Below are 105,550 nucleotides of genomic sequence, written 5' to 3' on the forward strand. Positions count from 1 at the left end.
CTCGTCGGGAGACACCATGTGTTCATTCAGGCAAAACATTTGATCTCTTCAAGTTTTAGTTGAAGTTTTTTGCAAAGTGCAGTTTTGGCCCTGAGTTTTGGTCTGGCGGGATAAATGGGTTCTGAGGGCACGTGCTTTTTTCAGGTGTCGTTTGGAGTCTGTGATCCCTTTTGGCTAGCATTGCAGAGAATATCCCAAAACGGCCATCTGACGAGGGGAAGCGATGCCGAGCTTCGGCACTGAAGGTCATCAGAAGACTCCCAAAGAGCATCTGGTTCCTGGCACGCCCAGTCAGCCGATCTACGTGCGAGAAGTTCATCTTCCGGGCGCAATATCTGGCGGCGGGGGTGCTGTTGTGCTCGCGCTTCCTTCCTTCTGTGGAATTCGGCGAAGTGGGGCATGGGGAGGATCCCCTGAAGACCACCGCGAGGGTGGGTGAGCCCTCTGGGGGAGACGTGACTGCAGGACTGCCGGAGGCAGCGACGACAATAGCGTCCCCACGTGTTCAACAGGAATGCCAGCGACGGCCATAAGCGTATTCGTTTCGGTCCTCGCCACGACGAAGTGCGGTATCAGTGTGGTCCCCTTCAGTCACGCTGGATTTGAACAATTGCCCGAGTGCCGGACCTGCGACAGAGCCTCCGCGTTCCGGTCACCAGTCAAGCTCTTTCGACACCTGCGGGGAGACAGCCTGCATTCCTGTGTCATGCAGATGCCCTCCGGACGCACGTGCGCGGCCACCTGGAAGCCGCAGGGACGACAACGTGACCGGGTCTTGTTCCCTTTCCCTCGACCGAGCTGCGAAGAAACACCAGGACCGCCCTGCCGTGGGTGGTACCATCAGTGCCATCGTGTGATTGGACATCATCCTTCGAACTGTATTCCCCAGCTAGGGATCGTATTCCCCAGCTAGGGATCGGGGGAATACGAAGAGTATTTAAGGAGCTGCTGGTTTGATGACAGAGAGCCCCCCCTTCTTGAGAGGTATCAGAGACTCCCGACTCCTAAGAAGCTCTCTTTACTGAGAAGCACTCTCAGTTGCCCGTACTTGTACATAATGTAAATATTCCTTGTATAAAATTTTCCAAGTTTTCTTCCTCCGATCGTCCTAGTCTCTTCTCCGGCCCAGTCACGCTACCTGAATCCCAACAACTGGTAGCAGCGGTGGGATGCTACTACCTGAGACCCAACATGGGTAACGTACTTACGTTAACATTTTTCGGTAACGTGAGGTGTCACGTTACTACTTACTTTTTGTTCCTGTTGTCCCTCCGCTCCCCTTTTTTAGAAAAAACGCAGAGAACCTAAATTGATGCTGCAAATAAACAAACAGGTGCCCTCGACGACCTCTGTTGCTGCTCGCATGCATGCCAGAAAACACCTGCTCTTGACGACGCACCCAACTAAAAAAAGACAGAATACCTATAAAGCGCGTAACACGTGCACGAACACGCATTCACACACTTGCCTTTACCTACCTCCCCTTCCCGAGCCACTCACACACAGAACTCTCTACAGAATGGAAGCATGCGAGCATTTTTGAACATGACATTTTTCAGAATTACTGCAAATTCGTTGAGAGGTCAGCAATGTTTTCTTTGTGAAGTTAGAATCGATGGTGAAGTGTCATTTTGTGTTTAATGTCACATTCAGAAAGCGGCTTCACCATGTACCACAAATTTAGAATCCATCACATATAACTCTACAGGCAACTTTAGGCCACTACAACACTGCTGAGCTCCTGCACACTTGTGCAAAGTATTCTCGCTAAATCAGGATTTCGCGTAAAATTGTTGTTTCGGTTCGAAGTTTTATGTAAAATATGAGCTTTATGAAATTGTTATCGTGAGTTCATAAGGCGTGGACGCACTAACTAAAATTTATGGCCATGGAGTAACGGCAAAGTAACGTGCGGTACTTTTTTTCGGTAACGGTAACGCGTTACTTTTTTGTAGGTAACGTAAGGGCGTAACGCGTTCTTTTTGTCTTAGCGTAACGAGTAACGTATTTAGTTACTTTTTTTTCGGTAACGCCTACAACACTGCTTCATCCTCTATCCACCATATTGGACCGTGACGTCATCATTCGCATGCGGCAGGTGGTTGTTTCTACAATGCTATTGTAGATGGCGCTGCAAGTCTCAATGCGAGATGCGCTGTTTTCTAGTTGCAGCCACAAATGGCGCTTTGATCTCAGAGTCGTAGGAGACCCCACGAAATCTCGAAACTTGATGAGTAAGAGCTAAAGGTCTTAAAAAGTAAATTCAGTGGAAAGAGAACTACACAGCTGCTTGATAAGGCAAGGGAAATAATTCGTGCCTTGCCAGGAAGGAGTAATTTATTCTCTGCCTCTGTCATGCGGCAAGTGTTAACGAAACATTAAAGGAGCACGAATATAATGTCTCTCGTATCGCCATCACAGGCCACGGAAGCAAAACACTGCAGACACTGGAAAGATGACGAAGACGACGACGAAACTAGTCTGTGTTCCACTCTGCAAGGAATGCTCTGTGATAGCAAAGAATTGCAACTCGCTAGCAAGGGAAGTAATAGAAGCCCACCTGATAGCTACGACCTCAGAACAAGGTATCAGTACTCCTTCTGTAGCGCCGTCAGATAAGGAAAATGGTTACCTTGATTGTCCATGATAAATTGCGCCTGCTGTAGCGGTGACATTTCCCACGTTTGACACTTGCCTGCTGACACGTGCCTAATGTACTGGCGATTTTGAATGTCACGCAAATCAAGCGTGCTTGTATTCTTTCAGGCCACCAGGGCAGTATTCATACTGGCTGGCGGCCAATAAACGTTTTAGTTACGAGTCAGCGCTCTGTGTTGTGTCCCTTCTCTGTCCCGTTTGTCGCGCTGTTATGGATCAACGTTTTAGCTGCATTCTGGTGCACTACACCAGTGAAAATCCGGTGTCTGAAAAAGAGCTCTTCTAACTCAAAAAGCCTATTTTTAAAATTGCTGACAGTGTTAGGAGGAGCGCACTGTACAGCGGTCTTGCTCAACTGCCCGTCAGCCACTTCGAAAGCAATCCGGCCGCACCAGCCGCCTATAAGTTGCTCGGCGCTGGCGTTGTTGGCTCTGAACACTGCGCTCTAGTAGTGTTCCTACTGCGGGAGCATATACAGGAACACTACGCTCTTGTGATGCTAACGGGGCATAGAAAGTTGCCTATGCGTCGCTCCGCCGTTCCCGGGCACCGCACGTCTGTGATTAGCCGTGGAGCCCTTTGTAGCTGCGAGTCTATCAACAGACGGGAACTAAGTAAATTCATGCAATGTGAACGTGCGCCAGTTTTGCATTCGGCATTTCTTTTATTGCACACGCAGGTCTGTGGGCGAAAACAAAAAGTAAGCCAGCCGCCCGGTGCACTCTCGACGCATCGGGACAGCATCACGGCACTCCGAAACGCTTCGCTATGCATTGGTATACGATGATGACAGCTCTTTTATTCGTCGTAAATGATGTCGCCCGGCATGTGCGGTTGACACAGAAGGCCGATATCCGCCCGCCTGTTCCGCATGCCGCAAGTTCTTCCAGACAGCAGCAAGGAATTTGTGGGTAGTCACTAGGTGGTGGCTGGATGATGAGTGCATCGCCAAGGAAACACGAAGCGCGGACGACAGCAGATGAGCGCCGGGACTAGAATCCAGCAGGAAACTGTTTTCCACAGCTTGCCTTTTTTTTTTTTGCCCCCGAGTTCTAAGACGCGGCCAGGATTACGATAATGCGCTTTATTGCAGCCCCGCTTTTGGTGCCCAGAGAAATGATGCAGCGCGCACGTGCTCGGCCAGAAAACGCTCAAGGCCTGACGCGAAGGAAGGGAGCTCCCCTCGCTGCCGCAACGCTGCAGCCGCCTTTTCGAGAGCATCCCATGGTGCCGTCGTATAAACGGTCGTTAGCAAGTGCGGGCGCCCCGTCAGATCGCTGAAGACGTAAAAAATGTGCGCCAAACGGGCTCACTGGACTCGACCGCTGGAGCTACGGGAGAAGGCATCACGCCACAAGGCCGGCCGCGATGCCGCGCCCACCGCGGCTAGCCATCTCGAAGCGCGGCGAGCAGCGCACGGAGCCGTGCGTGGAATCCGCCCTCAGTTGCGGCGTCGGCTCGGGCTGAGGCTTCGCGCGGCCAGCGGCGGGGACTTGACGTAGCAGACGCAGCACGAAGGGAAGGGAAAGTTCTCGGCGTAGGCCTTCTTCTCGGTCGGATGCATGGTGAGCAGCTTACGGTAGGCGAACTTCTGGCGGCACGCCGACGTGTAGCCCGGCGGAAGGCCGCTGGACACGAACTCGCACGGCGCCCCCTCGTCCCTGCGAACGGAATACAGCACATAGACGCAGTGAGCGAGCACTCCGAGATGATAAACCAGCGATAAGGGCTATTTCTCTCCACACAAGACCACGTTTGCAGGGGGAATGACAACAGCGTCCACATGGGGCAGAGCAGCCAAGCGCTACCGGGGAAAGCTGTCACATGCTAGTCGTTGGTCAAATGTTTTAGGGGAATCCCCCAAGGTGGAGTAGATTTGTAATAAGGGAGTAACTACTCATTGGCATCCACCCAAACGGAGCCGTACGACTACAAAGAAAAGTTCAACAGCTTTCTCAGAAACTTCGCAGTGAAAGAAAAATTCGTCCCGGTCCGGGGTTCGAACCCGGGACCACCGCTTCACCGGAGCAGTCGCTCTAACAACTCAGCTAACCGGGACGGCAAGCTTACGGTAGGGCGAGAGCGAATTGATCCATAACTCGAAGTGCGAACAATGTTGGTGGAAGTGAGAACAGTGTTGGACCAACACTGCCAATGCCAATGAGTAACTACTCATTGGCATTGGCACATATACTCCCTTGTTACGCTCGTCGTTCTGGCTTAGCGGTTGTTCCGGCGTGGCGGTGGTGGGTTGGAGTCCCGGACCAGGATGCAATTTTTCAACTAACAACGTTTGAGAACAGCTCATATTTTCCCACTGTAGGTGGTTGACTGTACTCCAATGGGTGCTATTTGTAATTACTTGCTCATATGAATGGCTCTTCGCCTTTGGAGGATTCCTCTAACCCATTGGATAGAAAAAACGGCAGCTACACATGCGAAAAGCTGTGCGTAACTGCTGCAGGAATGCAGTCCCGCCGACTGCCCATAGAATCCAACGTGGGCCGCCGCGATGGCTCACTGGCTATGGTGCTCGACTGCTGACCCGAAAGACGCGCACTCGATCCCGGCCGCGACGGTCGAATTTCGATTAAGGCGAAATTCTAGAGGGCCGTGCACTGTGCGATGTCAGTGCACGTTAAAGAACCCCAGGTGGTCGAAATTTCCGGAGCACTTCACTACGGCCACAGCCCGAGTCGCCAAAACCCTGTGCCAATAGCCGCCGCGGTGGCTATGGCGCTCGGCTGCTGACGCTAAAGACGCGGGTTCGATCCCGGTCGCGGCGGTTGAATTTCGATGGAGGCAATATTCTAGAGGCCAGTGTACTGTGCGATGTCAGTGCACGTTAAAGAACCTCAGGTGGTCGAAATTTCCTAAGACCTTCACTACGGCGTCCCTCATAACCTGAGTCGCTTTGGGACGTTAAAACCCCATAGACCCTATTCGGCCACGCATGTAGTGTACGCTTGTAAAGACATTAGTGGCCTTTATTATGTAATTTAACCTGGACTTGGTACAGCTGTGCAGTCAAGACGCAAAACTGTGTCCGCGAAAATGTGGTGCAGAAGCTGCAACTATATAACATATTTTTCCAATAATACGCGCCTAAAGCAGAATGGCCTTGCATTTTCAACACATACTAAAGCAACACTTGAGTAAGAGTGCTCGCAAGCAGAATGGTTATCGCTGTTCGCGAACAGCAGTCGGCTACGGTCGTATTATTCGTTACAGCGAAACGGTGTCTCACTGTAACGAATAATACGAATGTAGCCGACTGCTGCTCGCCAACATCGATAACCATTCTGCTTCCGAGCACTCTTAAGTGTTGCTTTAGTATATGTTGACAAATGCTAAGGCCAGTTTCGTGTGCGAGCTTGTTCGACGTATTCGCGTAAGACCCAAAAGGTAGCAGAGATACGAAAGCCGGGTGTTTTTCCATTTTGAAAAGTAACGCGACACTTCCAGGGCAAGTGGCGAAAAAAAGGCCATACTTTTCGTGCTTTCATCACCGTCGCTGGTCGCCAGCGCAAGACTCCACGCATACTATCAGGCCAGAACCAATGGCGAACGCCTTCTAAGAATAAAACACAATCTTTACGACTCCTTGCGCCCTCCTGAAGAGAGTAACCAGCGTGCTAGCGAAGGATTCTGCGAGGTGTACATGCGTGAGCTATTAAACACCGAGGGAATAGCCCACGGGCACGTTGGCGTATGACTCAGGCGCGGCAGTGCGTAATGGCGGCATCAGGTGGATCTAAACTTCGCAGATGTCAACATTTCTTGCTGCCGAGCGAATTAATTTTCGGTGAAAAGCCAAGATGTCGTGGCTTTGCACCGAAAATGAGTGCGCTTTGCAGGAAGAAGCGCTGATAACGTCATGGCACCTGAGGGTTGAGTCGTCGGCGTCGTCGAGGCCATCTAGAAAATAATTGGACACCTTAAAGACTTACCCACACACCTTCTGGAATAGAAACATACATCAGGTGCATGAACAGTCTCCGTGTCGCAGACTGCCATAGGTGCAGAGCAATGTTCGGAAGCCAAGCGCAAAGTGAAACGTTTCTCGCGACGTTACAGACCGAGCAAAGACGCGTACAGGTCGAGTACACGGGGTAAAATTGGCATCAACAAGGTGTTGACTCACGGCCCTGTGCTCGACAGGCCCTTCAGTCACGGAAGGCGAACCAAAATGTACGGCTGAAAAATAGAAAATTGGTTTTGAGGAAAGGAAAGTAACTGTCTTACTTTTCGGTGCAGGCCTGAACCGCGCCGTGAGGGAAGGGAGGAAGGCGACAGTGAAAGAAGAAAGAGGTGCAGCAGTGGAGGGCTTCGCAATAATTTCCACCACCAGGACATCTTTAGCTTTCACTGACGTCGCATACACACCGGCACTTTTTGCGCTTAGCCTCCACTGAAACGCGGCCACCGCGGCCGGAAATGAACCCCGGGTCCTCCGGCTCAGTAGCCGAGCGCCCTAACCACTGAGCCGCCGCGGGGAGACGTGCACGTGAGGAGCAAAGAGCTGTTTTTGAGGCCGACGTTCTCAGGGCCCGTGTTCCAAGCAGCATCTTTTCGTGCGTTCTAGGATATCAAATAAAGTGGAATTGAATTAAACTGAACTGAAGTGATCCGTATCAGTACTCTCATGTTCCTCACGTAACTACAAGAGTCTTTAGCTAAGGCTGCGATTTGGCAGAGTTGGTAAAGATTCCTACCTTAATACAGCGCAGAGAAAGAGAGGACGACCTGTCTGCTTTCTGTTCTTTCTGTCTGCCTCTGCGTTGTATTAAGCTATGCAGGTCGAAACTGACTCGTTTTCAAGCTGCTCAACAGCGTAGGGGCGCTGCTTAAACTGAAATAAATTGCTCGGAAAACGGGTTCATCTGTTCGCAGAGCTTACCAAGTGTCAAGGAAAGATTGTTGAACTTTACCGAAAAACTTGTCAAACGGACCGTACACGTGTTTGCCGTCTACAATTCGGAAGCATTGTCTTTCAGTCTACTTGCATGCCCTATGGGGCAGTTTTCTCGGCGCCGCCTCTCGACTGGACTGCCTCACTCCACTTCAGAGAGTCACAGCTACAGCTGTGTGAGGCACACGTTTGGAGTACAGGATGCGAGTAGAGCCCATATCATGGACTCCCAGTCGGTTACCTCCTGCCAAATGAAGGCGTTTCAGATCTGTGACCTGTCCAATGAGAATTTACATTTTCGTGATGTCGCCAATGTGTGTCGCATAATGGGCGCTGTCGGAAATGAGCCCCCTGCAGTCATGCGGTTCCTGCGATAAAGTAATGGTGCAGAAAGATTATAGTTTCTCTCTACGATAGCCTCACTCTATACATTCTGTCTAGGAGCGGAGGCGGTGTGCTGTACTGCTGTGTGTGGTCAGTTCTTCGACCCCGGAAATTGCGAGAAAGGAAGGGTTCTAGCCATTTTGTGAACATCCATGCTTGAACTACTGTATCCGACCTCAAAGTCAATTGAATGATTGTAACCAGCGATCAGCTTCTGGTTGGCTTGTATCTTGGCTAGCTGTGTCGTAGATTTGAAACAAAAACAGTCCGAATATTGCGACACGAGTGTTGTGAATTGGGCTTGTTGGCTGAAAAGCTTGGTTAGCAGGGTTGGTTAAACAACCACATATGTTCCTGAGCTTCTTAGAATGAAAATCCGCCAGTTACACTCAGCGCTCGTGGTGTCCTCTTTTCTTGCGCCCCGTCCTTTGCGCTGTGTTACATATGAATGGCAGAGGCGGCAACAGGACGGGACGCTCCTGTTGGCTATGTACTGTTATCGCCATTTTCCTTACTCAGCCCAAGCCGCAACGCATATATATACTGTTCTCGCTTTACAGGTGCTGATGCATAGTACTGACCGCGTAACTTCTTTTATCACACGTTCATTGCAAGAATACTGTAGCACGCTCTTCAACGATACCTGGAAATAAAGAGAAAAAAATTGAGGGGAGCACTTAGGTTACCTTACGTGCCCCAAGGCAGAAGCCTGTGTCGTCCTGTTGAGCTCTCTGGCTCAACACGATCGCCTCCCGTTTCTCGAATTTGTTTCGATTGCAAGTTACGACATACTATACCTTCGTTATATCCGGTTTCAAGTTACGACATGTGCCTTCTAAAACACCTTCGTTTCGTCGGTTTGGGATGTGTAGCAGCGAACCACAAAGAAAAATTTTCCGCTCACACTGCACGGCATTAGGTTTCTGCCTGTCGAAGACGGTGCAGTGCAGTATGATACCATTTTTCTGCTTGGCTTGCATGCAGAGTGGCGTAGTGCAATGACTTACCGCCATTGCGATCCTGGAGTCTGACCTGTGTATCAATGTTTCGTTCAGTTTTTTTTAATTATGATGTGTTAATGGACCGTGATTTTGATGAAGAAACTTTATCCTTTTCTGAAATCTATCCCAGCTGAAGAAGTTGGAAGGTTTGCTGGCACCTAGTAGCGCTGTAGTCATGTAAATAATCAGATATGTTGTAATGCACTGTATTTACACGCCTTTGAAGGCAGTGAAGAAAAAAAGAACTAGGTGGCCGAGTGGTTAAGGCGATGGACTGCTGATCCATTGGGCTCTGCCCGCGTGGGTTCGAATCCCGTCGTCGCAATTTCGTTTTCTTTCACTTCATTTAATTGACAGGTGGAGCGGACACTTCTTGTACACGTTTTTTGCGGACAGGTCTTGCGCACACTGATGAGGAAAGAAAGGCTTTCGCTTTAACAGACGATGTCTGAGGCTTCGACACAGTAGCTGACACAAGCGTTTATATCTCATCAGCACTGGACTGAAGGGGTTGCGCAGGTGTGCCAGCGTTAGAGGCACGCAGAGAATCTCTTTTAATCAAGTTTTAACACGCTCACTCATCAGCGCTGGGTTGTAGAGGCTCAGCAAGAGTTGCGATGCTCGGCGAACATCATATGCAGTAAGAAAATAATAAGAAAAGAGTGTCATTAGGGGCTCGAAAGGCTGCTCCGAGCGAAGCCAGCTGCGCGTAAGCGGTGATATGGGAGTGAGAAACTATTTATAAACATATGGGCAGTTAAATTTAATTTTACGCAGTTGTGCTTGAAACAGCCGAATGAAGGAAGAGAAAACAATAGCAAAAACAAGAATAAACAGACAGGAACGTTTTAAAGAAAAGAACGAATCAAGGTATGCCTTCTTGTTCGCGTGGCTAAGCTCAGGTGAGAGAAATAAGCGCTTAAAAATGAAGCTCACATTCTGCTCACTGCAGCGCAGCAAGTGTATAGCTTTGCTCTTCTCAAGCAGTTTCCTGGCAGCGTGGAAAATCAAGTGGTAGAAATGAGCATGGCATTTTTCGTACTCCCTAGCGTCAAGGGGAACAGTCTTGCACGGAGGAAACTTGTGTTCTATTTCGAGCAACAATAAGGAGTAGGAAGACAGAGTTTCAAGCAAGAAGTACAAAATTTCCCAAAATTTTCCAGTCTTCTCATTTGCAGTCAGTCGCTCCAGTGAGAGTTTGGCAATTTTTTTTTATTAGTTTGGAGAAACCTGCACTGAAAAAAAGAATAAAAACTCACTCGGTCACCATTAAAAGCAGTGCATCATCTCTCATCTTGAGAAGCCTGCTAGGCTCCTATCAAAGTTAAACGTTGGTCGGAACCTCTTCTTCCAAGATTTTTAATGGCTTTATTTTCTACTCATTCCCACCATGCGTTCCGTCTTGTAAGCAGTCTTGCTGGTCTGTGTCAGTGTGGATTCGCTGTCGCTGTCCGACTAATTTTAATCTTTCTGGAAGACATTCCTTGTTCAACGAAGCGGAATGGTGATTACCAGCCGTTGCTGAGGTCGCGAGGTATTGAACTGCCTCACTGATGGTGGTGGCCGCACAGACTGATGGTGATGCAGTTACTCAAAGGCACACACTGGCATGTAAGCTCCGGCGCAACTGGCTGGAAGGCTCTGTACGTAAAGAAATGGGGAGCTTCGAGAATGAATGGAACTTGACGGCCAGTGCTTCTCCGGGATCTCCGGCGCTTAGTTTTGCGTCGTACTAAACGTTAGTTGTGTTTCAGCCGGCCAGTTTTTCCAAGAACTGAGTGCACTGCTGCGCCACTTCCGCTCGCGGAGAATTCCAATGCCGCAGAACGCTGAGAGAACAACGTAATTATAAAATGAGGGCTTGGAACATGGCAGGTGACTGGTCTCGGCAGTTTACAAGGTCAGCTGGTTTCCTGGCATGCCTCTCTCTATCTGTAATCGCTTGAGACAGACAGGCATTGCGCCAGCTTTTTGGAATTCTTGGCCATCAATAGTTATCATGGCGGTGCGCCCAAGAGCAACAAAGCTACTGCAGAGAGGATGTAAAGAGAGAGAAAGAATTACCATGTTAAAAATGGGGAAAAAAAGGTTGCGCTAGAAAATGTTCTGCATAGCTCTTTTCGCCGTGTGCACCACGCCAGAAGAGAAAAACAGAAGTGGAATTATCCACGTCGGTTTCCGCTTCTGCATTCTTGACCTTTCCTTTAAGCAATGACTACGACTCTCCCCTCCACCCCCCAACTAGTGTGGCGATGCAACTTCAGCGCGTCCTGCTGTAGAGGCTAGCGTTTACAAACATCCATTAGTATCTAACTACGGCGGACAACCCGGCGTGCAGCAACTGCGGATGTGAAGAAACCATTGAACAACTCTGCCTCAGCCCTCACCCCGGCCTCAAAGTGGCGTCCCAGTAGATCGCGTTTTTAGGCGGTGACGGATCTTTATCCGAGGCCCTTCCGTTCAACGGTGCCCACCCGAGAGATGCTGCAATGACTGGCGCTGATTGGCCTGGGTGATTGTTTAGTTTTTTTTTTTTCGCATATCATCGCCTATGCGCGTGTACTGTTTGTGGTCGGCTCTCGCCTCTCTGCCTTGCTCTTTTCCTCTTTTTTTTTTGCGCATTATGATGCGGTGATATTGTGGTGTTGCTTTCCTCGGTCAGTCCAGTTTTTCTAACCTACACATGAAAAAGTGGGGTAAAAAGGCTTTACGTCGAGAATGGACCAACTGTCTGCGCAGCTATACAAAGGCGGCACTGAGCGCATAAACCCATCAACACTCTATAGAGCTTGCAATCACGGCTTTAAAAAAATCACTAGCACATATAGTTACACGGGTCATCAGCATAGCTCGGTGTGAACACAGGCCAAGCCTGTGTTCACACCGAGCCCTGAAAGTACTCGCCTCTTGCCACACCCATATCAACAGTTACAGAGTTCCGTCTAAACCTGCGCCGACCGGAAAACCCCTCAGAGCCAAAAGGCCTCAGAGGTTTTCCTGACAGCGAGTACGTGACTTGTATTTAGGCATCTCTTAGAGTCATATCGGGCACTTATCTAATTTGCAAAGCTTAGACGATGAAGCTTCTCTACCTGGATATTACGGTGGCTAGATCAGTACGTGTGCCGACCAGCAAGGGACAAAGCGTATGTTCCGCGCGCCTCCACGCCATGACAACAAAACTGGCCCTGCTCTTCAACGCCCGGCGCTTGGGGGTATGGCTCGTCTGCTAATCGTCGTGGTTGCATTTGGCTTTTCGCTCACCGCCATTTTGGCTCAAAACGTTACTTTTTGTGTTGACTACCACTACACACTAGAGCTGAATCAGATATTTACTATTTGATAATGAAACGCTAAAGGTAAGAGACAGCAGCTAGTTTTTTTTTTATTTCTTGTTTCCGTCGGCTTTAGAACAATGCGCAGTTCACAACAGACCCAGTGCTTTATGGTAAAAATGAAGAAAAGAAGCTTATAGCCAGCTTAAAACGGGTGAGGAAGAGGCCTAAATTCTCATTGCTTTTATGCCGTGGTGTCTCAAATTCTTTATAAAATGCGAGTTGTCCGCCATTTGGCAAAGAAGTTGGTAACTGCACTCCGCCTTGTGTGTGAATGCAACTTCGGCGAGCAGTACACCGAGCGTACAGGACTACACATTTGTCATGGAAGGTAATGCTTTTAGGCTAACAAATCATTTTCTACGTGGCATGCTATGCAGCGCAAAGGCTATATGGGGAGTGCTAGCGTTTTTTGGGGGGCCGGCGCAGCCGTTCAAGCCGTGGCCGCGGCCACATGTGATATGTCAGCCTGCATGAAAATGGGAAGCCTCCTATCCCCACCTGCTGCTTTGTACAGCTTCGCGATTGCTTGCACATTAGCTTGTTTCGGTTAGAGTGACAAAGCATAGGCGAGTTTGCCTGACCACTTAGCTCTTTCCCCGCGGCTAGGGGTTTCCCAAGGAATTGAAATTAGGGGGGAGTTGAAGGTAAAGAAGAAACGGTAGTCATTTTTATTTGTGTCGTTGATGTATCGCGTAGAAATAGCAACATTTATAACTATACGGAAAGTTATCAACTAAGCGGGCAACTCAAATCACTAATAACGTGGACTCGCGTTTGTCCCGGCCCAAGCGGCTGACGACAGGGGTTTTTCGGCGCAACTGAACAATGGCAGACAATTGCGGCGCCGCCTGGGCACTGCAGGTCGCCTATAGCCACGAATCCCTGTCTCCAGCCAGAGAACTCTCAGCATATTGCGAATACCTAAGCTAAACAACGGGACTGCGCTCCGGATCCTAGGCCCATTTCCCATTGTCCGGTCTGGCCGCCTTTTAATTACTACAGATGGACGTTGGCTAAGCGTACAGCAAAGTTACCTTCTCGACCCCCTTTTGGTGCGCGCGGTAGCCAATGACGATGCATACTGTTCACCCACTCCTATACCTTCCTCTGGTTTCCTATTTCTCGGTAACACATAAGCACCAGAATCCCCAAACGAAAGACGTCACCACTGAGCTGCTGCCTCAGCAATCAGTAGGTCACAGGAAGTGCGTGCAGCCAAACTAAGCTGCCTACAGTAACTGCCTTTATTTTTTGCTGATTCTTCTCTTTCGCTGATCAGAAGTTTCATATCTTGAGAGATTGTAAAGTAACCTTCATGACACGTTTGCTAGGATGTGAGCCAGCACTATCGCAGTATTTTTAAGCTGCATATAGCCGAGTAGAAGTAGTGAAGCATGAGACCATTCAGCGTCACCCTGCTGAAACCATGGGGATGAATAAAATCAGTCCTCTTCATAACGACCACTGAAAGCATGCCACGCTTCGCCGAAGAAAAGAGTTTCAGCTAAAAAAAAAGAGAAAAACATGCTCCTTCGCAACAAACATTTCGCCTTTTGGCCTTCCGAGAATTTCGCACCAAATGCTTACTACCATTCTGTCCAACCGAATTAGTACAGCTCCTCGCACAAGCATCAGCGGCGAAGATGGTTTGGTTTGGTTTATGGGGGTTTAACGTCCCGAAGCGACTCAGGCTATGAGAGACGCCGTAGAGAAGGGCTCCGGAAATTTCGACCACCTGGGGTTCTTTAACGTGCACTGACATCGCACAGTACACGGGCCTCTAGAATTTTGCCTCCATCGAAATTCGACCGCCGCGGCCGGGATTGAACCCGCGTCTTTCGGGCCAGCAGCCGAGCGCCATAACCACTTAGCCACCGCGGCGGCTATCAGCGGCGAAGAAACTCTCCATGTGCTATATAGCAAGTACGCAAGCGACGTACGATATCGTGCGTTCACTGATATCTTGCGTGCACTCTCGCTAGCACTCGCGAAGGTCCCTGCACTGTAAGGGCAAAAGACACCGGGTTGCAAGTACGTACAACCAATTATACTTGATCGCGGCCGTTAGCCACCGGCGCAGCACCCTCTGTCACGAAAGCGAAACTAAGGTATAAGGAACGTGCTCGTCGGCTCATTAGTGCTGCGCCTAATTCTTATTTTCTCCCTGCTCCATTATCAATGTTCGCTTAACGGCTTTTAGGAAAACCAGCCAGACGTATACAAAAGAAACCTGGGATGCAAAGCTCCACCTCTCCCGTTCCATCTCAAGAAAGAAAACTTGCGCCGCAGGGGGACGGGTCACTTAGCGTTCAGCATGGCGCGGGGTGGACACCTTGCTGCGTCCGATAGCGGCACCCCATTGAAAGGGTTAAATAGAGACTAAATAAGCAACAAGGAGTGCCCGTGCCAGTTTACAATGTGAGACGCGCGTTTTTTTTTTTTTAATAGCGTTGTTTATTGCCTCTGGGCATAAGGGGAGTTGGGAAGAAAAGAGAGAAGAAAGAAAAGAAAAGAGTGGGTGGGTGTTAAATAAACCAGGAAAGATGTGCCGATCTAATGAAGGCGAGGAGGGAGCGGTGATGTGGCCCCTGCATCCAATCAATATATGAAGACGGCTTGTCTGGGTGGATATCCGCTGATGCCGGGTGGCGAATTCTAGTTGGCTTCAGTGCCGGGCAATCCCACAGCAAGTGGTGAATATCAGCCTCAGTGTCTTGTGAGTTGCAGACTGGACATCCTAGGCGGGGATATAAGTGGCGAAGTTGAGGCCACGTCCGAGTTACGGCAGGAATGAGGGCAACTCCGACCCGGATCCTCCGGAGCACAAACTCCTCTGCACGGGTAAGACCGCGGGGGAGGGTTATCGCACACGGAGGGATGAGAGCACGAGTGCGGCGCCGGAGGGGTTCCTTTCTTGTGGGGAGGACAGTAGCATCATCCATACTGAGGAATTGAGGCATTAACGTGGGTAGGGTTGGCAGGCGGGTTGCAGAATCTGCAGATCTTCGTGAATTGAGTAGGTCACGTGGTACCCACTCAATTCGAATGGCTTGCGGGATGTGAGCCGCCAGGCGATGTAGATTCTGGCACATTTCTGGGTTGCGGCTGACGCGTCGGAGTAGACGAGTTGCTTGAAGGGCGTCAGTACGGATGATAATGTGGGCTGTAGGGAGAAAGGCAACTGCGACTACAGAGCGAAGCGCATCTTGTATCGCAAGCAGCTCAGCACAGAAGGAAGTAGGGGGTTCCGCGAATCGAAACCTGGCCGTCTTGTTAAGTGCAGGCTGGCAGGGACAGTGAAGTGCAGTCGTCGTTACACGGCCCTGGATACTGGCATCAACATATATAATAATTGAGCCGCGGGGTAGGAGACTATCTTTTCCACGATTCGCTCGCGAAGGAACGATGCCGCATAAGGTGAGGTTGGGCGACGTAGATCGGTAGGTCTTTTGTCGCTCAGCTACACAAAGTCCCATGGAGGAAAAACTGACGGTGGCGGCGACAGTATGGTGTGTGATGAAGCAAAGGTCCGGAGTGCTCGCGGTGAATGCAAAAGGGTGGCCTTAAGGCTACGAGCATCCCGGCGCTGCTGCACAAGCCCGTCAAGGGTATTTAACTGAGCATTTTCTTGAAGTGCCACGATCGGGACGCGCGTTTCACGCCCTATGATAGCTCTCCTCATGATGCAAAAAATTATCTCCCGAATGCATTTTCCAAGGGCTCCGCAGCTGTCACAGAATGATATGCAAGCATATAACCTCATGATGCAAAAAATTATCTCCCGAATGCATTTTCCAAGGGCTCCGCAGCTGTCACAGAATGATATGCAAGCATATAACCGTACCAAAACGCCTTCCCACAGCAACTATGGTTACATTCCTTTGGAACGATGTTAGGTTAGCCACGCTAAAGAAATTGCGACGCGCACGCACATAGCTCACAAATAAAATGAACTGCCCCAACTTATCCCTAATCCTTCTCTTTTTAGTTGGTGACGGAGACACTCACGCGCAGAGTTCAATGGTGACGGCTTGTGCGTACTCGACGTCATTGATGACGTACAGCCACTCTTGGTAGGCGCTGCGTGCGCTCTTGGGGTAGATGGTCTTGCGCTTGATGGCGCAGACGCGCTGGTCGATGCTGTCCTCGTGGTTCAAGGGCTGCCGCGCCAGGATCTCCTTGTCGCTCAGGTCCACGTTCAGGCTCTGCACAACATTCCGGATGATCTGCCTGCGGGTAATAACATGCGTCACACCCTGCGTAACCCCCCCCCCCCCCATTTTTTTTTCGTTTTTCAGGACCAATATAACTTATAGTACTACCATAGTGGCCCTCGTACAAAACTCGCGCATTGTTTTCAAAAAGATGAGCTCATTTTTTCTCCCTTCTCTGAAAGTTACGATCTCACATGCAAACTACAGGGAATTCCCCGACAGAAGCAGAGGAGCCATGCATCACGCGGCGTGTTCGGTGCTGTGGCCTACAGAGGCCGAAATTGTCTTCTCACAACAGACAAGTACCAAAATTACGCTTTGATTTTAACGACGGCTATAGCCCTTGAGAGAACAACGGGCAAATCACGTTTAAATTCTCGAAGCGCACTATTGCACCACTCTTGGCCTTGAAATGATACAAGTGTCGAGCATCGACGCGACATAAAGCACGTCCCGAGATCGAATTTTCCAAAGCACGGCCGAGATCTTCATATATATTGTCACGGGTAAACAAATCCTTCAGGACAAAGACCGGAAAAGACGAAAGACCACAGAGCGGCGGGCGGCTTGGCGAGGCGAACGGCCGAACGTCAGCTGCCCAGGTTTCCCTTAAGATTTCTCGCCTCGTCGACACGCGCGCTCCAGAACAGCGCGGAGCGAAGACGAGGAATGCACCGTACCAATATTTCTAACCACGTTGCTCTCGCAGTGCTGTTTGTAGTCTGTAGAGTATGCCGTACTTGTTTATGAACTTATTTTCCCTGCTACGTGCCTTCTCTTCATGAAATTCACGCAGAAGCCATCGATGATGATCATCTAATTAAGCCAACAGCTTCCTTACCCCGCTGAATTACCAGCGAACGGCCGTGGATCACTGAAATCCAGCGCAAGTGACAGCAAAACAATAGCGTTGGCGTGCTTTCTCGACGCGTGAACAACGGCGTTCTTCCAATTCTTCTCGGGTAAAGACGCTCTTTGGTGGAATTTTCGATAATTTTTCATTTACTGCATAGCGGACACCAACGCATCACTCCTTCCTGGCGCAAAGCGAACACTGCCAAGGCAGCACACCGGACGCGAGAGGTCACGCTATCGTTACCTCTCACTCGCTGCTAAGCCACGTCACCTCGCTCACTCTCGTTGTCCCGATTTCATACTCGGAATACGCCGGGGAAGGCAGTGAACCTTGAGTGTACTGAGACAGCCTCGTCGCGCAACCGCAAGCTCTGGTGAGCTAGCTTCATTTAAACAAAAACGCGCCCCCCAGTTTGATGCTCGGGAGGCGCCAAGCCCGCACCGCAGACACGCCACACGACCGGATAGCCTCAAATACCACTTCAGTACCACTCGTAGCTCCGGCGGTGCTGCGCAGCTAAGCAGAATCTTGAGTTAGTCTCACAGTGGATCATGTATAAGTCCTTAAACATGATGATGATGATGGTGACGATGATGTTTTTATGGCGCACTGAGGGCCAGAGAGCGCCGTGGCACAAGGTGTTTTTTGTCCACTCAAGGTGGGGTTAAAGACCCACGTCCCAAGAATTTCACCTCGCAGAAGCCGGGTACCATGCAGGTGTCACAAACGTGGCACCATTTATGCTTTTGATGTCTTGTTTAATGAAACATATCTAGGCCGCCGCGGTGGCTGAGTGGTTATGGCGCTCGGCTGCTGGCCCGAAAGACGCGGGCTCGATCCCGGCCGCGGCGGTCGAATTTCGATGGAGGCGAAATTCTAGAGGCCCGTGTACCGTGCGATGTCAGTGCACGTTAAAGAACCCTAGGTGGTCGAAATTTCCTGAGCCCTTCACTGCGGCGTCTCTCATAGCCTGAGTCGCTTTGGGACGTTAAACCCCCATAACTAAACCAGCCGAAACATATCTAGGCGGCCCGTGCGGTTAAAATATTATGTACCTTAAGCTTTGGATTATCATTATATTCGTCGTGCACGTGTACGAACACGCGGTATTAGCCGTACATGGTTCCTCTGGTCAATCATCGGATACAGAGGAGGGTGTATGCGCGAATCTTGTTCCGTTTTGGTCTTCAAGGTGACCCCTAGAACTACGGAAGTAAGGGCGTACGTGTCTTTTTTTTTTGATGCCCTTTATGGTGGCGAGGTGATCCCAGATCCCAACAGCGGCCCACAACCAAAGTGACCTTCACCCCGCTGCAACAGCAAGGCCACGCAGTGGCAAAGTGGTGAGTGAACGTGCGCGACGTTAGAGGGGCGAGGTGACTGGCGAACCAAAGACAGTTCCCAGGAGGGGCGTCCGCCACACAGCCTATGAAAAGAGGCCCGTCCGTTACTCGCTTCAGTCCGCTCCTCGGGGGTTAGAACCGCCGCCGAGCACTCCCGGGAAGCCGCCGACGACACCTCACCTCCCTCGACAATCCGCCCGCTGTTTCCGGCCGGACCACCGCCTTCGAGGGCCATTCCGTGTCGTGGTGAATGGACTGCCGCTGCACCTCCGGTCACCGTATTCATGTTTTCAACCTCTCTTCAATGTGAACTTTTCGCCTCATTTTATTATTCATCTGTCTTCGTTAATTGGAATCGATTTTTGTAATTTACATGCACAGTCGTCCACATACCAACCTAGAGCATTTGAACGCCGCACCCGGGAGTACATTTGCGTCATTTATGAGGGGCCTAGTGCTCTAAGCCTGACCTTGTGTTGCATGCACATTCACATGAATCGTGTTTAACTCCTAATAGCTGTATAATGCTCATCAGGCGCCGGCCAATGCCATAAATACAAAAGAGAGCTTGCAGTTCGAGCGCCCTAGACAAGTGTGTGGACGACATACATGGCAAAATTACTTTTGGAAAGTAATTAAATTACTTTACTCATTACGTTTCTAGAAATCTCGCAGAAGTAATTAAATTATATTGCAAATTACTTTCCCAAAAATCCCGCAAAAGTAATTAAATTACATTATAAATTACTGCTATCAAAACTAATGGCATTATACATTTACTCCCCAGAAGTAATGAAAATTACTTTTAAATTACTTTCTAGTTTCGACGCATAAAAAGTTGCGCATTGGTCATAGTTCCTAGAAAATTTTCAGATTTCTTTGTTTGCACTGCAACTAAGCTTCAAAATGGGTGTTGGAAATTTTTCCCCTCTGAAGAATGGTAGCCCTAGTCCATTGAACAGCCGCTTTGCTGACGCAGATGAGGCCAGCTGAATCGCAAAATTTGTTTAATTGCCCGCATCGCTCTTCAATCGGAAGTTCATCGCTCAACGCGTAATACTGCGCCACCCTCTTGATTTTGAAGAATTCGTCGTGCGCATAAACAGCGGGAGTGCATAGACTGCTTGTTCCCGCTCATCGACCCGGAAATGCACCAAGGCGCAGATAACCTACCAATTATGCTGTTCAATTGACTCTTTCTGCAGACGCGCTGACGGAAATAAATAGCATGGCGCGGTGACACGGCCGGCTGTGTTGCCCTTGGGTTAAAGATATGACTTCATACCCAGCCACAGAAGCTAAACTAAGTTTGCTAGATGTCACTCGAGACTTCTTGTCAGTGCGGTGACGTCACAATATCTGTGAAGCAGTCTAGAGAGAAGTACTCGCTTGATCAAGCACTCGCAGCGCTGTTATGAACGGGATGCACACCAGCCGAAGATGATTAAAGCGAAGATTCCATCGACCGAGATGACCACGTGGTAGCGGCAATTTCGACAGGTCTTGACCCCTCGTTGACCACACGAAAAAAAAGATGTGCTGGGAATCTGCCTGCGGAATTTTTCCCGCTCTCCAGGAGGGGGGGGGGGGGGGGGGGGGGGATGACCTTCCCTTTGTCTGCAGTTCCTCACAAGACGCGACCGACGGTGTACAGTCGACTGGGGAAGAAGGGAACGGTGAATTCCAGTATTAACCGTGACTGACAAGAGCCGTCCGGACCAGAGAGAGCCCGCCGGGGTTGTAGCCACGGCGCCGTACCTGTGTTTGGATGGACACGTGCAGCTTCGGGCGAAGTAACAGCGGACCTCCGAATCCTCCTCGCCCATTCCCACGGTGCTCCGCGTGCTATGTGATGTGTCACTCTTCCGATCTGTGCCTCGTGTGGAAGTGGCCACCACGTGGTGAGAGGGCGGATCCTAAGTGTACTTAACAGGCGACCTGAGTGAGAACGATCGCTCTGGGCCTTGGCGACAAGGCTCATCCAGTCGCTCGACGCTGTGAACTCTTAATTCTTGACTGTTTGTTCTTTCTTTCGTAAAATATTTAAATAAGTTTCCCTAAGTTACAGTAAACCTGTTTGTGTTCTCGTTGTCCCAAATGTCAGCTTCCATCCTTCCTCATCCCTTCTCCGGCCAAACAACGCTACCCTGCATCACAACAGCCAGTCATGCTACTCTCTGCCCTATAACAACGGGTGCCATCGGTGGGAGAGAAGCGACTTATAACAACTGGTGGCGGCGATGGGATGCTGCTACCTGAATTATAACAGCTGGTGGCAGCAGTGGGATGCTGCTACCACAAGCCGTAACAGTGCGTCTGTGGGAGGGTGCAATACGGCATGCCATGGTCATGGAGCACTCCTGGTGGCCCTGCGGTGCGTCTGTGTGTGCGACCACACGCAGTGCTGGAAGATGCATGCGTAGCAGTCCTATAGATTCTTAATCAAGGCGGTGCTGATGCCCGCGCGCAAATCGCCTCTGGTCTGCGTGCGCCGTTTAGCTCGAGTGCTGGCTATTGTTGGCCGCACGTTTTCCTTGCATTGCAGATGCTCAACCCCGCTAACGCAAGGCCATATCATGGCCGATACCAGGAGAAGCACGGACTCAATACTCAGCAAAAGTAATTTCGCTAGTAATTAATTACTTTTGCCATGAAATTACTTTCCCAACGTAATGCATTACATTACTAAATTACCAGCCGAGAAAAGTAATGAATTACATTACAAATTATCGAGAAAAATGGCAGTGGCTTAGCTCGGCTATGCCAGGATATATGTACATATATATGGAAATATGGAAAGCGAGTGTGAAACTCCCCGGTTGGCCTTGTTCACATATTCCACAACGTATGAAGCACAGGCATAAACGTCCAGTATGACCTGTAGGTCCACGTTCGATTTCAGCACCGAGGCTATCCAAGGATTGAAGGGGTCGCGTCACTCTTACGCCTATTCTCTAGGCTAACGGCACGTTGTTCTTCGGTTTCTTGAGCCCGCCGCTGAAGTCTCTTGGTCGCATTCCATCGTTCATCACGGGCCGTCTTCAGTGAAGCAGGACTCAGGTCTCTCCTCCGGCTGCTGTCGCTGCTGCTAGCGGTCGAGACACCGGGCGTTAAACGTGCCTGTCTCGCGGCGGCATATTCACGGCGGCGTTCAGCCAGTCGTTCGGCGCGCTGTTCGTCTGTTTCCGGGGCGATTCGTTTCCTCTTCATCTCGTTCCGCTGTCGATTCCAGCCCTCCTCCAGCTTATCAGAATTGTCGCCGTCAATACTGTCGCCTCAACTGTGGTTGCGGCGCACGCCAGCTCTCCTTTTCAACCCTGTGACATCTTATCACGCATGCGACGCAGCTGTAGAAGCGAGCGGAGGCGAGCGCAAAGATGAGGAACCCGGTGTCAAGTCCTACCAAACGGCGGCGGCGGCGAGCGCGCGAAGCACAGTAACCTTCCGCGGCGAGGCGCGCGTTGTGACGTCACGTGCCTCGATGGAGTGCCGCCACAACGAAATCGCGAGTTTGCGGCCAATAAAGCTTTCGCTTTAAAGTAATGTCATTACAGTAATTTAATTACTGTTATGTCTGCTGGACGACTGTACTCCAGTAGCAAAGTGTACATACGTGTATATAGTACTCTGTTAGCAGCTATAATATCGTATTCATTGATGAATTTAACGACGCGTTTGATTTGCCTGGGTGTGTTCTCCTGAAAATATACTTGTTACCCGAATTTGTAGCTCTGTCTCATTAGCAACGCTGAACATAAACCGGCTAGCTGTGGGCGTCAAACTCGACCCCCTTCAATTGCCTCGGTTCGGGAAGATGATTCGCGTTTCTCCCTAGCCGTGACACCAGACCAGGGAAAAAGTTGTGCCTATTCATCGCCGGTGGGTACCCGGCGGCACTGGGGATCGAACCCCGCAACTACCGCGCGCGAGGCGTATGCTCAAACCACTAGGCCACCGCTGCGGTATAGTCCTTAGACAGATAATCAGAAACCTACGGGTGGTTGGAATTATTCGATACAGGTTTTTATTTGAAAAGCTGCGAATTAGACTTCGGTGCGATCCGTGCTGTTGGATTGTGCGGCAAGGCGAGCAATATTTACGTGATAAAGTGCAATAAAACACAATAAAGTAACTAAAATTGACCTGATTTTTAAACTTTTGTTTTTAGGACAGGATTATAAGAACCGGAGGCCGTCAACATCGACGGCGAGCTCCGTTTTTAAAACGACGGAACCGGCGTCGTATTTCAAGGTGCTGAACGTGAAAAACTTGAAAATTTGTTAGGTTGGCTTTCACAATTAGTCAGATGGCGTCACTCGAATTTTAAATGCAAGAAATACTGATATAGTTTTATTTTTAATGGCGCAGAAGATGTTGACGTTGTTCGGACGATAAAACCACGTGCAGCGACAGTAATTGATGAATGTGCATGGTGACAAAGCCAGCTTAAAGCGTTCCAAGACATCATTTTCGCGTTCGGTATCTCTGACCGCATTGCCGATTCGGAAATATTAAAAAGTGGGCTTGCTTTCAGTGTTGGCAGCTTTCAATTTCGCAATATAATCTTGCGCCCTAAAACCAAGAATTAGGGGTTTAATCAGTTAATTTTAGCTAATGAATCGTCTATTATTGCACTATATCATGTAAAAAATGTCCGCCTTGCCGTACAGTGCACACGAAAAGACCGCACCGCCGTATCTTTCAAGGATACAAAAAAAAAATCTGTATCGGCTAATGTGAATAACAGTCCAGGCCTAACAGTCGTACCCTGCGAGTACTGACTTATGGGATAAGAATTTGTAGGCTAACGAAAGCTTGAAATATAGATTGCGAACAGCGCAGGAAAAATCACCGCAAAAAAACAAAAACAAAACAGTGGATTGCAGAGCGAACTCGAGTTACCTACAGCCCAGAGGGAACCATGTGGAGGACGTGGACATGGGAGAATAGATGACCGATTAGGATAACGGAATGCACTTCAGGCGCAGTTCGGCCCGGCTGCGCATGGCCGAGGGCAGAGGGAGGATGGGGAAACGAAAGTTGGAATTTCGAACGTGGCCGCGGTTGGTGCAGGGCAGAGCTATAGCTTCTACGCGGTCAACGGTATTAATGCTTCAATTTCGTTCTGGAGTCATGTGCCAGTTCATTGTTTTTGATTTGAATCTCGTTTCCAAGTGTGGCTGTAAGCAGCACGTTGGTACGAAGAAACACGCGGCTGAACGGAAAGCTGCCATGCACACTACTCGCTTGAGTTCCGGCTGTGGATCCCCCGCGCATCGCCTTCACGGTTGACCGGGCGCAACCGGTGAGATATGGCGCAAGGATCGCCACGCGTGCGTTTAAAAGGCATCGCACAGTACACAAGCAGACGAGCGTTAAGCGCCGCGCCAAACTAGCTGGCAACACACCCTTCCGCTCGCACATCTTCCTTGCTTCTCGTAGTGGCAGCTTTTGATGCAACCTGCTTGACGAGGTCTGGCCACTTAGACCTCGACCTTTTTAGTCACATTTGCATTCGCTTCATCTATCCCGTAATCTTTTCTTTGGTCCTTTCCCTTTCCCCAGTGTGGAGTAGCAGGCCAGGGTTATGTTACCACCGGCCGACCTCTCCTCTTTTCCTCTCATTAAAATTCCTCTCTCTTTCTCTCTCTCTTGGTCTGACTTTTTTTTTTTACTTCAAAAAGCGGGCCAGGCAAAAAAGCGTGCGACCCGTTTTTTTTTTGTTTCCAGCGATTTGTTGCAACGGCGATCTTCGCGGCCGCTTTAGCTCAGTCGAACGCAGAAAGAGCAGATTTCAAATTCTTACAAGACGATGTGTTTGCCGGTGAGAACATCGCGTGCTCGCAGAAGGTCAGAAAGGAGGGTTTGTTCGGCGGCCACATTTATGGCACGCGTTAATCGCGATTTTCTTAGCCGGAACAGTCATTTTTCGCATTGTCGGGCAACATGTCCAACACTCTCGTACAAACATTCCGAATATTGGAAAATCGTAAGGTACATAAAATTGCAAGAATAGTGTAAGGTACTGCTGTCGAAATATTGAAGGTAATAATCCATTCTGCCGATGCGTAGCAAAATGTTCGTTTTAAATTTCTTCCATCGCTCGCATGGAACAGTCAAGAGTGCCATAGAAAACCAATAGGGAACATTTTTGACGACAGCAAAAATGTTAACAGTAAAAAATGCAAGCCTGCCGACGGCACATCTGCGGATATATTAATAGTTATTGTGAAATCTTAGCATAATATATGAAAAAATAAACTCTGCGCTTATTTTTCTTTTTTTTCATAAATGGGCGCGCATAAACTCGCCCATTAAAAAAATTGATTTTGTCCAGAATTGTTGGGTATGGCTCCAGTAGTCTAGAAAGAAAATTTTTCGCTATTAAAAAAATAAGAAAGCAGGTCAATGGTTTTTTTCTTCGCACTCGGACAACGCTGTTTGACGTCGAACACGGAAAGCGTCAATGAAAAAGGACATCATTGTTTGGCAGATTGCAAAAGACCGCTGGCTACGGCAACCCCTCTTTCTTTCTTCCTCCTTTGACCCTTTCCTAAATCCTTTCCCTCACTGCGCGGTTGAGGTCACAGGTGCGCACTGTGAGTAAGACAGTTACTGCGCCTTTCCTTTTCTCACAACCACCCCACTGCAAAACGCCGCTTCGAAATCAGGTGATATCTACATCGTCATCATCATCATCAGCCTAACTATGCCCACCGCAAGACAAAAGGCCTCTCCCATATCTCTCCAATTATCCCTGCCCTGTGCCAGCTGCGGCCACCTTATCCCCGCAAACTTCCTAATGTCAGCCTCCTGTTACGCTTGCCTTCTCACATTTAAATAACAAGTTTTTAGGAGTTATCACTTTACGCGCCTCCTGTTGGCATCAAATCCAAGAACGCATTTATCTGTCAAGAGGTAGCGCAGATATCTGCATTGACTTTCATATGATTGGTCAGTCAACGCGCCGCAAAGCGAAGGGCGTTTCGGGATGGAAGTATATAAACGTGTTTTCAATACCAATCAATCTGTGATGCAATACGCATGATCAAAGAGCATTGCTTTGTGTGAGATCGCACCACCCTCGTAATACAGCTTCTAGAAAAACGAAATCCGCATTTCTGCGTTCCACGACTGCAGACGCACTCTCAGCGAGTCCGTTTGAACCTGCCTGCGAAAAAAAAAAGAAAAGAAAGCTGAATGGTACATTTTATGTAACTGTTTAGGTTAGCAAACATTCCTGCTTGCTTTGGACGACTGGTAGTCTGGTAATGAAAAAGAACTATATGCACATGTATGTAGAAGTTAGTGCTAGCACGTATAAAAATGCGCCTCAGGCCTTCCCGTCTGATTTAGATACGGCTGTAAAGATTTCTTCTGTCTTGTCAGGTTTCTTGTTCGGAGATGAGCATTCTATTGGCAGGATTAAGTAATTCGAGGTCTGTTCCAGCCGCATTTTTTTTTCACAGGTACTTTCCTATTTAAATATATATTTGCCCTGTAAGATGAAAAAAGGTTTCGCTGAAACTATACTATTGGGGCAGTTGCTTCTGGCATTTTTTACATCAAAACTCCAAACCCCAAGCAGGACACAGTAGGGCTAAACTAGAAGACTGCGACCTGTGTCTGTTTTACTTCGTGTTTGTCTGGTTTTGGCTCTTTTATGCAAAATTTCTTTTTCGGTGTGTTTTAATTCCTCTAAAATGAACTAATCACGCGCACAACCTGGACACAATTTTTATTGTGTAAATAGTTTGTACTTAGTGCTTCTCCCCCTATCCTCTCTCCCTGTCCCCTCACCTCTTTCATTTCATTTCTCCATTCTGCCGGCTATCCTTTATTTCCGCTGCCCCAGCTCATGTGCCTCGGTATCGATGGCAGATGCCGGGGATAGCAAAAATCTGTTCCTTCCTTTTTACTATTATTTTAATAAAAAAAACCACTACCAAAACCAGTTCAGAGGCCACGTGCATTGATAGAATGCTGATCATTTGTGGGAAAACTTTATTCGAAGTTGCGCTGAACCGTTTCTTAAATTTTACAATAGAAGCGCTATACGAATTGAAGTTTGTGTGGGATATGCAGGTGGGCTCCGCATGCAACATTAAGGATGCAGGTGCGATCGTCGGTTCGGTTGGACAAGCGTGATATACCCACGATTTAATTGTTTACTCTCTAGAGGCCCGCGTACTGTGCGATGTGAGTGGACGTTAAAGAACCCCAGGTGGTCGAATTTTCCGAAGCCCTCCTCCACTACGGCGTTCCTCATAGCCTGAGTCGCTTTGGGACGTTAAGCCCCAATAAACCTATAAACCATAAACCAATTGTTTACCCAATGCTTTCCTGTGTTTTATCTGCGAATCTTGTGAGGCTGAGAGCGAGGGCTATCGCCGTTTTTTTTTACTTCTTTAATTTCTTGTAGGCGCTGTTGGAGTTATTTTTTTAATCGAATACCGAGGTCAAAGGCAAATCTTACCTGTGACCAGGGCCACAGGAAGACAGCGCTGTGACACGGCGCCTAAAGTTTCGAGCATGGAGGAAGGAAAGAACGCTTGGTTTCGAGGCAGATGACGGCTTTCACCTGCAGGCTCGTCCATAGTATATGGCACAGCCCAAAGGAGCCGTAATGTTTTTTCCCTTACCGCAAAAAAGGGGGGGGGGGGCGGCAGCGACATCTTTTGCAATGTATGTGCTTAATAAATGTCAGAATACGCATTTAAACCAACGTTGCGACTGGTATAAACGCAAAGCGCAAGACACTTGGCGCTCGCTTGCCCGCCGTTCGTAGAAGGCTGATTTGGACAAGGCAGCATCTTCTATTCGAAGGCAGGTCAGAGCGCCCCTTTTTCTTTGCTGTTCAAGAAAGTATACTCTGATTGCCAACCACCTTTAGGCAACAAAAAGAAAACGGCACTGCGCATTGTAATGTAGGCACCATCGGACGAGAAATGTAGGCGGAGACGAAGAAGATGCTTGTCATGGACACCGAACTCTAGCCAGGGCGTATTCATCAGCGCCGAGCGTGCAGACTGTTGCCCAGACTACGGCCCAACGAAGCGCACTGTTGAGCGCCGATGACGTATGGTTGCCGCTAGCGCGGCGCCGTAAGAACTCTCCACCCCTAATTCAGTGGCGCGTTACCAGGCGCGGTGGCTTAGTGGTCAGGGCGCTCGGCTACTGATCCGGAGTTCCCGGGCTCGAACCCGACCGCGGTGGCTACGTCTTTATGAAGGCAAAACGCTAAGGCACCCGTGTGCTGTGCGATGTCAGTGCATGTTAATGATCCCCAAGTGGTCGAAATTATTCCGGAGCCCTCCACTACGGCACCTCTTTCTTACTTTACTCCCTCCTTTATCCCTTCCCTTACGGCGCGGTTCAGGTGTCCGCAGATATATGAGAGATACAACGTCATTTCCTTTCCCCCAAAACCAATTATTATTATGACTCACGCCGCAATCCGTCGGCATAATTAATCCGTCGGCTTCGCTAGCCCGAATCCTTCACTCGCGGCTGCGAGACAGTACTGCCGATGCATCGCCGTTAAACGCGCTCCGCTCGCTTGTTGCCATCAGCCTTGATCACGGGAGGCAGTTATATCACTTCGCAAGATGAACAGGGAGCCTTTTCAACACTGCCCTTAAACTGTCGCCGCGGGACTGTGATGCAACATTTACTTTAATCTGCCATTGTACTCACAACCTTTTAACCAGCTTAAGGACACTCTGGATAGAGCGAGTTGACCACGATACAGCCTGCTAAGCGCTAGAATCACTTTATTTTGTTACTCGCTATTTGAAGTGGAGCCAGAAACAAATTATGAGTGGCGCTTCGCGTTTATATATTTTTTTTCTGGATCCAAACCGACGCCTTACTAATTGTGTGCGACCAGGCTTCGCTTAAGCAGATCTTGTGGCTGCAAGATGTTGTCAAAGGAATCTAGACATGCTTACATATAAGCTGCTCTCATCAGTAGTTTGGCTGAGCCCTTTCACTTTGCCTCGGACTAATTATGCTGGAAGATGGGTGTGGATGATGAAATGTATTAGTAGTGTGTGTGTTGCGCTGTACGAATAGGGTATATATAGGGCGTCCCAGATAACTATAGCCAGAGTTAAAAAAAAATCCCAAGGCGCTCTAAATCGACGCGACCAAATGCATGTGGTTGGCCATGGGCCAAAAATTACAATTGGGAAGTTGTAGATTGGTCTGCAAAACGCCCGACTGAACAGTTTCTCAATTATTATCCAATACATATTTTTTCCGCATACTACATATCCCCGCGAATTACCAAAAACACCACATAACATGCCCGCTTGCGCGCCCCGATTACAGTGCTCTCAAACGCTCCGTGCGCAAACAGATCATTTAGCCGGGTGTGCTGCTGCTTTTAAAGGTGACAGGGCAGCGACGCAGGCACTGACTGCGATTTACGCCAGCGATATGCTTCCCTCGCGGCGGTTCATGATAGCGATAAGCAGACGCAGCGCATATCGCTATCGATATCAGCGAGCCATGGAAAGAAAAATGATAGGTGTAACGTTAAGAGGCCGGAAGCAGGCAGAGTGGGTCAGGGAACAAACGATGGTTAATGACATCCTAGTCGAAATCAAGAGGAAGAAATGGGCTTGGGCAGGGCATGTAATGCGAAGGCAAGATAACCGCTTGTCCTTAACGGTAACGGAGTGGATTCCAAGAGAAGGCAAGCGTATAGCAGGGGGCGACAGAAAGTTAGGTGGGCTGATGCGATTAAGAAGTTTGCGGGCATAGGGTGGGAGCCGCTGCCAAAGGACAGGGTTAATTGGAGAGACATGGGAGAGGCCTTTGCCTTGCAGTGGGCGTAGTCAGGCTGCTGCTGCTGATGATGATGATGATGTTCCTTGTGACCCTGCCTCTCGCCTCGCTGCTTCATCGATTACTTGCGCAAGTCTTCGTCTTCAGCTTCAAGGATGCGGTGCGGCGGCTCGGGGTCCCGGGAGTGCGTGGCGGCGGCTTTCCCTCCGCGGAGCCCACTGAAGCTCGTGTCCATTCGGCCCATTCTTAAAGGCTTAGCTCGTTAGCGGACGAAGCACTCGGTGTCAAAAAAAACAAACACACACACGTGCCAAAAACGCACCAAGTAGTTCACACACAAAAAGGGAGTCAGGTAGGCCCCCACACTTTGACACACGTATGGCCGCCGCCATCTTGAAGTAGGAAAAGAATTTACGAATATGCAAAAGCAGCTCAAGGCTTTGGCAGTAGTAGGGGTGACCTTGAGCTGGGAAAAAACGAAAGATATGCAGAAAAGGCAGCACGTACGTCCCCGCACGTGCAGCGCGTAGGGGTTGCACCACTAGAAGAAACTGCCACCGAAACAGCGCGCACGTATACGCGTGCTCTTCCGTAGACACGCAGAGGCTGCATCGACATACTTATGTGTAAAGAAACGCGGACACATCAGTTTTATATAAACATAAGTGAAAAAGATGCCGCCACTACTGTGACACTAACATAATATGAAAAAATCGCGTTCATAAAGGGCTTTCCCGTTGAAAAGTGCTTTTGTCCAGATTTGCTGGGTATGGGAAGATAGTGGGCCGAAGAGCCGTTCTGAAAAATTTTTAAACGGTAAATTCTGCTCTCCTAAGGCATTTAAACCAAATACCAGATTGAGATGGTTTGTTTAATAGTAGCAAAAGGCACGCACCTTATTAAAAATGATATGTTATCTTTACTAACTCCAACTGCAACGTGTTTCGCGCCCTCTTTAAACGACGGCCTTTATAGACCTCTTCACTGTTTGCAGCTTGGCTGACTGCGCGTGCGTGTTGGACGAGCAGTAGATGCCTGCATGAAATCCGCCAATCAGAATGCTGCTGGCACCGCCCAGTGGAAATATGCCTGCACCCAAAAAGGGAAATGTGAGAAGGTCTATACTGCATAGCGTGAGTTTAAAGACCGTGTTCCTGTAGCGGCTGGGGATTTATATCGCTTGTCAGCATGTGTATCGCTCGAGAAAAGCACAGATTCAATTCGCAGGTACTAAAACGTGCCGGTCGCGAAATTTTAGTCTACCACTAAGGCTACATTTCTCTGGTCGACGATTGGTATTGTTGGGAATTGCGCCTCAACCCCACCGGTGCCACCAATGCTGGAGACGGAGGGGACTTTGGGTTGTCTGACACGTTCAGAATTGCAGGCCCGGCTCCTAAGGACGCTGTCGGACTCCGTTACGGAGGAAACTGTACAGTAGGTTTGTTTTTACATATTTACAATCGGGATAGGAGAGTCTCGGTAACAGACCAGCAGCCCGTTATTCCCCAGATCTCTGAATCGGGAATAAAGTTCGGAGAACGATGTCCAGTCAAGTGAGCAGATCACACTGGAGGTACCACCCACGACAGGGGGCGATGCTGATGCTCTCTCGCAGCTCGGTCGATGGAAAGGGGAAAAGCCAGTCCTCCAACACTGTCGTGTGAATGTCGCCACTGCGGCTAAGTCGGTGCCTCCATGGGAAGGGAATGACACGCCGTTTCTCAGCAGGTGGACAGGGGAAAAGGCGCATCGAACACTGTCGTGTCGACTTCACCATTGTGGCGAGTTCGGCGTCACAGTGGGAAAGGAATGTCAAGCCGTCTCCCAGCAGGTGAATGAACGACCTTGTCTCTCCCGCCTGCTGTCCGAAGCGCGGCACCTCTGTCGAGGTCGTAACAGTCTAGATTATCATCCCAAGCGTGGCCTTTCGACAGCATCAATCCGTCCGGCGACCCGAGGGCAGACTCGGCCACCTGACGCCGCCATTGTCGCCGCAGCGTTTCTTCCCGATTACTCATCCACCTTCACGTTGGACTTCTAGGAATTATTCCCAGGTCCGAATCCGCCGATCTCAAGAGTATATTTAATATTTTGCTTTTTCTTCCTGTGTTGCCGCCTGGTCCCAGTGTTTCACGTTAGAAACGGGGTCAGTTACCACTGGACCAGGTCGCCTTGATTGCAAATGTTGCCAGCGGAAACCGGTCTACACTGGTTCGGATTTCGGCACACTCGGTCGAACCAGCTAGTTAAGCTGAGTATGGAAAGCTGGCGCGCGCTGAAAGGCCCAGCCCCATTGGAAAGCCAGCACAAAAGGTAAGACTTGTGGGCGCGAAAATTCTCGGAACTAAAAATATTCTAAGGACGACTGCGATACTTCTTAATGCGAAACTTCAGTGCAGATCTGTTGGTGTTTTGATTTTGCGATATATTAAGGTAAAGAATTTGAGAGATACGTGTAGTATGTAGAGTGACAAAGCGCTCTTTATTTTCCGCGGACACTCTTTCTTCAAGTAACACTCATCTCCCAGTCTTTGATTGTCACGAAGATGGCTTTTTGGTCGGAGAAACGGATGGAGATGTGTTCAACCTGCTGCACCAATGCATGGTTCATAAGCAGACAGTTTATACTAGGAAGACAACGTTGTGATTGGCGAGGCCGACGTGGACAATCTATCGCGTGCAGCACATTTCACAGCACCGCCCGCCAACGGAGCGGAGCGTCACGCGACTGCATGGAGGTTGCGCGTGGGTTAACGTTCTTCCGCAGACATCCCCTAGCCATCCGCATAGACGGCGCTCACGGCGTGCACCACCCTGGCACCATCTATGAGCCAGCGGCGGTAGTTTGCTTGGCACGGCAAGGCCGGTCTTGACGCGCGCTTTCGCTCTCTCCTTACGGCCTGAGCAGGCGCCAAGGGGACAATGCATTTTTTTCTGCGCTGCTCCACCGCTGATCTCCGCGAGAGGGCGCAGCGAGCCAACCCTTGTTGCGGGGGCGCCGGAGCCGGTTTTGAGCAGCAAGTCGCCACGCGCGCGGCTCCATTTTTTCACGTGCTGGTTTTGTCGCTGTGCTTAAACGTGTGAACGAAAGGTTTGCCACGTGAAGTCATCAATACGCCTGCCTCATGCTTCGCTCGCCATCCTGACAAGGTCACCTTCCCCAGTAAGTTTCTGCGTCGGACTTCTCATGGATACTCGTCTCACAAACTTGTGAAGTGAATCTTCTCTATAGTGCGGCCATGGTGTACTGTTGTGTGCCGTTTTGTCAATCGCGATCCGGAAAGACTCCCGGTGTGTCGTTTCACCAGTTTCCAGTTTACCAGGAACTGTGCACCAAATGGCAAAAAAAAAACATTTCTCGGGAGAATCCCGTCATTAATGACAAATCACCCTCGACTACAGTATGCAGCAAGCATTTCTTGGCGAGTGACTACGTAAGTGATTCTAAAATAAGAAAACTGGTTCTCGGTGTGGTTCCAACTGTATTTGAAGGGTATCCTTCTTACCTAGCACCCAGTGCGAAGAAAGCACGCAGGACCCTAAAGGTCAGAGACATTGCTCCTTCCAGGAAGCCAGCAAAACGAAAGGCAGAGCCGGAAACTTGCGAGCATGCATCGTTAGAGTCGCCGGAAGGTGAAACCAGACAGATGGCTACTATATGCAAGCAAACAAATAACAACGATGCGCAGCGAGCTAGCCGATACCTTTTAATGACAGCGAGGCTTCGTTCACAGGTGGCGTACTATCGCTCCAAGGTCTCAATAGCGCAGCAGCAACTAGAAGCAGAAAGGAAGGTGGTATCTACATATCGCGACGACAAGCGCTACTCATCTCTTAAAAATTGTGCTTCAGACGCTGAAAAGGGGGAGAAAAAGGCTGTCTTCCTGCTTCACCAAATCGACGGATATCAGAAGAAATTCCAGTCTTATCCCGAAGAAGGAATCAGAGTGTGCGTCATATGGCGATTTCTTTCACCGAGGGGTTATGATCATGCCCGTACTACTCTGCTAACACTGCCACATAAGTGCACACTACAGCGCTACGTTGGCCCAGCTCAACGTCTTCTGGAATGAGTTACGCCATGAAAGAAAGGAATGCAGGAGGCTTCCCTTCTCAGCCACAAACAGTACATGGCTTCATTAATAATCAATGAAGCAGCAATAAAGCCGAAGTGCATATATGATCGGAAGTGCCACGTGGTTTTTGGGATCAGAGACAAGCCAGGAAACGGTGCGCCACGAACCAAGAACGAAACGCTTGCTAACCGATTGCTATGCTTCGTGCTCCACGGAGTGGTCACCTCGTACAAGATACCGTGTTCATATTACTTTACAAAGCAATTTAGCGGGAGAGACTTGTATGCGTGGAGGAAGGACGTCATCTCTGCAGCTGAGGAATGCGGCTCTGTAGTCATTCGTATCGTTACGAATAACTACTCAGCCAACAGAACGATGTTTCAGCACATGGGGAACGGTTCGTTGTCAACTATAGTGAAGCATCCTCAGGACAATGAAAGAGTAATTTTTTTACGCTTCGATCCTCGCCATGTTTTCAAGAATGTCCGCAGCTAATTTTTGGAACGGGAGCTCACAGACGGCACTGGCGTCATCAGCGGTGCATTTGTGTAGAAACTGTATGAGCACCAGAAGGAAATGACGGTAAAGTTTGCCAGAAATCTGACACGAAAGCATGTGTATCTTTCAAACCTTGAGAAAATGAACATGCTACGCGCCGTGAAGGTGTTTTCGCCCCAAGTCACCGCGGCTCTGGAGCACCTCCAGCAGAACTCGCGAGTAGGCTCCATTCTCTTTCCTTTCAAGGACGCAACATCTATGATCTAGTTCATGAAAGTGATGAAGAAATGGTTCGACATTCACGACACAACATAAAAGGGAAGTGACTGCAAAATGCCCATCTCCAAGGAAGACGATGGCCGGCTACTGTGGCTGCAAACTGAGTTTTGCAGCTACGTGAAGAATATTTAAGGCTGTTCCATCGCCACTGGCGTTAGAAACTTCACAGAGGAAACGTACAGTGCCCTACTTTTTCACCACGAAATCCACAGTGGAGGTAACTCAATTTCTACTGAGAAGAGGCGTCAACTACGTTCTAATTAGAAAGTTCAACAGTGATCCTGTGGAGGCATTGTTCGGAAAATTGCGCTTTATGTGCGGAGGTAACGACGCGCTGGACGCAAGAGCCGTTGCAGCAGCTCTGGATCACATTGTAAAGGAAAAAGCACGGCCATCGAAAGAAGCCACTAATCAAGGTGAAGACGCTGAAGAAGCGGCCGCCTCTGTTCCCCAAGATGTAGGTGAAGAACTGAAAGCTCTGAGAGCACACCTTCCAGCTCCGCCTGCGTCTGTTGCTTATTCAGGCTTGGTATACGTAGGCGGCTGTATTGCCAAACTTATCAGTGATCTTGGGTGTGACGCTTGCGTTATGCTTGTGACGACGAACAAGACTAGCAGCCCCCTTTACAAACTTCTGCGTGCCCAGGAGAATGATGAACTTCACTATCCAAAGCCAGAATTTCTAGCTCTCTTGGAAATTATTTCTACGTTTTTTGAAAAGGTGTTCAAGGATCTTCCGCGATCAAATACTCTTGAAACCTTGCAACTAATTGTTGAGCCAAACCTTGAAGATTCTCCCTCCTAGGCTACCCGGAAGGTGTTGACAGGAGCCACGCCAAACACTTAGCCCATCTGATCTCTGAAAAGTTTCCCCGAATTCTTCTCGTCAATTACACAAAGAAATTGACAGACCAAAATGACAAGCCGTCTGGGTTTATGCACAAACCAACGCGAAAGCATTTCAGGTTCTAAACGACCTCACTCGGAACTGTCAGTCACACGACAACGTTGTATAATTCATTACAAGCAGTTCTTGTTATTGCTGTAAGTTCATTTATGTATGGGAAACGTTGTCAGAGTATCAAAGAGCAAATAATCTGTCTTATATATTGTGTTTCGTGCAGTGCGAACAGATTGAACAGGTGCGTTTGAACGCATTGGAGCGTCAAACGCTATTATTGTCAGAATACATTTTGAAGTACTGACAGACACTGTTCCGGCCTTTGAGATGAAAATCAATGTTTCCTAACCCTGGCTTTTACTAAAATACCTTGCTTCGCTTTTACTCGAGCCAGTCCCAAATGATCCAGCCGAGCTATGCGCCATCATTGCATGCCAACTTCAATGTTTTGAGATCCATCTACTACTTCCCTCCTTTAAATGCACATATAGCGATGGCTGCATACACACGGTTGCCGAGTCCTTGTTCAACGCTGGGAGCAGCCGTTCATCAACATGTGCACGGTGTCAGAACCAGCGCGCGCCGAGGCTGCCTCCAGCGAACATTTCAGCGGCTCTCTTCGAGCGGAGAGGGTTAAAGTCGCTGGAACGGGAAAAGTACCGCAACCATCGCCGGAGCCGCGGACCCGCCGCCATATTTAGTCCAGCGCAGCTGAAGCGACGGCTGCACGCTGTGAATTTTTACAAAATAAAATAGGTTTTGCGAATTGTGGGCGTTTTTACAGCAATAAGTGAAGCATACCATTGTTCACTTGCTAATTAGGCGAAAAAAGGCTGTAATTATTAAGGCGCAAGTTTTTCTAGGCTCATGGAACGAAAATCTGCCCGTAGCTGTGTGACCAGATGTGTCCCTCGTGCATTAGACGGCATGTAAGGAGAGAAATTTGACTTTGGCCGATATGGGCCAAAACCTATGTCCAACCGAATTTCACTACCGCGGACACAATGGTGACCTCCAAATGTGGCTCGAGCCAGTCCCAAATTTAGCCCACCCGCCACCAAAAGTTGACATCGGCCGATTTGCACTAAAATCGACGTTCAACGTAATTTCTTCCATGGCGAACACGATGATGACCTCCGAAATAGACCCGGACCTCTTCCAAATTTGGCCCACCCAGCTATGAAATTTGACCTCGGCCAATTTGGACCAAAATTGATGTGCAACCTAATTCGACTGCGCTAAAACGCGATGGTGACATCCAAACATGGCCTGGACCACTTAGAAGAATCACAAACAACGCATAAGAAGGCACAAATGCTTTCACATTATCGCACGTAAGGAGTCTTAAGTGCTCCTCTGAATTTTTACTTGGGTATGCATCACGCGTACGGTCGCAGAAAAAAAAAAACATGCGAACAGAGCGGTGCGTGTGCGCTCCGCTCTTCGCATTTATTAAGGCGAAAGGCTTTCTTGCCTCATGACTGGCGTGGACAGAAGTGTGTAGAAAGACCGTGTGCTCAAGAGTGCACATGAACTTTCAATCATAAGGTGCATGTATGGCGAGTATTGTTCGTAGGAACAAATTTCTCCCGCTGGAATCTGTGGACCCATATAGATCGTCGCTTGGAGTCTTTTTTTCTTTTCGCTGGGAATGGCAAACAGCGTTTTGCACGATTCCCGCCGATTGCTGCACCTAAAAGCGCAGCATCCAGACATCTTCGATGTCTTTATGCAGGCATCAAATACACAAGCGTAAATACGCGACTGGAAATGCTGTGCACACTTATCTCAGCCCATAAGAGCAAGTGCTATGTAATGCTCCGGACGATCTGTGTGTCGGCGGCCGCGAGAAAGAAGCGAGCGGACCATTTATGGCGGGGAATGACAACGTGACCGCGGAGAACGAATCGGGAGCGCGCGCGCGCTGGGCCGCCGGCGCGGCGGCGAGAGAAAACGAATGCGGTACTTTTCCCGTTCCAGTGACTTTAGAGAGGGTCAGTGTTCCTGTATATGCTCCCGCAGGGAGCAGAGTTGCGCGAAGGTCCGCCATTTTGTTCCAAGCTGTGCGGGAAAGCAGCTCCTCGAGCGCACAGGCGCTGGGATCATGACAGGGCTGGCGTTGTAGAGCAGTTCGCTTTTTTTAAAAGCTTAGAAACGGCGCCAGATTGCAGGCATCCTTTTTTCTTTTTACTGTCTCAGTGCTCAGGGATCGATGCTAAGCCCATCATACTTCGTTGAAAAAAACGCCGGGAAAATAATCTGATTTGCCGAAAATATCATACAGCATGACAGAAAGATCGCGGAATGACAGTCATAGCTCGCAGTACAGACATGAATGGCGCAGAAATGCTTGGAAATGAAAAACCTGCGTGAGTTGTGCGATGAAGAGAAGTTTGGCAATGCATCTCCCTGCAAAACCACATTGAAATACATTATTCTATATGGTTGCGACCAACCATGTTGCACGAAGCTTGTGAAACCACGCTGCATACGATGTGAATGCGGGTAGTCTAAAACAATGCATTTTGCAAGCAAGTAAATCTAACCAACCAAAGGCACAGATATCGCAAACTCTTCTAGACCTCCACTGCATTTTTCCTATGCCATGGTCATCTTTTCAAGCCAAACACATCACGTGCCGTACTTCTTTAACATCCGAAAGTTAGAGAAGCCTGACTTAAGTCACTGCAGCTGAATTGTGGTATACGGGTTTCCAGGGATCTCGAAAAGTGATGTGTATCTCTTTCTGGTGCTGTTATTTGATAGTTTTTCCCTAAGCCCTATTGCGTTTTCTATTGACCTACTTTAATTTATGTACCTTCTCGGCATTCTGAAATATCTTTGTTTTGGACTGCTCCATGCTTTTACTCAAGGAAAAAACTTATCTGAATATCCAATTTTGCTTTCAAGTATTTCATTCTATTTTTGTTCCCCTCTCCTCCAGTGTAACATCCTTGTCAGTGGAAACTTAAGGGTATTCTTAACAAATAAAATAGTTAAATAGCCTATGCAAAGCTTGTTCACTGCGTAAAAAGCTTTGCCGCTTTCGGTACGGTTCTTGCAGTTTGGCGCACTGCGCCCCGTCATAGTTGGAGGCTGCCGTCACTGCACACTATCAAAATATATACAACTGGAGCGCATGGAAAAGGCGGGAACACACCGCAGCCGACCGCACCGGACGCGTCCGATCACGATGGCAGCCGAGAGGGTACTGGGGCTGGCGAGGAACCGGCGTTGCGCCTGGAAAGTCGGCTCCTCCACTTCAAAATGGAACAAACGTCGTCAACAGAATTACGTGACGGCCGCTCGGCGAATGGCGTCAAGAGCGGCGCGAGGAAAACAGTTACGCAACTCTGCTCCCTGCGGGAGCATATACAGGAACACTAGAGAGGGTTGGCTCGCAGCGCCGCCGGAGAGATGCGGTGGTAGGTCGGAACTGCCCCTCTTGCACAGGCCGTAAGAGAGAGCGCGCGCTCTCCTCCCCTCCCTTTGCGCTCGGTTACACCGACGGCGACGGCGACGCAGCTCAACCCACGAACGAGCGCATAAGAGCTGCCCTCTAAAAAAATTACATAACCCGCACCTAAAGCATACGCTTCTGATGCGCCGCGTGCCGACTTTGCGAGACACTGCAGAAGATCAGCTGAAACTCGTTGCTGATTCTACTTGTATGGTTTTCGCGCTTAAAGTGCTCCAGAGGTTTCGTGTAAAACGTCACCTATGTGGAAAAGAGGTCAGATCCAACAATAATTCTCGTCTTGTGAATTCTTCCGGATGTGCTGGATCAATATTTTGTAGCTTTATTTAGATACCATGGCAGTTTTAGCCACCTGACCGAATCACGTCACCGAGAGGCAATGGACGGTGCCAACGTGAAAGAGTATCGGTGGGGGTAAGGGGGGGGGGGGGGTGAGTCCGAGGAGCGAGCGATGTCACGCGTGTGAAAAGAAACGGTTGTGTGACTCCTCGCGTCCGGTATGAATAGCGAGTTTTAGCAACGCCGCACGGTAAACATGGTAACTGCTACCGTACAGCAAATCTTGTTAGGCAAGCCGGGCTACGGTAGCAACCAACGGCAACGCGTTACCGTATTTATCGTACGGAGAACGGGCTACACTAAAATTGTTTAATGGCAATGTTCGCGTCCGGAGCGACCGTGTTGCTTCTAGCGTGCGGTGCGCAGCACTGGCAGTGTTCGCTTCATGCTAGGAAGGAATGTCGCATTGGTGTCCGCTGTAACAAATGAAAAGTTCTAGAAAGTACCCTGAAAGCGTGTCCTCCCCCAAAAATTGGAACAGCGCCATAGATTTCAGTGACCCACGGACATTCGGGGATAACTAGCGGGATAGGTAACCTATTCGATTAATTATATAGTTATCTTCGATGGTTCGTGCATGTTTTTTTTTTCTCTTTGAGCACATAGAAGACACAAACGCGACGAGCAACGCTGGTAATTTGCTCCATACAACATAAAGTGAACGCCACTGTTTCCCAAGGGTTGCCGTTGATTGCAGGCACGACCATGCGCAGTACAGTGTTTGCAGTGCAAAGTTACCGCCACGGGAAAACCTACGAGGCGTGCCTCGCGGTTCAGCACAACTACACAGAAGTCGCTTCGAGTCGGTTCCTGGATAACGACTGAACAGCCTTCTTTCTGAGCCAGAATACCATACTGTCACCGCTAAGAATGTTCACAAATAGAGAGATACCCGTCGGTGGTGCTTGGCTTTGGCCTTCGGCTGTTGATCCAAGGGCGCGGGTTCGATCCCGACCGTGGTGGTGGCCGTATTTAGATGGAGGCGAAATACAAAAAAAATCGTGTGCTGTGCGATGTAAGCGCACGTTAAAGAGCTCCAGGTAGACTAAATTAATCCGGAGACCTCCACTGCGGCGTCCTTCATAGCGCGTCTATCGGCTCGGGATGTTGAACCCCACAATTAGCTTTTTTTTTTGTCTTACAAATAGAAGGATACAGTCAGCGCATGCGGGAAGACGACCTTGAAAGGTTAGTAGCATGCAAGGAAAGGCCAAGCCGCATGTTTCGCAGACACGGCAGCATGATTAACAAAAGCAAAGAAAAAAAAAACAAATGAATATTTCTCCGTGTACGGCTAGACAATTAAATGGATGATGAAGCGTTCCGCGCAACTGAATCATGTCGGTAGAGCCCGGGATCCGCACACGGAGCAATTAATCCCAGTTCTTTAGGAGCCCACATAACTTTTGCGAGACTGCGCCAGGTTCCGAAACTAGAAAGTTTTGACATGTTGCCAGACACAGCCAGACATGTTGCAAAGGGCCGCAAAAAGCACCATGAGCTCTCTGCCGGGAATTGGTGGTTGCAGAACTTTGCAACGCCATTCCTATCCTGCTCATCTCTGCAATTACGGGCTGGAAGCTTGCGTAAGAAAGTGCGGGCGCGCCAGAGCAGTTGCGGAATAATTACTTTCGCAACGTAACCATGCTCGCTCTCGCACGCGCATCATGATTTTGAGAAAGGGCAGAGAACATTTCAGGTCAGACTACGTTGTATCATTTAGGCGGGATACCTGAGAATTTCGATATGCATCTATGCCGAGCACATCGTCCACGGTGCGGGTTGACGAATGCTACGCTTAGTTTCGTACATGCGGCGGCCTAGAACGTAGGCGGTTGACCATCTGCGGGCGCTGTATAGTCGGCCTCGCATCCACTATAGGAACGTGAGAGACACGCAATCACCGCCCGTGCCGCATCATCAGGGAACGAGCAGTAAAAATTTTGTTCGAGGTGAAAGTAGGTACGAAGTAAATATGAAAAAGATTAAACGCTTGCATCAGTCAGCGATTCAAAATCGCGCCGCTGTACTTATCTGATCGAACAGTCATTTAACAAGTGGTCAGTGTGCACTAGAAAGTTTCGCGCTTCCCTTTGTAAAATATTTTTGTCGTAGTGTATTTACCTTTTCAGTAGAACTGAAGCAGTTAAACCAATGGCAAAACATGTACATAAAGGAGCACCTATGAGTTTTTCTTCTCAATTTTCACGCTGTACCTTCGTATTGTCAGCAATCCGAAAATCTGACTTCATTCGCTACCGGCTCACTGTGTGGACTGCACCCGCCGCGGTAGCACTGTGGCATTCGGCTACTGAGCACAGGACGGCCGCGATTTGACAAAGAAGTAAAGCAAAATACGAGATTCTGTACTAATCGGGGTCACTACCGCTACTTATCTCGTAACCCACGGTGTTGCTTTGGTCTGCATAACTGTACACTGAGAAAATATTTTCTTTTGTACGCGTTGTAACCTGCCTTACTGCCATGAGCACGTGCTATTCAAGGCTGTCATTCTCATAAAAAGTGAGTAAGTCAGTAGCCGGTCACACCCGCAAGCGCCGCTGAAGCCCTTACACGAAATCGGGACCATGCGCCTGCGTGAAGCCAGCGGCCAAAACCTTGTGTACAGTCGGCAACGAATGAAGCGCGAGAGTCTTTCGGCGAATAATTTGCTTCGGGAAACACTGAAAAGCAGTCGAGTAGCACTGTCCTAGCTTTGAAGTGAAGGCACCCTTCCGGCACGAAACCTCCCAACGGGGACTAAACAGCGCCGAATATGTTGTGTTTCATTCATCGATGGCTCTACACCGGCCTCCTAATCGCGTCGTCAACGTTGCCAGCGTGACGGCTTCGTTATGTGTGTGCGACTCACTTAAGCCAATTTGCTTTCGCTTAGCAAGCCGAATAAGCCTCTGCGGGTCAGTTGCTCAGCCCGCTGCTGGCAAGCTTCCATCGCGTCGAAGGCGACTGCACGTGCCGCTGCAGCTGTTGTATTTACAGCCACTAATACGCGTGGAGGCGAATGACAAGCGAACCAAGCTGAAAAACTTCGCTTCAGCGCTTCCGGCATCGTAGAAAGGATCTGTGTCACGGCTCACGTGAAAAATTGTAGAGAACTGCAGTCTGCTGCAATGGAGAAATTACAAAAGCATTTGCAAGTCATCGTTGCAAGTCATCGTTGCAAGTTTTTTTTGCAAGTCATAGTTACACCATGACACTTATCACGTGACCCTTTGATTTCGTCGGCAACTTTTCGAAATTCATTGCTGTCATGTGACACTTGCCACGTGACCCTTGGATGACGTCACCAATTTTTTTTTTTTGCAAGTCGTCATTGTCTAACGTCAGTACACATCCCCCAAACACTTTACCATCGTACACACCACAACGCGTTCACTTCGTGCCCCTCTAACACGCTTGAACCAACTACACGGCCCTTCGCGACGTCACACAAAAGTAGCAAAATTCCGGCTTTTTTTTTTCGAAAATGCACCGCCGCTCATCTGTGTGTCAACCAAGCTTTGGCCTCGCGTTTGCCTGGTTGGCGGCCTCTTAGAACAAACATCGGGCAAGCCTGGCCCAGCAGTGGCACACGCGCACAATGGCGTGCGCGCGGGCATTAGCCACTGCCTCGGCCACGGTGTAGAAAGTGACAGCTACGTGCCACCACCCGCAAACTTAACACGAATACTTCATGTATGTTTTCGGCTCTTCGATTTCGGTTTTTTTTTGTTCAAATTTCGGGGGGTAAATACGGGTAAAATCTGGCAAAAAAAATTCCACAATTCAGTTCTTTCTGGTTAACGTTTTCCGGTAAAAGCAATTAAATAGTATGGCCCGATCTTTTTCTGTACAATACATGCCACAATTTTTGCTCACCATTTTCCTGTACAATCTGGAAATAGCAGGTTGTACTGAAACTGTTTACGAAATCAGATATATTTCGTTTATTCTCATTTATGGCAGTTATTCTGTCCCGTACTTTGCCATTCCCTAGTGGAGCACGTCCGCGTCTGTGTTAGACCTTTCTGTCTTTGTACACAGGAAAAACATTTATTCAACATCGCAGCGGCCATTTCAACCTCTCGATGTAGCCGTACAGCGGGATGTTGTTGGTTTGGGTAGGGCCGCATAAAATTATGCCAATAAGACGTCCGGTCGGTACCTGTGTTTCGATCTCTCGGAACACCACTAAAGATGAAACAAAACACGCCTACTAGTTTCCGAGCTGTGCCTTCAGCGCTGAGCACTGACAAAGTAAATTTAATTGAAGGCGCATATAAGAAACAGGGCTCAACCCGATATTTAAGAAGTCTTTTCAGAGTGCAAGGATAGGGCAAAACCAGACTGTACCCGAAAACTAAGGGCCCAACTCGTGTAGTGCACGTCGCCGGTCTGACAGTCTCGACTGGCACCTGACATACGTTGCCATCAGCGTTGGCGAAAACGAGCTTCTGCGTCCGGATTTCAAGCCCCATCCAAAACTCGAGGCCAAAATAGGGGACAGAGTCACCATGGCAAGCAAGTGCGTGGTTCCGGGACGAATAACATGAGCATCAGAAAGGCAGGCTTATCTATTTCTGTTGTCAGGTGCATTTCCGGGGGGTGCGCGACCAGCAACTGCATGCACCACCCACCAGTGATCTGGGCACTGTTTTTTCCACGCGCAACATTCGGCTGCACGAATCTATGCCAGCAAGAGCGGCTGATCTGCATAGCCAAGGTCACCCTTGCTTGAAAGCGGGACAAAGTCCACTTTGAAGCTCAGTTGCGGTACAGTAAACATCTGAAACAATGGTAGGAGCTATGGCCAGTGCCCTATGTTCAAGTAAGAACTAGAAAGTAATTAAAAGTAACTGCATTAGTTTTTTTGGAATTACCTTGTGATGTCATTTATGTTATTGAGCAGCTATTGGCAATGTAACTGTAACGATGTGGATAGCAGACTAGTGTGGGCGAGTAGTAGAAGGAGTTCGAGTGCAGAAAAAGAAAACAAGCTTGTCCGAAGTGCCGGGGCTTGTCTTTTACACGGGACAAGCGCTTGACCGCGTTGCGTCGGCCCGGGGACCACCTGCCACGACGTGCACCACAGCAAAACCGCCTTTCATCACTGGCACGACGCTGCAGCTTCCGTCTGAGCGACTCTGCCAGCTCCGTATGTGCAACCACAGGCGAGTGTCGCTAGCTCTCGCCTGACCTCCGAGCACCAGAAAAGATTTGTAGAAAAGTAATTAGTAGTGTAATTTTGCCATGTATGCGTAGCAGTGCGTAACAGCGCGCCTTCCCTACACCTCCCATTCACACTCCTTTATGTACTCAACTAAACACACTGCTTGCGTCAGCATTTCGCAGTACCCCCCGCTCTCACTCATATTCGTATTACCGCAAGACTAAACGTCCGGTGAATACAACGGCAGTTCGCCGCAGGAGAAATATGATTGGCGCTGCGCTCCGGCCAATCGCCCGCTCTGCACAGAGCAGCAGGCGGTTAGTGAATGCGCGCACTCACGTCGGGTAGGTGGTGTCTTCGACGCAGTAGGCGCTCTCGCCCAGGCTGCGGGCGGCGCAAGCCGGCATGCCGCGGGAGTCCAGGCGCGGCCTCAGCTCGCTGGACGCCGGGTAGACGACGGGCCGGCCCGTCGTGCGATTAGCTGGGGGCCCTCGCGCGCTGCGCATCGTCTTGAAGCCGTGCGGTCGCGTCGGCGACATTCGGGCCGACCCCCCGCAGTACGCCAGCGTCGCCAGCCACAGAACCTGCGCAGACCGTGGCCGTTCGTCAACACTTTCGGCGTCACAAAGACTGCGGTTTTTGCTGGCGCGTTTGCGAATCGGCCTACCGCGCACACGCATGCATGCTTTCACTTGGCCTGACCCATCGTCATCTGGGCATCTTACTAATTGCGAATTAAGGTGACAGCAAAGCAGTAAAACAAAACACCAGTGCCCGTTTGCTCGTGCAGTAAGCAGATAAATAAGTTCAAAATTAAGCAGAAACTTATGTGGTGGTGCCAAGTAGGCTCCTATTTCCAACCTAGCTGTATCTAAGGAAAACATTAGGGATCTTCTAGGCACATCTTGTTCTGTAACACAAGGATGCACGCAGAGGCGAGAATCACTCACTGAAGACCAAATTCGCGTTTGCTTCCGCACTATTTCCTGTCACTCCTGAGTCATACTTCTGTCATGGTTGTCTTCAGTGTTCGTTGGCTTGCAGGGTCGCATGTTTGAAGCCGGCAATAAAAGTTGCGCCTAGCGCAAGACCAATCAGAGTGCATTAACTATATCGCATGCTCTCGGCAACACTAACTTAAGAGGCTGTATCTTAAATCGTAAAAGCAAACGCATATCGTACCGGGCTGCTTTCAGTTGTCAAAGTTGCGTTTCGCTGGCGCGTGATACTGAAGGCACCCCTTGACGAACAGCATGTATCCATGCTGTGAACGTGACTCTCTCAACCTCATATTTTTCAACCCTCTTCCTTTGTCGCTGCTTTTCCTCAGGCTGCAGACGCAGACGGTCACGGCTGACCATTACTGCGGATCTGCAGCATACCATATCTTTCGTGCAAGAAGCGCAAAAGCAAAAGCATATGCGGCGGAACCCACGTTCTCCGCCTTATACGCGTATGCAAGCCGCAAGAATATCAGCGCAGCATTTCTTCATTGTTCGCGGAACGCACGCTCCTGTCGCAATAGCGCACTAAAGGTAAAGTCACCGAGAACGAGCAATGTCAGCTATCTAAAAGCAATGCTTGCCAATTGACTCAGTTTTACTGTGCACTGCATGTATTTGTCGCTGGAAACTTTTTCGCTGCAGTCTCCATCGCATACATGCAAACCCACGACGACATTCCGTTCGAGCACAGAGAATGCATTTCCAAAGACCCTGCCGTTACCCTGAAATAACAAATACGCGTCTCGTTAGACTTAGGAACGCCTTGATCGCTGATCGATCTAATAAATGGCATATACTTATTCCTCGTTCTTCGTAACCCAAGAGAGATTAGGCAAAACCAAAGCCCGATGCACCATACGACGACAACAAACGCCCCACACAACGCAGAAACCACAACGAATTTTGTAAAAAGCGAGCGACACCACTGGAACGGCAGACGTCATGTTGCTGAACAAGGTGTACCTATAGAGGGTCCCTAGATTTTCTACAAATACGTGCGAAACAGCAGCAGGTTAGGGAACAAAACATAAGTTGCTGAACTTATCTGCCGCTTTAACTGTAGAATAACCGGGATCAGAAAGCGCTTTGCGAGGGCAGGACTCACAAAAAAGATTCTACAAGTCGTCTCTTTTCGAAAACACTGCTGACATTTGAAAAAAATGAATAACTATTAATATTGCCTGCAGTTACGGAGCAAGGAGGGAGAGACTACCATAGGCGCATCGTGACAGTTAAATCTATTCACGCAGTTGCCGACAAAGCACAGCTGCTGTGAAAGTCAATTCGCCAACTGAAAAGAAACGATGCCAAATTCGAGTAGTTCAGCACTAGCGGTTAGTTCTGGAACGCTGCAACCGGCGGCCGCAGGCAGCAGTTATAGAAGATCACAGGAGGTGGCGCCACCAGTACTCTCTTCAGTTCCTCCTTTAGTGAGTGAAGGTATGTTTATTTAGAGGGGGTGGCTCTTAGACCTAAAGGGGGAAGAAGGATAAAGGAAAATGTAGGCCTTGGGCGGCTTCACGTAACGCAAGTGGGACGATTATGTTTGAGGGGCATTCACTACCAAAAAAAAGCTTCGTTACCTGAGCACCTTAGTAAGGCTGAAGGCTGCCTTAGCAGAACTCCCTGTGAAGACTGAAATATCGGTATTACAAAAATAATAATAATGACAAATATATCATCTGACCTCAGCGTTCCCGCTTATATGAACGCCCGAAAAAACAGCAGGGCAGAGCCGGTACCTTTACACGTAATAATGTGCAGCGTTCGCGATACAGCATTATTTTCTGCTCAGAGGGGTGTTGTGGCCATATGTTGCGGTTACTTCCGACGAGATTGAGCCCAACGCATCAAGTAGTGAGTCGATGCATGCAGAACGGCTCATATATGCAACCAGAAGTGGCGATAGTCCGCGAATTATCATTATTTAGACTCTGGATCACCTCAGCTAAATATATTCCGGACACTTGAATTTTGTGCAAACTCAAGAGTGTTACGTTATTACCGCCGTACAGCTGGGCGTCGCATTGTTGTTAAACAGGTCCTTGAGCGACCTGAAAAATTTTGTTGTGCAACCAGGAATGTTAGCAAGTGATACGCTGTTAATATTATCAACGCAGTGTACGAGCCAACACAGGAGAGCATAAGTTCGATTTTAACTTTTGTCAGATGCTCAGCCGTGCAAAGATTGGTGACATCCCCTTCAGTATGCTTCGCTTCCTTCACTTCGATATCCATAACCACCACCCGAAAACCGACGTTCTCACAATAAAGTGGGCATATATATATGCAGCTTGGCTGCGAATTTCACGGTGCGCCACAAGTAAATGCCAGAGCTTGAACTTGGTAGAACAGCAAAAAAGAAAAAGAAAATCTAAAGGTACACGCTGATTGCTCCATCGACAATGCCAGCCGATCTACATAGAGAGAAGCACGTATAATTAGGCCTTAAATCGAGCTTTTTATAACAGCAACGTATCCTCTCAGATTTGTTGTGCTGTTCTTCAGCTCGTTAGCCAGGGGGAGAGCCGTAACAGCTGTCCCCGTAGGAAGTCCAGCGAGCCGGAAGCCGTCGAAAACACACGGACAGCAGGCATGCGATCCCGGCGTGATCACGTCACCAAAGATAATGGCACCTAAATGGTAACTCAGCAAAGGGTGCATTGCCCACTCGCAATCGTGCGCCCTGAGTTCGCGCAGCCCGAGTTGCGAGAGTGGCTGCCACTCTCGTTCTTCTTCTGCGGCACGGGAGTAGTTCAGAATAACAGCGCATTATCAGAAATTTCGTCACTAGGAATCTTAATGAGGTTCTATACTAAGTCTTATTTCAAATAATTTTATCCTCAATAAAGATTTTTAATTGATCCTAATCTCTCGGTTGATAAAAAAGAAAATATCATCTCTTATTGACCGTGATACCGTCTTAAAGTTCTATGCTGCTTTCATTCTTTTACTAACAGGTCAGATCCATTGCCCTTTCCGTAAATAAGATTGTTGCCTGATCAGCTGACGTCCGTGTGCCAGCCAATCATCGTAGCCAGAAAGGCAAGGCGCCGGCTATCCCAAAAACACGTGTGTTTTATACACGAAAATATTTACGGATTTCTTCTCAGGACCCATCGGCAAGATTCACAAAACTTCTCTTACGAAAGAGCTTCGCGTGACTGGCCGGTGTGTTTCGCATTATCCATTGCATATGAACCGCTGTCTCGTCGGCTGTGTAGGACGGCCAGTACTCGTGTACCCCAGAAAACACGTAGTGGTTCTATCGCCGGATAGAAGCTTCAGTAAGACGGCCCGTAGCCCCATATTCACTAAGGACATGCATGTATGCATGCATGTATGCACGCATGCATGTTACATGCATGTTACATGCATGTATGCATGCATGCATGTTAGCACTTAGTTGCGCTAAAACTAAAGCCTAGACTGTCTCCTTCGTCTCCACAGCAATTAACCAGAGTTTGCAAGTCTTCCTGGCTATCTGCTAACAGTACCATATCGTCCACATACATTACACCCGGTAGTCGTTGCTCAACAACCATTCCGCCTATTCATTATGACAGATTATAACCTAGATTGCTTCCTTGTAGCCTTCTTTCCATACTTATCATATAAAGCATAAACAGCAGTGGCGATAGGGGACAACCTTGCTTTAACCTTTGTGTACCTCGACAGTAGTGCGTCCAGCGACACCTGCCGGTATGGCCACTTGTTTAAAAATAGCTTGTCTCTGGGCCTGCGCTGCTGCCTTGTGTCGTCCGCAGATGTGTGCCCCGTTCGCTGCCATAGGCACACATTCAGTGGCGGCCAGGAGCGGCGGCGCGCCATGCCTGCTCTGTGCATCTCGACGCAGCACGCATTACGCGTCACATCCTTCCCTGAAATAGCCCCTCGGACAGCGAACGCAACGAACAGCACCTAAAAACGAGTGGGTTGCGAAAAATTAAGGTAGCACGCTCTGTACAAGCTCAGACACAAGGCTGTATCAAACGCAGATACCACCAACAGGGGCTGTCGGCACCCTACGCATCATGGTGCTTGAGCATACAGATAAGTGTGTAAACGTATGTAGGTCACATACATAGGTCGCTTCGTGATCGGCTAGCGCACGTGCGTTGGCCAACCAGAACGCTCACCGATGCAGTTTAAGGAATGCCTCAGTGAACCACGACCTGGGGCCGTATTCCGTGGGCTGTCCATTTCGCGTCCGTTAGGTCCTCTGGCATTGATCACTCAGATATACCCGCGGCTTTCAAGCGTCTGTGGCAAGCGACCCGGCCATTGTGTGGTTTGTGACCGGACCTTACCATTGGCTGCATATTGCATCGAGTTTCAGCCAACGGTGGGACTTGGTCGCCAACCACCGAATGGCCGTGTCGCTTGCTCCCGACGCTTGAAAAAGCGCGTATATCTGGGTGACCACTGACGGATTACCGAATGGACGGGAAATTGGCACCGGAAAATGGACAGCTTACTGAATATGGCCTCTTATTTAAAACTTCTTCGTTACGTCTTTCATTGCGCGAAGTTTTGAACACGAAAAGTCAACTCACCCAGCACCATGCTTCACGAACTCAGCTTGTGTATGAGGACGCACGAAGCGGCTTTTCTGGATCTGGCTTCAGTTGTTATTTCTTCTCAAAAGAGCAACCGCATCAGGAAAACGAACCGCCTGTCTTGTTTTTTTTTCTTTTCTGGTTCCCCCTTGCGGGTTTGCCGCCAGCGAAGCTGACGTGGCAGCAGCGCCGTCTATTGCGACACGTCGTTACCTTCAAGCGTCGGCTGTCTGATTTTATGGCCGCCCATTGCGAAGGCGGCCGCGCAGAAGCCACATCCCCGTCACGCAGGTGAGTTATGCGCCCTGTGCGTGTGTAAGCGAAGCTGCGAGTGGGCGGCCAGGAGAAGTCGCGTGTGGTTCGCGTATCGCGTGGACCGACGAGAGCGCGGGCTGCGTTACTCACGAGACCACGACGCCCTCGCTGCAGAGGGACCTTTCGTTCTTGACGCCCAGAGGTGCCCACCTCAGCCTCTTTCCGGCAAGCGCTAGAGCGTTCCGGCTTACTGCGGCCTGCGCGGCGACAAAGGCGCAATGCAGGGCGGCCTATTCAGCTTCGGAAGTTTTTCGGTTCACCAGTGCCTCACTGGCACCCGATTTCAAGTCGCAGGTGGCTTCGCGCTTCAGTTACGTGGCTTGTGCCTGCAGTCAATTTTATTTATTTGTTTGCGCATAATTTAGGCTCCACATGAGCCCTTGCAGGAATGGTTTCAACATGTGAGAAGAACACAACGCTGCTTATGGAACGAAACAAAAAACTGGACAGTACATATTCGAGTAAGGCATGATAAATATGCTAAGATGCAATAGGCAAAGCAAACCAAAAGGAAGAGAGCGTAAAAAACTATTACCATTACAAATATAAACTGTGTACTGAACAGATAAATACATCAACGCGCAGTTTACCGCATCATTTTGTAAAAAGTTGCATTGTGAAATAGGAGGAGGTGGAAAAAATCATCTCTAGCGAACATTATTATGGCTTCTGAATTGTAGCGTTTTACAGCGATGATTTTTTAATGAATGCCTGAAGGGATCCTGGAGGTGAATTGATCGGTATTTCATAATCAGAGCGATGAAAGAGATACGTGCATTGCAGCCTGGGCAAAATTTTCTCATGCTTAACTGTTTGAAGGTTGCCTCTTTCATGAAATTGACACTGGGCCCACAAAATAGTAAAAGAAGAAATACTTTAGATGTGCTCCATACTTCTTATTTTATTCTGGTTTATAGTATGCATGCAAACCAAGGAAAAGCAGGCTGAAGACCCGACTTTGGGGTGGGAGAACTGCTCTTCTACTTCAGCAGTTCAAAGCACGCCGGTGTATTCCAAAACAGACCTCAACCGAGATGTGAATGCACTGAGGTTATCTGTTCGGGGTTGTTCATAAAACAGCTTTCTTTTAGGAACGGACAACTTCCCTAGGGCCATGCGGCAGATGCACCAATATACTGCTCCGAACTTATCGGATTTTATCAGTGTAACGCCCCTATATTTGACTTGATTGGAGGGCCGCGGCGGTGGCTCAGTGGTTATGGCGCTCGGCTGCCGGCCCGAAAGACGCGGGCTTGATCCCAGCCGCGGCGGTCGAATTTCGATGGAGGCGAAATTCCAGAGGCCCGTGTACTGTGCCATGTCAGTGCACGTTAAAGAACCCCAGGTGGTCTAAATTCCCGGAGCTCTTCACTACGGCGTCTCTCATCGCCTGAGTCGCTTTGGGACGTTCAGCCCCCATAAACCATAGACCTGATTGGATTTAGAAATACTGCATGCGGCTGTCTAACGTGCACATATATAGAAGTGGGGTTTGCTTGTCAGTGAATGTCAGATTTCTATATTTAGCCGCGTTAATTCTAATTCCTCCCTTATATATACACAAGTGAAGAATTGGTTGCGAATGTTTTAAAGTCTGATTTCATTCTCTACGGTATTTATGCGAACGTACACAACACAACCATCCGCAAAAAAGACTGATTTGAGAAGGTGATTCGGTGCACGAATTTACGCCACACGGTACGCAACGCCGAGACGCTCCAAGACAAAACATCAAGCTTACCAGGCACACATATCCTGAATGCAGTGCGATGTTTTCGGTTTTGTATGTGCGAAGAGGTCTAGGACACTATCTTTTCAATTCCGATTGCTACGCGTTCAGTTTGAGAACACGCATGGGTGACATCAAATGCGCTGGAAAAATCAATAAAAATTGCGCATATTTGTCCTCCTACGAAGTTTCGCCCACTGGCATTATGAGGAGTTATCTCAGCCAATTTGGATATTTTTGGCAAGCCTGGTCTAAAGCCATGCCGCCACGTGTAAAACAGTTACTATTCTCTGAATGTGTTATTATGACTGCAAAAATAATGTGCTCAAGTAGCATACCATATGCAATTGTTAGTTAACTTGAGCTTTTTAACTCTGGCTCTGAGCCCATTTGTATACAAGAATTATTTTTGCACAGCACCAGTCACCCATGAATTCACAACAGTGTAAAGACACAGCGTATAGAATCAGAATGCTTAAAAATCCAAACAGTATGTGTATTTAAGAAAGGGCTGCCATTAAGTCGGCACGTGGAGATTTATTAAAGTCAGTTAGAGAGGAACGCAAAATGCAGCGAGACACGCGAAACCTGACGCACGAATGTAGATAAAAAAACACATTAAATTCCTTAGCAATGCCACTAGGATTCACATCTGTCTTGTTCAGAACACTGATTTTCAAAGCAACGTGGCGTTGCTTTGGCAGATAACGCGCAATTTGCGTTGATCACGATTAGTGAACGAAGGCAGCGTATATCCCGACCGGGCAGTGGGAACATTTCCATCTGGCTAGTCGAAAACGCCATTTAAATTGTATTGCCGCCCGTTTAAGTTTTCGCTTTTAGGTATGTCCCCCTGAAATATTCTCTGTAAGTGCGCTTTGCCGTCAAGCAAGCCGTATTGGGTTTCACAAAAAAATAAAGTTTCTCTAAAGTCGCTGACTAAGTGGGTGCGCTAGCGGGCGTACATGACCCCTTACGTTGATAGTGATTGATATTCTAAAATTTCTTGCTTCCAATAAGACTGGGTGCTGAATGAGGACTTTGAGGACATTGGGTAAGATAGAAACGAACTGAGGGCAAAAAAGTAAGTGAGACGCCACAGCGGACTGAGCCCCCATGCTGCAGACCGAGGGGCCAACGAACCACTCAGACCGGGAGACCGGCTCTAGTGAGCACTCGGGTAACAGGCATGCTACGTTAGCATCGGGCTGTCCGTAGAAGCTTGTTCAATTTTCCAGCTGTGATAAATTGCTTAGACCTCATCAATCTCTCTAACGAGCTCCGATATTCGAGCGCTCCAGTAGTTCTGAATCTCGTACGTTACGATATGCAGCCGCTACGGCCTGAAAAGGGTGTTGCAACACATCTTCTTGTTCTTACAACTGTGATTATTATCGTTATTATTAGTGCCTGCAGAAGAAAATCGTCCGGTCAAAGCGCCCTTTCATAACAGATGCCTTGTACAGTCGACACACTCCCATTGACAGATTGGTGTTCATATATAATACTTACTCCGACCGTCTAGACATATTTCAAGGCTCCTTGTCCTTGTTCCGCAAGGAATTGGAAACTGATATTTTAGCTGCCTTCCACACGTGCACATGATCGCAGCTTTTTTTTTTCTTGTTTTCCCTCTTTTCATCGCGCCTTGAGATATGCTCCGGTCGGGTGGCGGGACCCGCTGCGCTGCGCTTTGAATGCAGGGGTGCATTTAACGGCTACATTTTCACCTCTCTTCATCCCCGGATCTTTTGCGCGTCCGTGCACACCACCAGAAAACTGGAGAAATTAAAGCGCACGCGGAAAGATATAAGGCTTGAGAGGGATTGGAAGCGACGCTTTTTAGGCGCACTAGTACGGATAGTGGAAGCGCGAACCGTCGGCGCTGCTGCTCCTGTCACCTGGTGACAGCTGAAAAGAGGAGGTAAGTGCACGGGCCTATCGACTGACGTCAGCTGGTCAGCGAGAACCGCCACGTGTAGACAGGGGGGAGTTGGCAGAAATAAGTGCCAAATAAAAGATTGAAAGAATAGGCACGTCGCAGCAAACGCGTCTCAGATGGGTATGCACAGCACCCTTGCCCATTAATGTTTAGCTCGCAATTAGTGCGACACTAGCAACAGCAGCGTTGCCAAAAAATGGCGCCAATATCGTACGCAGCGAAGCGCAAGGAGGAAAGCAAGGACTCATAAAAAAAACGCCGCACGAAAGATAAATTTGATCCGCTTATGAATGCGAGATGACCTAAGAGAGACTCCTTGAAAACGTTACAGCTTTGTATGCTTTTGGAACGCGCAGAGTGTATTTCATTGTGATAGGTTCTCTGTTGCGTTCCGGAACAAGTTCGTTGCCTCCCTCGCACGTGCTTGCAGTGTCCGCATTTCTCTTCGAGTGCGAGGGTTTTTGCGTACCTGGTTGGCTCATCGCGTGCATAAAATGTGTATAAATATGCTTGTGCCAACGCTACCGCCCTCGTTGCTTGCATCCTCCTGACCGACCTAACCCGGTACGCGCTAAACACCATTGGAAAATGAATGAAACTGAAAAAATGCTTGCGCCGAGACGCCGAAAACAGGCGAGACTTCTACGTAGACATGTCGAACACGCTACGTCATCGCTGCTGCCATATGGGCGCTTACATGAAACGTAACGAAAAAAGTGCGTAAATGTTTCTTTTGTGACAAGCTTCCTTGCGTTGCTGATGTAATGGATAAGAGCCTAGGGTTGTTCCTGGGCCCCTTGAATAAAGATTGATTCACTGATTGAGTCATTTATATTAGAAGCCTCATCGGGGAAGAGAATGCGCCGTCGGTCACATTATCTCCTGGACCGGAAGTCACGTCAACAGACCGGAAGTAGCAGCTATACGTTTCGATCTATATTCATTGTGTCTGTGTCGCCACCTGTGGACACCTTCGGGAAAACATCTAACCACCGGCTAGACGAACCAAAAAGTTTCCTGGCAGTGCGCAGACAGACGTGTAGGAGCAGAATTGACATCTGAGCTAGTTGGTTGTTCATTTTCAAAAATTATATAAAGCGCACTTAGGACAACAGACAAGGGAGACCAAACAACACAAGCGCTTACTCGCAACTGCGCGTTCGCAAACACAACCATACAAGAGTGGCACAAAATTCAATGTAAAGGCGTTAATAGCTGCTAAGGTTATTGCGTTTCCAACACACTATCTAATTATGTTTTCCTATTTATTATTATCGGTTAATTGGAGTCTTTATACCGGGCGTTTCACATAAGATTTTTCCAATTTTTTTAAAAAATAGGATTTTCGAGTAAAAGAGCGCTTTTTTCGGCACAGCACTGTCAGCGTTGTAGCGCATCAGAATACAGCTAAAACGTGCTGACAAGTAGGATGGTTACTAGTATTGGATAGCTAACTTTTCAACTATTACTGTTAGCCTCCTTATTTATTGAGAGGCGTGTGGCCCACCGTAAGTAATAGTTATATAAGTGTTTACAATTTAGAAAACGTGATTACCTTCGGCGCTGGGGCGCGACAAATTTTGGCTACACCACGCCAAAATACATGCGCTTTCGAGAAGCTTGCAGGCAAAGCAGCCTCTCCAGTGCACGTAACTCGTCGATATAGCGAAAATTTGTTTCGTGGCAGCGCCGAGGGTAACTGCATTTTCGAAATTCTAAACACTTATACGGACATTACCGTTCAAGGACTATGACATTACTTACGGTGGGCTACACGCCTTTCAATACATAAGGAGACTAACAGTAATAGTTAAAAACTCAACTACACAATATTATTTGTCCTGGGTTGGGTTTTATAGCACATAGGCAACTGAATGCCATCGTGTGCCAAACGCGAGGTTTAAATACACATTATCAGTTAACCAGCCAACTAGGTAGCACGTGTTAGCTGTATTCGGATACGCTACACCGCTGAAAATGCTATATATGCCGAAAAAGCGCTCTTCGCACACAAAAAGCCTATTTTTAAGAAAATGCAGAACATCTCAGGTGAAACAGCCGGTTATTGTAGGCAAGTGCAACATGCTAGATTTCATAATTTCATCTCTCTGCAGCTACACAATTTAATTGAACGCTGTTCAGGTAATACTCTTGACATCTGTTTACCTAATTTTAAAAGTGCTCGAACCTGGAGCTCTGATATCTCACTGACTCACTGTGACAAACACCATCGCTCCCTCTTCTTATCGGCTTCAGGCTCTACCCCATGCCCCTTCTAATAATTCAGATGCTGCAGGAAGATCATTCAGTTTCTCCTACATGCTCGTGGCGACTTTGCTGGTCTTCGGTTTTCCCTCTTCCATCGACTGGTCGCTTTTAAGCGACGTCAGCGGTGTCGATGAACAGGTCTGCCGGTTCATTGCGCCAGTGCAGACCGCAGTGCACCCCTCCTTGCTGCAAGTTGCCTTACTGGATTTCCCGGGACTGAGAACACTGATACGACTTAATTAAGGAGGGGTGCTTCATTTCTATGATTGCCGATTCTGGAATATGCGTCTGTCGTTTCTAAGGGCAGTTGCGAATTGAACTGTGACAAAATCGGTAGAGTTCAGCGCAAGTTTATACGCGTATTCCAACACCGTTTTCCTTGCACGACTGTATAACTTCCAGCTGCTGTTCCCGACTGAATAACTCACCGCATCTCCCTTCTCTTAGTGGGGCTCTGAAAGGGGCTCTAATAAAGTTGCGGTGTGCCTGTGATGCTAAAGGAGTTCGCTTCACGAATATCCTCCGGCAAGAATATTTCTGGCGCGGTTTGTAAAAAGTGATCAGTTATCTGTAGTTGAAATTTGAATTTCAGCGTCTTCAGTGTAAAGTGCATGAAAAAAAAAAGCGTAAAAATGAACGGCGAACAGAAGAAAAGCGTGCAACGTTGCAAAAAAAAAGTTGGGCTGAACCGACTCCCGAACAGGTTCGGAACGGTTTTGAATCGGTCCGCTTCGGGTTCAGTTCCAAGATTGCGAAAAAAATATGGGTTCTGTTCGGTTCCGGTTCGACACCCTGGTTATTATTGTGTACGTCAAAGATTGACTTATTGACTGATTGATAGATTGATTGATTAACTGACAAATATATTGATTGATTGACTAACTGATCGATCGATTGATTGATTGATTGTCCTGCGCACTTAGCACTGGCCATGAAGAGCCGCCGCGGTGGCTCAGTGGTTTTTATAGAGCTCGGCTGCTGACCCGAAATACGCGGGTTCGATCCCGGCCGCGGCGGTCGCATTTCGATGCAGCGGAATTCTAGAGGCCCGTGTACTGTGCGATGTCAGTGCACGTTAAAGAACCCCGCGTGGTCGAAATTATCCGGAGCCCTTCACTATACGGCGTCCCTCATAGCATCAGCCGCTGTGTGACGTTAAACCCCCATAAACCAAACCAAACTATACGCCATGAAGCACCCCAAAGGAAGCGCTTAGCAATGGGCTGCTTTGCCTCGTGCGCGCACGCTTTTGCTGGCGCGCGTCGGGTGTAAAATGATTGTTACGCCGATTCATCTATCGTGGGCCGGACCGACACGTGCGCCTTATTACTACGCTGGTGTAGTTCTGACGCGAAGAAAATATACAAACCGGAACCGACGTGATTCCTTCTCAGCCACCGCGCGACCCCGACAGAAGCAACACATGTTGCATAATTTTCCCGCCATTTTTCCCCCGTCTCCTTCTGTGACCACACGATGAATCTACCACGCGCCAACGCGCCGAGTGCGGCCTCTCACTATAACGCACGACAGCTCGCCGTTCGGTGAGCGCCAGTGTCTGAACACTGCACTTTGTTGGAACGGATGTGGCCAGGCGATCAAGGATATACTCGTCGCATCACGAAAAGTGTAAACCGCGTTTGAGTGGCGATTTTCAGAGCGCATCGCATCACTGAGTTCAGCGACTGCGGACTAACTGCCGCCGCCAGTACTAACTATAGGGTCGTTCGCGTGCGCCGTCACGACGTCAATAGAGTTCAGTGCTCCGGTACTAGCGACACTCAGGAGCTAGGTTCCGGTGCCAGCAGCTGCTGCCTGTAGCTCCGTGACACCTTTTAACATACCTCAAGCTTTCAGACACGTGTTGGTGTTCTGCGCGTACACAAGAGCTTTGAGGGAAAGGAAAGCGAATGAGCAAGTCAAAGGTCCTCGACTGAAAGCCTATAGAGAAGGCATAAAAAAAACGAAAGAAATGCAAGAAGCGGTGCGCCCGACCAAATAGTGTAGAGGCCACAGCCGCACTCCGTTGCCGCTCCGTGATTTACATTTATATCGAGAAAGTGCGGCGACAACAGATGGCCTTTTCATCGACTACTTTTCTTGGCGATTGCCTGGCCCGGGCGCGGATTGGCGTCTGGGGTGATACGCGTCCTCCCTCCGACGCCGCAATGCCAGGCGCGTCGCCAGGATAAAAAAAAAGAAAAAAAAAACCAAGGTAGAATAGTGAAAAGGAGGTCGCACGTGTGAGACTGGCTCGCGATAAGTTCGCCGCCCATTCGTGATGCAGTTGTTTTTTTCCGATCCACGTGGGGAACCGGCAGGGGAGGCCTTCCAAAGCTGCCGGCCCGCGGCAAGCGGCCCTGCCCGGCGGAGGACTGAATGCCTTGCATAAAAGGAAGGACAGCGCGCGGGCGCGCAGTTGGGCTTCTGAGCGCGTTCCGGAGCGCACACGTGCTCTGCAGGAATGCCGCTTTCGACAGTCGTCGCGCGGATTCCCCACGTCGCAGGCTGACACCTCTCTCCCCATCACGCGCGCTGGCTCCTGCCGACGAGGGGCCGCTGACATCGCGTAGTGCAGGAAGCGTCCGGCATTCTCTGCGCTCGTTTGCAGTTGTGCTCTTTCGGAATGAGTTAAGAGCCACGGTTGAAAAAACAAACAAAAGTCCTGTTCATCCGAAAATAGCGCAAGAGAGAATCTGGGAGCTGTAACAGAGTGCAGCGACTTCTCCATCTCCCTCCTCTCTTCGTCCCTCACCGCCTCCTTAGTTCTCAAGCTTTTTTTGACAGCCACGCAGGTTTCGCAAGTTTAATAGCCAACACACGCTCCGAACCTTCTCCCTTCCGCCAAATCCGAATCACCGCCACTAAAGAAAAAGAAGGTAATATGATGCCTTTCGTATGTGCATAGTTAAAATTTCCTGTCTGGCGCGCGCCGAGATTTTTTCTTAATCAAGGCGCGAGCTCCTGACGCCTTGCAACAGCTAGGCAAGACGCGAAAGCATCCGTCCGATAGGCTCCTTTGCTAGGGTTCTGTATTTTGCTGACGTTTGCAACTTTCCACGTTAAGTTAGTTATTATATTTACGGCGCAATTAAGAATCTCATCTTTATTGTTTTCCTTTCTTGATTCCCATTGACTGCGGACAGAATTAACGAGAATTAAAGCCATTAAAGAAATCAAGCGAGGTCAGCTGAAGCTGTAGCCCGCCAAGGCTACATTCGGGGAAAGAAATCAACAATGGGCTTGTTCGTGTGTAACAAAAGTTTTTTTGTTTTTACAATGGACAAGGGTAATGCAAGGTGTTCACCCACACACATAGCATGACCTTAGGGTTGAAAAGAAAAAAAAGTGGTGCGTGATATGCGAAGTGCAGCATGATCACTGGTTGGGCTCCCGAGCAAGCGCAAACAACATTTATTTTTCCACACTGGTCTTAGAAATGAGAAATCTACGGGATACGTGGCATTGCTGGTGATTTAATAAGAAGTTATTTAACGAATCGAAGCCAATTTTTTCAGGTAAACTATTTCTTCTGACATTTTGCCTTTAACAAAAGGTGTAACTCAGGGCTCTAAACTGGGCCCACTATTGTTCCTTATATACCTAAATGACATATTACGAATAACTGACTCACAAGACTTGGCAATGCATGCCGATGATACCAATGTACTTTTTACATCCAATGACATTTCCGAACTTGCTTTCAGCGCAAATACTTATCTAAATCGTCTGTCAGAATGGCTGAGCAAAACCAGCCTAGAACTCAATACAGCAAAAACAACATACATTTTATTCAGGCCTCGTAACAAAAACATGCATAGTGACATTGACTTATATTTTAGTGACACGGAAATTACCCGCGTTAAGCAACAAAAATTCTTAGGTGTATGGTTTGATGAGCATTTATCGTGGAGTTCACATATAAGCAGGTTACGCAATGATCTTTCTAAATCCGTAGGCATAATTCAAAGAATAGCCCACCTAATTCCTCTTTGGCTCAAACAACAGTTAAACAATGTCGTCTTTTATTCAAAGCTCTGCAATGGGATCTTCGTATGGGGAACAACAACAACAACGAACTACAACAAGCTAATTATTTCGCAAAAACGCATTCTTCGTATATACAGCAATTTCCATGACCGTTACGCAGATCTTGCAACAGCTCCATTATTCCAGCGTTGTTCACTTCTTCGCGCAAACAAAATTTATTATAAGAAACACAAATTATTCTCTAAAGCATCCAATCCGGATACATCTCGGCACCTTCTACGGCGAAACGTCAGACACAAGCCGGAAACAAAAACAAATTATAGAAAGCAGACATTTTTATACGAGACAATTGAAATATTAAGCCAGGTTCAGGAATTGACAGATTTTAGCGCTTCATTGGGTACTTTCAAAAAAGAGCTTACCGCATTGCTACTAGCCGATGTTTCCTTTTCTTGATCAGTGTCATTCTGTTCCCTTTCTGTTTGTTTGTATGTACGTATATCAGTTCACAAAATGAATATATATAGTGCAGTTGTGCTATGTGTGCATTGTGGCTGTGAAATGTGTATTACAAGTGTAATATGTTTGTACTTTTGTAAATTACATACTTTCGCCTTTTATATGTATTTCCTTCTGTTATCACTGCTGTCGAAACTGTTTACTGTAGGGTGCTGGGACCTTTCGTCAGGTCATTGATACCCTTAGTTCCAGTATCCACTCGCTATGACGAGAAATAAAGTTTCATTCATTCATTCATTCATTCATTCATTCATTCATTCATTCATTCATTCATTCATTCATTCATTCATAACTGTGTGAAATTACTCGTCTTTAGAACCCTGAATATATGTAAACAGCGGCAGAATGAACCTTCAATAGCTCGAAATGAGAAGAGAACTCTCTCGCGACTGTTTTTCACATGCTTTAACTGAAGGAGGGGCGGGGAAGTCAGAGTTCTCGCGGTGATTGCGAGTTTCGTGCAACTTGCAGACCATGCTGCTCTCTTACCTGACCTTCTCCGGCGTTCGCAGTGAAAGTCGCGACGCGACGGAGTCACGCAAAATTTCTGATAAAAGAAGCATCACTTTTGCTTCGAACGCTTGTTTCTATGGTAAACATTTATAATAGACTTTTAAGCAAGTGTACCCGTAGGCAACGGAGGGTGGTAATGTCGCCTCTGCGAAAACATACTGCGAAGTGGCAAAAAAAAGCGATATGGGAACAAAAACTTGGACGATGTTTAACCTATAGCCTTAAGAGTACAATCCAATAGCGTTAGAGATCCCTACGGCGAAATGCTCCTTTTCTTGCATAGATTCAAAGATCGTGGGGAGTCTTCATAGCACTCCTGGCGTAGTGGTGCAGCGGTTAAGCGATGCGCCACTGCCCCGGCAGGTGGCTGTTTAAAACACAGCCACCGGTGAGGCTTGTGAGACCCGGGTCACTCTTTCCGAGCTCCTGTAAGGTTCACTTTTGCAGAGATAGTTCTTCCGGAGGCTATCTAGCTCCCCGCCACTGAGCTGACGCGCAGTGCCACGATGGACAGGTGACAATGCATGGAATTCATTTGAATTAATTTCATTACCACCTCACATGGTAGGCAGGTTGCCAACCGTGGCAGGCGGACCACCTGCTGTTTCGTGGCACGAACGGACGGACGAACGCCAGCTTTCCTGGAGAACGGGACCTCTAATGCTATTAATACGAGGTTGGCAGTCCTCCAGGCTGCTACGGAGCTTGGCATTAGTACTAGGGCTGCGGAAACCGCCTTGCACAAACAAGCTTTGGGGGCTGTCCGAGACCTCTGTGCGCGTGGTGCCCAACATGTTGACTCCTGGAATGAAGTACAAAGTGCAGTGGTAGTTTCATGGGCGTTTGGTGAGACGCAGTGAAGTCGGGCATTGCTATTGCCACTATAAAAGCAAGAAAAAAGGGCATGGCGTGAAAGGGTCAAGGTTGCCCGCCTCTCTGCAAAATACAAGGAAGGTCGCGGCAACGACACGTTCGAACAAGAATGAACACAGTTATTATTGGCTACATTTCTCCAATAAGCCAAATGCTTGTTCGATTGCGTCGGGCTTTGTGAAATAAAAAATGCATGCCGAGGTTAAACGAGCCAAAATAATCAACTCCATGTATGACGACAATCCGGTGCACAAACCTAATCTATTAGAGGAGGCTGTAGAAATCAAAACAAATGAGCAAGGGCGAAATAGCCCAGATGTAGATTAAAAAGCAAAAGCGAAATGGGAAACAAAAATAGGTGCGGTACGCCTTGTAGTCCAAAGCTACTTCGCGGGGCTTTTAATTGTGCCAGGAAGAAAAATCAAAATGGAAATGCCAGGTTACAGGTGCCTTGTAAAGACCCGTAGAACAGATCTCTGGAAGAATGAGAGCTCATAAACAGACGTAAATGTTACCATACGATATATTAAAAAAAAACAGAAGGAAAAGAGCAATAAATTAGGGGAAGCAGGAAGGAAAATATAAAAAAGAAGGAAATTGTGATGGTTGCGTGCCTGAAGAACTATAGCTGCGCTGGAAAGAAACAGTGTATTGTGTTGTGTTTCGGTTGTGTTGAGTTTCATGGCACGTAAGCAGCTGAGGCTATCATGCGCCGAACACGAGATTAAACATTTTTTTGTTTATTTTACCATAATTTTTCAATCTATACTTTGTTTAATATGTTTGATTGTTTTAAAAACTTAAAAATACAAGACATATCACGGGGACCATTTTCATCAAAGAGCAATGTTGGAAGGAATGGCATGTGTTTATTGTAAAGCACAGCAAAATGATTTTTTTCTCTTAGTGCTGTCATATTCCGCGCGAAAATAAAACGTGGTTTACTGCTAGCTCATCTCCGCGTGATGAACATAGGGGCTTGTCTTGTTTTGTCAGTACGAAGCTATGCGTATGCCCTATGCGAAGACTTCAGTGAATCACTTCTTTGATACGTTCCTGGTGTGTGCAAGGCTTCCATTCACCTCAAACTGGCTTTGACAAGCGTAGTTTGTTTGTTTCGTTGTCCCAAGCGGACTGCCATTTCTTCCTTAATTTACAATGTATTAAGGTCATACAATCTTTAAAAGGCATATTTACTTATTTTATTTACTTTCTCTGAGCCAGAGCTGTGCAGAAGTCTGCTGTCTGCCATTTATACCGACATGACTCGGGACCTAGCAGAGTTTTATTTTTTGTCCTTGAGCTGTGGCTGTTATGTTGTGTGTGATGTCACCAAGTAGAGGGGTTGTATCATTTTTAGAGTAAAGTGTTGTGATCACGCTTAGGGAATCTTTGTAAATAATACTGATTGTGAGGTTCTCGTTTACTATATTTTAGGCCCCAGTTTGTTATTTTTTTACGAAACTGTATAAGAATAAAATCGCAGATTGCAAGAAAATTGTACCGTAGAGGTACTGGATCTTGTCTTTGGGCAATGCCAGGTTATGCGCACAGTACCCCGAGATTCTGGCACATGTCTTGAAATCGCGAGACCAGTGGCCTAGTAGCTTGAGGTTTGTTGTTGAATATTATTCTAGAAGAGCACTTAGTTACAAATGAATAGCAGATGTGTTTTGGTAGAGATTTTACTTAAATGATTTGTGCGCAGGTCAGAACCGTTCTAATTCCAAGCGGGGGTTCATTTGTTTCTACATAGAGGGTGACCCGAGTTGTGTGCTGGGTACAATTTTTTTAGGCACGACAGCCTCGCTGAACCGTACACAATGCACCCATAATCTAAGAAGGAACATATAAAAAGCGACATACGTGCAGAACACGTTCTATCAGACATCCAATGTTTCCTTGAGAAAGCTGAGTATATTCAGAGATAGGGAAGTTTTCTTTATTAGCATGTTTATGTGCGGTAGTAATGCGAGTTTTTATTGCCAAATGTTATGCCTAAATTTTATGCTCTTGTTTAATTGGTAGTGCAGTTTCATTTAGGTATAGGATGGGGCCGATCTGTTAGCCTCTTTTGAGGCAGAAAAGAACGGCTACTGTTTTTTGTGCGAAAAACTAAAATCCATTTCTGTCTGTTCAAATCGCTAGTTTGTTTATCGTTAGTTGTGTGTTTCTCACATGTTGGTAGGCTAGAGGATGTGCATGCAATTTGAAGGTCATCGACATACACGGAATACATGATGGACTTAAGAACTATTTTGGTTATGGAATTGACTTTTACGACAAAGAGTGCAGTGCTTAAAAAGACACCCCTGAGGTGCCCTTTTTTCGTGAACGAAGTTCCTCGAAAGAGTTGAACCCAGGCGTGCAAGAAATAAACGGTCCGACAACAAACCTTTCAAGCAGTTCACCATCCTACCAATGTTACCTAGGTCTGCTAGGTCGCAGACAATCCCAAACCTCCATGTTGTATCGTAAGCCTTCTCCATATCAAAGAAAACTGCCAGACAGTGCTGTGTATGAACGCTTCTCGGGCGGTGTTTTCAAGGCGGACGAGATGGTCAGTTATTGAAGACGCTCTTTTAAATTCACATTGCTGTACGTCAAGAAATTCGTGGGATTCGAGAATAAACATTAATTTTATATTGAATATATTTTCGAAAGCTTTGGCGAGACAACTCGTGAGTGGTATGGGCTTCTCTCTACCAGTGGAGGTTGGCGACTATTCCTCAGTCCTTGTGAGTGGTGCGACAAAATTGTAAGATTTGGTATTCATAAGAATGTAAAGAAGCAAAAAGGAGTGAGCATTATAATCGGGCACGCCGCGGTGGCACAGTGGTTAGCGCGCTCGTCTACTGAGACGGAGTACCCGGGTTCGAACCCGAACGCGGCGGCAGCGTTTCGATGGAGGCGGAATGCAAAAGGCGCCCGTGCGCTGTGCGATGTCCGTGCACGTTAAAGGTCCCCAGGTAGTCGAAATTGTTCCGGAGCCCTCCACTACGCAACCTCTTTCTTCTTTCACTCCCTCCTTTATCCCTTCCCTTACTGCGCGGTTCGGGTATCCACCGAGATATGAGACAGTTACGGCGCCATTTCAAACACAAAACAAAACAATTTTTCATTAAAGTCGCCTACTACCAGATATAACTCTGGTAGCTGTTTTGAAAGTCCCAAGTCGTGGAGTGTTCCTGTTAGATGTCGTAGTGATAGTTGTGATCGTTTTATCATGAACTACAGGACTGCAACAGCTTCATTTAGTCTGTAGTTTGATTTCGCGAGCTGCAATACCACTCTGAACGACAAAAGTAGCACTTACAGAGAGCCACGATGTTTGCTCTCGGCCGCAACGAAAGACAGTATTTCTTTAAGATATTCTTGCGTCAAGGTCCAAAGTTGGTCTCTTGTAGACGTAACGCTACTGGGGAGAGTTAATTTAAAAGGATGTGTTGTATCACTGTAGTTTTTGATAAGTCCTCTACAGTCCCAAAGCGTTATACAGGAACGCCATGTTTATGACTCTTGGGGGTATAGAAAAAGTTGAGGTGCCGGGTTTTTCGGGGCCCCTTATTTGAGTTGTTCTTTCTTTAGCCCGTTCAAGCGACCTGTGCCGCGAGCTTGGAGTTGAGACCCTAGCCTAATTAAGAAGAGGGGCTCTGGAGACCCGCGGAGAACCTGCGGGTGTACGGGTTGCAGCCTCCTAGGTCACGTGACCTTGTGCCATCGTCACAACCATGCTCAGCGGATTGTGAGCAAACTGTCCACCATGGCAGGTGGCAGTTAAATTAATGATTCGTCGCGAGAGGTCGCTCGGTAAGAGCAACCTTGGTCTCACAAGCCCCGCCAGTGGCAGCACCTGCCATCGCAGGGCAGTGGCGCATCGCTTAACCACTGCGCCAGGAGTGGTACGAGGACCCCAAGCGATTATTAATGCAAATGAGAAAACTGCTAATTTCTCATGTATGGACATTAGCCTATTAACGCTATCGCATCATACCATAATGGCGGAACTTAATTGTCCCCTCCAGTTTTTGAATTTGCAATCCATTTTGCGTGCGTGAATTGATATATAGCCATGTACCAGATGATCTCATGAAGCTATAGAGTTGACGTCCGGTGTCGCCTTTTGTCTCAGCAGTGTGACAGTGCTGTATTGTGAAACATGTGAAAATTAAATAATAGCTGTGAAGAGGAAGCTGTGTTATTTCGTGGTTAAAGACGTTGCAAGTTTTCAACCTTAAGTCCGTTCATGTTGCTCTGCAGGCACGCTTCACTGTCAGCTCATCTCGGATGAAAGGGACTGCTCCACGCAAACCACCGGCGTATTAATGGTTGCTTGGCCTAAGGGCCTCGGGCCATTGTCAAGTTGCTGGCTGTGCACCTTTTGCTGTGCACGGGCCGTTTTTATCTTAGATAAATAAAAACGTTTATCTGAATCCACTTCGCGTCATAATGGAGCAGCAGCTTCCTTGAAATGAACAAATAAATAGTTTCTGCGACAAAATAACCAAATTCTAACGATCTTCGGTAGGACTGCCGGAAACATTGCGCTCGAAAGCACACTTTAGGCATACTTTCGGATGGCATGTTCGCGAACGCGTGATTTACTGCCAAGCGTACGCGAAGCCAAGAGAAGCTAAGGCGAAATAAAAGCGAAAATTAATGTTATAAATGGGAGCTTTAGTTGCAAAACTTCGAAACAGAATAAATAGCATCAAACCGTGACCCTGGCCTTAACACTGCTAATGCGCACCATAAAGTTATACCAAGACAGTCTATTGTTGTAAATGCTTAACAGATCCGTGAGACCAGTTTTACGAATCCGCTGCGCAAAAGAAATAAGTGGACTCAGAGAAATCACTATGCTAAGAGAATCAGTGGGATCTAGCGGAACGAACTCACCGTAGTCAAAATGTACCTGCTTTAACTTGTTTCAGCCAGACTAAAAACCGTATGTGTTCGGCATTCCGAAAACCGTGCCATGAATCAGAAGTCTTTGCGGCCTTGACTCGCAAGCTTCTAATTGCAGTTTTTTTTTATTTGGTCAATGATTAACCGCACAGTCTTACGTACAGGAATGGTCTTGAAAGAAAGTTTGTAGAAATCATGCCGCACATGAGCATTTCAGCGTTCTTCCCACGTTACATTGAACTTTTGTTCCAACATCAGGCAAAATGTTGGGAAGTGGTGAAAATGGAGCGTTGCTTTTGAGGACGAAAACTGGCCCACTGAGGAAACCTACATCGTCTTGGCGTGGCTAGAATGCTGCAGTAACTGGGCTTACGACTTATGTATATAGCCAGTATTCATGCGAACGAAAAATCCGTTGCGGAATCACATTTTCTAAACCACGCGGTTGCGGATGTCACACCGCTATAAACCAGAGTGTTATCGCCGCGTCGTAATAATGGCCGAGTGGTGAAATCGTACATTTCCACAGCTCGCTTATCTGAAATCACGGGCGCCCTAGTTTCAAGCACACTTGCTCCCTTGGATTTTTCTTCGCCTTCTTGCTTTTAACGCGCGCGCTCCACGTGAAAGGCCCGGCCAGTGGCACTAATACCCCTGTCACACGGGCATTTCGAGGGCCCTCGAACCGATAGTCTATCGACTCAAAGGCGATCGAGCGCTGCTACACGGGCAGTTTCAATGGCCATCGAGTCAATAGTCTATCGAGTCAACGGAGTAGCGCAGAACTTCATCGAGATTTCGAGGGCCTTCGAGCGCTGCCCAAGGTTGCTAGCGTTGCTTCGAGCGGCGCCAAGCGCACTTTCGTGCACGACACATTTACGGTATAAAAACATCAACAAACATTATTCGCATAAAATTAAATGCAAGCAGTCTAAAATTATTCTAAATTATATTAGACTGGTTTTAAGCGCATTAAGCGCATTAAGCGCATTAATTTTGCGTTGCTTGCGTACTTAACGTTGACAACATGGCGGCACCCTGCCCGCCCGCTTCACAGCGATAACAGCTTCGTCGCCAATCCCTCAAAGCAATATCGTGTTCTAAGCTGTTGTATTCGCCTTCGATTTGCCCATTCTTACCCTCGCATAAGGTTTCAAGAGACAAATAGCTCTTGTTTTTCAGCTATCATAGCGATTTCCCAGGTGTTAAGCCTGACGAAGCAGCGCTCCGACGCAGTTGGACTGGTTTGGTTTTGGCTCGTCTTGTATTAGAGTGGTTACAGCAGTGTCTGAACATGTCCGTCGCGTACGTGCAATTAAAAGGGTTTTGAACGACTTTCGTGTATGCGTGTATTTCAGCATTTAGTATACATTTATCAAATATTTTTGTTATTTTTGCAAAATCCAATGTAGCGATTGTGGCGCCACACATCCGTGGCGTAAGACACGAGAACCATTTCAATGGCCATTGAGATTTGCCGTGTAGCAGCGACGAGTTCGATGGCGATTGAGAATCTCGAAGACCCTCGACTCGAGGGTGATTGAAACTGGCCGTGTGACAGGGGTATAAGAGGGCTGGTTCTACTACACGCCCCAGAACGCTGGAGAAGCATTCTCGTGGATGCACGTACGTCATAAGCTCGAAAACGACGGCCAATCACAGCGGTCCCCAAATTACAAAAAAAAAGTAAAAGCGATCGATGGTTCTTCCATATTGTTTCGTGCATAAGCATTTCGTAACCTCGCTTTTAAAATTGTATAAAGGATGATAGAGACAAGAACGACAGGGCGAACAGTTGTCGTGAAATTACTCAAGGGTAGAATAATCAGCACATAAAAAGATGATGCAAGAATAAGGAAGATAGCGGAGCGGCCGCATTTAGGTACATAGAAGGCGTGGTATGCTGCACGTGGGCTGTGAGTGGCTGTGAGGGACGCCGTTGTGGAGGACCCCGAACTAATTTCGTCCGCCTAGGGTTCTCTAATACATTGTATAGCATTCGCACGTCGTTTCGACTCAAGTGAGGCCGCCGTGGCCGTGATTCGATCCAGCGACCTTGGGCCCAGCAGCCGAACGCCAAAGCCACTGAGCCATTGCGGTGAGCACACTGAAGAATGAGAATGGGTAGCCTGAGAAGGTAGCCTGAGAAGGAGAATTGTCACTGCTTACACTGTGGACGTGCGTTCTCTGTTGGAACATGGTCGTCATTCTTAAACTCAAGGCAAATGAACGGGCAATTTACGGCGCAGTGAGTTTGAAAATGAGAATGGTAGATGTGGCACCTGGTCCAGGTTCACTACGAGACATACAGCACGAAAACGACGCGATTCAATATAAGTTCACAGGAAGAGCGCAAAAAAAAAAGTACTGGCCCGCCAACTATATACTCGCGAGGTGAACTAAACGCCGCAACCCTGTGACGCGAGAATAGAACTGGCATTTATTTATTTTTTCTTGCTGCCTATAATACTGCTACGAGTCCGTCGATAATTCTGCACTTATTTCTGTCGCCTGCAACAAACAATCACCGGAATTTGTACGCAGCCTTTACTTTGTGGCTGCAGCCTGAGACAATGGATGCCTTCGAAAGTGAATGTTCCGCAGCGGGGCTTGATCGTTGCACCTACAAGTTTCACATACGGGTGGTACATGGCACAGAGAAAGGAGAGCCACTAGCACACGGCGCTTTTGAGTGCAAGCCGTTCTAACAGTTCAGCTGACATTTTGAGCAGGTTACTGAAAGATGGAGACTAATAAATAAACTCGTCGGTCTGCTGTAAAATGTTTTAGGATTAACAAATCCACATTGTGAAATCGCGTAGTTTGCCGGTACTCTTCTCTCGCGTTTTAGTTATTTTGTAGACTGGGTGCTATTTTCAGACTCCGCAGCGTCTCCCTCGAAAATAAAACAAATTATGACGTACCAAAACATGGGCCGACTCGTGTCCCGAACCGGTTCGGAACGGTTGCTCTCAATCGTTCCGGTTAGGATTCTGTTCCAAGGCAGCGCAAAACAAATGGGTTCGGTTCAATTCCGGTTCCAGGAAAAATACGGGTTCAGGCTCGGTTCCGGTTCGACACCCTGCGAGTAACAACTGAACGCTTATATTCACGCGGGGAAATTTACGTAGTCAAGGGGGCGAAAGTGAAAAGGGAAGTAGACAAAACCGTAAAAGGCAAAGCTGTGGTGGGCAGGCAAGAGGGGGAAATTAAAATGAATGCTATAACAAACGAGGCAGCAGCGCTCATGGAGGCACCACGCGAACGGACGAGTTGCTTGAAGAGACTCCAGGAAATGACTGGTAGCTTCATCCGGTTCTGGTATCACCAACTAGCCCAGCTACACGCTATGGTAAAGATATTTGGACATTATTTGGTAACTTTATGACAGCATGAAATGGAGGACACGACGTACAGTGAGGTACGGAGCGTGCCATGAAAAAAAAATGGCCAAGAACAGGGTAGACAGCAGTATACATATAGTGCTGCAGCGCTTTGCGACCTTTTTCTGCAATGCTGGCTCCCTACGAAAGAAGCCTGTCGCGCACGCTTTCCGCGGGCCACTGCCGTTCGATCCTAATCTCATCCGCTGCAGTCTTTTTCCACCCCGCCGGTGCGCCTCACGAGCGGATTACGTTTCAGCTGCGTACGCAAACAGGTTTACACGAAACGTGACGTTGGCCAGAGAAGGGTAAATTGCGCGTGCTCATGATTTTCTTTAAAATTTATTTCTCCCTTTCTTTTTACAACGACTCTGGAATCGGGATGCATAGTGCAAGACCCAAGAGGGCCCCGCCATCTCTGTTGTGGCGGGAGCTTGTCGCCGGCCTTGAGGACATGTGTTGACGCCTGGTGTAGAAGCGGTGCCGGGCCTGTCACTGACCGGCGGTCGCGGGCGAGCAGCGGGCGCAGACGCGCTCACACACACGCCACAGGGGTCAAGTGTTGTGACCGACGCGTGCAATCTGTGACGGGGGCCCGAGAACCAGTTCTGGGCGCGCTCATGCTGCTGGACCGGCCGCCGATCACGACGGAGACACGTGGTCTGTTCCGCCGCTGCAGAACCCCATCTCGGCTGGCCACGAAAGCGCGGCGCGTGGGCGAAGGGGAGGGCAAGGACGACGGAGGCGCGTGCTTCCGACTTGGACGGGCGAGAAAATGACGGGCCGGCGCGGCAAGATTGCCTCACAAATGCGTCACAAATGGCCCTTCCTCGAAACGCGGAAGGAGACAATTAGCCTGCCCGCGTCCTTTCATGGCCGCCGTGTACTATGCCGTGATCGTTCGCCACAATCGAAGCCGCAAGTTTTACACGTACTACATAAAAAGTGATCGACCGATTGATTGATTGATCGATTGATTTTTATGTGCCAAGGCAGCAGTTAGCAAAAGCGCGTAGTGGAAGGCTCCGGACTAATTTCGACCATCTGGCGATCGAAACGTGCACCCACATGGCTCCCAGATTTCATGTGCATGCACCCAAACATCGGTACAGGGGAGTTCGTCGCCTAGTCGCCGCAGCCTGCAGCGAACCCACCACCTCAAGCTCAGAAGCCGAACGGCACAGCCGGTTATAGGCACCGTGACAGGGTATATAGCTTGAAGAATTTGGTTTGGTTTATGAGGGCTTAACATCCCAAAGCGGCTGGAGGGCTCCAGATAATTTCGACCACCTGGGGTTCTTTAACGTGTACTGACATCGCACAGCACACGGGCTTCTAGCATTTCGCCTCAATCAAAATACGACCGCTGCGGCCGGGATCGAACCCGCGTCTTTCGGGTGAGCAGTTGAACGCCTTAACCACTGAGCCACCGCGGCGGCTTGAGGAATTTGACAGGCATACTGTGTTCGTGATCGCGAGACTTTCCGTCCCACATATGCTTGCTAACATACTACGCCTGCGTGTTTCGAATAGCCAGGAGGCCACCGGAATTTGATCTTGCAGCCGTGTTTCGTTCACTTTTGACGCGACTCGTAAATCCGACATTCAGCCTGCACTTGACCATTTTTTTATAGTAAATGCCTTTTCCTTAGTGTGTCCGACTTCAAACTTTGCTGATTAACCAGCGAACAGTTTGCAATGAACTCTGGCGGCATATTTTCCGAATAGCCTTTCAGTACTTTAAATACCGACCGCGGCGGCTGCGTTTTTATGGAGGAAAAACGCTAAGGCGCCCGTGTGCTGTGCGATGTCAGTGCACGTTAAAGATCCCCAGGTGGTCGAAATTACTCCGGAGCCCTCCACTACGGCACCTCTTCTCTCCTTTCTTCTTTCAGTCCCTCCTTTATCCCTTCCCTTACGGCGCGGTTCAGGTGTCCAACAATATATGAGACAGATACTGCGCCATTTCCTTTCCCCCCAAAAACCAATTATTATTATTATTATTATTATTATTATTATTATTATTATTATTATTATTATTATTATTATTATTATTATTATTATTATTATTAAATAAAAACTAGTCGATAACCGTTTTTTTTCTCGCGCAGGAACCTCTGCATCTGTAGAGCGGCGATACCTGGCGGTACGAAATGCAAAGCCTATCGACAAAAGAACGAGTTCAAATTCGGCTGTCAACGCGGCTGTCTTACTAATTGCAGTTTTGGAGGTTTGCTATCGAAAGGCACCACGGAAGGCCTCCGCGCACCTTACACTAAGCATGTCAGAACACGTCTTCTGTAACGTGACATTGTGGCAGCGAAGAGCGCGAGCCAACCCTTATACTCTAGCGCAAGCAGTTGCCCTGCTGCCAGTGACGCCCATTCTGAACGACGACGTAATAAGCTAGTGAAGCAGCGCTGTCTAGTAGCAGTTGGTCGACAAATACTGGCGCTTTATTAAAATAAAAGAATTCACGCGCGACGAGTAGTGTCTCAATGGATTTCGACCGCCAGAGGCTCTTCGACGCGAGTCAAAATCTGTGCACACGGGAGATTCTGCATATCCTCTCCATCGAAATGATGCAGCCAGTGTGCAGGAAAAAAAAAAAAACCCGAGAAGTTGTGTTCAGCAGCAAACGCCACGACCGCTGAGCCGCCGTAGGGTGTTTATTTTTCATGTTACTTGGCTGTCACGGCTGCGCCGTTGCACGGGCAAATTTTCAGTCATTAGTACAGCGCATTTATTTTGTTTCTAAAAACGAAACCTTGCCGAAAATTACAGGCACGCTTTCTTTCTAAGCGGACGTTCCACCGACTCGAGGTCGAGGGTAGGCGCGCTTCCGACTGTAAGCAACCACTTAACTCATCATGCCGCGATGCTGGCGGAGGAAGGCCCCATATAAGAAAATCAACTGCTAAAAGAAAACTAAGCTCAATTTTTAAATAAAATTTTATGCGTTAAGAAAGCAGCGGTCGCGGCTTGTTCCTCGCTGCTGTCGCCAATCCTGTCTTCGGGCAACCGAATTTGTCGCGGTATAAGATGCACCGGAATGCTTTCTGACGGAAAGAGACGGGGAAGAAGTTCGATCAAGTACGGCATCGGCCGTAATGAGCAGCGCAGCTCGCAACCCATAACTCGCTCTTACGCTCCGCACCACAAGCATAGTCTGTCGCGCGGAGAACCAGCACCGGAATCTCCGAAACAGCGAGCCGCGCGTCGTTTGGAAAGCGGAGGCACAGAGGCGCCTACTATAACTGATCGAGACGGAGCACTGGGCGGCCAGGTTGCGTTCATGGCTGGCATCGCGCGTGCTTATCGTTGACTCGAGCGATGCAGACACGCCCCGCGTTTCCGCGTCGCGGAGTGCAACCGTTCGCTTCCAGCCCGGCGATATGACATGCCTTGCTTCCTTCCGGCGTGGCACCCGCAGCAGTATAGACCCTTAGGCGCCTCTGCAGGCCTTGCGAGACTTTGATAAGGCTCCGAACCGTGTCGCGCGAAATGTGTGGACGTCCCCGGCGTCTCGGCGCGCTTCCACTCTTTCGAGATACCTGTCAAACGCCCGCAGGAAGACGCGAGCGAAGAGCGCGCGCATCACCCCAGTTGCCCAGTCGGCTAACCTTCATAGTGTGAGGCGAGAGAAAAGGGCCTCGTGAGCCCGTGCAGGCTACGACCAATGTGGCGCACTCAGTGAGGCTTCTACTCGGCGCACTGTGAACTCCCGGCACTCGGTCTAAGCTTCCCCAAGTCATGGGCGCCATGAGCACTTCTGACATGCCGCGCTTACAGTCATTATACTTACTGCAAGATAGCGAGGTGAAACAGTGCAAACTTACTTCGTGCAGGTATACTGAAGATGTGGCGCAACAGCGTTATTTTCTGCTCTTTGTCGGCCACTATGGAAGTGCGAAAAGCCAGATGTGTGAGCTGCATCTTCCCAGGATAAACGTATTATGGTGTTGTTATTACTCCCACTCAACATCTCTGCTACATAGTTTCTTTGCCACCCTGCGAGACATACAGCAGCATACAACGAGAGCTGTTTAGAATGCTCGAGGACACGGGCTGGACCTCCGCCAATACACAGCCCTTTTACAGAGAAGAGATGGGAAAAAAGACCGCTTGACAAAATCTTTATCACAGATAAAAAAAATTTATGGTTTTGTGTTAGCGTTTAGTTGACAGAGTGGGGCATATTTAATCTGAGTGGTCCGTTAGGGCGTTCCTCGTTGTTTGAGTGCCGTACAAATTTTTAATCGGAACACAGTTTGCTCCAACAGCAGGCTGCGACCTGCAAGGACTCTAGCGGCTTCAGCTTCGCCACTATACAGCGAAACATCGTTTCCTGACAGGCAGCACGCGCTCCGGCTTGAAATGCAACCGACGCATTATTGCGTATGTGTGTTCGCCTCACATATCTGCCTACAACGTAGCTGGAGGCAACGGAAACGTGAGAGGAAGGAAGTAAATTTTAAACACGCAGGCTCGTTGACTCCTTTTAATGCGATATCATTCCAGGCCCCGTTAGCGAGAGGAGCCGGCGTCCGTCCGTCCGTCCGTGTCACGAAAAGCAGGTGGCTCACCTGCCACGGTCGCCAGGTGCCAGCCTGCCCACAGGGTTGTGAGCAACCTCTCCGTGACACAGCGCATCAGCTCATTGGTCGAGAGACAGACAGCCTCCCGAAGAACTGTCTGTGCAAAATTAGGCCTTGCGGGAGATCGGGAAGAACAACCTAGGTCTCACAAGCCCCCTACAGGCGGCTGTCTCTGAAAGAGCCACCTGCCGGGACAGTGGCGCATCGCTTAAACGCTGCACTAATGCTCCAGTCTAATGATGTGAGGACTACCCGCGATCCATGAATCTATGAAAGAGAAGGAGTACTTGCGCGGAAGGGATCTCTAATGCTACCGCACTGTATTCGTAAGGTTAGGTTAAGCGTCGTCCAATTTTTTATCAATGGGCGATGCGTCAGGCTTCCGCATGCGCAAAGCAGCACCAGGGATCAGAATCGAGAACAGACGCGCGTAACGACAGCAATTGCCTGCGCGCTTTCGAGCTCGCTCCGACGCATACTGCGCCGCATGCCCTATTTAACGCCTTTTAATACTGTGCACTGACTACGTTTGCTCGAACGGAGCAGGCTCCCAGCACTGCCTTCCTATAGCGCGACTCGCCGCCCCTGCCGCAGACTCGCGGCGCGAGGTCAGGGCTTGCATGTTCCGCAAGTTACGGATGTTACGAAGCCATTTCGCGGCAAAAACGCGCTGAACTCCCTCTACCAGAGTTCAAATAAAAACAATAGAGAGTTTTAGCAAAGCGGAGACGTGCTGGCGCAGACGCATACACCGGGTTACCGGATGCTTGCTACGCACTCGGAGTGCACAGCTGGCGTCTGGCAATGCGGCATACGCCTACGCTAGTACACCTGCGCTTTACTAAAACTCTCCAACGAAACATGTCGGCGACGCAACGTGAGTTTCACGGCCTTGCGCGACACTCAAAAATTTCCATCTTGCGTGGAGCGCTTAAGCGGCAGGCGAGCGAAGCTGTTGCGCTTAGGGAGCGTGTCGAGAAAAGGGCGTGCGTGGGCAGCACCAAAGCCATGGTCCGCTTGTTTGCAGTTTGGTGAAAAGTTTTCAAGACTGTGGCGGCTCATCAGAACCGAAAATTTCAATGCCGGTGGGAAGGGGGGGGGGGGATCTCTTCAGAGAAACTGTTAGGAACGCCCGTCCTTCGAATCACAGTGCAGTCATTAAACGCTGAGGACAACCCACAAAAAGAACGACCTTGAAGGAGAGTAATACGCGCATCGATTGGGCTCCCCCAACAAAGACGACGGAAAGATATTGCATTTGTGTTCAAAGGTCGGCAAATATATATATATATATATATATATATATATATATATATATATATATATATATATATATATATATATATATATATATATAGTATAGAAAGATAAACGTATTTGGTTGCTAGAGGCAAAAATTCAAAGTTGAAAACGCTTCATTTAGCCATAGATTTATTTTGAGTCGACGTTTCGGACAGAGCCTGTCCTTTATATATATATATATATACATATATATATATATATATATATATATATATATATATATATATATATATATATATATATATATATATATATATATATATATATATACATATATATATATATATATATATATATATATATATATATATATATATATATATATATATATATATATATATATATATATATATATATATAAAACGGCTCCACAATGCTCTAATTGCATTCATTTCTCAACTTAATCATCCGCAGAATACTAGCATCTTTCGTAGCGAAGACGCCATGACTGAACCGCTGCTGCAAGCTCTTCTTGGAAGGTCTGTTTCGCCCACTACAAAACCGCTGGTGCAAGAGCGGAGCGGCTTGGAAACGTGTCAGCGCGGAGACAGCCTTTCAGCGCAGGAAAAAGGGCAAAAGTCACGAGCACAGAGCATAAAGAACTATTTGCAAGTTGGCACAAAGGATAACAGAAGCCCATTACGGCTACTTTAGATGGACGCTGGAAGACGCTTCGTCAGCTAAATTTCCTCCTCCGTTTCAGCCTTTATTGATGTTCCCTCGGGGACGAACTGGGTGAGTATAAAGCCTGCATGGCCCCAAAAAGGGGCGATCATCACTTATCAAGCACTGGCCGCGACCCCGAATTTTTTAAGCGGTGGTGAGTTCGAGCGCTTCCATGGAGCCAATTGCCCGACTTGGTTTCAGGATTAAAAAACAGAATCTATGTCTCGTTCATTGTCACAGCTGATGCAATGAAAGTGTACCACCAATGCTGTCATCGCGTGCCAACAGTGCCTGAAACGCTGCGGTGCGTGGAGCCCTGTGTTCTTCGGTCAGGATTCGCGGAACCCCCGCTGCAGGAAACTCTCCGCATTTTCACGTCTTCGTGCAGATTGGTGAGCTCACATTGTGCCGATGTGCCGACACTGACAATCGTATACGGAGAACTCCGCTAATAACCGACACTGCGAATCATTTTTTTTAACAACGTTTCTTTAGCGACACATAGGCATGTTTAACTAACTTTGCAGCTTTGCCGGGATTATGTTCAAGGCCCTATAATCGGCCATGACGTAGGGGAAGGACGTGGGAAAAGGAAGCAGGTGCTTATTTTATAAATAGATTTTTACGCGCCAGAGCTATGCGCATGGGCTGTGAGGCGTCTCGTAGTCGAGAGCTCCGAATTAAATGTGGCCACGATAAGTTATGTAATAAGGAAGAGATTGCTCATTGACATCCACCCGAGCGCAGCCATACGCTTCTACAAAGGAAAGTTATACAGCTTTCTCAGAAACCTCGTTGTTAAAGAAAAATTAGTCCTGGTCCGGGGTTCGAACCCGGGACCACCGCTTCACCGGAGCAGTCGCTCTAACAACTGGGCTAACCGGGACCACAAGCTTATGGTAGGGCGAGAGCGAATTGATCAATAACTCGAAGTGGGAACAGCGTTGGTCAAATATTTAGGGGAATCCCCCTAGGTGGAGTAGATTTGTAATGAGGGAGTAATTACTCATTGACATCCACCCGAGCGCAGCCATACGCGTGTACAAAGGAAAGCTATACAGCTTTCTCAGAAACTTCGTAGCTAAAGTAATCACTCCGCAGTGACTTGGGCTGGACCGATCACGTTAACAGTCTGCGGATACGAATATCAAGAACAATCGCGTTAAATCAAGGACTTCGTTACCGTCTTCCATTCCATGTAAAAAGAAAAGTTATATTTTTCTCTTATTCATTCTCATATTGTGCTTAGTCTTTTAGTGTTAAGAACATGTAATAAAACTGACTCAGATATATTGATCTCTCTACAAAAAAGAGCCTTGCGCATTTTGGGTAGATATCCTGTTAGTACTAATGGCATGCTTACCTCTTGTAAGGTGTTACCGTTTTTTCTATGCAACGAACACCACTTAGCACTCCTAATCTACCAAAAAATAAAACATGACTTTGAATATTTCTCTCGTTCTTATTTGAATAGAGAAATCACACATAATTTGCGCACAATTTCTTTGATTGTTTCTAGGCCTGACACTAATGACGGCACCAGAGCTACAGATCACCAAATAACAGTTTTATGCAACACATATGCAACATTAATTGCTTGTGCCCAGGAGAGTATCCCCATTCACCAATTCAAGAAGAAAATGAGCCATCTTTTGAACACCCGTGGTTTGAAATTTTGTGATGCATACCTGCTGCATTTCATTGTTATTCCTACTGTTCTGTGCGAATGTGTTTTTCTTTTCTACACCACTTACTATCGCTCATTGTTGATGACTTCTTCGGTATTATTTTCTGCCTGACCAGTCCTTGCGTAATTGCTTATGTTGAATTCCTGTCTCGCTATGTTTGATGTACCACTGTTCTCACTGACATGTTGCTCCGTACCATATGCACCGACGTGTAATGCGGGTGTTAGGCCTCGTCAGGAGACATCTTAGTCTCCTTTAGCCTCTCCCCGCGGTCACCATGTATTGTTGTCCGAAATAAAAATGAAGAAACATAAAAAATTAAAAATCTACTCCACGTTGGGGGATTCCCCTAAACATTTGACCAACGTGTTCTCCCATGCACCGAAATGCGAGCACACGAACATTTTTACTGTTAGCCTCCACTTTGTGCTTTGGGCGGGCTGGGCTGTATTATTTTTGTCTATTTTAACTGCCCATACTCATTTACGTTCGCCTGTACCGAAAAGCGGGCGCCGAGGTCGGGGATCCAACCCGCGACCTCGGGCTCGGTATGCAGAACGCCGTTCAGAGGACAGGCTCAGTCTGCGCGTCACTTTCGGCTGAGAACCAACGGAATAGAGCAGGTACGGCGGCTCCCATCGTTCAAAACAGCGCAGGCCGCTGATACTGGCGCTCGCAACCAGCTGCAATTACAGGCGGTAGCGTGAAAAAGTGGCGTGGTAGCGCTGCCACGCTACCAACTGTCGTGAGGCGAACCTGGCTGCCTGTACAAGCCCGGTCTGACAGCAGCTAAACGGGACACTGAGCGAAGACCGTAAACTAAGCGTTGCAGCAACACATGCATTACGAATGAAGGCGCACCGAAGCAAACAGCAAAAATGTGCGCACAAATGGAGACACACGAGTACGTGCACCGACTTCCGGTTCGGCGTTCACTCTCGGAGTAGCCTCTGCAGCTCGCCGTCAGCGGACAGTCGAGCAAGTGGCGGCGCTCTCTTCGGCTCGCTTGACGTGCCTGACGTGCACAAACTGTGTGGGCCGTCGACGAAATTACGAGCAGCAAGCGTGACACGGGCGACGCCTCCGTACGGGATCGCACGCGCCAGACACCGCTTGCCGCCGGCGCTCTGCCCCTCCGCCTCCTCCATGGTCTCCACGATAGGCGGCTACGCGCCTCGCGATGAGGCCAATCTGTCACTCGTAATCGACTACACACTGCGATGAGGCAACGCTTACGGAGAAAAGCACGCAGCGGGCAGACAGCTGGCTTTTCTTGGCAACGATGGCTCGTTTTGAGCGAACACCCGTGTGCACCAGCGTAAAGTACAGACAGTTGTCAAAGCAGCGGGGAAACTTGATGCGCTCAAAACTCAAAGAGCGCATTTTCAGCCGGTCTAGTGACACGGGTTTGATCCTTTAAGGGGGGAGGTGTTTTTGAACCCGCTTTTGGTCGTGAACTTTTCAACTGCAGACTGCGCTCGGGGCCAAATTGTAGCGTACTGAAAATGCGGCCGAAATTCATTCGCCGCTTGAAGGCTGAACTCGTGATTATTCCTAATGCGGACGTATGTGCCGGCTTAAATCGTAAGCCGCCGCTGTGGCTCAATGGTTATGGTGCTCGGCTGCTAACCAGAAAAATGCGGACTCGATCCCAGCCGCGGTGGTAACATTTCGATAATAATAATAATTGGTATGGGGGGGGGGGAAGGAAATGACGCAGTATCTGTCTCATATATGGTTGGACACCTGAACCGCGCCGTAAGGGAAGGGATAAAGGCGGGAGTGAAAGAAGAAAGGAAGAGAGAGGTTCCGTAGTGGAGGGCTCCGGAATAATTTCGACCACCTGGGGATCTTTAACGTGCACTGACATCGCACAGCACACGGGCGCCTTAGCGTTTTTCCTCCATAAAAACGCAGCCGCCGCGGTCGGGTTCGAACCCGGGAACTCCGGATCAGTAGGCGAAATTCTAAAGACCCTTGTACTGCGCTTTGCCAGTGCACGTTAGAGAACCCCAGGTGGTTTAAATGATTCGGAGCCCTGCACTATGACGCCCCTCATAGCCTGAGTCGCTTTGGGACGTTAAACCCCCAAAACCGTATAGAACCATGAAGTCGTTGTGCGCCGATTCCACGATGTGCAACCAGAAAGTGCGACACAAAAGGAACGCCCTTGCGTCAGCTCGCACATGCAGTGTTAGTTACTCCGCAAACTGGGAAGCATGGATCAATGACGTAAGATGCCCACAGGCTGAGTAACTATAAGATCTGATGCACGCTGATGAACCGCACGATAGCCTGCGATTTTCGTAGACTTCTGTCTTATTTTTCTGCTCGTTTGAAATTGCTTTCGCTGTTCATTTGAACTCAGCGGTAAATTAGGATGGTTGCGTAATCTAATTTTACTATTGCTCCTTTTACAACGAGTGTTCGAATACAAGTTGCGCTGGCGCCTAAAGTCAAACTGCCACTCCGTGCACCAGATGACTCGCTGTAAACTTCAATTCTGTGCAGTACGCGTCTGTCAAAGGGGAGCGTTTCTGCGTTTATTTTCGCCCGAGGCCGAGCCTCCTTTTGCCGGTTTCATTTGTTCACATCAAAGAAAGAAGAACTGGTTTAAAACGCAAATTTTTAACAACACTGCAGACAGCGCGATGTTGTATACGATCACAATAAGGTTACGGACACAAGCGTTGCTAGTTTTCGGGGTTATACAGCGCAGCTCATTTCGTTATTTTTTCTTCGCACTATAGAAAACATGAAAGCAAAAATTCGGGGGACACTTAGGCTCCGCCTTAAGGGTATGACGCGACAGCGTTTATGGGCCCCTTCACCGGCTTGGGGCACTGCTTGCATATCACTTGGCGTTATTACAGTTTTTACTCTGATAGTTTTGGTGTATTTGAATTACCCGCACGATGTCAGTTGGTTGTGACGACACAACCCTCTCGATCAATCTCGATTTTCTCGACACGCCAACGCAAACCACGGAGGTTCCTACGCTGAACAGGGCCCTCAACGCTATCGTGTTAAAAACGAAGCCGTAGGTTTATGGAATTTAAGAGGGCGCTAGCAGAATTAACACCTTTCACCAGGTGGTTTCGGTGTGAAGCGCGCACGCAACTCGCAGAAACCGTGTAATTCGAGTAGGGACCGTCATTATCGTGAGTTTGAAGACTGAGAGCAAGAGGCAGACAACGAGGAGGGGCCAAGGAGAATTCATTGAATGATGGACGGATCTCTGCGAGACAAAGTGTGGTCTATGAGAGTGGCCGTAATGTATAGGGCTCCGGATTAATATCGACCGCCTCGTTCTCTCTAACGCGCAATAGAAGTCGCAGCACACGGGCGTTTTTCTTTTTTTACATTTTGCCTCCAACGAAAAGCGACTTGTGTTCAGCAGCCCGACGACGTGCCACTGAGCCATCGCGGCGGGTCGGGATGTTAGCTTAGCTGGAGTTGTTGGCCGATTTAAGGAAGAAATACGAGGATAAATTCCAGTGCTTGTCTTCGTAGAGCACGTCTCTCGTATATCGTACAGTCACCGGTCAACCTCGTTGGTATTTGGCGAATTAAAGTGGCTGCGTGTTCAGTTCGTCTGTGAGCCGAAGTGGCCCGAGGCGTTCCGAGGAATCTGTCGATGGTGCGGACGCCCACGCTCTAAAGACCTCCCGAGAGGATAAGGCTGACCTATATTTAACCTTCGGCAGCGGCTCGTCGGCCACGCGGTCTGACACAGTCGATTGATGGGTTCGTAAGCTGTCAATGACGTTGGCAGGCAGTCCACCGGTTAGTCGCTGTGATGGTGGGCCGGAATTTTCTGGGATGAGACCGGGAAAAGTAAGAAGAACGAGTGCTTGAAACACCATCGAGTCCACCAGCGTGTGTGTGTGTTCCTTACAACACCGTTAAATCAGAGCATGGCCGCGTGAAAAGAGGAATCGCTGCTTTCCCCTCAGCCTTCACGACGTTAGGACTGTTTTCATGTGAAACCACAGGAAGAGTTCAAAACTTTCATGACCTAGTTTCACAGAGGCGATGTTGTCGAGCGACCAACAAACTGCGGCGCAATGAAAAGAACTTACCATAGGCGCTTATAAAAGTGAACAAAACATGATATCCAGGTGAGAGGCTCACGCGCGACTTTCTGAAATTTCGCAGGCTTACTGTGCTTACATGGATGAGAGATCCAGCGCCTCATTAGCGCACTGATATACGACCTCCATCTCTACCCCAACAACAACAAAAAAAAAATCACGCATCAGTGCTCACATCACGCGTAAGTGCTCCGTTTCCTTCTCGCTCTGCACCTGTGTTGTGCCGCTCCACGCATTCAGGAACGTGTATACACACACCGGTAACGAACGCAGATAAGCGGCCGGACATGGACCGCAGTGGGGGGGTCGCCAGGGGACCTCACCGCTCGCCCCCCACAGCGATCAATACAGTCGAGGGCCCGTTCACGGTCGCTGTGTGTGGCGGCGCGCAACAAATCCGGGAAGGACTGACGTGGCGGCAGCGCCGCATGCATGAATGCGCCCGCCCTTCCCACCGCCTTCCTTGCGAAAAAAAAAAAGCGCAAAGAAAGGAACCGAGCGCGCACCGCAAGGGCGCTCGCCCCAGGCGCGCGCACTAAGCAGCGGCCCGTGAAGAAGCGGCACTTTCGAGAGCGCCCGCAACGCGTGAAGACAGGCGGCGGATGAATTGCCATTCGTGGGGCCCGTCAAGGCTGAAACAATGCGCTCGTTGAACGGGCCGACTGGTGCGCCGTCACCTTGCGTGCGCCAGCCAGGAAATTGCCGCTCGGTAGTTGCTGGGCGCAGAGCGCTATACTCTCGGGCGTTCTGCGCACGCGCCTCGGCAAACCCCCGATTTTTCTGGCGCGTGCCAATAATGACGTTGCGCACGTGTGCGCTACAAACATGTCGCGGAACTCTGAGGAGTCGCCCGTGTAATCAGACGGGGCACAGCGCCAACTTGCACATGCTACAAAGTTTCGATAACAGTCGGTATTCGTGCGGCGGCAAGGAGGGTGCTCGCGGGGAACACTACAGTGCACACATGCTTGTGTAGATACGGCGGATGCTTTGAGAACAAGCTTGGTGGCCAGAAAAATATCGCGCTGTCGCAGCTCCGTGCGCGAGTTATGAGAATGAATAGATGGAGCTGCCTGGCTCTCTCAGGGGCGTTAGCTGTGTGAGGCAATCTAGACAACGTGGCGTGCGTGCAGTCCATCTGTTAATCGTCGGTCCGACTTCACGGGCCAACGATTTCAGCCGGACGACGTTGCGCCATTTGTTAAAAGTTGCTCCGTAGAACCGTTCTATATAAAACGCGCTTAACCCGTGTCGGGAAAAATAGGAAGTACCGATTTCCATTAGGAGCGGTTAATCCTTGAATGATTTGGGCAAGGGTCTGTACGCAGCAGGTAGCAGGTGGCGCTTGATTCAAAACGATACTGGAAGCAAGTGCGTCCAGTTTTTCGTATGACCACGCGCATACGTACGCTTACGTCTGAATAGCGAAAGCGCAGCTCAAGTGGAAAAGGAAATACCACGCAGAAATGACCACAACCTGGAGGCTTGCGTCATTCAACTATGATACGAGGTCACGAGGGTTACCTGGCCGCATCAATTGGCAAAAGAAAAAAAAAACATGCAACGTAACGTCGTCGAACCCAGACCTCACGCCGTGCGTCTGCTGACGAGCAGTGTATGTTACTCTGCTTTCTAGGTTCGAATGTTCTGCCAGAGCGCCAAATAACGAGCGACTTCTCTAAGCTTGATGTCACAGCGTAGAGACACGCATACCCTCAGACGGCGAGGTGGTGCGATGCTTTTCGCGTGGGGTGAGGCGAGATGAAGAGGTATTGATTCGCTACCGCGAATGTGCGGTCGATACGCACAGAGCAGCGCTGATGGCGTGACACAGGCGCTTTTGACGCTAGCCAGCGCGTTCGCCCCCTGTAGCGTTCCACTTGTTAGCCAAGGACAAACAACACCGACGCCTGTATATTTACTGGGCTGCTGCGCGTTCTAGAAAGAAGAACCATCGATACGAACCGTGAACAACGGTGGGGGGGACAGCAAACACGCCCAAATCAACACATGACGAGTGCGACAGCGTTAGCGAAGATGAAAGAGAATGCGCAAAGTGGATGCAGAGGGGATGACGGGAGCGCCAATAAGCGCACCACTCGCGAAGGTCATTCCGCTCATCGTTTATCCATACCACCGGGGAGCATAGGGCAAGCCGCGGGGACGTCGAAAGCTCACGCTTTCAATTGACTGCTTTCAGCTCTTTGCGCGTTTTCTGGCGCACATAGCGCGTGTACGCGCGCGTGACGTTTATTTTGTAAATTCAGCAGTTCCCGCGCACAGGAGCAGGTGCTTGTACGCCCATTGTTTTCATTTTATTCTCTTCTATAAGCACACGCGCACAGTTTTGTCTGAAGGTATGCCTTGTTGTGAACGCTCCGCACAAAGAAGAAAGCCGCATGAAAATAGAGGGTGCCATGGCACCTGTGTACGCTCAGGAGTGCATTGCCAGGCGCACTAGCTGTATACAAAACGTGCGAACGACCAGCAGCTCCTATCCTATTCGAAGTGGCGGCCGCGACATGTCTGGGGCGCACGTAGTATATGTTGCGATATGTACGATACGTACTGTAGAGGAGAAGGCATCACTCGGAGGAGGTGAGAAAAAAGAAACTGAAGAAGTTCAACTATCCTTGAACCGAGTTTCACGAGCGTAAGCGCGATTACGCTTGGTTTTACAAGCGACTATACACAGACTTCCATCGGCCGCAGCCGCAGTCGTTGCTACCGCTTCGATCTTGGTACGCTTCCGCGCTTGGTAAGCTTCTCGGCAACGGGTCAGTCTGGCTTCTCGTTGTTGGGGGTCTCGGCAGCCTGTCTGGCACGGCCGCGTTCTCTGTCTAGCAAGAGTGGCTTGCCGCCGAGCTGCATCCGTTGGATGGTCGGATTCGGCCTGACGCTTGTGAACGCACAGACGACCCAGCTGGCGCACCATCCATGACGAGACTGAGGGGGGCGAGCGCCGCGAAGCAGCTGTTATTCCATCCCCCTAGAGCAGGTCACGTGATAGCGCGGTATGACGTCACTTACACCTGTCACACTGCGCTCCGAGCTTGCTCAAGGTCACGGTGACGGAGATTAATAAACTTGGGAGACATGGCGTAGTAGAGCTTACGCTCTGAAAGATACAAATTGTGAACTGACAGTTTTTACTGCCTATCAGTGGGTTCATTTGCCTGCCACGACAAGTTTCTGCGTGCGCATTCTTCCACCAAGAAAAAAAGAAAAACTGACACGCGCAAAGGAAGCAAGAACGGCGCCAGAAAGAGAAGGAAGACGCACACACGCCCGCACGGCGTGAGGTCAGCGCCGGCGTGCGGGCTTTGGTCCGCGTTCCGTCCAGTTCTAGCGCTGTACGCTGCGGCCACACTGCTATAGTAACGCATCATCTGCAGAACTCTGGGCGAGCGATTGACAGCAGTTTGTTGATACACTTGCGTCCGCCACTTTGTTCAGAGGTGAATCTGATGCTATTACCCGGCCGCAATGCGTGCCAACATAATGCACTGATGCAACCGCGAAGCCCGCAGCCCAGTGATTGCGCTCAGAACAGTCGGCCACGAGCACAGGGCAGCTTTGACGTTTCTAACTTATGGTCTCGAGAAAGAGACAACTGCATTTAAGGCTGCTGAGTACTTCTGCTTCTATAAATGCTCGAAGGCCACGCGCTTGCCTTAACGTTCTTGTTTCCGCGTGCGCTAGCCAGCGGCGATGCGAGCGCGGTCAACCTGTCCGTTACCCACAGTTCAAGTCCCTAAATGAGCTTTACCCACAGTGTGCTGTGCGCGTAACTCAAACCACGCCTTGGTGTTGCCGCATCCTCATCGGCCAGTTCAATGGCGTGAGCAGGTCTTTGAACTCCGACGACGCCTCGCCGAGGCCTCTATTTGCATTTTAATGCGCGCATATGCGACGCCTTTCCGTCTTTAACTTACCACATTGCTGCAGTTGCCTCATTCGCACCCTTTTTGCATAACAACAAAACCGCGCCGTGATGCAACCGTTCTGTGCATGCACGATTAGCGACATCAACCGCGCGCTTGCGGCTACGGTAGGCGTAAACCGCAACGTGAGCAATGCGATTGCTTCTCGTCACCGCGTCAGTCTCGGTATTACTCTTTCAGACGCTCAGTTAAGAGCAATCAACGGCTCATGTGGAAAGTGTAGATCGAACGACCCAAGTTGATGCACTCACGTACTTCGATAGCAACTTGCAAACAAGGAAAAAAAAGACTGATTTTATTACAAAACCTGCGCTGGATCCAAATTCTGAATAGGCTCGTTTCTTCCGAACCTTACTGTATATGTTTGAAAAGATAAAAAAAAATGCTCATCTTTCCTTCTGCAACAAAGCATTAAAACAGGAAACAAACGCGTTTCGCTGCTCTAGAGGCAATGACGCGTGCGCATTTTCGCAACGTAATTAAAGACTTCGTTCGCCACCTGCCGCTGCTGGTAACTTTTTAATTACGAACGGCAGTGGGTGTCCTTCTGCCTGTATTTCAGCGAACGGCAACAAAAGCTCGCGACGGTGATCATGCCGTGGCGGCGCGGTCATGCCGGTTCTTGAGCACGCACTCCAGAAGGAAATAAAGGGGGCTGTGAAGGGGGCTCTAATAAAGTTGCGGCATGCATGGGATATTGAAGCACGCTGCTTCGCGAATAGTGTCCAGCAAGGAGTTTTTAAATGTTCTTTGTAGAAGCTCAGTTATCTGTAGTTAAAATTTGAATTTCAGCGTCTTCGCGCCTTTCCCTCTCCTCTCGTCGCTTTTTGCACGCTGGAAGGTAGGCGCTCCTTCGCCGACCACCCTCTGGGAGCGGAGCTTCCCGACCCGCGGGAGTTAAGCGGCTTATTGGCCGCGGCCACGGTAGCTGCCTGACGTCTGAAAGAATCTAACCAGTGGCCACCTCTCACCTTGTTTACGCAGATGCGGGGGACGGAGGAGGGTGCGAGTATATATCAACACATATCAACACATCAAATGTTTGACACCTGTTCAACTGCTACAGCTTTTTTGTTTCCATTTTGTAATGCGGTTTTTTTTTCGCTACAGTGTTCCTTAGTTATTCTTTTACAGTTTCCCTCACGAAGATGCCTTCTCATTATTCATGCGATTTGTGTCAATCTGTAGCAAAAAATGCAGTTTTTGTGTACACATTTTCTATAGACCTACCTGAAAGTGTTTCTTAATTTTTGTAAAGCTGACTATTTCATGTTAACCTTTTTTCATCACTTTTATTAGTGTTATTATTTAGTGGTCTCGTCTATGCTGCCTTGTAAGGGTTGCCTGGGCCTCGTCAAGCTGTTCGATTACAGCTTTTAGCCCGGGTGACCCACCAGCCTTTCTGGTAAATAAAGATCAAGTTCAAGTATGAAAAAGTCGCCGGGAAGGGTTCGCCAACTTTGACGCGCGATTGTGGGTCATCTGCTGCGTGTAGAAGAGTATTATTTGGCTCCGGTTTTCATGGCAACACAGTGCAGTGATTAAGTGAGTTAATGTGCTCTCCTCGGAAGGGGTTTCAGAGCCCCTTTAATGCAGACTTCCTTCGGGTCACCCCCGCCCGCCTCCCTGGACAGCTTTTGTGCTTGGTCGCTAGGGCAATGCAAGTTTTCGAGCGCAAGTTGAGCAATTTAATAGAGTTCGAGTATGCAGAGCGATACAATTTGGAGGTGAAACTTGACTAAAAGAGAACGACATTTTGAGCGATTACAGCTGAGTGACTAAAGCTCTGAGTGCAAGCGAAAAAAAGGAGGTCTGCTGACTGGAGCAATTTTAGTCACTTCTTGGGTTGATCATATCGCCTCCTTTATATACTTAAAAAAAAGGGCAGAATGCTCCATTTAGGTGATATCTGAAAAATCTGGCCCGCAATTTTATGGCGTGCAAGCAGGGTTTGCACACACGGTGTATTGCAACAAACAGCAATAAAGAAAGAAACAAAGAAATAGTTTTTTTTTTTTACTGGGAAGGGGCTATCTCTCACTCAAGACAAGTATATTTAATAGACACAACCTTGGAAAAAAAGACGATTCAGGATACTGAAAGGCTGGCTGAGAAAAGAAAACACAGGTTGAAGCGAGCAAATAAGAAAGAAATCAAGAGGAAACGAATGTTTAGTTTTTCGCCACCGATGCAGAGATTTCCTTCACTTCTTTCGACCTGTTGATGGCAAACAAGGTGCGCATTCGGGGCTGTCCACAGGCTTCCTGAAGAGCGACACGTGTTCTGAATGTACCCGACTGTATTCCGGTGACCAGGAGCGGATTCAGTTTCAAACGTTTTCTTTATTTTTTTTCCTCCTGTTTCTCTTATATTTATTTTTACGGGTTGTGGGGCCCGCATGTAACACGTTGCCGTAGGACCAGATCGCACGGCGGAGACAGTAAAGAGAGAAACTATTCGACAGCACCATATTGTTTGCTTCTCGTCCAAAGCGCTGCCAAAAATCATGCAGTGGCTCGCTTCCAAACGCAAAGAAAAAAGGCGCATCGATCTTGCATCGAACCGCTGCCTTCACCTCCAAATCGAGCAAGGAATCTAACGGTCCTGCTCTGATGACTCTTCCTCGGGACACGGGCTTTAAACAGGATGCGCATAGATAGCTATGTGTGTTTCGTATGTGTGCCCACTTTGTCAGCTACCCTCTTCATCTGGAGTGCCATGCTGGACCTGCGGCCAGGGATCTCCGGCTATCGCTACAAGTGGCTCTCTTCCCCACCCCAAGATAACAGCCGCTTCTCGAAACCTTACTCGAAGGGTCCACAGTGGTCAGGGTTCACAGCGCTTGGGGTCAGTGGACGGGCGCAGCAAAGGGGTATAGCTGCGCCCAAGAGAGCTGCGCCTTCGGATTCTATCCGGATGCCGTTTTTATCCTCCCCGGTTTACTCGTTGCCAGAGGCACGCACGCTCCCACTGCAGTCAAGTCGCAAATACGACGGCGTCTTGTGAACTCTTAAAGCATTCAAGCGATGACATAAAACCAGGTTTTATTTCGCGTGCAGTTTTGTAATCTCTTGCCTTCCGCTTTGTACTCTTGCTTCCGCAAGCCCCGAAGCCTGCGCTCGATAGGACACCAGTGCACTCATTTATGTTTATCGTATTTATCCGGGACTCTGTGGACGTGCGCAGAAACTATCAGCTGCATCCGTTCTAATCGCTGTGTTCTCTATTTTAATACTGTTGCTTTTTCTTTTCTATCGGCATTCACCCTGCAAGCAAAAGAGCAAACAGACGGCCGTGGCGGTTACACTAGCGCACCGACCTCGATTACAACGCTCGAGCGTTATCGAACGAGTTCTCGGCACAACAGTTCGTACCACACGCCTGTTTGCTTTTCCGCCGAACAAGTGGGCAAACGGGAAAAGAAGTCGACGAAGGAGTGGGTCCGGCCTAATTGAGCCCACTCTGCGATGGTCCTACGTGAGCCCACCGCAGGGCCGCTGCTCGATGGCTTCGCGGGCCACTAGCGTATAAGGAATGCAGATGGGCAGGGACTGGTCTGTCTGTGTCTCTGTGTGTGTGTGTGGGGGAGGGGGGGGTTAGGCTTATGCGGGTTTAACGTCTCAAAGCGACTCAGGCCATGGGGACGCCGTAGTGAAGGGCTCCGGAAATTTCGACCCCCTGGGGTTCCTTAACGTGCACTGACATCCCGCAGTACACGGGCCTCTAGAATTTCGCCTTCATCGAAATTCAACTGCCGCGGCCGGGATCGAACCCGCGTTTTTCGGGTCAGCAGCCGAGCGCCATAACCATTGAGCCACCGCGGCGGCGCGCGCGCGTGTGTGTGTGAGAGCCGATCACGCTTCGTGTTAAAGCGCAACACACTCTCGCTCTGTGCATTGCACATCGTCGTCTTCATTATCTTGCATCTGCGGCATGAACAGCTTAACCTCGATCAGATATTAACCCGAGTCTAATACCGTCGCCAGACGATCCAACAAAGCAAAACCATGCTAAACACATGTTTTCGCCCTTCTACTTGACTTGGTGTAGCTACGTTAAAACCCTACCACTTGTTTTCTTTTCTTCTCTTTATGCCGAGTTTTGGCGTGCCCTCTTCGGTAAACACGGCCCTCATCAATCCAGGGAAGCGTTATACGACGCGCGCAGTGTGGAAGCCATGAAGGCATGGTGGAAGCGAACGAAAACTTAACTTCGGACCTTCGAGAAACCCAGCTGGAGAGGGAGAAGAATTCAGAGTAAAAGCACCGGACGTCGAGCGAGCTCATCGAAACAGGAACGACATCCCAGCTTCGCGCGGACGTCTGTACAAGAAGACAATGGCTGCTGGCAGCGGAGGGGGGGGGGGGGGGGGGCAGTGCGGACGTACACGAGGACGCCGACGAAAGTAACGATGACACATAACCCGGCAGGGATAGAAAACAATGCTGCACTCTGTCTCACTCAAACAGCGCGGCGTCGCGGAAGCTGCACAGCCAGCGTCGGCTGCAATCGGGGTCTGAGCTCATTCGGCTGTTCCCACGCGTGTGGCGCGACTCCTGCGTTCCCGTCTATCGCGGCATCCAGTGACACGAAAGGGGCCCAAATGACAGCCGGCCAATTCGTCAGGCGGTTAGCAGAGGCCGGCTCCAGCTTCTGCAGCAGTGCACGGTTTCAGCGATATGTACAGGTGGCGCCAGATGTAAACGGAACATAAAGCCCCTTGATAAATTATCGAGGGACTTTAACGGAACATGGCTTTGAGATGAAAGTGCGCTGATGAGCGGCATTACGGAGTTCAATAGACGTAACGTGCCGGCGTGCGAGCGTTTCAGTGACACATTTGGGCGCAAAACGCCACGCCTATAGGAGATTCCCAGCACCACGAGACCAGCGCGATTACATCGCGCTTTTGAAGCAACAGCAAACACTCACAACCAAGTCGTTCTTTCGAGTGATCGCTTATCTTTCAACTAACACCGTGGGCAGATTTTCCATCTCTCTATCTCTATCTCGCTTATTTACGTACGCGTGCGGATACCCGCCTCTAGGGCTTCACAAGGCACCGAGTTTTTCTGACCGTGACCTCTCGAAACTGTGCGGCGCGGTAAAGATAACCATAACATGAAAAGAGTATATCCACGCTCATGAGTATGTCCCCGCACGCATCAATGCACGCGCACATTTAAGGCCAGCTTTAGTAAATGTGAATGCACAGGCTGCTTCACGCTTAGAGGGAAACTGGAAGCGCTGCCACAGGCAGCAGGGGAAGAACGGCAGCAAAGGAACGTGACAATAAGAAGCGAGGCGGTAACACGCTCCCAGTTTCCTGCTAAGTGTGAAACAGCCTGTGCATACCGTCTGCGGGACATGTCGAAGAACACCGCTATCGGGCATGCAGTTGATATGGGGTGGTCGCTGATGAAATATGCTGGCCAACGGTACGCAAAACGGACCCTTTGGCTTCGAACGAGAAGATCCCGCCGAAAAAGCCTCGCCGCTCGCATGCAGATGTCATTTTTAAAGTGCGCTCGAAGTGGGTGAAATTTTCATGACAAGCCGTTCGCTTCCTACGTAGCATGTCTACATGTCCTTGCGGTACCTGAGGCAGTTGTGAGATTCGTTTGCACTTTAGATAGCCAGCTTCCGCTCTGCCATAACGCTGATTGATTTTGGGCAAAATAACGCAGTTAATCCCCCTCCCCCTTCCCTCTTATGAGTGAAACGACTCTACAGTTACAGGGTGCGCGAGGCACAAGGCGGCGCACGATATTTCCTACGAAGCCTCCATCTTACAAGCGGTTCCTTATGACTGGCGCGCTGTGAACGTGTGGTGGGGTTAACACAACTTGAATTCCGAACACGTGTTTGCAGGTAATTTAATGTGCGTGCAAAAAAGTAAGGTTTCTGAGAAAAGTGAGCTCACAGTGCTACCGAGTTCTGTGACAAATGTGCACGAGGACATCTGTCAAGCCATTCTTGTAAGATGCTTGATGAGGACACAAAACAAGTTATGGCACGTGAAAATGTGAACATCGCAGTTTTTACAGATGCTTCGTAGACTTCGTACGAAGCTGCTGTCACCGCTATTCCACGAGTTTCACCCATTTCCCCTTGTGTAGAGAGAAAAAAAAAGTTCAGAAAATGCCTTCGTACGGTTAAACCAATGTCAGGAAGAAGAGTACGTCGAGCACAGCTTGGGCGATTGTGTTTCGCCCAACCAACCCGTTACGAGCTGTAGGTGTCGCCGTGGCCACATCGAGGTGCAATCGAAATCAAAATTTACACTTCGAACAGAACCGTTATGATTACCCCACGCTCGATCACAGCCTTAGCGGTTCAAAATGTGACGAGACGAACTTCTACAGTTAGTCTATACGACAGTGAGGTCATCGAGTTTATGGGGTCAGCCTTTCCGACATCCTGTTCGGCCTTCCAATACATGACAGAAATTTCCCTTAGCGTTGAGCAAGGTCCCTTGCTGGGGTTCAGCATTTTGAAATACCAGGAGTCGCGGTTTGACGGGGCACGCATCGATAACCTGTCATTAAGTCACGACACATACGCGTGAAATTTGCCAAGTACTGTGACCTGCATCTGTTGTTTTAAGAATAGAGCTTAATCGATCGAATTCCCATCGTCTGAAGTCGAGGAAGCTTTCACGCACTTTGTGTCGACGCAAACAATCAAGTCAGGCGCATACAAGAAAAATACAGCACAGCTTTGAGTGCCTCCCTCATGGGCCATTGGCCGAGCTACATACGAGGGTCTGAGTCCGGCTGGAGAAAACTAAGATTTGGTTCTAAGGAAATAATGGACAGTGAGGGCCTATTCATGGCTGCTTTGTGTCAGTTCCAGTGGATCGACAAATGAAGGCCAGGACAAAATAGGCGCCATAATATAAGAAGGATACCGCATCGTTCTAGTGCGTAGCGTCAAGCCGGAATAGACCTTTTCATCTGACCCAAGTACAAACGGCGGCAAGCCGCCAAAACAAAAGCTGGCTTCGCGCAAGAAACCGCCCCCCTTCAGTCAAACCGGTCGGGAAGCGCGCGCGAAAAACAATCCAATCGAACGCGCGCGAACAAAGGGTGCATCGTCGGTATGTGGGTCGCGCCGGAGGCAGCAGTTCCGCGGGCGACGAATTCTCCCCGCGTACTCACCGCCAGTGCTGAGCGGGCCATCCGAGATACTGGGGTCGCCGTCAGCCGGCCACGGGAAGAGACGTCGCGACGGCCGTGGAACGCCGGCGAGTCTGCGCGCCGCTCAACAGGCGCTTGGGCCAACTTCAAGGACGGCGTCCCCCGTGTTCGGCCGGCGGGAGCGGCCGATGCTATCGGCTCCTGCCGCCGGGCGCGCCGCCGCCGAGGTCCGCGCCTTGTTTATGCACGCCCTGGTGCACGTGCGTTGGCTGCTGCCAGTCGCGGAAGCTCCCCTCGGAGGAGGTACGGAGGTACGCGCTATCGCCGCACGCTTCCTGGCTGCCGAGGTAGTACCGCCGCCGCCGCGCTACGCCAGCGTGGCTGAGAAGCCTGCCGCTTGTCAATCGGAAGCGCCACGAGTGAGTGCGGCAGACTCGCTGAAAGAGGGAGTGGCGGAGGCAACCAGCTCCTGCAGCCGTCTCTCTGTCACGCAACATTCGACCACTGGCTCTCTCGCTTGTTCTCGCTCTCTCCCGCCGGCCACACTGAGGGGAAAGCGGGGACTTGCAGGCCCCAACGTTCTGCGAGGTGAAGACTGGCTAGTTGAAGCGAGGAACGAAGCGCCGACGACATTTCCTCGGCTTTCGCCGGAGTTCGACGAGGGTCGCTGGTGCAGCGGGGCGTTCCGCTGATCAAACTGAGTTCGTGATATGTACGATCATGAGCAACAGGAACACGGGAGCGGGTGCCCGATATCCTCGAACCCTACTTGTAACGATACGTGACGGCAGCTTTGCGAAACGAACTGAAAATGGGGTTACGTTATTTCATTTTTCAGAAACTAGCAACGCAACAGAACCCTCTCCACAATGTTGCGAATAGCTGCCGCCGTGCATCGCCACAAGCAGCGCTCGAGGCTATCTGCCACGCGCTCCCGTGTTCCTGCTCTTATTGCTCGCCATAGTATACTGCAAGATCCTGACAACCGAGGGCAAAGCTTGCTTGACGTTTAGAGCGAAATGCCGTTACAACCTTGCGTTTAGTTGTTTATAAAGCACCATGAAGCGAGCAGCGCAATCTGAGACACACACACCAGGACGAACAACAAGACGACACAATGCAGAAATTTCGAACAAGCAAAACAAGCAGAAAAAACAGTTCGTGCCACGGCATAGTGATGCCGCAGTGCCTGCAAGGAATCGTGACGTGCATGACAGTATAGAGAAATAATTCAGGCGCCGAAGGTCAGAAGGCTAGGAAAATTAAGCGTCAGCACCCCTTCGTTTTCGCTGCCGCACAAGGAGATGCCACTTCTGAGGGAAGCTTAATCATCATCTTGCTCTTATCCCGAGCACTTGCTTTTGGTTCTCGGCGCGTATGCTGCGAATAATAACAATAAAATAATAATCAGCGCTGTGCTCGACTCGTTCTTCGTACTACCCTGTGTGTAGGACACATTCAACACAAGGGCGAAGTTGGAGTTCCTCGCAATGCATTGTTACAGCTGCTCGGTGAAACTTCTGCGTCTGTACTGCGAGCTCGTAGACAACTGAACCCTACTAAAACGTATACCGAAATAGGTATGGACTCTGCGCTTCTGATTCAGGTTCTTAGCGGATGACTGCTTTTCCGTAACGGAAGCGCCTGCTCGCTGCGGCGAAATGAATGCGTGTGCAGCGGCCCTCCTAAGACCCGTCACGTGGCAAAAGTCACCGTCACCGTAAAGAACGCACGCCTGCTTAACTGTTTTACAAAGAGACGTGAACTCACCGCTCACCGAACGGAAGCGACGTTCGGTCGACGACGAGCGTGCATTATACGACGCCTGTCGTATAATCGCCGTCTTAATGTGAATACAAATGTTATGCCAGGTGCCAGTGACCGAAACGTTCACAGAGATTTCAGATAAATCAGTTATAAGGAAACTAAACGAATACGCTCAAAGTGTCATTGCATGGCTTCTCTAGTGTGCGTTCTTCTCACCGATGCGCTTGGTTTATTTTGTAGTGTGTAGCGCGAAGAAAATAGCAAAGGGCAAGCTTTCCTAATTTTTTCGTATCAACGTCTGGTGCGTGACAATATTCGCAAGCGTATAGAGCACTGAACGACGTTAACGTACAGTGTTAACAAAACAACACCCAAATGGGAGTAAATGGCTCGTCCTCAAGCGCACACCCAAAAAGAGGTTTTATTTACTCCATATAAATGGAGTATTTTAGGTACTCCCTTATAAATGGGAGTTATTTAGGAGTACAAGGGAGTAATTTTTTTACTACCCACTGAAATGGTGCCCAAAATGGCGGGGCGGCGGTTTATTCATTCTCATCCAGGCTCATTCTTACAGCAGTGCCATGGGCGGAAAGGGGCAGTAGCTGCGGGGGCCGCCGGCAACCCAACCTGGGAAATTGCACTGCCGTAATGTGACCCGGCGTCACGCGTTGTTTTCGCTGTCTGCAAGCCCAGCGGCGGCGTAGGCGGCATGAGTCGTCTGCTTGTCGGCCGCTTTTGCTGTCCAAGCTTGTTTGGTTGGCTGTGTTCGTAGATAAAGAGATGCATCATTAGAATCAATAGTTGAAAACTGAGAAGGGGTCGTGGAGAAGTTTTCACGGTCATGCACCACGCCATATTTGTCTGAAAACCAGAGGAGAATAAGTTGAAAACGAAAACACCCCTGAAGGCAGTTTGGTAGGGCAGTGTTTGCTTTGATATTCACTTCTTTAAGGCTTGGCATTTCAATATGACCGAGGAAAAATGCAGCCTAATCAGATCAATCGAGAGCCCAGCGTTGAAAATATGCTCTATCACAGTTCCATGTCACGCAGCGCACTATAATCTGCTGCAACAAACCGCGAGAACCACAATGAAAAAAAAAAGCTGTGAGAATTAAGTCTAACTGGGGGGCTGTACATGAGTGGCGACGCTAAGGTCAGTTATGGTTAGAACACTGGATGCTTCACAAGAGCAGTTCAATTATGCAGCTTACTGTAGCGAAAAACGGCGACAATCTGATATCTTCTACCGCGGCAGACGCCCGAGAAGGCGCAGAAGTGAGCAGAGACCCAGCGACGACGGTAACAAGGGGGTCGTCACTCACCGCCATTATGAGACGACTGACCGGAAGCAGACGAGACGCTAGGTGGCGGGGCAGATGGCGCAAAATGGTGTTTTTTTTTACTCCGTTGGGGACTTGGGGAGCATTGAGACCAAGAAACTCCACATAAAAATGGGAGTTATAAAGGGGAGAATTCTCCTCTATACCAGCTTGTTTAGGGCAGGGAGTATAATAGGTAATTTAGCAGATTTTTACTTCGTATTGATGGAGTAAATGTTTCAGCGTATGGAGTATAAAGGGTAGCAGCAACCATTTAAACTCCCATTGGGGTTGATTCTTGTTTACAGTGTAGAAGGTAATTCTTAGTTTCGTTTGTCAGCCGGCGCAATTAATTCCATGTTCATCTCGTATTAACGTACACAGCAGCACATCCAAGCCCATCCGTGATCCGTGTGTGACTTGACATTAATCTTGCCCCGTTTTTCCTCGCGGAAGTGCATCAGGAAGAAAAACCTAGTGAGAACCAGGAGCCCAACCGTCACGCTAGACCGACGAAGCGCGGCTTCAGACTGCCCGCCCCACGTGCACGGCCGACTCCGCCTTTGCAGCTCGGTGGTAACGCACGCTGCGTGAGCTCGCCCCCATTTCCGCTTGTCCAGAGCGACGGAGCTCGTAGCCTCCAAGCGGCAGCGGCGGGCTTTTCTGAGCACCCCCTGAAGCCCGAGGAGCTGAGGAAGCGGGTATGGTATTGAAGTGGGAGCGCCAAACTCGCAGTACAAAACGCTCTCTCTGAATCTGTCTGTCGGGGAATTCATTTTGTTCAGGAGAGTCGCCAGCGGTGATTGTGGTCTTCAGTGATGAAAATGATGAATCAGTCATTATCCAATGACGCTCGAAACGCGCATTTTCGCTATTATCCGCTAGTCGCAATTAGCCCGTCGGAGCGCTGGAAGCGTAATTAGCGACTTGGAAATTACATTGTTAAGTAGTGATAATACTGAACTTCAGAGGGATACATACCAATCACGAGCAGAGGTGGGCAACCTCATGAGCTTTCGACATCATGAGGTCGACTTCAACCCCAACATGACCTCAACCTCACGTCGTGAGGCTAGGTTGAGGTGAGGTCGGCGACGGCTCGAAATTTTGTGATTGAAGTCAGCAAATCAGACCTCAACCTTTCGCGTGAGTTTGAGGTTGAGTGAGGTCGAGACTTTTCGCAGTTGCAGCGGCTTACTTTGACGAGTGCCGCTTCCGAAGCGGATTTGGAGCCCACCACCGGAGTGTTCATGCAGTGACGCTTGATGTTCGGTTTCCCTTATTTAGACAACCGGATGCCGCAGTCTGCTCTTGGCTGTTGGTGCTCCGCCGTTATGTCCGTTCAGTCCGAGCCTACAGGAAGACGCACCCCTCTGGTCTTCCCGGAAGGAGTGTTACTGTCACGGCACGCCACTCTCCCTCCCCATTCCCCCGCTGGCGTAGCAGCGGCAGCTGAGTCCCAGTCTGCTCAAACTCCCGGGAGCGCGCAAAGCACATAGCTCACGTTGACCCGTCGTAGCTTTGTCTGGTGCTGCAACAAACAAGTTCAGTCCAACAGGCGCGCTATAAATTCCTCGCAGCGCGGATGGCTTAGAGCAAGACTGCTTCGTGCTCTTGCTCGTTGCCGGCGCTGTCGTCACGGCTCTTGCTTTGCAGTCGCGTAAGAGATCCTGCTGTAAATTACACGTTGACCTAACAGAAACTGGAGCAGTCGGCACAAGCGAGAGAATGTGATTCAGGTGGTTTTCTAACAAGGACATATGCTGATTAGATGAAAAGAGAACGAAGCCAGAAAAACCTGTATAACGCCATCGAAGCTTTTGATCGGTGTCTTCCCCTTTCGAATCTCATCCTACTTCTGTATATTCCCGTTCCCTAATGCAAACAGATGCAAATATAATTTCACTTTTATATCCTTCTAAATAACCTCTCTTTGGTCTTCTGTTCCTTGTTCCTTCCTGGAAATTCACATATTATGCAGAAATACCGCAGCACGGGGCGAACGTACCAGCATAGCGATCTTATGGACCTCCTTCACCCCGCGACGTCACGAAGATGCGGTGGCGCTGATGTTAGCAGCGACTTTCGCATGGTAGGCAAAACAGATTCCGCTTGCCCGTGCCTACCGCAGCTGCCGCAGCTACCGGTGGCTGCTTCAAGCCTGTGAACTGCAGAAGCAGCATGTATTGACCAGCTGCGTCACAGCTGGATCCGCGTAGTAGCATAAAAAATATTAAATTAGCCTCGATAGGTTTCTCGCGCATAAATGCCGCATTCGGAAACTGGCTAACAGGCATTGGGCCACGGTAGTAAAGCGCGAAGTCTGGGATTCGATAGGCACTGCCACTCAATGCACTTAATAGCATGCAAGTTACTGCGTTCATTCACCTGAACTTCAGGATAGTAGGCTAATAATTGCTCAAGGAAAAAAAAGACATGCAGCTGCACACGTACTTATCACCTTGAGCCGGTGTGCACGGGGCGCCGACAGGTTCACTCACCCCCAAGGAATGCGTTTTTTTTGTTAATAGCACACCATGTTTTAATGGCGCGTTTTATGACATTTAATATTTACTTGAAACTGTTTCTTGATATGACGACGTAATTATTTCATTCGAGTAGAAAGAAGTCTGGTAAGTTGTGTCAATCTTGCGCGGTCGCGTTGGTGTGCTTAGAATAGCGTACCTTAAGTATGCTAAACGCCATATGCTTTTTCATTGCATCATGCATGTGTCATGTTTCATGAGGTAGTACATGATCGCGAAGCTTGTTTGGAAAGAAGCAGCCGCAGGAGTGCTACTAACAGACACGTGGCGAGATTGAGAGGGGACGCGGCAATGAAAAGTGTTTTCGTTATTCATGCATGCGATATGTAACTAAACTTGGTGCAAATACCAAATTCCTACGCTAGTTTCAGTAATTCCTTTTATTTATAGCTATACCTGGTGCAGTTCTGGGTAATTGTAATTAACACCGTCGTCAAGTCCCCCCAAGGTCTCAAATAATTGAGTAGATAGTGCGCAGTTTTTTTATGCCAGCATGTACATAAACCCCTGTTCTGTACGATGACGCGATTAGTTCTTTTTCTATATGATCAGTACTTATGCATGCATAGTTACATGAAAACGTTTCTTAGAAATAACTAACACAGTACTGCACGTGTAGGGAAAAAAATCGAGAGGTTTATTACGCTCCTCAACGTCTCAGGAATAGTTTGCGACAAATGGAATCATTTGATTTTCATGCGAATTACGAAGGTGAGTGATCCAGTCGCAGAAAATGTGAGAGGTCACAAAACGAACCTTAAAGTTTATGGCATCTTCGCTTTCGCTTTGGTCAAAGAAATGCGGCACTGAAATCAAAGAAATTACCTCACAATTTTTGACGACCACACTTCTAAAAAGCGTAATTTATAAATTTGTACTCAATATTTTGCTATAATTTTTCGTCACGAAACTAGACTTCAGGGCTAAGAAAGAAATAATTCTAGAAATCAAAAATTTTCACCAAATTGACCAGCTTAACAAGAGGACAAGTCGGCCTGGCTGGTGCGTGGTCATGCGGCTAAAAACAGCGCTAAGCGAGACAGAGGAGATCAGGGACACGACGCTGTCCCCACTTTTCGCACAGCGCGACACGTATATATGTCAGCAGACGATGAGCGCACGTCTGCTCCGACGAAACAAGGCCAGCACTTCCCCTCACTATTGTCCCGAAGTAAAATCATTCCGGCTAGTGCAGAGTGTCAAAACTTGTTTTATTCAATGCCTTGCGCATAAATAAACGGCAGGAACGCTTTCTAGTCATGTTTACTACTAACCACATATACAATACAGTGGCAAACTATTTCTCTTTATAGGCCGCACGTGGCCAACGCGAGCTCGTGTACTTCAACAAATTACTAAGTTGGAAGCATCGACCATTGCTATGATTCGCAGAAACTGGAAACGCGCCTACAAGCCTTGAAAACCCGCGCTCAACACCTATCCGCGACGCCACTCCCCGACCTTTTGCCTACCACGAGCTCGCTAGCGACTGCAGCGCCACCTCGTTTGTTTACAAACATGCAGGAGGTCCATAGCGGTAAAATATGCAAAACTCTAATGAATGTATGGTGATGTGGGAGCTGATTCCTTTTACTTTTTTTTCTAATGAAGATGTGTGAGTAGAACTGATTGCGTGCTGGCGCTGTGCTGCCGAGTCGATGTTTCAAACTTTCTAATATGACGTTTAATGGGGCACACTGTTGTTAGGTTTTGTATTTAGTAAGGGCGTGCGAATATTCGAAATTCAGAATACTAATCGAATATGTTTCATATTTGGTTCATATTCGTATTCGAGAAATGATATTCGTGAATATTCGAAAATTCCCGAATACTCGGCAGCGATCGTATACTGCGCCGACTTTGTAAATTTGATTGTGGCAAAAGCGCAGTATCTGGGCAAATTATCTGAATATAGAGTTTAAAGTTCTAGGAAAACAATATAAAGGTCATGTTCTCTTTCTTCTCCATCGTTTATCGCGTGGACCGATCGCATTCCGATGCCGCTAGGCTTGACCTTGTGCGCAATTCCGCAAGTGGGCTTTCCCACATACCCAACATGCTGAACAAAATAGGGGACGACCCGCTTCTAACGATAGCAACACGAAATCGCGTTTATTTTTTTATCCTTCCGTAATATGTTATCTAATTAGTGCCCACACCCATGGCATTCGTTTTGTCACCTGAACTCTCTGAGCGTGACCACCGTCATCTTGTTTTGGTCAACTACGCTATGCGGAAAAGCCTACTTGCGGAATTTCGCGTGAGGTGAGTCGAGGTGTCACAACAGGGCAAGCGATCCTGTAAAAATCCCGCCTATTTATTGCATGGTGCACTGTAACTCATGCACCTCTTAAATGGGCGTAACGGCAGGCGTGACAACGTTCGGAGGACTCCTGTCACTAGGTCAAAAAAATAACCTGGTCGCGTAGTTTTGGTTTCTGAGCTTCGCCACTCGCCCGTGGCAATGGCAACTGTCGGCCCGCGCATTCGCCAGTAGTCCAATCTCAGCACCATGCGGCCATTCCGACGTCAATGTGCGTTCCCATCTCGTTACGTTCGCGATGTCTTCCAGCACGCCGAAACTCGGTGCTCGTCACGTGATTACAAGTGTTTGCACGATAGAGCCGCCTCATAGGACTACCGCATTTTCGGTAGATTTTTTTTTCGGGGCCGCGGGGCATTTTACAAATCGACCTTCGAAAACCCGGGCATTTCTGTCGGTTCTTTGAACTCCGAATTAATGAGGTTTTACTAGCCATGACGTTATTTTTGTTTACAGTCTTGTCATGTTATGGATTTCATTTTGCCTGACCACATTGCAGGTTGGATACTGTTATGCTGTTCAATTAAGTAGTATACATTTCTGCGCACATCATGATTTCTATACGGTGCTCAGGCAGTCTAGTTTTGTTTATTTCAGTTGCAAAGGCCATACACTATTTTGAAAAATATATGAACAACATTTGCTTGTTTATCTTTTCTGAATTTATTTATTGTGTTGACCAGATATTCGATTCGATATCCGAAGCCATTTTTTCTTCATATTCGTATTCGATTAGTATTCGAAAATTTAAATATTCACACACACCTAGTTTTAGTGTGCATTTTTGTTTGTAAGTTTGTTATCATACTTTGTTTTTTGTTTTCTTCTTTCGTATGGGACCATTAGGTTGGCGGCCTTCCTTGCAGACGACCAGGCACCAGAGGTGGGCATTTGACCTAAAAAATCTCGACCTCAGCTCAACCTCAAAAAAAAAAAAAATTGCTGACCTCCCTCAACCTCAACCTGAGGTTGAGGTCGGTTGCTCGTCCTCAGAAAACAAAAAAAACAAAAACAAAAAGCGATGAAGTTTTTCAGTTAAAAACAATTCTGAGAATCCTGTGAGACAGGAAAGTTAAAAGGATGGTAGTGCAATTGGGATTACTGGTTATTACAATAGCGGCACTAAGCGGTTTGTAATTATTTAATAAGACATGTAGAGACACTATTGATGTGCACGCAATAGAAGAAGCTTATAACCTGGGATGAACTCTCGGAGAGTTTGTGGCATGCGGACAAGGGTGTCCCTTACGCGGTTACCACCTGTACGTTGGAGGGTACTTTTCATGAAATTTGGTTCACTAACTAATTGTAAGCTTATCGGTGTCAATATTGGGCAACTGCTTCGCGTATACTTGTTCGTATTGGAAGCCTCTCGCTCATTCACGCACGAACCGGCAATTGACAAATACAGACCGTCCACACCATCTACCGGAAATCGGGAGGGCGGGAGGGGGGATTTTCACGGTACTCGTCTTAGACTTGAGAATTGCGTATGTTCAGAAATTGGTGGCCGATGTGCTTTCAAATGTGACGGCTACGCAGGCCGCATATCAGTATATTTCGATTTTTTAGCTCTATCTGGCATAGCGAGAGCACTGAGCGTAGATGAAAATTTTGCCACCCAGCAAAGGCTCTTTTCAGTCATCTGTATGCTGCCTTCGAAAACAAGCTGTGACTGTAGTACACTAACAGCGGCGCGTTGATTTATGTCTGCGTAGAAGCGAGCGGCTTCTTTTATTAATACAAAAGCATTAGATGGCTCTGTTTCAAGGTCATATCCGCAAAAAAAGTGACAGCTAGAAACGGCACCATGTGACGTCACGAGCCGACGAGTCACGTGACTAAGATGGTGACGTCACGTCATTAATTAATGCTAATTAACATACACTGATCAAAATGCCCAACCAATGCTTATGTTAGGTAATTATGTAACGCTAATACTAATTAGTATTAGTGCTGACATCATAAGAGTGTGAAGTTGTAGCGCCCCTTGCGCCGCGTTCGGCTCGCAGGCCATGGCACGTGGCGCCGGACAAGAAAGAGGAAGTTGGGCTAGGCCGCCGCAGCGCGAGCAGCGCAAATAAACAGTTCGAACCTCAACGCTGTCGGAGCTGGTTCTTCCTCGCCTTAGCTCCGACAGATTTGGCGACCCGGCTTCGAACACGCAACCCCGTCCTCCTACATGGATTCCGCTGGCTCTTCCAACCTGCCTGCCGGCGGCGACACGGCCCAGGACGCTCAGCGTCTCGGTGGCTGCGTTCGAGCCAGTCAGCCTGCCGCCATTTTGGCCCAATAGCCCCCGCGCCTGGCTCTTGCAGGTTGAGGCGCATTTCCAGCTGCGACGTATCACCTGCGACGTATCACCAGGCAGTTCCTCCACCTGGTGTCCACCCTGCCTCCTGACGTCGCTGAGGACTTAGTGGGCGCCATCAGCTCGCCGGACTCGGCTCGCGCCTTCGACACGTTGAAGGCAACTCTCATCGACCGTAAGTCCGCGTCCGAGCACACCAAGCTCCAGCAGCTCCCCAGCGCTACAGAGCTTGGTGACAGCCGCCCTTCGCAGCTCCTCCGTCGCATGCGCCAGCTCCTCGGAGACTATGCTGCGCAGCCCTTCTGCGTGAGTTGTTCATTCAGCGTCTTCCCCAGAGCATGGTCCTCGTCCTCGCGGCTGCGGGTGATATCTCATTGGACAAGCTCGCCGAACTCGCTGACCGTGTTGCGGACTACTCACAGCACCCCAACATCAGCTCTGTGAGCAGTCGGCTTCCAAATACTACCGCCAACTCCCAGCTGGCGAGCATAAAAAGCCTACTGGATGCTCTTGCCAGGCGGCTCGATGTCCTCGCGCCTTTGCCGCGCCGTTCTTCGCAGAGGTTCAGGCCACGCCGCCGCTCCCCGGCACCTTCGTGCTCCCCGGAATCCCAACCATCCGACGCGCAGCCAGCCACCTCGCCCTCGGCTGTCTGCTGGTACCACCGTATTTTCGGCAGCTCTGCCCGCAAGTGCACACACCGGTGCTCCTGGTTGGGAAACGCTGCGACCGGCCACTGACAGCGGCAAGTGGTGCTGGTGGACGGACATGCCGCTTCTTTTACGTCTCGGACAAGATTACTGGCACTCGTTTCCTGGTCGACACGGAGGAAAAAGTCAGCGTCGTAGCGGCCTCTTGGGCAGATCGCCGTCGAACGAACAGACCTCCCCGCTCCAAGCGATCAACAACTCCCCCATTCGCACGTGCGGCCAACGGTCCCTGACGCTTAGCCTCGGATTGCGCCACACGTTTCGCTGGAACTTCATTATCGCTGACGAGTGTTCAGCGAACTTGCTTGATTCGCCTTGATAAAGCAGACGCTTAGGGCAGCTGGAGTCGAGGTCTCGCTCCACCGGTAATGTATGGAGTTCCTAAAGAATGCTCTCCTTTTGTTCTCTTGGTTTTGGTAAAGCTGCATAAGCGCACACATAGACTTCTTTCTCGAGTTTCAAGCAAAATTTATTTTCACTGTGCTTACTGCTTACTTTAAAATTTACATTCAAATGTGCGCCGTTTGTATTAGCTGTGTTCGCCAGGTTCTTGTCGACATGACATGGTATGTCCCATTTGCCGTGCGCCATTATGCGCGGGCAATAATGAAATTAAATTACTTAACTGAACCGAGTCCTCCCCATTTCTGCTGTTTTTCCTTCATAGTGCAATTCTGCTGCGGCCGGCGCCCATGTAGTCTTTGCGGCAGGAAAGACACCGCAGACAAAGTGCATAAAGCACCAGACTGCACTATAGTCTGATACAACTCCAGGATGGAGCGGCAAATGTCCCTCAAGGGAGACTTTCCAGCGAGTGGCGTAGACCCGATTTTAATGACACGCGGATAATCTCCTTTTCGTCTGCCACCCCTTGCGACGCCACGCGAAGCAGGT

The 105,550-nt window shown here is 48.8% G+C and overlaps 1 protein-coding gene and 1 non-coding gene across 2 annotated transcripts; one reads left to right on the plus strand and one right to left on the minus strand.

Annotated features, from left to right (window-relative positions):
* Positions 1 to 3,288: 3,288 nt before the first annotated feature.
* Positions 3,289 to 94,098, minus strand: spz (Spaetzle domain-containing protein). The gene is made up of 4 exons (XM_077648952.1): positions 93,697 to 94,098; positions 44,581 to 44,825; positions 16,302 to 16,523; positions 3,289 to 4,319 (listed from the first exon to the last, which is right to left on the minus strand). The coding sequence occupies exons 1-4, from the start codon at positions 93,715 to 93,717 to the stop codon at positions 4,100 to 4,102; spliced, it is 708 nt and encodes a 235-aa protein (XP_077505078.1). The 5' UTR covers positions 93,718 to 94,098; the 3' UTR covers positions 3,289 to 4,099.
* TRNAS-GCU (transfer RNA serine (anticodon GCU)) lies at positions 9,202 to 9,280 on the plus strand. Its single transcript has one exon. It is a non-coding gene; the product is annotated as a tRNA-Ser (tRNA).
* Positions 94,099 to 105,550: the final 11,452 nt, after the last annotated feature.

The sequence above is a fragment of the Amblyomma americanum genome, chromosome 1 (assembly GCF_052857255.1).
Source record: "Amblyomma americanum isolate KBUSLIRL-KWMA chromosome 1, ASM5285725v1, whole genome shotgun sequence".
NCBI lineage: Eukaryota > Metazoa > Arthropoda > Arachnida > Ixodida > Ixodidae > Amblyomma > Amblyomma americanum.

Coding starts and splice junctions, on each gene's coding strand:
- spz (XM_077648952.1), bottom strand. CDS start 93,717: ATGGCCCGCTCAGCACTGGCG. Junction 44,826..93,696: donor TGGCCCGCTCAGCACTGGCG/GTGAGTACGCGG, acceptor CGGTCTGCGCAG/GTTCTGTGGCTGGCGACGCT. Junction 16,524..44,580: donor GAAGACACCACCTACCCGAC/GTGAGTGCGCGC, acceptor TATTACCCGCAG/GCAGATCATCCGGAATGTTG.